At 41.5% G+C, this 143,266-nt stretch overlaps 9 protein-coding genes across 12 annotated transcripts in view; 8 read left to right on the forward strand and 1 right to left on the reverse strand.

Annotated features, from left to right (window-relative positions):
- The first annotated feature begins 11,706 nt into the window (after positions 1–11,706).
- LOC137913741 (xaa-Pro dipeptidase-like) lies at positions 11,707–24,181 on the forward strand. The gene is made up of 15 exons (XM_068757372.1): positions 11,707–11,728; positions 13,465–13,648; positions 15,248–15,375; positions 16,722–16,785; positions 17,892–17,939; positions 18,356–18,417; positions 19,008–19,052; positions 19,710–19,785; positions 20,236–20,282; positions 20,636–20,704; positions 21,376–21,453; positions 21,543–21,691; positions 22,144–22,328; positions 22,749–22,940; positions 23,767–24,181. Exons 1-15 carry the CDS (start codon positions 11,712–11,714, stop codon positions 23,893–23,895), a joined length of 1,473 nt encoding a protein of 490 aa, XP_068613473.1. The 5' UTR covers positions 11,707–11,711; the 3' UTR covers positions 23,896–24,181.
- An 864-nt stretch (positions 24,182–25,045) lies between these two features.
- On the forward strand, positions 25,046–28,673 carry LOC137913746 (leucine-rich repeat-containing protein 28-like). The gene is made up of 9 exons (XM_068757378.1): positions 25,046–25,213; positions 25,883–25,923; positions 26,112–26,149; positions 26,445–26,582; positions 27,143–27,349; positions 27,424–27,526; positions 27,689–27,870; positions 28,294–28,435; positions 28,604–28,673. Exons 1-9 carry the CDS (start codon positions 25,046–25,048, stop codon positions 28,671–28,673), a joined length of 1,089 nt encoding a protein of 362 aa, XP_068613479.1.
- A 14,362-nt stretch (positions 28,674–43,035) lies between these two features.
- LOC137913736 (synaptosomal-associated protein 25-A-like) lies at positions 43,036–59,093 on the forward strand. Its single transcript, XM_068757368.1, has 7 exons — positions 43,036–43,107; positions 44,476–44,517; positions 50,164–50,212; positions 53,855–53,972; positions 57,379–57,498; positions 58,169–58,313; positions 59,025–59,093. The coding sequence occupies exons 1-7, from the start codon at positions 43,036–43,038 to the stop codon at positions 59,091–59,093; spliced, it is 615 nt and encodes a 204-aa protein (XP_068613469.1).
- Positions 59,094–62,510: 3,417 nt separating this feature from the next.
- Positions 62,511–65,227, forward strand: LOC137913742 (cytochrome c oxidase subunit 5A, mitochondrial-like). Its single transcript, XM_068757373.1, has 5 exons — positions 62,511–62,668; positions 64,057–64,173; positions 64,630–64,751; positions 64,853–64,975; positions 65,102–65,227. Exons 1-4 carry the CDS (start codon positions 62,596–62,598, stop codon positions 64,964–64,966), a joined length of 426 nt encoding a protein of 141 aa, XP_068613474.1. The 5' UTR covers positions 62,511–62,595; the 3' UTR covers positions 64,967–64,975; positions 65,102–65,227.
- A 3,530-nt stretch (positions 65,228–68,757) lies between these two features.
- Positions 68,758–73,589, forward strand: LOC137913737 (zinc finger CCCH domain-containing protein 11A-like). Its single transcript, XM_068757369.1, has 15 exons — positions 68,758–68,810; positions 69,034–69,168; positions 69,273–69,392; positions 69,609–69,735; positions 69,824–69,946; positions 70,031–70,189; positions 70,341–70,415; positions 70,517–70,585; positions 70,663–70,722; positions 70,812–71,201; positions 71,294–71,352; positions 71,428–71,920; positions 72,032–72,186; positions 72,266–72,438; positions 72,932–73,589. The coding sequence occupies exons 2-15, from the start codon at positions 69,115–69,117 to the stop codon at positions 73,140–73,142; spliced, it is 2,268 nt and encodes a 755-aa protein (XP_068613470.1). The 5' UTR covers positions 68,758–68,810; positions 69,034–69,114; the 3' UTR covers positions 73,143–73,589.
- Positions 73,590–74,569: 980 nt separating this feature from the next.
- Positions 74,570–77,539, forward strand: LOC137913750 (protein FAM219B-like). Of its 4 annotated transcripts, none has more exons than XM_068757381.1 (6): positions 74,570–74,661; positions 75,120–75,271; positions 76,212–76,305; positions 76,423–76,497; positions 77,031–77,082; positions 77,390–77,539. In XM_068757381.1, the coding sequence occupies exons 1-6, from the start codon at positions 74,570–74,572 to the stop codon at positions 77,537–77,539; spliced, it is 615 nt and encodes a 204-aa protein (XP_068613482.1). The 4 variants fall into 4 exon arrangements, with proteins under 4 accessions (XP_068613482.1, XP_068613483.1, XP_068613485.1 ...); XM_068757382.1 differs by having other exon boundaries at positions 74,570–74,644; positions 75,154–75,271; XM_068757384.1 differs by having other exon boundaries at positions 74,570–74,644; positions 75,163–75,271.
- A 3,200-nt stretch (positions 77,540–80,739) lies between these two features.
- Positions 80,740–119,353, forward strand: LOC137913743 (AT-rich interactive domain-containing protein 3B-like). Its single transcript, XM_068757374.1, has 9 exons — positions 80,740–80,775; positions 81,946–82,578; positions 100,490–100,564; positions 101,088–101,160; positions 115,392–115,575; positions 116,636–116,895; positions 118,386–118,700; positions 118,839–118,931; positions 119,160–119,353. The coding sequence occupies exons 1-9, from the start codon at positions 80,740–80,742 to the stop codon at positions 119,351–119,353; spliced, it is 1,863 nt and encodes a 620-aa protein (XP_068613475.1).
- A 6,220-nt stretch (positions 119,354–125,573) lies between these two features.
- LOC137913738 (semaphorin-7A-like) lies at positions 125,574–134,792 on the reverse strand. Its single transcript, XM_068757370.1, has 14 exons — positions 134,696–134,792; positions 133,682–133,815; positions 133,531–133,590; positions 133,358–133,456; positions 133,068–133,176; positions 132,500–132,607; positions 132,277–132,419; positions 131,978–132,156; positions 130,822–130,918; positions 130,223–130,418; positions 129,266–129,381; positions 128,915–129,060; positions 127,348–127,412; positions 125,574–125,929 (listed from the first exon to the last, which is right to left on the reverse strand). The coding sequence occupies exons 1-14, from the start codon at positions 134,790–134,792 to the stop codon at positions 125,574–125,576; spliced, it is 1,905 nt and encodes a 634-aa protein (XP_068613471.1).
- A 4,655-nt stretch (positions 134,793–139,447) lies between these two features.
- The window catches only part of LOC137913739 (synaptotagmin-4), a 5,862-nt gene continuing 2,043 nt past the window's right edge, over positions 139,448–143,266 (forward strand). Inside the window, exons 1-2 of the mRNA XM_068757371.1 lie at positions 139,448–139,727; positions 140,093–141,099. Of these exons, the coding sequence (XP_068613472.1) occupies positions 139,448–139,727; positions 140,093–141,099 (1,287 nt within the window). The remainder of the gene's footprint in view (positions 139,728–140,092; positions 141,100–143,266) is intronic.

Genomic DNA, 143,266 nt, shown 5'->3' on the forward strand with positions numbered 1-143,266 from the left:
AAAAGGATGCATTGGAAAGAGATTTTTAAGTGAGAGGGTATTTTCACTATGATGCTGCTGGCTTTCAGCAGCCTTCGAAGGATGCGGCCCCTGATCTTACCACTTAGTGAAGTTTTACTTTCACAAGGGAAAACTGAGGTTGTGCTGCCATGATCAAGCTGAATTGCTTGAATTTATTCAGAGTCAAGCGATTCTGGTTGAAGTAACTCTTTGAGATTATTTATTGTAATTTGGAATCGCATTGTCTTCCTTTCTAAAAAAAAAAATAGCAACATCCACATGAGTGACAAAACATATGGCTACCTTATCCACACTGCATGAATCTACCAAGATGAAGCTGCCTGATGTCTTGTGAGCAGCATATTTTCCTCTCTGACTTTTCTTTTAGGGTTTATTGGTTGACAAAGACTTAAAAAACAAAAGTAACTCCATACTACCATCTTCTCAGGTGGGTGTTAATTTATGCACATTTTCATTCATCTTTGTCAGTCATTTTTTAGCAGTGACAATTTAATCAGTTTGCTGTATCTATAATATAATAATGTAAATTAATTTTAATAGCTGTAGTTGTCACTATTAACATTTGAGTATTGGCATCATTGTCAATTATTTACAATTTTTCATGTGCTGCGACATTCTTTTCATTACAAACGCAAAGATGCCTTTGTGACAGGAATTCTTTCTTTTGCAAAAGAGAAAAGACAAGTTGTTATGGTTACAAGTTAAAAATAGAACAGCTGGGAGTGTAGGTGACAAGGAATCAGAGATTTTCAGGATGAAAGACAAAGATGAAATTCACCCACAATCTCTTGCAGCAGATATGCTAATTTAAAGGGAAACATTGATGTAGATAGATTTGGAAGCATCAGCCAAAAAAAAAAAAAAAAGAAACTGCTGCTGCATTAATTAAAGTTGCATACAGACTCACCTGAATATCACATCATCTGAGTTTATCTCTATATCCCACTCCTGTTTTGCTGATGTCTACAGTGAACAGTGTTAATGGCCGCAGTGACAGTTTAAATGTTTAGTATTGGAATAGAGAAGCCGTGAGATATGGACAGTCTCCCCTGTGATTTTTGGCACTTGTGTCATGCACATTGCTCTCTGCCCCTGAGCCCTGCTCCGAAGGCCTCCTAACATAGCGGCGCAGCGGCGCTTGAGACATTGCCTGTGGCTCTGACTTCAAAGTTGAAGATATGGCTCCTTAGCAAAGGCTGAGAAAAATCTGCAATGAGATAACAAGTCATGGCTTTCTTTTGATTTGTGGCATGCCGTGGAACTTACTGTACAGGTTTGCAGCAAGTAAGGGCATGCAAATTGTTGTTCAGTGTTGCAATGCACTGGGCAATAATCATCGGCAAGAGAGCCTCGTAAATTATGTGAGTGGGAGGTAAGATAAGATAGGCTGCATGAATTGTATCCCTCTGCTGATTCCCAGTCAGCAGTTAAATACCAGAATCTCGGCCAATCATTTACTTAAGAGTTATATTTCTTCCAAAAACAAAAAAAACTCTATTGGTGCAGTGTCATCAACTAAAAAAAAAGGCTGGAGAGGGAGGATGTGCTTCAAACTCATTTTCAATTCTCTTTTAATCCAAAGATAATGGACAAAATGGAAAAGCAACATTTTCAAATGATAAATTCATATTCATGATAGTTTTCAGGTTAAATGTTCTATGTTTAGGTGCATGTAGACAAGTATTGGTGAAGAAAAATGCTATAACACAGTGTTGTGTGCTGTTCTGTGAGAATTAATGAAGTATATATGACATACAACTGTATCACTGAAGGGCTTCCACCCCAGCATTTACTTTTCAAATTAAGCATATTCCTCCAAATTCTGAACACTGGGATACCCTCAATTTATACAGAGCTGTTTCATAATTGCCTTTTTAAAACTTACATAAGATATTTTCTTTGTTATAAACTGCACTTTTAAATATATATCTCACCATGTGAAGAAAGAGACCACATTTTATTTTTGTCAAAGTGATTTAAAATGTCTGTCCTAATCTCAAATAAAGAACCAAATAAAAAACAAACTGACAGAGGATTTACTTTATATTTCTTGGTATCCAAAATAGCTTACATTCTCCTTGCACTGTTCCTCAACATCTTCTGTGTCACAGAGGACACGTAGGTGTGTTGGGTGGGTTATATTAGGCAGCAGGTCATCAATCTTGTCAGTCAAGTTACTGTATTGAAAGCAGGAATAATGGAGGTCCCACCTTAACAGGACTGCTTGAGAAAACTTCTTCAATAGAGTTGTTTTGCCCAAATAAAGAGTTTAAAAGTCAAAGTAATTAATTTTCATGATATAAAAACAAAGAAGAGCTCCAAATCTTATTATTTAAGGACCCGGAAGCTTTTTTTTTTTATTTATTGTTATTTATATTTACCTTTTTGATTGACATGGATAGTTTGAATAATCAAATATCAACTATTTTCAAATGAATTTTCCGTTAAATTGGCTGAGCTCTTCCAAAATTGAGACAATGCCCGTCCTTTGTGTTAATAAAAAATAGTTTCTGTGAGATGATTTGGACTGAGCATGCTTAAATTTGTGTCACTTTAGTAAAACATTCCTGCATTCAGCCATTACCTATAACTACTCCTTTACATTTCACATTTTGACAATCTGCCAGTGTCTCTGTTTGCATAAATCAGCTGTCAAAAGATTCCTGTTCATTCTTGCTGTCCAAAAGACAGACAACAGTTCTGAAATTCTGAAAATTCAAATCCAGATGATAAATGATGGTGTGAGTATATATAAATATATTAATATAAATATATTTCCTTGGACAATTTATTTTGATTCCCCCCAAAATATTGGCTACATTACTAATCTAAATGTTATTAATATTTTCATCACATGCCATCTCTGTCACAGGCGGCAATTATTTTTGGTGATCGAATGTCACAGCTAAGCTAATAACCTGCTGTCACTGCACACTGCTGAGGACAGAGGACATCACTGTGCAAATACACAGCCCAATATATCAGCAATTAACTTCTACCCTCCGTTCCCCTCTAAAGCATAAATAACATTTATGTTACGCACTTTCTTATCAGTTGAACTTCTTATGCAGGGTTAGGAGTATTATCAACTCATTACAATGACACACAGAAGCTCTTCTTTTCTCATTAATATGTCAGTCTACCCCGATGCTCACATACTCATATGCGCTTTTAATAGTAAAATATTGAAATATGGTTGCAACTTAGAGGATACTGCCACAAAGAATTGCATGATATTGCGCTCTTTAAAATAATAATAATAATAATAATAATAATAATAATAAACGTGTATCTGTAGTCTCACACATTTGTTCTTGCACGAGGTAAAGAGGAAATTCTTGCAAAGAAAATGATGAAGCCTTCACTAAAGGTAAACTCTGTTCTTACCCACCTGAGTATATAAATGAACTGCGTTTGTTCTGAGAATGGATTTGCACGCCAAGCAATTAGCAAATATAACATCCCAGTAAACTCATATAATCCCAGGAGACAGAAGCAAAAAGGGAAGAAAACACAGAATCATGTGTAATTTAAAATAAATAAATAAATCATTTGTTCTTGTTGGGGGGGCTCAATTTTTGCAGCTGCTTATTCTTAAAGTGATGTATTTTCTATGACAGCGGTGCATTAGCTTTTCAAGCTGAAGGAGATCATCCGCTGTTGCATATTTGCACTTGGGGTGTAACATTACTTTACATGGATCTGTCTAAGGCTAACAAAGACCACCAGAAACCTACTAGCAGGTTTAATAATGTGTTTATCATGACTAGTTTAGGAGCTGTCAGCAAAAATAAGGTTTTCTATGTTTTTGGATCCAGATATATAATTGTTTGTCATATCGCTTCTAATTGTTCATAGATAAAATACATTTTATTGACTCTGAATCAGCTTTGCCACAGCTATTTAGAGTTATTTCTTGTAAATATATCGGCACTATCCACCCCTTGCATAAATTACATAAAAGTCTACTGACTGACAAATGTTTTTCTTCCAGACAAACAAGCAAGCAATCGTGTGGACTCAAAAACTGCTCCAGCTCTCGTCTGCAGAGGTAATTAATACTGCTTGGTGGACTGGGCCTGAAAATATCAAACCCCATGTACGGATGAGTGCATTGGAGCAATAACGGAAGAAATGCCACTGTTGAAGATGCAGCCTGATATTCCTAGGGACAGCTTGATGGAAACATAAGCAAAAACAACAGACTTTAAAGGAAAGCGTTGTTTATTAGATGGCCTCCATTGTCTGATGCATGGAGGTTACTCTGGTTGACTTGTTTTTGACTTCTCTGGCATCTTGTATTCATGAGGTGGGATTGTAGATTTAATGAGGTCAGAGAGGTAAGAAGAAGTGAAGTCATTTACAATTTTGCAAGTCATCAGATGCACATTAAAGTCTGAACTGACATGAGTAGGAAGTCAATGAGGCGAAGCAAGGGTGGTGCAATATGATGACATCTTCTAGTTTTAGTTCAGATTCTAGCTGCAGCTTTCTGAAACACTTGAAGGCTTCTAGCGCTAACAAGTGTTTGACCAGATGAGAAAACATTAGAATGCAGTCTGAGTAAAAGAATAAAGATCTATTCAAATTGGCATTTCTGTATTGACCATGAACAGTAAAGATATAATTCTGACATTATAAAATCTTGGTAGTTTCCTTAATGTGCTGATCAAAATTGCACCAACAATTTTTTTTGACAGCTAAAATATAAGAACTCACACACTGAATCTCTTAAGGCTAGTTTTATTTGATTAAAAAACAATGCCTATATCCAATAGGCACCTAATAGAATAAAAGTTACAGATTTTCACTACATGCCTGTGCATTTGCAACTCAATAGTCAATGTCTGCATTTTGATGTGTATCCAACGCAGCAGCATCAGCGTAGCACTGTGTGGAATTTGGCCACAAGGTGAAATATGCAGAGTGAAGAAGAAAGGTTAGAACCGTGTTCACTTTTAATGTATAATTTTACTGTTTGAATTTTATTGATATTATAACCGTGTTCACTTTTTACTGTCTGTATTTTCTGTATTTCTTAACTTTTTTTATATTATGTACACTGTAAAGTGTATTTGAGTTCCCAGACAAGTGTTATATAAATAAAATGCATTATTATTATTATAGAATACAGAACCCTGAAGTACTCCATAATTCCAATCAGTAAATATTGATCGGAGTGAAGTGCCGATACATAACAACGAATACTACTAGCTTCAAAAAGATCTTCGTTGGCCTTTTGTTGGACCCAAAAGAACAACATACTCGTGTTATCAACTGTAATTGTTTTTTTTTAAAGCATCAGAACAGTATAACACCATTTCCAATATGTAGATTAACATGTGTGTTGCACAGACCTTTCTCTGGTCATCTCTCTCTCTCTCTGACTGATGATCAGATATTGATGTGGTTCTGACAGAAAACTGCGACATGGAGGGTTAAAGGTCTTTTAAACCATCACAAGCCCCCAACAGACAGCGGCTCAAGTTTTCCTACAGCTCCACGATAAGTCTTTACATGTTACTTTTGATTTTCTGCATATCTAAGAGAAACATTTCAGAAGTGTTTTAAATGAAAACAGATTTCTAACTCCTGCACTGTTAACCATGAAGGACATTTGATGATAATAATAATAATGACTGATCTGCCAAATCCCAGAGACACTGGCACAGCTGACCAGCACTAGCGAGAAGTTGCATAATAGTTGAGCTAAAGTGAGAGGTTTCAATGCAATCCAGTGTGAGAATATTATTAGATAAATCCTAATGAAATGTGTGCGCCTGCCCTAATCCTCTTAAATCATAAACATCTGTCCTGGGTTACGGGCGTGACTGTTGTTTAACCTGCACAGCACTTGATCTGGATTAGGTTTTGCATACACTAACCTAATTCTTTCCCACATCATCCGTCTTTTTATATTTTGTTTTCAAAACAACATTTTTGGTTGAAAGCTTAACAGAATCAAAAATATATTTTCAAAAATAATGAATTTATTCTTCAATTGTTTTTTTTAATCTGTAATTTATTCTCATTTACTCCCAATGGGATTGTTAGCACTTCAGTTCTTTAATTCAGTTACAGATGATGTAATAAAAGACAAATCCGCAGGGAAATAGCTTCGTTAATAGTTTGGAGCTTCTTGTATTGGTTTGAAACAGTGTTTACTCTGTTACTAACTTAACACAGAAAATATAAGGGCTAAAAGAATTGTTGCTACTGTATTTCTTTTTTAGCACCAACAACAACTTCATGCATCCTGCTTTCATTTTGCATTGTTTTAAATTCAGCTCAGATAATGCTGCTATTATCCTAAAACCTCCTCGGTGGACCTATGAAATGTCCCAAAGGACCATCCATTGTGCTTCGGTTTGGTCTCTTGAGCCATTTTGACAGTGCTCATGAATATATAACATGTTATATTCAGGGATCGTGTGTTTCCACTGTCTAATAATTAACAACACAGTAACTAGGGAATATGAAGTGTAAAAGATTAGTGACAAGAACAATAATTGGAACATAGGCTAATGATATAATTTCCTCGTCTACTGCCGCTTTATCCGCCTTGCATGTCACTGGTGTTGGTGAAGATTATTCCAGCTGACTATGGGCGATAGACTGGGTACACCCCGGATGAGACACCAGTTCATCACGGGGCCACACTAGACAATTTACAGCAACCAATTCACCTAAATAGCATGTTTTTGGAGGTGGGAGTAAAACTAGACTACGCATGCAGGAATGGGAAGAAGATACAAACTTTGCGCAGATAAAAAAGCCCCAGGTAGAATCCAATCAGGGACCTTCTTGCTGTGCTCAACCCACTGTGTCACCGTCCTACATTGAAAAAAGGGCAACGCCTGTGGATTGTGGCAGAATTTTGGGGGGTATTCTAATGAGGGAGGAAACCACACTGGGGGAACGTGCCTCATCAGACTAACCATCTACAACTACTGAGGCCTGCAAAATGAGGTGACATGTCAAATTTTCTTCTTGAGTAGATGCAAATTAGTCACCAGAATCCACTTAACATTAACTGGACATTTTTGACGAGATATTTGGGCAGTTGCTTTCCATCACTTTGCTTTGCAAGGATAAGTAACACACAAATCACACTTGAATGATGAAACAGCTTCAAGAACAAATGTATCATGTCTAAACATCTCTACAATTTATCACATTCATTTCCTGAAAACATTTTGATCTGTTTGAACGAGGGCATTGATAGAATATTCAAAGACACTTTTGATGTGTTGAGAAAAACAGCGCAGACACACCTTTTGGGTGTTGAAATGTTGTTTGCACAGCAAGTGGGAATATTTCCACTTGAAATGGAATGAATGCTGAGTGAAATTAAATATGGTACAGCTCTGAAAGCAGTAATACATTTCTTTTTTGGTGGGGGGGTGTTATGATCAAAACACAAACAGGAATGTAAACCTGAATTTACTAGTCCAACTAATATCTTACTGTTATTCACAAGTGTTTAAAGACAGAGCCTAATGATAATTCCAGGATGGGATTGAGATTAATTAAATTACTCCCTTGCCCATTAATTTATATTTTATTTATTTCAGTGATGCATTAAATGACAGGTTAATGATAGCACTGTGCAGAGGTAAAAACAAAAAAAAGGTTAGAGATGTATTGAGCAACATTTTTCTTCATATTGAACATAATAACCATCCCTGACAAGAACAAGTCCTGCAAGTACCTCAATGCCTCTTTCACGTATTGTTGTGCCAGAAGCTACACAGATGTGTTAGTATTAGCAAGACATCAAACCAGGGCTGACATGGCAATGACAGTTGGATTGTTGGTCATAAATTGGTGCTTTACGCTCAATTTAATTGCAAAGAAGATAGAATAAGATATAGACCAGAGGTGATTATTACATAAGATGATCGAATTGCTCCAATTAACAAGATATTGGTGTTTTTGTTTTTTTGTCCTTGCATAAAATCCAAACACCACCAGAATAGCTTGTTGGTAGGCCTAAGAAAGAAAGAGAGATACATTTTTTTTAGGATTAGCACATTTCCCTCTGTCAGCCCCTGCTCTTCATGTTCCTGTCTATCTCTCCTTTGTATATGTTGCGTGGCTCACTGGTCTTCTCTCCAGGACACTCCTGATCACCAATCAATCGGTTAATCTGATAAACCCTGGTCTGCTGTCTGTCGGTTAGTCCTTGTGGGAACACATGAACTCCTCCTAAACTGCTTTTTTAAGTTAGATTTTTGTTGGTCCCATTTGCTTGTTTGGTTGCTCACTTCACCCTCTGTGATGAAGAGCCTTCCTCACCCTGGACGTCTATCAGTTTGTGAGTTGTGCTTTGGAAAGAAGATTCACGCCTGTCTTACTCTCAGCCCAGTCTTGTTTAAACTTTCAGTTGCTCTAATACACATAAGAAGTCGAGCAAAGGTAGCTCTTCCCATTCAGGAGAGGAAATGATAGTGGTGAGCATAATACGCCTGCTTGACAGTAGGTGGGACATTAAATTATAGATATTTGACTTTTTAAATACCGTAATTGGAAAGTTGTTCAAACCTGATATCCCCAACTTATCTGGGAGTCATTTGACTCCATGAAGGCTTCAGATGTAATCTGGTGTTAACTAGTTCCCACCGTGCAAAAGAGCAGAGCAGAACAACTTGTCCCCTTTGCTGTGCAAGGTTATTTACACCGCTCTGATGATCTCTGCCACCTCCTGTAGCAATGTTTGTGATGTTCAGCTCTCTGGAGATCAGCCTCTAGTGAGTCTCCGGATTCCAGCAGGCCACTCAGTGGCATATTAACAAGATGGAAACAAGCAGAGCTGCCTTTACTGGACCATTCATCCTGTTCTCTGGCATCTCGGCGGATGGAAAGGAATTGGCATATCACACTTGTTCACCCAACATCGTACCCATGGGGATGCAAGAGTAGCGGCTGGCTGTCAAACTTTGAAGGATAGAAATGTTATTTTAGAAAACACATAACACACTGCCCCCCCCCCATGAAAGGGTTTTCATGTTTTGATATTTGCATTTCTGTAAACTTGAATGTGAATGTTTGTGCTTGTATGCATATATTATGGCTGTCAATCCCAAAGGTCACCTCGCAGTTTATTATGAATAGCTGAACTACTGTGAGCGGATGAGTCTTATTTATGAAACTATATATCAGTTTTGTTTATCTCAATTAATTAATAATTAGTCTTCCGTACCTGTTTATTTTAGTCAAACTGTAGACACTGCCAAAATATCATCTAGTCATAACAAGCTTGTTGTCTTAAAGTTGGGGGGGAGACTTCATGGTCATGGAAGGACGAGACATCCACTGCAAAGAGGAGTACATCATTGACCTCTTTTTCTCCACCAGATCATCCATCCATCCATCCATCCATTTTCTTGATAGAATTGATAGAATCCATTTTCATTTCATTATTTTAAAATACATAACATTGCTAAAATTATGCAAGACAGGAGCCAGCAGATTGCTCTGAAAAATGTATTTCCGTTGTCTGTGAGGGAGACGTTGTGAGACAGTTAAATGTGATTCGGAAAGAATCCTATTTGTGATTAATTTAAAAGGATAAAGGAATTGAAAACAGATGGGATCCATGTTGTCTGTGTCCCTTTGTTGTTATATTCTACAAAATGTAGTTTTGGCAAGAAGCGTGGAAACTTGTTTTCAAAAGGAGTCACAAATATATATTTGAACAATTCAACATTTGTAATTAAATTCTCTATCCTCAAACACTCGTCAGAGATTATTACTCGTCATCAGAGTCCATCTGCCTGCAAGCAGATTTTTGTGTTTTAATTAAAATCTCTTTTGGTCATCTGAAGAAAGTAAATAATCCAAGTAAACTGTACTACTTGCCTTTCTACACTAATATGCTGTCTCAAGAATTCATGTCATAGAGGATTGGATTACCAGTAGTACCTGGAGGAAAAATACAGAAGACATTTTAGAGTTACTCTTTCTTTGGATCATTTTGTATACTTGGTTCAATGTAATAAAATGGGCCCTTTTTTAATTAATCATTTAAATATTAAATGAAAGCAGTATATAAAGTGTGGGAGCTAGCCTTAAATGAAAACATCATGAAGGGACTTGCTCAAGGAGCGTACCAAGAGAAAGTCGCAGAGAGAACTTTCTTCTTCTATTTTTGGTTGTTTTAGCAAGTCTATAACTTCGTGGTCACAAGAGTTTGTTCCTTACCATCCCGCTTTCCTCTATTTCTTGAGGCCATTTGCTATCCTGAAGGCTCAACTGTCTTTGAAGACAATCCTCCATCCATTGAAAAACATCAAGACCCATAAGGAGTTAAGCCAAGGCCTCAAAGCTAAACAGTTCAACTGTATCAGCACAACTTACAGCTGTCACTAGAGATAAAAAAAAAAAAAAGGTTGCAGGGGAAATGGCACTCAGTCTACAGTGACAGTGGTTGCTTGATGCCTGACATCCCGGAGTCTTCCTTTGTCCTTCCAGCAGACTCCTATTCTCTATGTCAGGGGGCCACTCACAGAGAAAAACACAAGAGCGTATAAATGTAGGATATGTCTTTGTTGCGTGTCAGGAAGGACTGTGAATGCAGCCACATTTGTCTGTGAACTAATCTTCCTTTTCTGTAAAATGATTGTATTTTGTTAGACAAAAAAGGGTAACTGATTGGATTTGGTCTTAGCAAAACTGGCCAATGTATTCACATGAATATAAATGAGGAAAGATTGCCTGTAGTTCAGATGAGGCACAACTTTCACTGGCTCGATCACTTACTGGCTCACAAAATGACTTATAATTTGCTTACATATGGACATACATTTATTCTTGCAGTCGAGACACTTCTTAAAAAAGAAATCCCACCCAGATTGGAAGTGCTTTATCAAACTAAAACTTTATTTTTGCAGAAAAGCAACAGTTTTCACCACTATGCATTGATGTGACAGCATGGTGTGAAATTGGAAATGTTTCCATTGCTGTTGTATCAACTTTCTTGACAGTGTGTCAGTGCTGTACTATAACACATTGTTCAGAGTTACCTGCTTTGCTTCGCCTATCTGCAGTCACTCATGATAATTGATTATTTCTTAAAATCCTCCCTGCATTGTGACAGAAGAGAGTTGCATCTCCCCCTACTGTTTTTACTGTAAAATTACCATTGCAGATCACATGAAAGGAGATACTGTATTTTGTTTCCAAAAAAATACAAATAAATATTTCTGTTAGACTTCATTCTTTCTATGCAATTATGTGAAATTATAACCACATTGAGCATTCTTTGTAGATTACAACATGCTCTCAGATCGTCTCGTCTACACAAAGTGGATGGATGGATGGTGATTTCACATCCTCTAAAAATAGAGAACTGAAAGAAACTCTACAAAGTTGAGTTGGTTAATTGTTCACTTCCCTTTTTTCGTTATTGAAATTTATGGTGTACTATCTAACTTGGTATTATGGCTCTGGGAGTTGCAAATACTTTTCTTCTTTTAAGCTTTTATTTCATTTTATATATCTAGCTCACAATGAAAGCAGAATATTGTCAGAATACAGTCCGAAATGGACCTATGACGTCACACTGCACAACGTCCCTGTTCCCTGTTGTATTGCCTGACTATGTAGCCACGTGACGTATTTCGCAGCGAGGCCGTGCCGCGTGTCACGTGACTCGAGTGCAACGTGACAGTCTGGACGGGCTCGTCAACATGGCTGCAGCACCGCAGTGAGTCCCTCGCTTCTCAGCGCTTTACTCGGAGGTGTCTGGTTATTCCGTCCTTTAGATTCACTCCCACGTTAAAGACGCTTAAGAAATGTGTTTGTTCTTGTCTCATAATGACGCCGTGAGACGGACGAGCCCTTTCTGCGCCGTCGATCTATGAATGGATGAAGAATTTATATCACACAGTGACTGTCTCGATTTAAGTCGATCTATGAATGGATGAAGAATTTATATCACACAGTTAGTACACTTTTGTTGCTGTTACGTATCGTGCAAAGGACGTGTGACGCAGTTCTAACAGTTCTCTTTCAAGTATTAACATGTATTTCACGTTCAAAGTCGCAAAACATCTGTCGACATGGTGAAACCTGCTCGTCAGCCTTTTTCAACAACGGCCTCGCTGCTGATCTGAAATATTCTGCTATTGAGAAACGTTTTTGCGTGACAGGATTTCTTTTTATTTTTTAATGTTTTTAATCAAAGCTTCATTTTTATTTCCCTTTTGGGATCAGTTCAAAATTGGGCACCACTGGGTTACATTACTTGTTGCTAATATAATTACAACCTAGTGAATACATTGATGTGAAAGAACCCACCATCCTTATTTATGCATTTTTATATTATAATTTATTTTTTTAGTGCAGTGTGTAATTCTGAAAGTAATCAATAATGCAATATTATAGGTTGACTTGCACAAACATCAGAAAGGCTTATGTTACCGTGTATTAAATAAATCCTCATCTAGCCATGCAAAATATTCATGTCTGATTATAGCTACTGAAAACAATGAATTCTTGTATCAGCTTCAAGTCATGTGTTGTATAATATTGTTATTATGTTACCGGTAAGACAGATTTATGATCATTATATATATATAAGTTATCGTGACCCTGCAGAGGAAATCATGAATGTGTGAACAATCAGCAAATATAAGATGAGCCCTTTTGAGAAATGAACATGCAAATGTAAAACGGCCATATTAGTGAAGCCAGCAGGACACTTAGTTTACTGTGTTACATGATCATGTCTACCTCCTTCTGCAACAACCTGGATACTCAGCTGACAATGAATAATTCCAACATCCTTGAACCATGAAATATGATGATGATGATGAATATATTTATTAGATAGAATGTTAGCGTACAAGTACAGTCACACAGTAGCATGTATTACAGTACAAATAACGTCAAACATCCGGTCTAAGAGGAGCATTTCAAAAAAGCCCTTGCGGGCTTGTTTCCGTTGAAAGCTTCAGGTTATTGATTAACCTTTAGTGCAGTTCAAGCTGAGTCAGTTGTATTTGTTATCAGTGAAGTTACTGCCTGAGGCTGAGATATAACTAAGACCTGTCTAAATTTATGTCTTAAGCACTCCTTGAAGAATGCAGGGCTGTGATTCATCCACATTTCAGATTATGAGGATTAGCTAGAAAAATCTAGAATAACTAAAAATGCAATCAGGTGTGTGTGTGTGTGTGTGTGTGTGTTTGTACTGCCTGAAAAGCTTGATAATGTTCTTGATCCCAAAGTAAATTTAGGATAGGCTTATATTAGAACATCTTAAACATTAGATTAAGTTATTCCATCTGATATATGCTTTTGAGACGAAGAACTAATGAAGCACAATGCAGAGAATATTCTTATTTTGTGATTGTCCTCATTATGTCAGCACAATCCTAATCTAGACCCAGAATTCCTTTGGGTTGAGTCGTTCTACTGTCTGTCTCCCTGTCCTATCAGACCCGTCTACTGGCTGGGTAATGACACCCTCAGGGTATCAGCTGACCTGTTTGCAGAGAACCGTCGACGACTGTGCAAAGGGCTGAAAGCCAAAGATGGAGTGGCACCGCAGTCGGTGGTGGTGCTGCAGGGAGGAGAGCAGAAGCAGAGATTCTGCACTGACACAGACCTCCTTTTCAGACAGGTACGTACTTTGGGTTTACTGGTGGCACAAAACTGTGCCTGAGGTGGGGAACAGGGTCTTGCATTTACTTGTCCATCAATCTACGATCCCCGAGTCAGCAGCGAGTTTAAGTCCCTCAAGCACATCCTGCGTCCGTCTCCTCTCAGCTGGTTGTGGTATCGATCCCTAAAAGCACCCAGAGGCCTTTCAGGCGAGGTGCCTCCGACCAGCCTCTCCTGTCTCCCCTAAATGCCTTCCGTGTTCATACACTCCTTTACGTTTGGTCAAGTGCTTGTTAATACAAATATATAATCAGCCAATCGTACGGCAGCGCAATGCATTTCAGACCGTAGTTACAGTCGAGATGATCTGCTGAAGTTGCACCAAACAGAGTGCAGAAGAAAGACTGAGAATGACGCATGGTTCTTAATGCTGCCAGAGGGCGGTAAACAGACTGGCATTATTATTATTACCCTCGCCGAAGGGGAGGTGAGCGTATTGTAATTGGGTTCGTTTGTCTGTCTGTTTGTTTGTTTGTCTGTCTGTCTGTTTGTCTGTCTGTTTGTTTGTTTGTCTGTCCGCGCGCATAACTCAAAAACTAGTTACCCAATCAACTTGAAATTTTTACACAAGCAAGGTTCTGTCCGTGGCTCGGTCCTCCCCGAGAATGGCTTTGATCTGAATCTGGATCCAGATTCTAGAATTATTGTTACATCTGGAATTGTGCCTGTGCTGTAACATGGGAGTGTCACTTTAAGAGGGACGGACACAAATGGCATGATGGGAAAAAGAGTCCAGAAGGTATGTTGTAGTACGCAGGAGACAAAAATATTACTTGACGTTACTGAACCGAGGACTGTGATTTAAAGTTGATCCGGATCTGGATCCAGATTCTAGAAGTTTTTAAAGGATCCTTTAACATTGCGAGATGGTTCACTTGGAGGCGAGGGTCTGCAATCTCTGATTGTCTTTCTAGTTATTGTTGGTCTAATGATAGCAATTAAGCATTATTTAAGCACCACAGCCTTCCTGACTATTGTTAGCATTATGACAACTGTATGCCATTATTCTACTGGCTGCGTCCAGGAGATTAATGCACCATGTGACATCTCGGACATGACAACGAGTTTATTGTATTGGAATGTGCTCTACAGAGACTTGCTCCATATCTAACAGAGCACCTTTTGCAATGAGGAGAAATGAGTAATAGGCATCGTGGATGTGATGTGCATTGGATGCCAAATCTGCAGCAGCTGGATAATATGTATAAATAAGAATCTCGTGTGTTTCAAGTGTCCTATTGAAATGCTGAAGGATAAACAAAATGAATGCAGTTCTAAGAGCATAGTGTCCTAACGAGAGGTGCATGAACTGTGTTGTGTAGGGGAGGCCAGCCAACCGGCAGTCTAAGGTTTTCTAACACTCATGGGTAATGTTATTCCAAAAATCAAGAGGCACGTAACATAATGGATATTTTATTTGTCCTCTGTATTCACCTTGAACTCGCCTGAGCAGTACAACGTCTTTTTGTGTTCTTATTTAATAACCTGACAAGAATAGCTCTCTTGTCACACCATAATCTCCTTCGCTAATGCTCCGGTAATTCTTTCCTTTCTGCAGGAGTCTTTCTTCCATTGGGCCTTCGGAGTAACAGAGTCTGACTGTTATGGAGCCATTGATGTGGACTCCGGCAAATCCGTCCTTTTTGTTCCAAAACTGCCCGAAAGCTATGCAACTTGGATGGGCGAGTGAGTTGCACTAATCTTCAAAGAGCTTCGCACATGGCCAGCAGTCACCAACAGCTGCTCCACAGCCGGGAGCTCTGACTTGAAAGGGTTGACAAAGTCATGCGTTGCATAGTTGACTTTTACAGCCATCCTGCGTGTTCACTTTATTTATTGTCATGCCACGGATAACTGTTTAAGCAGGTGCGTCATTGCTTCGACCGCTCCAGACATATTTCATTATACTGACGGCAAAGCCTGCTGCAGTATTTCCAGTCCACATTCTGTGTACAAATGGGACAGTCATATTTATTCCTTTTTATGTTTTTTATTATTCAATGGCAGTGCAGTTTTTACATGATACGAAGTTACAGTTACAAAACAGTTTTACACATTTAGCTACAAGGTTAACTGTATGAGGGCAGGTTATGTGGACTACTACTACTACTACTACTACTACTACTATTGTGGTAGTAGTAGTCCACAGTGGTACATAAAGTACTGCAGACTCACTGCTGTTTGTGATCAAGGTACGGTGGAGCTACAGGCCAAGACTTTCTGCATCGCTCCTTGAGTGTGAAGGATTTTTTTTTTTGGTATACCTTCAGTTCCTCTCGTGTCGACACTATTGCAATTATTTTTGGAGCCTGATCTTTTAAAATGAGGAAAGGGAATCTGTGGGAAATATTCAATGATTCTGAGGGCTAAAGTGGCTCGATTAAATGTGTAGCGTCTTCGTTGATTCATTTTACCATTTCCTAATTTTTATTCCACGCGGCATTTGCTTCTTTACCAGCACAACATTCATATTAATGTGATAATGCTTTAAATTTATAGTGTTTTAGTAATTTAACAGATTAGATTCTCTCCTCTCATGCGCCGCTATCAGCAGCAAAACTCACCAAGCAGCCTATTTTAGAATACAAGCATGAAGAACGCATGCATATGTCTGTTTGTTTTTCACTATCCAACTTGTTCAGCCATTAAAAGGCAGACATTAGAGTTCTTGCTGCTGCAAGGCCACATTCAGCCATATTTTTACATAGTTTGCTGCTGCTGCTCATTCTGTGACTTTCCCTTAACCTCCTTCAGAGTGAGTGCGCTGGAGAAATGCTGCCCTTCATGATGATTGTGTTTCATTTGTAATATTTGGTGTGTCAGTATGAGCAGAATATTTTCTGGTCTATTTTTGCTGATCAATCATGCTGTGGTAACTGATTACTATGAAATGTTTTGCATTAAGACATGAACTTTTTCAAGAGCGTCACAAACTAAGAATCGTATTTCAACCCTCAGTCTGTACACAAATTATTGTTTGTTTATTGGTTGCACTGTTCCTCACATGCCTCTTGTTGTGGATATGTTTACAGAATCTTTCCCAAAGAGCACTTCAAAAAGAAGTATGCCGTTGATGAGGTGCAATATACCTGTGATGTAAGTGTGTGTGTGTGTGTGTGTGTGTGTGTGTGTGCCGACCATTTTTCTGTGCGGTTACCTGGATGCCGATGTTCAGTCACTGAGTTATGACGTAAATCTAGATCCTGCAGCATTTTCTTTAACAGCCTGGTCTAAATATACATTACTGCTCAGTCTGTAATTGACTATTTTAGAGTTTGTGACAACAGAATATTAAGGATGGCTGCAGACTCCCAGGGGAGCCATGTTGGAGGGTTGACGATGGCGAGTAAACAGCTTTCACTCGCCATCACATCATCAGAAGCTTGCATTTGAAATGAATCACAATTTTTATTTCTAAATTTACACTTTGGCGTTTCAGTGATTGGTCCTGGTGATATGTCAGATATTATGTGTGCGTCGTATTCTTAATTACGATGCTCACAATACTGCCTTTTATTAGTCACACAGCTCCTCTGTGGGTCTTCAGCGTTCAGGCGATGCTGCCCACAGATTGACCCAAAGAGACGACTTGTCATTTTATCAGTCAGGCCATGGGCATATTAGCAGTTTTTGACTCGTCACTGAGACATGAAATTAGTCTCTCTCTCTCACACCCACACACACACACACACACACACACATACACACTTTTATCTGTGGTCTGTTTCTCTGTAATTAACTATTATATCTCACTCATCCAAAAAGTGGATGTAAAATGATAGCGTCTCCTATCAAATGAGCAAAATGTTCCTGTCGCCTTGTTTTACAGGGTGAAGTTATTGCTCACAATTGAATCATTAAAACATGATAGCTTTCAGACCATTCCTGCTCTGTAGAGTCAATACTAGGAAATCAATTTGAGTGGTGTTAATGATAATACTAATGATAGCAAAGTTCCATTTTCACCACATTGTCTGTGAGCACTGAGTCAGGGAGCTGTTATCTGACATTTGGGCTTTTGGCCGAGGAATAGTGAAGTCGCTGGAGGTTTGTCGTGCAGTGGGTTGCTGAGCACCATAGAGGTGACTGCTGGCATCTGCTGGAATGACCTTTAGGCTGCAGCCTGAGAGCAGCAGGAAACTGTTTCTGCAGCGCTGCTGTCTGTCCCAGCCTTTTAATTGCTCCCTGGCGTTTCTTTACAGATTGTCGATGTCCTGTCCAACCCGAGGCCAGAAACTCTCCTAACTCTGGTATTCCTATGGCTAATCTATTTTTCACAGAATGTTTGTATATCAGATGGGTGTGTGTGGTGTGGGAGCATTCCTTCAACATTACATTTTGAATCAGTGTTTTTTTTATATATATATATAAGATCCTGCAGTTCTAGTTTGCTTAACTCGTAAAAAATAAAACAAATGAAAAATATGAATCGGAATTATCTTTAAAAACAGGACTATTATATTTATAGTGTAAAATCAAAACCCACACACAATCAACATAAATTGAATGATGTCCTTTCTCCTGATTCTACCACTCACTATAATATGCCCATCATTATGGAGCAGATTATTAAAGTGGCTGTAAAGCAACTTTACAGGCGTGACTACTTGTTGGGGTGTCCTTTCTGATTTTCACATCCGTAACAGTTTTCTTTTTTGCCGTTCAGCGAGGACAGAACACGGACAGTGGGAGCCTCTGCCGCGAAGCCTCCTTTGAAGGAATTAGTGGGTATGTTTAATTGGACTCTCTTTACATCAACATAATTATACTTTTTTTTGAGGAAGGCTTTTCCTTTTATTACCGAGAATAGAAAAGACTCATGAATGCTGATTAACCTAATTCTGAATGAATTTTTCTAAAGGAAATATTACTGGTGCTGAGCTAGACTTTGTTATTTTTGTTGTCCCAGTTGGACCGTACAGCGTAGTATTTAACATTTTCCTTGAAGCTATGAAAACTGGGAATAACATAAAGCCTGTTGCTGTGAGAAGGCAGCGATGAAGGTTTTGCACAGTAACAGTCCAATGAAGAGTAGTGAGAAAGGCAGCTCTTTGGACACCATCTGGCAGGAGAGTGAGCGCTCAACGGAATCACTTTATCAATCAGTTTTGTTCAGAAAATGTGTCGGCAGCATCATCTTTGTCTGCTTGCTCCAGATGCATTCGGTTGACAAGGGAGGGAAGGACATTTAGCTCATGCCCATCAGACATGCCCTTAATGTCTGCACACCTGGAAACACATTTTCAACATGGTGGAAGTTTAAGGGTCTAATTTAACTTTCATATTTATAATGTTTTTATGTCTTGTTTTTTTATCAGCTTCCAAGTAAACAACACTCTTTTACACCCAGTCATTGTGGAATGGTAAGTAATGAAATGTGCTTTACTATATTGAGAAAGGTGACTTTAAATCACTACAAAGATAGGACCTCCTTAATTAACTCAAAGTTTCTTCAGACTTGCTGCGACCTTTACTCTCAAAGTGTACAAATTACAGCTGCCCAGTCAAGTAATTGTGCTTCTGCTGCAAGAAACGGGGGCTTGTTTTTTCCCTCTTTGAACCAGAATCCAGCCCGCTCATATGTAATGGACTACGTGCTTGCCTAGTGGTCCGTGGCATTAAAGTTTGCACCCTCCAGATGAATTGACATTTTCTGAAATGAGTAGAAATGCTTTTCAGGCACACCTTCTGGGGAGAGACTTGATTGAAGCCCCCTGCCTCCTCTCTGTAGAACTGGCATTTCTTTTTTATTTTCTTTAAGGGGCTACATTTATTACCCATTTTATTTCAAGTCATGTCAGTTTTAGCATTGGTTACCACTGCTGTGTGTTATTTGTTGTTTGCATCCATGATAATCTTCAATATCTTGCCATCTAAGTTGCAGCGACTGCTTTTCCCATCACATAGCTCCGTTGTTTGAATTCCCATTATCGGTACTGTTTATTGTGCTTTGATTTACTGCCAGTTTAATGATCATAATGGAAGTGCTAGTCTCCCATTCCTTTTCTTTCTGTTTATAGCCGTCTCATTAAGACTGATATGGAGTTGGAGGTCCTGCGCTACACCAACAGGATTTCCAGTGAAGCCCACAAAATGGTAAGATCCTCTCTGGCTAGGTTTGTGCATGTGCTGAAATCGATATTTATAAGAAACTTTCAAATAGAAAAAGGTTTTCTAAATATTGTATCATATCACTCAATTGAGACAAATGTTCACTAAAAAGGTTCAAGATGTCAGCTGTTCAGAAAAAGCATGAGGGATCTCTCCCTGACTTTTAAACCCTTTGGCTCTTTGCTGTATAAATACTGCAGATTATACTGAGGCCGATATTTCACAATGTGTTGTGCTGAAAGTGACGATGCCCAAAAGCCATGTAAAAGGACAAAACAGGAAGCACGCATTAAAAAGAAAGAGACTGAGCATTTTACTACGCACGCCATCAACTTGACAGCGAGCGATGTTGAGGCTTCAGTGCTTCTCACATTTGACTTTTCAAAAGTCTGTTTTATTGAGTAACCCGTATACGAGTTCACTTATTCTCTTTAGGTCATGAAGCATGTGAAGCCTGGACAGAAAGAATATGAAATGGAGAGGTAAGTGGTGCATTTCTTTTCTTTTTCTTGACCTTGTTTATTAACAAGACAGGAATAAATGTCTTTATCTACTAAGATCATGCTCTATTTTTAAGCCGTGTTCAGTCGTGCTAATTTGCTTTAACAAGGACTGGATACGTGTTCATCGTGCACTGTGTTGCAATGCTGTTGAGGTCCATACAAGTGTTTGATGTCCTTGACTGTGTGATGATTAAAGAATGCTTGCCGAATGAGTCGGGAGCAGGAGGCCTATTAAAGTCTGTCACCTAATTAGTATTTCCTGTGATCCCTGCTCTGGTGAAATTCATCAGCTGCTTTTTCTCAGTTGTTTTTTTTTTTTTTTGTCTTGGCAGCCTGTTCCAGCACTACTGCTACAACAGAGGAGGGATGCGTCACACCTCGTATACATGTATCTGTGGAACGTAAGCCTTCATTAATGAATGTTTACCCATTTGATTTCTGAAGCTGCAGTTACGCCTCTCTTACATTTCATTTAAGTAGCATGTTGCAGAGGCTCAGAGAGGAGCTGACGCACTCCGCATCTCAAAGATGTGCTAATTTAGATGAGCTCGCCTCAAGAGGATGGTTCTCCATTTTGAACATGTCTCCTGACAGTGTAATTAACCGAACATAAGCAGGGTGTATACAATTTATAAAGAAAGAGGCATGTGAAAACAAAATAAAACTGATATTAGAAACAATTTAAAATGTGAGGGAGACCTTTGGTGTATTTTTTTATAGTCTAAGATGTAGAGGAAATAATGGCGTTGTGGATGAAGTATTTTTTTAACATGGTATAATCGAACCTTTTCTATTAAAGGCCATGTATAATTAGTATCACCTGAGGATTAGTGTTCCGTGGATGCAGGGTATTTTCCTGTTCACATTAAAAGGTTCTAAAGAATTCAGTCCCAATAATCACATTTATTATGAAAGGTGCATTTTGTCTGGACATTGATTAGATGTGTAAAGTTTAGAATCCCTCTATTGAAATACATTTATTAAAATGTGATTTTGTGTTAGTTCTGCATTATTTTCATTCAGTGCTAATATGTCTTGCCACTCCTCATATTGTGTTACTGTTCAACAACAGGGGAAATAACTCAGCCACTCTGCACTATGGCCATGCTGGCGCTCCGAACGACAAGACAATTATGGATGGAGATATGTGGTAAATAGCCTTCAGTGGTTTTGACACTTTTTCCAAACGCCGGAGCGCTGAACATTTGACTAAATTAAATGATGTTTTGTCCCTTGCAGTCTGTTTGACATGGGAGGCGAGTACTACTGCTACTCCTCTGACATCACCTGCTCCTTCCCAGCCAATGGAAAGTTCACTCCAGACCAGAGGGCCATTTATGAGGCTGTCCTCAAAGCCTCCAGAGCTGTCATGGCTGCCATCAAACCAGGTTATTAACCTTTTACTTGCAGTATTAAATACTACTTTCATTATCACATTCACATTCCAATGTTTCAAAGAGAAATCTGTAATGTAGCTCAATCATAAAGCAGCTCAAGTGTCCCCAACAACAAAAGTTATGACAAAACACTCAATCCAGAGATACTTGGAAGAATTCGTGACCTGTAGATTAAAAACGACAAAGGAGAATGGTAGGACATGGCTTGTTTTTGAGCGACCCCTGGTGGCAGAAACCACGTACTGCCCATTTATTTGGTAATTTTTCACAGAGCGATCTGTTAAGTATTTGCTGAAGGAGTAACTCTCTTTAGTTAATTTGACACACAACAAGGTTTTATGAACAATTAAACAAAGTTGTTTTGTTTCAATCATAGTTGCTGATGTCTTCCAAATAATATTGTGTAAACAACACCTAAGTGAGATGTTATTGTTGTGTTGAAGGTGTGAAGTGGACTGACATGCACCGCCTGGCTGATCGGGTTCAGCTGGAGGGACTGGCGAAGATCGGCCTTGTTAATGGCAGCGTGGAGGACATGTTGGAGGTCCACCTGGGCTCCGTCTTCATGCCTCACGGCCTGGGACACCTGCTGGGCATTGACGTCCACGATGTCGGAGGATACCCTGAGGTGAGACTGAAGACTTGATCTGAAATTGTCCCTATGATAACCAACCAATAACTAAGGTTTTAATAGTCAAACATGCCATTTGTCAGAAAATAGAAAATGCACACTTGTGCCATTTTACCCTCCACCTACGGATGGTGAGGGCTCTGAAAGCGGAGGAAAGAGAGGAACACAAAGAGGCCAAGCTCAGGATGAGGGCAGGCGGGGGGGGGAAAGCTGAAATGTCCTCCAAAATAAGATGGTTTCAGGATAATGAAGACTTTTAGCACTCCAAAGGTGCAGCGGAATATGTCTCTATGGGAAATGCACTGTGATGCAGGGCTTATTAGAACTCAATTTGCCTGTAACTTAAAGAATATACTGTATATCAAAATGTTTGTTGTAACTGTGAGACTAGTTTGAACAAACTGTCCTCATGTCCAGGGCCTGGAGCGTATTAATGAACCTGGTCTGAAAAGTCTCCGGATGGGCCGCCTGGTGCAGAAGGGAATGGTCCTGACTGTGGAGCCTGGCATCTACTTCATCAACCACTTGCTGGACCAAGCCCTCGCCAACCCCGCCCAAAGCTGCTTCATCAATAACCAAGTGCTGGCTCGCTTCCGCGGCTTCGGCGGGGTCAGTCTCCAACGTTTTGTTATGTCATTTGTTGGAGTGACTCGGTAGGGGGGTACAAGAAATGAATTAAGTCATCTCTCGGAATAATGATGACGCAACTAATGGTGAAAAGATCTCAACAGATTGATCTCATTATCGTATTCAACTAAATCTATACATTTTTGTCTATATACTAATAGTAGTGTGACTTTAAGCATGACAATCTCAAGTAATACAAAGTAGAAACAAAGAAATACTTAATAAAAGCCAAGACAATGGCTCAGTTGGTAGATCCAGTGATCAGTAGGTCCGTGGTTTGGATCCCAGCCCTGACTGTCTACATGTTAGTGTCCAAATTGCTCCCAGTGGGCATGGCAGCAGTCGCCCACTGGAGTGTGAGTGGGTGAAAGTGAGGCTTTAATGTAAAGCGCTTTGGGCACTGCGAAGGTGTAGAAAGCTCTATGAGTGCAGTCCATTTACCATTTACATAAATCCTGAAGATAATTTTGATGGACCCATATGGTTCAAGGTATTCATTAAAAACTTTTCTAAACTGACGTGAATCATTAAAACAAACAGCTATAATGTGATTAATTTGTGTATCACCTTTTAAAATGTTATGCCAGAGACCCCACGATGAAGAAAATTCTTAATCTTAAATCAGAAAATAAGTGGCTGAAATTGCCGGAGCTCCAATGAGCCTAATACATTTGTTCTACAAAGTCTGTTAGACAATTATTCATGACTTTGAACGTTTGCCGTATGACTAGAATGTTCAATCGCTAACGTTGTTTGCGTCAAAGGTTTCCTGCTTTGATTCCTCTCTCCATCCATCTACTGTGTACAGGTTCGCATTGAAGACGACATCGCAGTGACGGCTGACGGCATTGAGCTGCTGACCTGCGTCCCTCGGACGGTGGAGGAAATAGAGGCCTTCATGGCTGACTCTGCTAAATCCTTCAGCCCCGTCCTCTGATAAATTCTGATTGAGGTCTCCAAGTGAAATCTCAGCTGCAGGATATAAATAATATAAAAGAATAATATTCTAAAATGATTGAACACATTTTCTACTATAAAGCATCAATATTTTGATTTTGAAAATTGTAATGGATATCATCAGTCACACACTGGCACAAGTTCTACCCTAATACATGAAAGATGGTTACCGGTAGTTCTGTGCCTCCTGGAAAATCAAAAATATTCTTAACTCTTAATAATTCCTGCTTTTATTTGAAACAATGTTTATAAAAAGCTATAAACAAAATAAAATATTTTGATTTACAACTGTGTGCAGCCAATTCTTGTTTGTTCATTAATTTATTTGCAATGTTATTTAGTAGCATTAATGTACTGAGGATACAGTACTCTCAGAGGTAAGTTTGTCCAGCGTAAAAAGAACACTTATTTAAAAGGAAATGATAAAAGGGATACTAGATGGCTGACATTTTTAAGTGGATAAAATAAAAGTTGTAAAACAAGAAGGGAATACTAATATAAGGATTGTTTGAAAGTATCTGCATTTCCTTTGACCTGAAATTGGATAATAACGTTAAAGGTCATTTTTCTGTAGTTACTTCCTCAGAATGGTGACGTATGACCCGCCTTACTTTAATTCTGACCAATCCCGTTCCTTATCCTTGTACCAATGACTCTGTTCTAGCCAATCGGATACTTTAGCAGGTTGTTGTTGCTTCGCCATCCTGAGAAACGAAATACTGCAGAGCGCTGAATTCAATAGCTTTATCTTTCGCAAATGCATTATTACAAATATAAATTTGTCATTCGATGGAACAAGCGTATATGCAAGATATACAATGTAATAAAATAGGCCTTTACTAATAAAGTAAGTAGTCGGCTTTCATGGCTAATAGTAATCGATAGTTGTGTGCCCAACAACTTAGCTAGCATAGCAGTGATGCTAAAAATAACAGCTAGCATAGCAGTGATGCTAAAAATAACAGCTAGCATAGCAGTGATGCTAAAAATAGCAGCTAGCTAAAGAGCTAAGAAACAAGCACCGCTTGATAACTTTCTCTGTTCATGTGTTTTTCAGGAGGTCGTAATGCAATAATCGCAGCAGGCACCGGCAAGCGTTCCTCCGAGGCGGGGGAGAGGAGTCCTTGGAAATGACAACTGAACTCAATGAAATAATTTTCATTGCTAAGCGGGAGCGTCACAAACACTTGTTTCTGAACTACAGAAACCTCCACAAGTTCCCCGCAGAGCTGCTGAGAGACGAGGGCCTTCCGTTTCTGGAGAGGCTGTACATGAAGAGGAATTCACTCACTGCTCTGGTATTCACGCTGGCAGCCCATTTGTGTGTCTTTAAATGCTTAGCATGTATCTAAATGTGTGTCACTGTGATGGTCTGACGTTTGTTAGTGCTTTACTGCTGCACAAAAGCCAGTCTGAGATATGAGACATATACATGTTAAACCGTTCCTTTGTTTAAAAGTACACAAATGTGTTTTCACAGGTTCTGGGGTTCTTGAAGTGGATGTTCTCATATAAAGTCACTGACTTCACTTACTATCATTTAATGTTAGGAATTTGAGTTGCAACATTTTTACAAGATTCCAAGTTATTTTTGTTATTATTTTTAAACTACTACACAGAACTATATAGCAGGAACGTCACAAATAAAAGCATCACCCATAACGTTGTGAAGATGTGTACTTCTCTTACATTTCTGTTAGTTTGTGCAGAGTGCGGTAACTTGTGTAATGTTATTCCATGGCATACACATTTATGAGAGAGATAGATGGATCTGCCTTCCTTAACAATAAGATTCACAGCAAGCGTGTCCAAGGAGCATTCAACACTTTTTATTGTGTTCTTGAAATGCTTGTAATGTTTCTATGTTCGATCTAAATAGATACTTACTTCTACAAGACAGTAGTAATAACATGTTTACTTTTGTATCTGTGATATTTACTGCGTCTCTCTCTCTCTCTCTCTCTCAGCCTGATAATCTTGCTCTGAAGCTTCCAAATCTAATTGAACTGTGAGTATTACATTAAAATGTGTGTTGTTGTTTAGAAATAATAGATTCCACTCTGATCATATGTTAGTCAGTTTTGTGATTATTTATTGTTGACAGATGTCAGAACAAATTTGTATAACTATTAATGAAAATTCAATGAATAAGATATTTGTCCAAATTGCAACATTTATATATTTTTTCTTTTCAAGGTATTTGCACGCGAACAACATAGTTAGTATTCCTGAAGGTAAGTAAGATAATATTTTAAAAAAGCAAGTACATAAGTGATTTCATTATATTATCTATGACAAGAAATTGTTGATTCAAAGGAGACTGGAATGTTAAATCTTAAGAAAAGATGTGATTGACTCTAAACAGGAGCAGCCATGTGACATGGCATAGCAGGATATAAAATGGTATATTATATGTTATTGGAGGTAATATGATATTACTTTTGACTGCAAAGCCTTTATTTGTTCTGTGCCTTCTGTGTTGAGCGAATCTTTTGACCATCATGAGGGCAGCTGTGATTTGATCTGCAGGTATTGGAAACCTGACCAGACTACAGTCTCTGGATGTGAGTAATAATGCCCTCCAGCTCGTCTGTCCAGAGATTGGCCGACTGAGGTCTCTGCGGCATCTGAGGCTGTCCAGTAACCAGTTGAAGTGCCTTCCTCCAGGTGAAACTGCAACTGTTTCTCGTGTTATTTTCTAAACAGGAAGAAGTTGAACAGTTTGAATGAAATGGTGGTTCCGTTTCACCACCTCACATCTGTTATCATTGCACTGAGACAAAAATCTATCCATGAACTGTTTCCATGACAGGATGAACGAGACAAATTCATTTATTGCTATAAAGTCTTTGCCATGTTCGCCGCTCATTGTCAATTTGTACAAAATTAACTGAGATATTTTATTAGTCAGCAGAGAGTTCCTGAGATGACGACCAACGGAGAGAGCAGACATCCTAGAACATCAATAACACTGTTATTCCGTGTGTTATTAGTACAGTGGGAAAACTAGGCGTTAAGAGTTTGGTTAATTTTCATTCTGGAAAATTAAATTAACAAAATAATTTTAAGAATATGTAACATTCCACCTCTAAATCAAAAATGCTGCTTATTATTATTTTATTCCTTGCCTTGTTAAGTTGTGGTGAAATGAGGAATGCATTTAAACCTTTTTAAATCTACTTTACATCTACTAAAGTCTAATTTAGTAATCTGTCTAACACCTTCAGAGATCGGAGAGCTGAAGGACCTGGAGACTCTGGAAGTATCAATGAATCAGCTAACGTCTCTACCCGATCAGCTGTATCGCTGTACGTCTCTTCAGAATCTGACAGCAGACCACAACCTTTTGAGACACATTCCGAGGCAGCTCTGTTGTCTCCGCCGCCTCAGTCAGCTCTCTCTGGCCTCCAACCGGCTGACGTTCTTGCCTCTTGGTCTGTAAGCTCCCCTTATTATCTGTATAGCTGCTGTAAAATAGGCAACGGTAATATATTTGTGTGTGTTCCAGATCTGGGCAAATCGCGGGAGCTGCTGTTTGTGTTTGTGGACAACAATGTGGACCTAAGAGGCCTTCCCTCCTACTTGTATAACAAAGTCATCGGTTGCAGCGGGTAATGCAGCTGCAGGGTTTCAAAACATGCAGCTTTTTAGTAAACACCAAGTAGGCATGCAGACAGCTTCCTCTGAACAAATGCTAGCCTATGAAGATGTTTTCTGTAGATTATTTTAAAAAGGGTTACGGGAATGTGTCTGCGTGTGTCTTTCTCATGCAGGTGTGGTGTGTCAGCCCAGGTGGTCAAAGGTGACCCGGGGGGGTCGTTGGATGAGCCACTGACTGAGACGTTCAGGCTTCCACCTGAAGTGAAGGTGGTGTGTTCAGAGACGGATAACGTGGCCCCCCTGGAGGAGCTCTCCATGAGAACCCTTCATCGTATCTGCCACCAGCGCACAACAGGTGAGGAGTTAAGGACTCCTGTATACGAGGAGTATACAGGAGTATACGTGTACGTACCCCGATGTCGAGTTGCTCAGATTTTCCAATTTGTTCTTGATTTTCGTGCTTCTGCCATAAGTAGGCTATGAATTGGAATTTGTTGTATGTTTTTTCTCTGATAAATGATTTCCGGATGTTTTATTTTGAAATTGATTTTCAGTGCCGTTCCTATCGCTGACCTCTTGCCTGGTTCAGTCTGCTTTGTGCAGCTTGGATTGACTTCTTTCCAAAAACAGAATCACATTTTTTGAGGGACGCGGTGCAAATAGATATTTTTTTTAATGCACTGCAGCAATTCAGGAGGAACCAAAAGCCTTGTCTAGAATGGCTAGTTCCTGAAAATGATTTGTTTACAAATATTTTCTGCACTGTTTTTGATTCTAGACATCAACATCCCCAAGAGTCTCCAGGACCTGCTGTTTCTTCCCCTGGGACACTGCCATCGCTGCAGTCAAGCCATGTTCACCATAGTCTACCCCAAACTCTTTCCCCTCCGTGACACCGTATTGGCAGGAGTGCACCGCAGGTCAGAACAAACGCACCTTCTTGTGCGCAGGACTGCTTACAGAGCTACCTCATAACCTGATGACACCTTTTCTTCTTTTGGCCACGATGCTGAAAGATAATTGCATATCTGTTTTCAACGAATGGATTTGAATGTGTTCTTCTTTCTCTTCACTTTTCTCCTCTGAAGGACAGCTGTGAGTTTTGTAGCCTACTGCTGCTCCAGTCATTGCATCCGGACCTTTGACCTCCAGGGATGACGCTGTTTTCCTCATCGCTGTTGCACACGTTGTCTCAGGAGCGCTGGAGTTGTTTCCATAAGGTGACAGATGACTGCTTTTAAACAGATCCAATATTTCACAAACCCTTTCCTTGGCAGATGAAACCAGAGAATGTGTTGCTCTCTGGTGGATCAGGCGATGGACACGTGGCTCCTTGAGTTGTGTTTGAATACACTTCAAACCTACATGATGCAGCTGAGACCAACCAGGAGGAAGGACAGTATACTTGGGTGTGGTGGGGATGCTGTGCATTAGCATTGCACCAATTCTCTCGTTTAAATAGCACTGCCCAGAAACCGTGCTTGAGCTGATGCAACTACTCTTAAAGAGGCACTGTTTGATTTCTATGAAATTAGAATGTTTCACACAGGTCCCCTTTTGATTTGTTGTGACTCCTATATGAGGCTTTAAAATGTGTCGAAGAGAAAGGTTTATTGATTCCTGAAGAAAGATTGAAGGGTTAAAATAAAACGATACAATGATCAGTTTGTTTCTTCTTCAAAGGAAGCCGTGAGGGTGTGACCCTCCAAACATTACTCTTCACTCGTCCCCGCGTGTCTTTGAACAAAGATACCTGAGTGTAGTGCAGTATTATTGGCTATTTGTTTTTAGTATCGACGTAAAGTTAAATGCATTCTGTAAAATCATTTGGAACATAGAACAGTAGACTAGAGGTTTTAATGTCTGCATCCTCACTTGGGCTGAAGTCAAACACATTGTTATCATCTGCAGGGAATAAGCTTTAATCTTACCAGAGCCGCTGTGTTAATGTTCGTCACTGCGTTGTTGAATTCTAATTCATCATTTGTTCTGGTTTTGTTGCTGATGTATGACTGATGTTTGCAATAAAGTAAAGGTGTTGACTCAAGCATTGTTCTTCCTGCTACATGGACCATCTATAGTTCTACTTTGCACCACTTTTTACAATGTCTAATTTCTGCTCTGTGTGACTTGTTCTCTCATGTTAATGCCTGATTAAATATTCAGTGTGGCATTTTGGAATGGGCTGTTGGGATCTGATGAGCATAATGTTAACACGTGAATTCGGAAGAGTCGTTTTGAACATTTTCAGAGTTCCTCTGCAGCATGTATGTCGTGCATACAGTCACACTCTTGGTCATTTTGCAATCACAGGCATAGAGGTGTGATTTATTGTGCTCTGACCGATCACTACTGGATAGTCAATTTGTGAAACGAGTCAGTAGTTATATGAAGAGAAACGCCATTAATAGATATAGTGGAGGATGAAAAGATGATCTCTCCCGTTCTGCTTGTTTCTGAGTCTTAGCTTACATTAAATTATCTTTATGTTGACTTCTGATATGGACACACATACCAGCCATTAGAGTGCTGGAAAGTATTAAATGTGTGATCGCATATGTGCACTTGCACACGACGAGTATCAGATGATGCCTGCAGAGCTGTATAAAGATGGACTGGAGAATCTGAAAGCATTTCATTTATGCTTGAATAATCTGTTTCAGCCTGTCACACTGAAACTTTAATGCACAACTCCATGTTTAATCACCTCTGTCCAAATAGCAGCCTTCACACGAAATGTTTTCTTTATATTTATTACTTAAATTTCTTTTTAGCATCAACCTTATGTCAACACATTTTTATTTGCTTTCAGAAAGCAAATCTGGTCTGTTTGGTATTTTTAATACAGGGCAAATACACTGGATATCTTCTACAAATATTAAAAACAGTAATAAGTATTGTTTTTTTCGCTCCCTCTGACGTCAGAGGGAGCGGCTATTTTGCAAAAACAATCAGGTTCTTCTGAATGAGGCAGAACGTTAGGTGAGGTAACCTTCAAATTAAAAGCTGCCACAATGCACAAATAAATAAAAAAGTGAATTAAAAAAAACAAAGCACATGTATGTTTAACAGAACCTTTCATATAAATGACTTACTTACATTACACACTTATAACAACAACAACAGCAGCATGAGTACAGTACAAGCGAGCTGACTTTGTAAAGCCTTTATTTTGTAAAGTAATATACAGGAAGCGAGGACTTCTCCGTCTAGCAGCTTTACCCGGGTTGTGGAGGAGGACGCCGTGCTTCCACCGGGCTCAGTCCCAGCGAGTGGAGCCGTGTCACGGACCGTTTGCGTCCTCTGTCCGACCAGATCACAAGAAGAGCAGGATAAACCAGACGAGGTACGTCCAGCTTCTTTCTCAGGGTCTCAGCTGTTTCGAGTTTGCGTTAGTCCTCAAATACGGGAAAGTTCTCCTCATTGGTTTAATGCGTGGCAGCTGGTTAAAGTTATCACCGCACTGACTAGTTTAACGGAGTCCACGCAGTCATACAAGCTGCAGTGATCCCTTTAAACACGTTCAAACTGTTGTTTATTGCAAGGATTAAATGCAGTAAATCAGCCTGTGTAAAGTTCCTCGTGTTTCTCGAGGCTCGTCGTGAAATCCCTGCTGGATGAGCGACTTTCAGCACCACGGAGAGCGCAAAAACACGCTGCGAGTCCAAATCCCTGCTGGATGAGCGACTTTCAGCACCACGGAGAGCGCAAAAGCAAATGCATTAATAAAAGCCATAACGGCTCCCAAGCGCGTTACTGTTTGTGTGTGTCGAAAAATAATCAGGACAAAATATTCGCATCTGTTTGGAAAACACAAAACTTGATATTTGTATAAAAGTAAAAATATGGGAAAAAAAAGCTAAATCTGTGTTTACCATTTGGTGAAGCAAGAATGTATACAATTTGTACAAAAACAGACTGCAGACAGACAGATGCACATCCTGATATTATTTTCCTAACATTCTTATGGGCTCAAATATGAGCACCATGAACTTCCTTAGCAGGAGCTGGTTCTGAGCCAGCTTCAGAGGTGCAGCAGGCGGATGTTGATCCTGATTCTCGATTGTTCCATGTGGTCAAACAGACACTGCAGCATCTACACGCATTTTTATGGGCAGGATAATTGAACAAGGAAGTGGTTCAGAAAGGACATAATTATTTCTGTAAAAAGTGCATTTTCAGACTAAAAAACAAAGAATTACTACAAAATCGGCTGTCATTTTACATGCGAGGTGTATTCTTCATTTCTTTACTGAAAAAGAGTTTGTAAAACTACCACCCTCTAATTATTGATAATTTTCAGAAGTTATGTTTCTCTAAACAGGCAGAATAAATGGGTCCTAAAAATGTTATCTGATCTGCATTGGAAACAAGTGAGAGTTTTTTCTGCATCATCACATTCACCTCCATACAAGTGAACTTTCAGACATGCTGCCTGCCTTTTCCCAGAGGAGCGAGCATAGCTTCAGCCTTCAGGGATGGTGCTGCTTCAGGCTGACACAGGGTGATTTGATTTTCAAAGGTCTGACCTTTGCCTGCTTTTGGCTTAATATTTCCAGCGTGACCAGAGCCTGGGATTGTTGGTTTTGTGAAGCATTAATGGAATATGCAGCACAGCATCATTAATTATTGCTTTCTATTGTTGCAGGGAGTGGTTCGCACTCAGCTTGAAGGTGAATGTGCTCTTGTTATTTGGCAGGACTATGCCGTTAACTTAACATTTAGTTTCTTACTGTAATTTTTGCTGGGCATTCCACATTTTGCACATTTTCCAGAGGTCCAATCTAATTTCAGCAAAAGAGTTGCAAATACACTTTTGAAAAGCATGAGGACATGTGTGTCTCCCCAACAGTCATCATTGTTTGTCTCTTTGCGGGGGTTGGAGATTGGGATAGGAGAATACTTGCAGCTGGTTAGTTCAGGTTCTGGCCTATTTTAGGTTATCACCTCGTTAACCTTTCACCTTTGGAAGCAGACAACAAGGGATGGAGCTTATAGCTGAGTGGATAAGGTGCTTGTGGTGAAACACGAGTTCCTGAGTTCAATACCGGGTTAGCCTCTTGGCTTCTGAAACAGCTTGTCTGAAATTTACAGACATTTTTCCCTTGTTGTTTATTCATCTGATCTCGATGAATTTCAATGTTTTCTGCTGAAAAAATGGCAGATGGCACAAAGGCATTAATATTCACTGTGAACTGTGATCACAATCTTCTTTTTCACTGCATGTTGCTCACTTATTAGCCTTCAAAAATAAAATGAGCAATGGGATTGCTTTTTTAAGTCCATTCTTGGCAACCACTGCCTTTTATTTTGTTGCCCTCTTTTAAAAATCGAATAGAAAGAGATCTGTTTTGAACATGCGATCTTAAACCCTGTTAATGTTGTGACAGTGCATCATTCACTGCATGTAAATGTTGCCGTTTGTCAAGCGTAGTTCATTTGATCTCCTGTGGCATAAGCGTATTTATAGAAGCCCTGCAGGAGGTTTTTAAATAATGACTTTCAACCTGAACTTTAGCTTTTTACTTTTGAATTACTTGACCATCATCCTCAAACCTGTAGATTTAAAATTATGAACTTGGTTGTGAAGCATCACATTGCACAAACAAAGGGATCATTTCAAATGTTTGAAATCATGATTTAAAATCGTGATGTTAAAATCGCAATGGGATTCTTCTATTATACTAAAGGTTAAATTGAAAAGATAAAAAGAATAAAACTGTTATTCTTAAGATCAGGTTTCTTATGTGTCTCACTTCATGTCTGGTTTTAAATGATTCAAATGTTTATGTTTAAAGTCCCCCACAGTCAGGGTTCTAAGTGTACAGTCTAATCCTGAATGTGCAGCATCATGTCAAAATGTAGATCTTAGAGTGTGTGTGTGTGTGTACGTGCGCACCTATACTTGTGTTAACATGTTGTGAACTACGTATATGGGTCTGTCACCTCAGCATAGGTTTTATTATATAAGAAACAACATGTACAGAGCAGCGCGTTGACAGGTGTCCTTTTGAATGTGAGAAGGGAAGAAATGATGGGAATGGGCACAGTGTGTGTGTGTGTGTGTGTGAGTGTGTGTGTGTGTGTGTGTGCGTGTGTGTGTGTGCGTGTGTTTGCGCGCGCTCTAGGTTTTATGTAAAGTGAGAGAGAGGCAGTGAATACCAAAGTGAAAGAAAAGGGAGCGCATGTAAGAGGAAGGGGAAAGTAAAAGAGAGAGAGCGTGAGAGTGGTCCATGTATTATGTAAGTGTTGCAAGTCGTGTGTGTGTGTGTGTGTGTGTGTGTGTGTGTGTGTGTGTGTGTCGATCCTGCAGGCCTACAGATTAATCGAGTGGGTTTTATCCTCAGTGAATGGGACAGTGGGACTTCTAGTGATTATCTCTGCAGGCCACAGATGATTGCTTTGAATCTCCTGCCGGTCCTACAACACCACGTCTCCCAGCCTATCTCTATGTGCCGCCACCTTTACTGCCATTCAGTAAAACTCGACAGATGATTTAAATCGGAGATGTTTGTAGCTGTCTAACTAACACAGGTCAAATCAGTTCCCAAAACAGTTCTCTCTCTCTCTCTCTGACTGATCGCCCCCTCTGCACGCTGCTTTTCTCTGGTTAATCTGTCCGTCTCGCCTGCTGCAGCTCTCGATCTATCTGCCCTCCTTTGGATTATATAACAAGTAAATATCAGAAATGCAATCTGCTCTGTCATCCTTGCTCAGCTGATACAAAATGCCTGAATGCTGAGAGAGAGCCATTTGTCATGCTGGTCCTTTAATCCTGAAAAACATTTGAACATTCGTACTCTCGGTGCCAGGTGCCGGTCAGGTTGGTGCTCCTTCACCTCTTTGCTCGGTGTGTGTCGGCTGTGCAGTTACTCCCTCAAAAATAAAGGGCTGCGAATTTTAAAATTATAGGCAATGGCTTTGAGGATAATAAATGAATAATTCAATAGTTTGATAGAATTTGATAAAATGATGAGGTTTGACTGAGAAAAAAGGCATAAATGACATCAGGAGACAAACCTTGCTTCCACCGTTTGTCCTTCCCGTGTCTCCATGGGGAATGTCTTGATAGACTAACACCATATTGTCACGGCAGGCATTGCCGTGGGTGGACGACAACTACCGTAGGAGCCTTGTTCCATTCGGTTCAGTCACTCTGGCCGAGTTGGAGCCTGGCTTATAAAACTGTTCTCAGAACATCCCTTTCTTTAATTTAGAAACTGTCATACGCAATTGTTGTTGTTGTTGTTGTTGATGTAATCAGTTTTTGATGTATTTGTCGAGCTGAATGTGAAATAACTGAATATATCAATGTCTGAACAGGAATATTTTTTTCTCTCAAAGGTTTCTTAAAAACATTGAAACATTTTGTCAGTACGGTCGATGCATCTTTTAGTCCAGCATGTATATAATGCTTGTGATACAACTAAGTGCAATAACTCTTTATTTGATGTTGGTGATGATGATGATGAATATATTTATTAGAGTACGGGTAAAGTTAGAGTACAGGTACAGTTACACAGTAGCATGTATTACAGTACAAATACAGTCAAACATCCTGTCTAAGAGGAGCATTTCAAAAAAGCCCTTGCGGTCTTGTTGAAATCCTGTCTTCCAAAGTGCACGTTGTAACTGGTATAATATTGTTTTTATCATTTCACTGCCTAGTTCTGGAGTTTAATGTGTTGAAAATGTGATCAAGGATCCAGACAGACCATCACAGAAATGACTGAAGACCTATTTTTGACAGATCAAACAGATCTTCTCATTAATTAACACCAGCTTAAATGTCCAGGTTGCTTTAGTTTATGTGTGGCAGACCAGTAAATCGTGCTAGTCTCTTACATCCCTGTGTGTGTGTGTGTGTGTGTGTGTGTGTGTTATATGAGCAGTCAGGCATAACGTGGTGAGTGTGCTGCCTTAATAGAATCAGCCTTTGGGCTCCCATCATGCTCTGCAGCCTGGTCATGTCTTGACATGTACTCACTCCTTGTAGGTCAGCAGAGAGGTACTGTGTGTGTGTATTATATTTATCTGATTGTGATTAAAACATTTTTGTTGTTACTAATAATAATAATAACTGTTAAAATAATCGAAAATCTACTTGCAGGAACTGAAATGTCTTTTTCAGTCGCACAATAATCAACCAGCGGTAGCCAAAAGGTCAGAGGTCCAATTAATTAATTACGCTCTGGTATCTTTTTCTGACCTTTCATCCAGCATAATTATAATTGCAACACTGAAACGACACCATATTGCATACATTTACACTTACGCTTGTTCTTCCTGTGGCACAAACAGTTTGGGTTTCTTCAGTGAACTTTGCCAGCTGTTAGGAGCGTGGTAAGGAAATGGTTAACACTATTTTCCTTGCAGGAAGTTTGTGCGTTTGGGAATATGTGGAATTTGTATGTTCTCCTCAGTTTCTTCCCTGATGCTGTGAGAGTTGTGAACAGTGCATAACCCCGAGGTCATAATCACTGCTTCCTTGTCGGACTAATCTTGTTATATTGGATGCTGCTACTGGGGATCGGTGCAATCACTAACGTGTACATATTCCAGAGAGTTTTGCGTTGAATGAACGTGTGTCTGTTTTGGTGACTGTTTGTGGTGCGCCTCGAGCTGGGACCCGGGTGTTGTTTTTCGTTCTTTCATGAGAGTGTTTGAATGACAATAAACATAAACATTTCATATCTGTGTGGGTTTCCTGTAAATTAACCAGAGCAGTGAATAGCTGATTGTGATTTTGTGTGGCCCTGCCATGAACTGGTGACTTATATAGTTCATCCTGCCCATATTCAGCTGGGATAGGCTCCAGCCCCCTGTGCCCCTACAGAAGCAGTTACCAAAGACAAATGACTGAAGTTAAGCTATATTAAGACTTATCTTTCACAATAATTAAGGGCAGAGCCGCTGTTATTGCTTCTCTTCCAGTTGTGCTAGACCTAAGCTAATGGGATTCACTGACCCTGACATGTCTGCCATTTGTGGTGATGGGAAGTTTTCAAGCCAATTTGTCTGAAACCCGTGGGTTTCTGTGTGGTTAATTAAATCAAAGTCATCATTTAGCTCCACCTCCTTTGCTCATTTTTGAATGAGATGTGAGTTAGGAGGAGCTAGGCACCATCAGCTTCAGGACAACTGCCTGATGGGTGGTGGTGCGGAGACTACATCCACATTTTATACAGTCTATGCCTCACTCACTGCAGCTAAATGCAGCGTATGCTAAAATATCTATGGACCAGCAAAAGCAGTGGAACAAGTGCTAATGTCATGCCTCAGGTTGTGAGTTGCACCTGGAACAGTCTACCCAGAGGTTGTGCAGTTTGAATGTGTGACAGTTTCTCCATTAATGAGGTGAACTGGACTGTACACAGCAGCGAGGAGGAAAGTCAGGCGACAGTAGTTCCATACTGTGTGCTGAAACAGAGAAGCGCTGCGTGGGAAAAGAAACATACACAAGATTATGAAATTGCACAAACTACTGTGAAATAGGACAGCAGCAAAATGCATTTTAGCTACTTATAAGTTTCTCCTATGATTAAATATAAATTTGCTTCAACAATTTTAAGTTTTACATCAAGCCAAGCACTTAGAAATCCAAATTCTCCAGTTCAGAAACTCATTCTGCTGATTGCAACTTGAGTTTCTAGTTGTTCAGATGTCCCACGAATCCTTTTGAATATGAAGTCCAATAATATTATAGTGGATTCTCAGAATCATTGGAACTGTTATTATCCATAAAATAACACATCAGTGAAGTGGAACGTAGATTTTCACTCAATCAAAATGATTTTATGAGACCTGCTTTACTCGGCTGAATTCATTGTGATTGAGTAATAAATAATCATTTTGCATCCATAAATGCATCAATAGATAGACTGTATAATCGTTCGTTTGTATTTTAATGTTAGCTTCCTACGCAGTCAGTGTGATTTGTGAGGTAATTTGAATGAGCTCTGGAGAAAGCTGCAATCAGCAGAATCTGAGTTCAAGAAATTAGCCCTTTCCAATCAGGCACATTTAGAAGGAGCACTTCATTAGTGTGATCTGATTGGTTCTTGTGTGTCGTGGAACACAGTTGCTGACATCTTTGGCAGACAATGGCTGAGACAAACTGTTCATCTTACAAAGTCAAATCTCTTCAAAAACAAGAGAGGAATCTGCATTTCATTATGTAACGAGGCACATTTGGAACCAATTGACTCCTCTTATAAAGGGACAAGTCAAGAACGGTTTGAATAGCTCAGAGCAGCGGCATTTCTTCTCACCATTAAATGTGTGGTTTCAGGATTATACAACCCTCTGAACAGCATCCCTTCTCAGAGCACAAAACTGCAGCGGAGATACTGCTAAAGCCCTGCTAAAGGGAACTGAGGTAGTGCTGCCTTTCACAAGCAAGGATATAAAATCACAGCAAAGGTAGACATACAAAAACTCCTCGAGGGACAGCAGAGAGATCTTAATAGCAGCAGACACTGAGGCTTCACTTAGCAAAGGCACACGCGACATGCTGACTGAAAAGGACAAGAAAAATCACCTCCAGCGGCTCAAACCCGTCGACACGAACCGCAGAAGATTTGGATGCTGTTCTGTGGAGTTATGACCACATATCTATCTGAACACACTGAAACAGAAGAAGATGTCTCACCATCTGTGAAGCTGCTGAAGCTTAGATACCGTCGGACATTCCAAAAGGTGAAGTGGAACTCGAGGTCCATGAGGAATCATCAAAGGATCGCCTCCTCCATTTTACAGGATAACCTGCACCCCCTGTAGGGTCACTTTGATGAAATGTTCTTTGAGCGCTTTTACCTCTTGTATAAGTTTTATATGTATGTTTACTGGTTAGAATGGAAATATGATGTTTTATCTGATCTCACAGCAAATCAAGTTGGTCATATATTAACCCAATAAATCTCAGGTTTCATCAGCAACATATATGTGCTTTATGTTCTTTATATCACACACACACACACACACACACACACACTGCTTCTGCATTAATAACGCTGACCTGGTTCTATCCTGTGAATAATGAAGCATAGCGCTGCCTTGGTGTGTTGAAATGTCGGACCCTCCCACCCCCCCCCACCCCCACACACACACACACACACACCCTTGCCTGCCCTGCTGGTCTCCTTGCCCTTAATGTTCTTCCTGTGTGTGCTTCAGTCCTTGAGTGTTATTAATAATGTGACACAGCAGGTCTGCACCCTCCATGTTGAGTTATGAGCAGCGCAGAGGAGAGAAATCAGCTTTGCATTGTGGTATTGCAGAGATCGTTCTAAAGCTTGTGGTTGCAGTCTGGTGTACATTCATCAGGATGGACCTGAGAGGGAAGATAAGGATGGAGGGAAGAGATGAGATCAAGTTTATGGTTGAGAGGATAGGTAGAGAGGGAATAAGAGAAGATTACGTGCTGTCGTTCCTATTAATATCCGCTCGCCTCCCTTCAGTGATTTTGTGCAACACTGCAGAGGAACATGAACAAAGAAGAAAGCTCAGTGTCAAAAATAATTTTTTGCATTTCTATGACTCCATTGTGCAACTTCTTCCTGTGGAGTTGAATTGTTGCCCATTTAGAAACCCACTAGTTGCCCACAACTCAATTCTAAATAAATAGAATAGAATAAAAGCAACTTCACTCGCTGTGATTACGACAATGAGCCTAACAGGAACAACAAGCTAATATGTAGTCACACTGTGCCCACCGTCTAATATCCCACCACCCCTATAATCTGCAAAAACATATGCATGACAGGGAGGGAAGCGTGCCACAGCTAATCTAAAAATCCCACAGATTGATGTTAGTACTTCTATAAACAGCTGACAAGCTGGCCTGGTTTCCCTTACTGTGAATTTCAGCCCTGTCCTGATGTTCTAGTTCCTTCACAAACATTGTTCATCTCAACCGAACATGCCGTTTGATTGATCGCAGCATTCAGGCTCAGTTGTTTATCACCACAGCCTGACAGTCTGCCACAGTGATGGACGCTGTGACTTATTATTTTAAACCAAACACAGTCCCCTGCAGACATGTGGATTCCTTTAATTTTCTTTTCTAGATTTTTGTAAAAAAAACAAAAACAAAAACAGAAGTCTGCCAAATATTGGAATGGATTCTCAGCACAGACACATGATGAGACAGACAAGCTTCAATTATAAAGATGTGTTTCTATAACAGGCTCTTTGTTCTACTGTACTTTATTCATGCACAAGCTATGAGACAAACTCGTCTCGTTCGGATCACGTCAGCAGCACAACTTGAGGTGGTTGTCACGTTGAGCTGTTGAAGAGAAGTGATGTTCGGCGTGACAAATCCAGCGTGACAGATGTATGAATCCATATGAAAGGATCAGGAGTTTTCCTTGTACATTAATACGAATGGGCTTCCAATTTTAAAACACAACTATACCATTTTTACCTCGTTTTTTTTATCCTCCTATTTTCAGATTCGTACCTGTTTTACTGTTTGAGGTCATGTCCTGACTCGTATGCATCCACTGCTCCCTTTAAACAGCTTTTAGGCTCAGTGCTATTAATATTCTGATCAATAATTCATTTGTGCCTTTGAAATGTCTCTAAGTCAGTGTTCTCCCATCACGCCTGCATTTGTTCATCAGTTTGTCTTTGATCAGAAAGCATTCACCGCACTGGTTTTTGCTCTCACTCCTGACATTTTTTACAATATCCCGTTGATGTAAAGATCTCTGGGTTATTTAGAAGTTGGAATTTTAGTTTTATTTATTTCATTACTTGGATTACATTATTATTATTTCAGCTAAATAATACACATTGCGACCTAAACCTCATCATTTTTTACTGGCCATTGTATACATTTATGGACAGATAGGAGGATGGACAAGGAAGGAAAGACAGAGGAGACCATTGGAAGAGAGTGCATATGAGAGGAGAGAAGACAGTGGAGAGTAAATCCTCTTTCCCTGCTGACTTTAATCTCTCTGAGCTGAGCAGCTCAGGCCTTAAAGCAGCCGTCAGTCAAGGGTAGCGAGAGCCACCAGGGCCTCAGGTGGGGGGATGGGGGCGGCCGGACCTCGTGTCATGTCCTCTCGACTGTAACACGTGTGTGTGTGTGCGTGTGTGCGTCCATCTCTGCATGAAACGTGTTAAGCATGTTAAAAAGGAAGAGACTGACATTAATAGATGGACAAAAATGGAGAGAGAAAAAAGACTGGAATGGAGAATAGAGCGAGGTGGTGAGAACATTCCAAGACACGTTGAATGACTGAGTGTTTCTGAGTGTTTCTGTAAAATATAATATCAAACATGGAATCTGTGAGAAATAAATGGCTGTATGGTGGGTAAATCAATGGTTTCCCCAGCCCAAGTGTGTACTATAATAGTGACAGAGATGGAGAGATGGTGCAACATCACATGTTCAAAGCGTCTCATTATGGAAGTAAAACAAACAGAAATATGCTAAAAGACAAGTATATACTGTATAATGATCATAGGATGGTGGAGAGGAGATTTATGGAGTAGCGTAAAGGGTGTGTCCAAATCATACATCCAAATCAGCTGAGATGAGCATTGAGCAGCTGATTGACACACAGCAGTACTTTCAACAATTAGACAAGGAATGATGGCAGTGAGCCGGATCACTCTTGGATTTATACCCTTATCAAACTTGACACATTTTTTAAATACAGTTGAGCCATTTCTCAACAAATCAATCTACTGTCCTCACAGGATCTGTACAAATGGACATGAGTGTAAGTTTTCTTATCGTAGTTGCTTCGATCAACTAAAGAAATACCATGTTTGACAGACAAAATCTTAAGAGCAGCTTTTTCCTGTCCCACAATGAGATGATGGATTTTTTTTTTAGTTCATCTGCATTCATCAAATAAATCCTCGTCTCCGTCTGTTGCCGCTCTATGAACTGTTACACAGTTTCCTGTTGAACTTTTTTTTTTCTCCCTTCATCTTCCTTCCCAGCACATGTTCAATTATTAATCACCCTGAGGACTCCACCGGGACGGAGGCAGAGACAGTCAGACTGAGGGTGGGGCAGAAAGAGCAGATACTTTATCAACATCCAGCTGTGGCAAACTGAATTTGTGATTATTAACTTGACCTTCTGACATTGGTGAAATGATGGGTGGACTGAGGTCCAAGAAGGAAAGTCAGGTATCGACATACTCCTGTTGTTTTTGCTGTTTGGCCAGAGAGTTGGAGTTATGCAGTGTCACAGGAATGTTAAATGAACAGTAATGGCTTTAAACACTAACATAACGTAAAATACCATTATATCAACTTTAGATAAGCTGGAAAAATGCTTCACTTGTATGCATAGACACCCGGTGTTGCAGATAAATATCGATTCAGCAGCTCCTCCTGCAGCCACAGCCCAAATGTCAGCGGCCCCTTGCTCCCATTGCAGTAGATTAGATTACATGAAGCTTTAATGATACCAGAGCCGAAAGCTTCTGGGTACTTAAATTTACAAGTCACGCTGGAATAAAGACTCAGCAATATGATTTGTCCATTAGAAACAAAAACGCACCAGAAGCACAATTGATGTCTGATATGATCAGACCGCATTATTTGCCAAAGCTAAGGCTTAATTCTCCCCAGCCCTCATCTAGAGCAACCTACATTTTTCATGGAGCATATTTCCAGCTTCTCTGTGTGCAACGATGAAACACTGTCTGGCAGCACGTCGGACGACCAAAAATAGACCCCTATCTTTGTCCTGATACTTCTTCTTTCAACGCTAGAAAGATGGAGCTCCTCCCGTCACCGTTTACTGTCGATGCCTGAGGAGGAAATTCACCGTCAGCTGGGTGGAGGGTTTTAATTGAGGGTGGGTGCGTAGCAGTAATGTTTCTGTGGGTTTGTGGGTGTACATGGACACGTCTGGTTGCATGTGAGGAATGAAAGCAGAACCTGTTGACAGTGTTTTAAAGGATTAATCATGCATTGTTTGTGCTGACTGGCTACAGCAAGCTCTGCCTCTGGCCCTGATTTTTGAGCATCGTTTCATCCGGCTTCATTGCGGTGATGCGCTGGTTCCACGTTGCAAATGGAACATTTTCAGAAACTCTTGAAGGAACTTGCGTTGAGCTCTAATTACCTGAAAAGTGTTGACCTCTGGTTCAAGTCTGGTGTGAAAAGCGCTTCACTGCATTGTCGGATTCTTTGACTGCTATTTGGAGCAACTGAATGCGTCACCTCAGAGAACCGCTTCTCCAACCTTGAGCTGAGTCTGACAAGAAGGGACAGAAAAGGCCACACATTAAAACATTAATCATGCCCATTCCTTTATTTGACATGCATCTGAAACACGATGCATTATGATGCAGGAATTCCTTTAAGAGCATTGCTGCGCTGTTTTCAGTTTGAACACCAGCTTATTCTCCTAAGGGCGCACGCTGCACAATGTAGCATCCATCACAGAGCTGAAATGCTCATTCTAGTGAATGCACTAACCTCTCTCTCCCTTTCTATCTCTTATCTTTTCCAGTATTTCTGAAGTCAAAGTTCAACAGTTATCATGGCGGACGAATCAGACATGCGCAATGAACTGGCTGACCTGCAGACACGTGCAGACCAGATAGCTGATGAGGTAAGGAGGAAGAGACGGAAACACTGGTGTTATCCACTTTGATACTGGAAAGAAAAACAATACATTACGTAATATCTATAATCTGTATATTACCTTCAAATATAACATTGTATACGCTCTTTGAATTGCTCTTAATAAACTCAGGAACTTCGGACGGTTTACTCTCTTTTTGGGAGATTTGAAGAAGTATTTTACCCCTGAAAAGATGAGTTAGGGTTAGGATTAAGACAGTTAACCCTGTTGGCAGGTGAAGCAAACTCAGCTGGCAGCACTGGGTTTGACTACATCATTTAAATACACTGTATTCTTATATATGCAACAAATCTAATCTGCCAATCTAATTATGAATGCATGAAGAAGGTTGTAACACCATTAACACATCTAAAATCACACACAAAAAAACAGGCACATTGATTTTCTATTTAATGCCTTTTTTCTCCTAAATCAATGAATTAATTATACACGTGTAGGTGCAATAGGAATCACAACAGAATGCAGACAAAAACAAAAAGAGAAGAACCCAATTTATTTATTTTTTGTTAATTTAGACTACAGTGGGAAAAAAAAGACATTTTCTCAGAAGGTTACGAATGAATGTCCATGGCCTCTGGGCTGACAGGTGCATATGACCCTCCTCTGTATTAACGGTCTCTTCTCTAAGTCTCTTTCATCAAGCCTGGGCCTTTTTGGGGGGAGGAGAGAACTTGGCTCTTTTTAATGAGTTGAGGGGAGCTCAGGAAGTGGAGATAATTCTGTGCAGCAGAATAACAGAGCAGCTCAAACAGCCTTATTAAATATTCACGAGGAGATAATGTGAGGCCATGAGGTGGAAAGTAGCGAGAGATGGATGGATGGATGGATGGAAGGAGCTAATGAGGGGCAAGCAGGAGGAGATAACAAAATGAGGATTAGGACTATAGACGTGTTGGGTTTAATTGAACTTAATTTAAAGATCTAAATTAGCAAACTAAAGGAAAATATAATTAACCTTTGGGTCAGAGGAGAAGAGAAGAAGAATAAAGCAGTATATGACAAGCAGTAATTTGACTCTCTGCATTCAAATTAGAACTACATTAAATTGGGTCGTGCGATGGCACAGTGGGTAGCACTGTTTCCCCACAACAACAAGGTTCAATAACACCTCGGCCTTTCTGTTCGGAGTTTGCATGTCCTCTCCGGCTTGTTCCCACCACCAAAAACATACAACTTAGGTGAATTGGACTCTAAATTATCCTTAGGTAGGACTGTGAGAATGAATGTTTTGCCTGTATGTGTGGCCCTGCGATAACCTGGCGACTTGTCCAGGGCAACTGACTTGGCTTTCTGGTTTTCTATGAGCTGATCCACTCTCTCTGTTTCTCCCTGCAGTCTCTGGAGAGCACTCGGCGGATGCTGGCTCTGGTCGAGGGGGTGAGTCCAGTGGTCGAATGGGACACATCAGCAGACCAGTAGTAAACATTTGTCTTGCTGACACTCCAACAGCTATCTGGTTCTAAATGATTAAGATGGAGCCTGGGTTGGCTGAATCAAATATATAGAGGCTTATTTTCTTAGACAACCCCAACACTACTAAAGAGGAGGGGCATGAGCCATTTACCCATTAACTGAATGTCTCAGGTGTAACAATGGTGGGAAAATATGTCTATTGGAAAGGTTTATTATTCTTCATCCAAACCAATGATGATGGGAGTAAGATCAGCCCTTAAGGGAAAACATTTATTTTCATTCGTAGAAATGCTTCAGAAATTATGCCGATTGAAAGAAATTTGCAAATAGTCAATATACAAATAAAAAAACAAACAAATAACTGCTAATAACTGCTAAATAACAAATGTGGCGCAAATACAGAAATAATGTAAGGTCAAACCCCCAAAATCAGTTCAGGTGGTTATCAAAAGGAGTTCGGGAGCAATGCTTGGCGGATCAAATTGTTTTTTTTTGTCTTTTGTGTGGCCCCATGATGCGCTGGTGTCTTATCCAGGGTGTACCCCGCCTTTTACCCGTAGTCAGCTGGGATAGGCTCCAGCAGACCCGTGACCCGCAAGGCGGATAAGCGGCTATAGACGAGATGATTACGATCGTATCGTCTACAAGAAAATGCATGAATGGATGGATGGAAAGAAAACTAGGCCAAATGTCACCTCTGAACTTTTCTTCCCATCTCCCTCATCACTCCCCCTGCGGGCCTGTGGAGCCTCCATTGCGCTAAATACAGCATTTCTCAGATACTGTATGTTGTTGTTTTTTTGGCTCTGCTCCTCTATATTTGGCTTTCGTATTAATATACAGTATGATTCCATGTTTGGATTTTTATGCACCAATCTTCTTATTGTCTATTGAGCCAAAAAGTTATGCTGTCAACTCATCATCTCCTATTTCCCATGAGACACTTCACGGGTAGGGGAGCAGACAAATTAAAACACACACATAGGAGGAAGGTACATCATTAAACAATTAAAAAATATAAATTAGGGTTGGAGTATACTGTAGACAACTTCCAACGTAATGATTTTTAATAATGTTCCATATTAATATACATTGTTGTTGTTGGTTTGGGAAACACTTTAAAGATGATTTTAACTGAACAAATGTGGTAATTGTTATGAGCTCAGAAATCACAGCACTGTAACCCAGACGATCTGTGAAACTTCATTCTGAGTGTAACAACCAGGTGGAACTTCTTTGCAAAAAAAAAAATTCAAAATCCAGTACTATTAAACCTCAATTAAAATACTAATGTGTATCAATAATGTGCTCTGCAAAGACATGGCAAAGATTTTATATGCTTTGTTTTATTGCGGACTTCACTGCACGTGAGGCTTTCCTTCTTTTTTTATCGACCTTTTTTCCTGTGTTTGTGTTTGCTTCAGTGAATCCAGAGACAACGGTTTTGACTGTCATGGCATCTGGAGGCAACTTCCACCTTCCTACCCTTGTTTCTTAACCGTAGTTGACATTTAAGGTATTTTAGGCAGGAAACCATATCAACATGTCAGGGAAAGTGAGTTATATTTTTTTATTGCTTTAGATTGTGTTGGGCCTCGAGTTCCTGCCTCTGGCTTCACTTACATGTCTTAATGGGGACAAAGCAGTAATGGACAAAGTAAAGCCTGAATCTTGCCCAAAGGCTGATTTGCTGGACAGGCAAAGCATTTCATTGGCAGTCGGAGTATTTGCCCTTTGGAGCTAAGGCCAAGGGAATGCAGTCTGTTTGTTCCAAATGGCAGTCTCTCATTTAACAATGTTTTGTGCTTTGTTAAAGTGGAATATATTTCCTTGTGATTCTCCCAGGCAGTCTTTAGTTTAATGCAGCAAGCACCTGAAACAGAAAGAGCAAATACAGATAAATACATCCTTTTGTGTTCTTCAACTTACCTTAAACCCATATTGTGCACCATTTAACCAATAGAAAGGAAATGGACACACCCTTAATGCCTTTGTGCCATGGAGTTGAGACAACGCTTATTCTAGTATCTGCATTCTTTGCTTGCTGAGATTTTCCACTCATGTCATCTTTACTGCAGGACACATGAAGTGTATTTTACCCAGCTGATATGGTCCAAGATATTTAGCCGTGAGTTCATATTGCCTTTAAACAAAGTGGTAAAATAATCTGATTATAAACATGCACTTTTATAAATTCTATAGGTTTTGAGAAGCTTTTCCATCTTGAATGCCACACAAGAATTCTACATCAGTGTTATTTAATATCAAAAGAAAATCACCTCTTAATTCCTCCCCAATCCTCTAGAACCTGTCTCTTATATTATCCTTTAAGCATCACACCCACGCTGTTGGTGCACAGCAATGTCGATCCAGGAATAGAAACTTATTCTACTCTTGTACTCATCAGTCTAGCGCCTGAAATGTAAATTGAAAATTCATGCACAACTTTATCATAATGTTGTACATTCATAGATTATCATCTGACATGCATAAAGGAACACAATGCCGTAAAATCTAATTATATGAAATGCAATTTTACAACATAAAGCTAAACATGAAATACACCTTGAAATCTAGAGTTTATATATATATTGAATTAAGTATTGCAATAATAAAAGGGTTGACTGGTTTAACTCATATGCACTTTATGTGACATACATGCCTGATGTAAAAATCCATTCACTATACAGTGTAGTATTTTGGAAACATAATTGTGCCTTTTCCCCCCACTGTGATGTCCACAATCAAATAAAGTGTGTAATAGTGGCTGAGTGCAGAAACGCTCACAGTGAGTCATGTAACGTGACCTTGTCTCATGCAAATGTGACCCATAATTGAATCTCTGCACTGCCGTGCAACATGACCTTTATTTTGTAAGCTCGCAGGATATGTAGGAACACATATCTTATCTCCAGCATATCCTACAGTAATATTTTCTTTGTCACAAGGAAACTGAACGGGAACAAATGTATTTAAATAACTCACACATTGTAGTTTTATTTTTGATTTAACTGTGCCATCTCAGCGACGCAACTCAAACATGGTTATCATCTCTAATAATACATCTACATTTTCATTTCATTGTCATTTAATTATTAACTATTTACTTTAAAAAAAGGTTCCGTCATGTAGCCAAAGTCTGTGGACTGGCAGTATAAAACAAATATATAATTCAGCCGTTCTCGAACGGTGAAGGGATATTATATCTCTTATCATTTTGTCGAGCATGAATTAATTTTGTTGTGCAACACATTTGATAAATCTCTCTGAAAAGGCTTCTTGATTGTAAAGATATTGAACGTCTTATGAAAACTGCTATCTTCCCAGGAGATATAAAATACTGCAGAGAAGGAAATGTGAAGAAAGCAGGAGTGAAAACTCATCCTTCATCAGGCAGGTCTTTCCACAGCTAAGGAGCTAAAATGAAATGGTCTGTCCATCTTATTTTCTACACAAGTGATGGGAACAGTTAACATGCCAGCATGGGGCCATTAGTTGCTCTCAATGCTTAATAACAGGTTTCTACTGTTAATTGTTACTTCCTAAAAAATAAAAAAATGAATTAATATTCCCTTATATTGCCATCCTCTGTCTTTTAAACAGTTTGACATAATGTATATGGAGCTATATTATAATAATATCTCCTCAGGTCGTGAATGGCCAGTAACAGAGCAGCAGCTGTGCATGTGGGAGGGAATTAAAGAATTAAAGGAGTTAGATTCCAGTAGACAGAAGGCTGGACTTGACAGCTTGTTCTGTTCACATAAACCTTGATGCGGTGCTGTTACCTCCTCCAATGGCAGTTCAGAGTCAGAAAAACAAAAACTCCTCTCTAATTCGGTGGAATGTGCTTGAAAGTCACATTCTGAAAAACGATTTCTGCATTATGTGACCATAGAAACAAAGAGCAAAAAAATAAAATCAATCTTAAATTCTTAATCTCCATCCTTTAGTTCCTAGATTGAGAATAATTTTGCACGAGTCTTCTGGAAATGAAGTCCTTTCCTGTGACTCAAAGGTCCCGTCTTTATACGGAAAGATGTGATGTCTTCGTGTCAGACTATACCAGCAGGCAGGGTATATATATCCCGTCTGCATTTTCCCATGATTCTAGTGGGTAAATAAACAGACTGGCAATGTCTCTTTGCTGTTTTCCTCCTTTAACGCTTTCTGATGCCTCACTGATCAACAATTTGACTTCACACTGCTACAGATCCATTGCCGCTAGCACATGACTTTTGCTCTGGGTTTGATTGATGCTATTATCAGTGGCATGTCTAAATGGCCTGCAGCACTGCACTCTATCCGCTCCAGAATTTCAGTGCACTTTGAAATAAAGTGCCTTTGGTCCTAAACATAAGTTCAAGGAAGCCTCAGACTTGTGGAGTGTACAAGCCTGCTGTTTTTGTTATGTGACGAGTGCTTAATCTTTTAATTGTGTATTTCCTGAAGGATGCTATAATGTGATGAAGCTCAGAAATCACAGCGCAGTAAATTTGCATGAACGTTTTGAGTTTTGAGTCTTTGTTTTTGAGCCCGTGCCAGCTCTGTAATACAAATCAGAATATTACATTACTGGAGCATTGTCAACTAATCTGTGCTAGCAGCTCAGCGAACACAACAAAGATAGCGCAAGCCATTTGCTGGACAAGTTTATCCCACGGATCCATGAAGGATTGCATTTTGAGACGTTTTAAGTTTATGTCGTCATATTCGTCACAGGCATTACATGATTTCCAATTTTTGTTTGACCTTAATAAACAAATGTCTGTTGGATTAAGTCAATATGAGATGTGCTTCTTAAAACAATGGACCATATTTGAACCGGCAGTCCCGAAGTGTCTCCTGACACTATATGAAGAGCATGATGTATTTTTCTGGGTGTTACATTTTATCCTTTATTTATTTATTTTTTACAAATTTACTCATTGTGAGATGTGTTTTGTTCAAACTTTCCCAAAATGAGAGCAGATTATTTCCTCTGCAGTGCTGGATTTCCCTGATTTTGTTCCAGAATTAACAAGCTAATTCCCTGGCTTGCTGCGAGTTTGACGGGAAGATTGATATCACACTTAAATTTGTTAATTACATGATGTATGAAGTTAGAGCCAGCTGGTCTTTGACTTAGGTGTGTGCAAAAGATGGAAACAGGAAAATAATCCTGACGAAATGTAAAATAAATACACAAACCGGCACCTTGAAAACGGACTAATCAGCATCTATTTTTCATTTTGCTTTATGTCTGGAGGAGTTGGATGGTGCACATTGGTACCTATGGATGGAGCCGCGGTAGCTATCGCCCTCGCCTCCAGTCTTTGTGCTGTGCTAAATCACAGATCCCCTGGCTCCAGCTTTTTATCATGCACAGACACTGTCTGTAAACAGCGCGACTATTCTGTTCAGTCTTTCACTAAAAATAATCAAATAAGTGTATTGCCAATCATCCTGTGAAATCACGCTGTCTCAGTTGTGCCAGGTGAGATGAGTGGCTTGAAACTGTAATTTGACCCACCTGCTGTCTGCTGATTATTCTGCTCTGTTCATTTTCACTGATCTGTATTCCTCTTTTTGCTACCTTCTTTCCTTTCCTTTTTCCGATCTGTCTATCAGAGTAAAGATGCTGGCATCAGGACTCTGGTCATGTTGGATGAGCAGGGAGGTAAGTTGATAGGGAGCGACAACTAAACACTATCTCTCTGACATCTGTCTTTACTTTAAATCTGCTCTAGCAATTCTCTCTTGCAGCCACTCTGTGCTGCACAAAGCACAGCCAGTATAACACAGCGACTCTGTCAAATCTGTCAACGGCCCAGAGGAAAATTACCTTTATGGCTTTATAATAATGAAATGAGAACACTTAATCACTGTGTGAGCTCCTGCCAAATGTTACAAATAAACTCCAGTTGCAGTTCAAGCAAATGTAGAGAAAATGATGCTGGATGTGGCAGTTCAGCAATCTAACAACTCAATAGAAATGATTGGATTAGATTAAACGTTACTGGCATTGTGCAGATATCAGGTAGAGAGGCAAAGAAATGGACTTTAAATTCTGATCAGAAGTGCAAAGAGCAGTAATATGCAAATGTTTAGAGCTATATGACAGTGGATAAAATAAGATATACAATTTCATTAATAGTGAGGGGTGTGGATATACTGGGATTACGTTTAGCTGTATATTAAGTACATATTTAAATACTTGTGAGTCATGAGGTCAGACTGTGTGTGTGTGTGTGTGTGTGTGTGTGTGTGTGTGTGTGTGTGTGCGTGCATTAAGGTGACAGATATTTGGTCCCTTGGTGGGTTTGAGGTGTATTTCTAGTGTGTAGCTGACTCCTATTTTTTTGTGTGTGTTTGTGTACTACCAAAGGCTTGTGCTCAGCTACATGCAAGAAGGAGCATTCCAATTGGCCTGTCAGAGGAACATATAGCCCATTTCCCAACTCTGTCTCTCCATCTCTCTCTCCCTTATCGTATACCACAGCTCACTGCTGCTACAACAGGACAGAAATCAATCCACAGATTTAAATGACCCTTACCTGTCAGCAGATGTCCTCTTAACCTGATGTCCCATCTGTCTTTCATCCTGCCTTCCTTTTCTTCTCTATTTCATAATCCTTCTCTTCTTTCTCACTAGCCTATGTGCTCATGCCATTCCCTTCTCTCTTTCTTTACCTCTAAATATTTATTTTCCTGGATAATATGCTGGTTTCAATAATGACCAGGCTCTTTTAGATGACACTTGAAGTTCACAATCTTTTTACATCAAGATTTGCATTGCTTAATCTGCAAAAATTAAAAAAATTGGCCAAGCCTGTGAAAATGAATCCATTCCGTTGAGCTGTAAACTAGAGTTAAGCTAATCCCTCTGGCCGTTACTCCACACACACACGCACACACACACACACACACACTCGCACACATAACACAGGTTGTGCATAATAGGAGATTTGTCATTTCTTTCATTGATGCATTGCTTGTGGTGGAGGTCTCACTGCAGCTAATGACCCCCCCCCCCCCCGCCCGGCTGTTAGATGCATGTTGAACTAAATTAGAGCTCGGTCAGGGCTGATGGATTGCAGCTACGCCTCAGCAGGCCCACAGCAGTAGCTGCTCAATGGTTTACCTATGAGCACGAAACAGCTGATTAAAGCTCCTGCAGGATGAAAACCGTTAAAGGATCATCATTGATTTTCTTTCAAAATGATGTGGTAATTGGGAATTACCTTAAACTCGTAGATCTTTTTTTTCACAGCTTCATTATTGTTGGACAGCTAAAGTCTGTCTCTGTGACTTCCCTCATTTTCTCTCAGTCCCAGATTGAACCGAACATGCCAGTGTTTTATTGATTTTCATTTCATGGCACCATGAGTAATGTGATTTTAAGGTGTGGAAAGTAGAATTATAGGGTTCCTCTCCATGGTACGCATTAACTCTTGTCCACTTTTGTAATACAGTAAATCAAAAGGCTGGTATTTTATGTTCACATTGGATTTCTTGGGAATATGACAGGCTTTTGCACGATTCCCTGACAAATGCTTTCGTGGAGAGTGAGTGAGTCAAAGGCACGCACAGTCACGGCTCCATAGTTAATGAATTAAAGTATCTTTCATCGGGTTTCTAGTTTTCTCAGCAGTGTAATGTTCATTGTACAATCACCTTTAAAGTCAAAATGTTCTTTCATTTCTGTCATACTGTATCAAAATAAAACATATTTTAGACAAAGCTAGACCCATCGCTGGGGGGAAAGTTATATGATGAAACCACCAGTGGCTGAATTCCATTTACAGAAGCTGCTTCCATTTCAGGCTCCTGATCTTGCCTTTCTCAGGCTTCCTGGGAAACAAATAGATAGATGTCATCATTACAACAAGCAACACCTGTGTGTATCCTCACACACAGGATGGGAGGCCACCACACTGTAATCCTCAAACAAAGTGGGGGGAGGAAGGACTGGGCTGACCTGAATGTCCAAGTCTGAGGAGATAAACAATGTCATTCCCCATCATCCCAATCAATCAATTACTGCTCTGCACCATTTAGTTAGTGTGGAGTACTGTGTTTGCAAACTCTACTTCCACATAGTAGATTTCTACCTTACAGTAGCAATGAGACTGTCTCTTGAGCCTTTAAAATCTGTTTGAAACGGTTTGTTCCGTGTAGTTCACACTCATTATGTCTGGCTTTACAGATAAGAAATGTGAGGTAGAAACACGGGGAGAAAATAGTTTTCCAGTCAGTGACCAATTATATCATTTCAGTATTTTTACTATGGGGACAATATATATATATATATAATGAATATATGCTTCACTTCAGGACTATTTACTGCTTTCTTTGCCTTCAGTTGAGATAAAACTATTCAGATTATCTTTACAACAGAGCTTGGCTGTGGAACACTTTGTAGATATCTATAATAATCTGTACATTAATATATATATATAATCTGTGTTCTCTGCTCTATAAGATGACTGATCAAACCTTACGAGTCCTGGAAGACAAAATCCATTTCTGCTGATGGAGAATACTGCAATCATCTCCTATAATTAACAAACAAGGATCTAACCTTGGGTGGGAGCTTTTAATAGATCCGTGGCCATCTGGAAACATTGGCAACTTAGTGTGCAGGAATGATGCTATCCAGCAGATCAGTGAGTTACTGAAATCACCAATGTGCCACTTCTGATTGGGTTAGGACATAAAAAGCTGTTGGAACCATGTAAAATCCTACAAAAGGCACTGCAATGCAAAGCAACAGAGAACGAATAATAAACGTTTGTTCTTTTTTTGCCAACAGAAATAGCCACCCATCCACTACTAAAGCTTGTTGCCTGCTTTCCCTTTGCTAAACATGCGGCTCTTGCACTGTAGTGTAGAGCACGACTCCTCAAAACCAAACCAGTCACATTTATTTCACGACTCTCATGCCTTTGTCCTCACCAGAGCAACTTGATCGTGTGGAGGAGGGCATGAACAAGGTGAACGCCGACCTGAAGGAGGCCGAGAAAGATTTAAAAGATATAGGACAATGCTGTGGTCTGATATGCCCATGTATTAAAAAGTAGGTACCAGCCAGGAGCCCCGGGCTCTTGTCTGTCCAGTGCTGCTGGTGGTGGTGGTGGTGGTGGTGGTGATGTCTGATGTCTCTCTTGTCACAGTCAATGTCTTTTTTTTTTGTCTCTTCTCCTTTGTTTCCCCTCTCTGCTCCCCTCCCTTCCTTCTACCCACAACTTCTTCCTCCTCTTTTCTCTTCTCATGTGCTTTCGTTCTTTTGCTGGGAAAATGACAATGTGTTGGTAATCAGAACAACTGGAGCGCATCGAAGAAGGAATGGACCAAATCAATAAGGACATGAAGGATGCAGAAAAGAATTTGAACAATCTAGGACAGTTCTGTGGTCTATGTACATGTCCCTGTAACAAGTAGGTGCTGCCTGGGTCGCCGGACTGCATGTCTTTCAGTGCTTCAACCGCCTCTCTATGTTCCTGCCTGCTTCTGGTGTACACAGCATGACAACCATTGTGTGAACAGTCAGGCCTGTAATCACAACAATGCACACTCAGAACAGGCGGCAGCACTGCACGCATGTACGTGGGCATGTGTGCTACATTAAGACTTAGAGGAAGTGAAAGATTATCTGCAGTCTCAACACACACACATCTGCACAACAAGTCAAATGGGAATTTACAGTTGAAGCAAAATTATTCCAACCTCACTGTCGTTTTTTGTTTCTGTCAAATCACCAAATCACAGAACAGTTTACTCATTAAAAGAGATATGAATGTCTTTATGCATTCATTTAAAAAAAACCAAATGCTACGTTTAGTGAGTACTGAATATCAGCCCTCTTGGAGCACACATTTATCAACCAGATTTTGAGGAAACCTACTGCCAGCCTTCATAATCTTACTAGTACTTACTTACTTAGTAGTTCTCAAGTTTTTCCTGTTAAGGCCAAAACGTAAATACAGGCTCCAAGCTCTAACTCCAAGATATAAACTAGTGCTGACACCAAAATCCCAAGAAAGGTCTCCTCCAATATGCACCAAGAAAAACCATGATGACCATGGAGCAATGAAGAAAAACTGGAGCCTGTGGAACAGTAATATGTCTGTAGGGTGGGATGGATTTCACCACATTTTGGGAAATCCTTGAACAGAACTTCTCATCATCTCTGAGGATGCTATAGCTTCAGTATCATTGAACTCTCCAATAGGACAATTATTCCAAGCAAACCTTAAGGTCTTCCCATTGGATTCAGAAGAAATCCTGGAACATTATGTACCGTAGTGGTTGCAACAGTTGCCTGACTACAATTTCTTTTTTTTTTTAATCCCTGTGGGATTTGGATAAAATAGTTGTATCACATAAAGCCAGGAATACAGAACTAGGGCTAAGATTCCTCAAGGAATGCTGCCAGAATCTGGTGTCTGCTTGTGCATCATGACAGCAGTGGGCCAAAGCAGCTTAAAGGTCTCTGCATAGTACCACAGACAGTTATTAAGAGGGAGTGAACTATGAGAGATTACATTTTGTGTAATGTTTCAGTAGAAAACACTTGTAATATCTGTCTTACTGAGTTCTTGTGTGATATGGCTCTTCCAAATAGCTACTAAATAGTACATTTTGCGACTGAACATATTGCACACTAAGGGTTAAATGGTTTTGCTTCCAGCTGTATTTTCTCCCTCCATCGCTGTTGTCCTGAAAAGCCCTTCATTCCATTTCATTGGATGAGTCTGTTCCAGCAGGGAGCAGCACCAGCTGGGATCCTGCACCATGACACCATCAGCGCCACCTGAGCCCTGACTCTAACACCCTGTGATGCTTCATGCTGTGTGTGAATCCACTAGTTGTCTTTCACAACAAAAGATGGACTTGAATTTTGTCACTATTTGGAAAATAGATTTTGTTACATATGATTACACGAGAGTGTTTTAATAATACAGACATTCCAGTGCAATATAGTAGTAATGACAATTAAGTATAGGTGATTCAAATCAGTTGAAAATACACACATTATTAACTCTCATTCAATCGAAGCTAAAAATAAAAAATAAAAATAGTAAAGCTAGAACTACAGTTTTAAAGTTATAATTGACTCTATAACCTTTAAGCCAGCGAGACATAAATTGTTACTTTATAACGTGCTGGGTGGAACTTGTTCTCTTCTCTGGCCCTCAACAGCCAAACTGCACATTATAAATTCTAGGAGCACCGCATGTACCGTACAGTTGGCTATCTCAGAGCTATAGAAAACACAAGTGGCTGACAAAAGAAATGGCTATTGATATATTTATCTAGATTTTACAGAGGGATGTTTGCCAGACACCCTTCTTGAATCAAATTACATGATGCCTTCTTTTCAAAATGCAGAAAAAGTAATTTACTCCCTCACATGTACTAGGTTTAAATACACTGGTAGACATTTTGAAGACAGATTACTATTTTGTCTGAAACAGGCCTGGACAGGATCCTGATACATACAACTAATCTGCTTTATTTGCATTGCAGTCGTCATGTTGGAGTTTCCTTTTTAAATAGCCACTACCAAATTCTGAATTAATTTTTTGGTTTTCTGTAAAAGTACAGAAGGGGTTTGCTGGCTCTATTTTTATCCATCTATCTATAGCTCTTTGGTCCTCCCTTACATTAACACTTGTTAGAGAATTATGTGGTTATGTCATGCGTTTCACCAGATCTAGGTACTTTGGATGGCAGTCTTGGGTCAAATAACAAGAAACTGTCTGCAGCACCTAATGGGTGTGGTTTACCACTTCTAGATCAGACTGGTGAACATAGCTCCTGTTTTTTTCTATTGAAAAGGGAATAAGTACTTAACTTAAACCTTGTTCATTTTGCTGTCCTCCATGGAGACTTCCAGTCATTGGCTGCTCCAAGCAGGAGGATTCAAACACGAAGTGTTAAACTCGCTCGAGTATAATCCTAAAAACTGATCCATCCAGATGAAATGAAGGGCTGATCACAGCTACTCTATTCCATACTCTTGAATGCAAAATGATCACTGTTCAGTTTGTTTATTTTATGGTGGGGGGGTCTTCAGTTTTCTAACTGTTTTCCTTTCATATAATACAGCTGGAAGCAAAATTACTCAACCTCCTTGGTATATTTTAACAGGCTTAGACAAAATGTTCTATTTAACAGCTATTTGTGATACGCAAATTAACCCAAGTTATTGCAAAACAGCTTTATATGTAGTATATTTTTATTTTACCAATAATCAAATATATTAATGGAGGTTGAATAATTTTCCCTCAACTACAGCATGTTTCTAATCCTGGTCCTTTATTATGTGTTTTCCTTTCCTGTGTCTAACATTGTGTGCAACAGACTGTGTCTACCTTGCATGTCCTCTCACTCTGCATGTTGTATGGCCTTGCGTGTTTGTGTCTTCTCTGTCTTGAGTCTGGTTATTTTCTGTGATTGTGCTCTTCTTTGTGAAGCTTGTGGCAGACAATTTCCTGAGCCATTAATGGACCTTAAGTACTTTCTGCCACAAGCTACATTCTGTAAGAGCTCTGATACAATTGATCTGTATGCTAGATCAATTACTGACTAACAGAAGAAAATGCATGCTTTATTATATGTGGGAGCAATGTTGCTTTTAGTAAACTAATTGTTTTGACACCATATTATTATTCAATGCATTTGAAACATATGGTGGAGACATTATATGTTTTAATAGTGCCTCACTATAAATCACCAGCTTTATAATTATTATAATTATACATTTACACATCAACACACACATACACACACACACACACAACAGAAATACTGAACTAAAAAGTGTGTGTGGTACTGTAGGATTAAGAGCGGGGGCCAGGCCTGGGGAGGGAACCAGGATGGAGTGGTGAACAGCCAGCCAGGCGCTCGAGTGGTGGATGAACGTGAACAGATGGCCATCAGCGGGGGCTTCATCCGCAGGTAAATGTGTGTGTGTGTGAAAATGTCGCACTTCTGTATGTCTGTATCAACGATCATGTATAGTTGTACTTATGTGTATTTGAGGGTGTGGTTATGTACACATCTATAATTCCATATACCACTGGTCTATAACTTTTATATGGGCCAGTTTTGGCAGCTGTGTTATGCTTAAAATAAGAATAATACATACTTAGATGTTGTTATTGATGTCCAACCATCTCTTTTTTGCTTGCGACCCCTTACAATAAAACACTGTCTACTGGTGACACACCATCATTGATGTCAGAAGTCTGTGGGTAACACTAATGCTATGACATGCTGGGTGATTAAAACTTCATACATTTTAGTGAATTATCAATTATCATATATCTTCTTCCACTTTCTTGAAAAACAACACCCAAACTGCATTTCTCAGGGCAGAAACGTCACAGTCCATGATGTATGATAAAAAAAAGCAGAACATATCTTAGAGAGACCATTTATTTATCCATTTGGCTTTTATTCATCCTTTCAAATTTCCAGTTATATCATTCAAAGATATAATCTACTTAAAGTGGACTGTTCTGTACTGTGCTGTTGCTTTAGATTGAGTAATAGATTACAGAACAGAAGCTACCACATCATCTTAAATCAATGTCCAAACCCTCTCTCCCCATTCTGTGTGTTCCAGGGTAACAGATGATGCCAGGGAGAACGAGATGGATGAGAACCTGGAGCAAGTTGGTGGGATCATTGGCAATTTGCGCCACATGGCCCTGGACATGGGTCAGGAGATCGACACCCAGAACCGCCAGGTTGATAGGATCATGGAGAAGGTACTGTACCAGGGGCAATATTGGTGGAGTCGGTGCTCTTTATCTAGGGTAGGGCCTGATCTAGAATTTTTATCCCCACCACTCTGAAATGATACAACTAGTTGCTTTTATTTGTTGCCAGGCACAGCCTCATTGGTTTTTGTAATATGATGCACCAAAACCTTAAAAACATAAAAACACAATGCAGTTACTGAACTATCCATGCAACTACACTGTACATTGTAATATAGTCTATCAATTATTTTAAATCAAGAGACTTGTATGACAAGAGATTTTTTTATTGCTGCTTTTTTGTAGTTATGCCCTAAGATAAAGTGGTAACTATTCTTTAGAGTATTTAGCTGATATTTAGCATGTAGTCTGACCGTAGGTTCAGCTCTTCTCTCTTTGAGTATATTTAAACTGAGTTTGATACAGTAATGCAGGAAAAATATGGATGATCAAACTGAGCATATTCATCATTGATGCGTCGTTTTAATTAACAATTAAATTTTTACTTTCACAACTGATGGACAACTCTGCAGGGACCTACACTAACTGTTCAGCCGAAATTCTCACCCTGCAATTTCATGAGATAATATGCCAGCATGAAATCAGCCATAAGTTTTATTTAAAGTAACATATCTTCGTCCTTTATTGTTGGGTTTGATCACATTTTCTGCCCAACTGCTGGCGGAGTCCTGTAAGTTGTGCTGTTTCCTTTCTTTGCAGGCGGATTCCAACAAGACCAGGATTGACGAGGCCAACCAGCGTGCTACAAAGATGTTGGGCAGTGGCTAGACTGCAGTGAAAAGTGCTTTTATCCTCGTCTAACCCCAAACACCTGAGAAATAAAAACACCGACCAAACCCAGCCCTCGACATAAACACGCAGCGCCCACTTCCTGTGTTTGACTGCCGGTGATTCAACGTCATGCTTTTATTGTGAAACGTAGAGGTTTGCACACATGCACATATCATACATCCTTCTGCCCCCTCCCGTTTCCCTCTGTCCCTTCCCTCCCCTTGTTGTCAGTATTGCTGTATTGCCGCTCTTTTCATTTATTAAGACTAGATTTTGAGTCAAACTCTCTCCACACTGTACATAGTGCTTCTTAAATGGCTTCACTGGTCTAGCTCAGTCGTCCTGTTTTCTTCACTACTATTTTTTTAAACTGTATGTACACATTTGACCAACACGTCCTCCCCCATGTGAGTATTCTGGCGTCGTCCATTTAAGGCCCAATGTGTATCCATTATTTCAGATGTTGTGATGCTACATGATAAGGCCATAGTGATTTTACCGTGATAATCGTGAACATGCAAACCTCACGGCCTGTAACCAAGGCCACTTTTTAAATATATTGACTATAAAGTAATTTATGTAGACATGGAGCCTTGCTGATCTTAATAACGTAGTGAATCATGGATACTCAGTTATGTCTCTGTTGGTATAGCAACAAAATTGTGGCTATTTGATCCTGAATATCAGTGTATTTTACCAATTCTATTGATGAAGCAGTATTAACACAATTTGATACTATTGATTGTAGAAATATACCTGTTCAAAAGTAACGATTGCGTATTTAATAGATTTAATGTAATTTGTCAAAACTTGGCTGATGACTTGTTTATCAGAAATACACTGGGCAGTTATCATTGTGATAAAGAAAGGAGGTCAGAGTTCAGCATCCGATTAAAGTGTTAAATCAGGGGGGGCGGTCAACACACAACCTTCACATGCCAGACCAGATTGCTTTAACCCATTATACTACCCTTTCAATTTGAAGCAGTGCATAGAGTGAGTTATGCATGCATCTGCTGCTACAGTGAATAATTAATTTATCCAGGCAAAAATAACCTAGCATAGCGATGTCATGCTACATATTTAGGCCACACAGAGGAGAGGCCCACATGCATATTCAATAGTGCCACTCTTTTTGTTTAATGTCTATTTACCTTTCCAGACTGTGATCATCACTGTAAATTAATACCTTGGAAAATATGAATAAAACCATCATAAAAAAAACTCACCTTACGGCTTTCAATACTGGTTTCAGTCTCAATCCTATGTAACTGTGTAAGCCATCAGGTTGAGTGGAACCAAGATGAGAATGGAAAATGAGAACATTAGAAACACATCATCAGCCTGAGTGAGTGAGATTGAGTGCCTTCGGCTGCAGAAGACCGATAGTGCTTCTGTATATCCACTGGATATAGTATTATCAGCAGATAGATGAATTTGCTCACCTCAAGAAGTCATATATATGGCTACAAAAAACCAGTCTGAAAGACCGGACACAGTCTACCGTTATAGCTGCACCAGATCCCTAGAGGCCAGGACCTAGGTGCGCAAGCTGAGGCAAGCATAAAGTGAAGTTATAACTGGCTTGGGTGACGTATAGGAATATCTGTGTGGGGTTCTGATGGTTCGCACCACCAAAGGTGGCTTGAAGGAAAAAAAAAGATATGTGTGTCTTTAAGTTCCCAAATAACAAAAAGCCTCTGGCTAACTTACATAACCAAACAGACAGCGGTGGTTGACAAGGAGCAAATGAGCGTTGTGATACATGTGCAAATCCCAGCTGACAGTAACGCCAGCGAGAAGAAACACAAGAAGATCAAGAAGAAAAATGAAACATGTTTACATCAAAGTGGTGAGTCTGAGTCCTCAAACTGGAACACTGGTCTGTGTGCAGAAGAGTTCCAGCAGTCCGAGCAGCTATGATGGTGCACAGGGCGCTAAAAATCCAGACATCTATATGTACATTAAAACAAAATAAAGTTTACTGTCCAATAAATCATAATTACATAAGTATCACATTCTCTCGACTCATTGTGGATATTCTCTTTAAAGTCATCAGTTTCACTGAAAAACAGAAAGGTGACAGGTGAGGGGATGCAATGTCCAATGACATGTCTTTATGTAAGACTAAGCCTACAAACAGTATATTTTATACTATACAGTACTCATCCAAAGGCGCTACCACTTATTCTACTCCACAGAGACATTAGAGACTTTGTTCTGATGACTGGATTTAAATGATTAAAATATACTGTGTCAACACAAATATTCAAAGTACAAATAAGAAACAGTGAACAACAGAGGGGCGGGGGGGAAATGTTTGTCACATATTATGCTAATGAACATCTTCTGTGGAGCCCTGACCTTAGGGGGATTAGAGTTTACCACGTGATGAAGGACACTACCGTATGTACACACACACACACAGGGAGAGAGAGAGAGAGAGAGAGAGAGAGTTCCCATGCAGCCAGGGTTGAGTAAAACACAAACCCAAATTACAAAAACAGAAAACAGAACATGCCAGGGGGTGTGTATGTATCATTAACATTATACAAATAACTCATTGAGTATCTTCATGTAAGAGAGTGTGTCACTATAAAAATGGGTAAATGTTGGTCTCTTCCATTTGTTGAGATACAATTTTGATAGAATAATTAATAAATTAATGATAAAGAATGCCTCTTCTTTATGTTTATGGTAAAAGCAGAAAACAACATTTTCCCACTTAAGCATAAAGTCCTTGTGTACATTTCTGTTTATGAAGTTGCAAAAGTCCTTCCAGAGGTTTTTTGAGCAAGAGCAAGAGAGATGCTGAACTGTTTCAGGAGGATTTCCACAAAAAGAGTTACTAACATCAATGTCTCTTTTCTTATTGCCTTCATATGCTGCTCAGCCGCTAAATGACGTCTTCACAGGAGCCCAACGTGCGTTTTTAAATCAAGGGCTCCCTCTGTTGACATTGTGTTCCCATGCGCTGCATTTTCTCGTTTAACCTTTGTGATGTTAATTGAACGAGACATCAATTTAAAATAATTTGACTTTTCTCACCATGAGGAGTAGCCTCCTACTGTGAGAACAGTTACACCATATAGTGCTTCATTGGGAGCTAAGAATGATCCGATCTGATCAACCCTGTGTCTTCAGTCTACAAAGAGAGTCTGAACATAAACTGGGATTATTGTGGGCGGGGTCTATATTTAAAGGTGGGTTTGGATGCAAAAGTTTTTAAAAAAATTACGTTTTGTAGTGGCAACTGTTTGCATCCGGTCTTTGGGAGTGCAATCAACAAGTGCATATTATTATTATTATTATTTTCGTTTTCTTCTTTTTCATCGTCGTCTTTGCTTTCTTCTTCGTCTTCTCCTTTTTCGTCGCCTTCTTCTTCGTTGTCATAATTTTCGGCTATTTCCGTGAGTCATGTGACCTCCGTCGTTTTTATGGCTCGTCCTGAGCCACCCTCGGTATCATTGAATGATTGGTTAGTACCGACGGCGGCACCATGCTCCGAGCCGTGTTCCGACTGGCGGCGACGGGGACCCGGGGTCTGGCTCGGTCACGGCGCGGCTACTCAGGTAGGATGGCCGCTCCATTTCCCAGGGAAAGCAGCAGAGGATGTTAGCTTCAGGCTAGCCGGCTAGCTGCCTGTAACTAACGCCCTGTGTGAATGGAAGGTAGCCCGTGGTGGTGACATTGATTTATTTTTTTATCATAAATTATCTATATGGCATTGAACTAAATATTTTCGTTTATTAAAAACATTCGTGGAGTATTTTGAATGGAGAGGCGCGAAATTAATTTTAATAAAAATGTCACGACCTTGTGACGACTCTCCTTCAGTTGTTTCAAGAGTGTCAGTGGCCGCAGTTTATGCGCAGTTTATGCGCAGCTTATATCAACACGTCGCTAAATCTAATAATGTAGTTTGTGACCTGAAACAAGTGAAGAATTTGACGTCGTCCGTCGTATTGGTATGATTTTTTTTCTTTCTTTTTTTTAATTTCAACATAAATTCATGATATAAAATATATCGTCAGTAAAATGTACTGTATTAGGAAAATCAACAGAGATGAAATCTAAATGTCTTTACAGTTGCAATAGAATGAGCGTTTTAAAGCCAGTTCCAATCTCTTATCTCGATGCCCTACCCTGAGAGTAAACGGATTTCACTTCACTTCACTCTTATTGGCTTGTCCCTCAGAGGGCAATTTGTTTTACAGCAAACATACACACATTCTACAACATTTAAGGGATGTATAGAACACAATGAGTTGAGCAGCATCATTGTAAAGTTATACAGACTACATATTAAAAACAGTGCAAACCGGTAACTTGTATACATAAACACAAGCAGGCTCACCTCCTTTCTGTCGCGTTCAAGGCCCTGATGGAGAGCGGGACAAAGGAGAATTTAAATCTATTTTTAGTAACCGAGGGGAGTGCCAGTCGAACAACAGATGGAAGCAGCTTGTATTCTGGATTTAGAGGATGATTTTTGTCGTGTGTCGGTGAACGGGATGCTTTATTCATCTGGTGAAATTTCAGTTATTGTCTATCACACAGATCTAGTTGGAATTAGAATTCTGTCAGATAATGTGATGAATGATGCGTTCAGGGAGAGCTTCATGTTCACGTGGAAGTCTGAAGCTGTTGAGCCATTCATCTGCTGGTTCGCATCGGCGTCCATGTAAGACATGACATGATAACACTGATGCACCAATTGCTTCCTTCACCCACAATCAGCAGGCCTGATAAAAGCAATGCTGCTGAATATATAATATTTTCTAAACGTGCATAATTAATAGCTTTCTACTGAGATTATGGCATTGATTCCACTTCATAATTAAAGTGTGGAACAGGAACTGTACATATAGTATCCATGTGTAATATGTGCAATCTAATTGTAAGTATGATTTACTGGTTACTGAATATTTGACCAATCCTCTCTCCTTATGTCTTCCAGCACCGTTGGCCTCCAGAAGTTACTCCCATGACAAAATCGAGACCGACGAGGAGTTTGATGCTCGTTGGGTAACATACTTCAGCAAGCCTGACATCGATGCCTGGGAGCTTAAGAGAGGTGAACGTTAAAAAAAGTTTTTATTCACTATCTTCCCTCATTTAGAAGACATATTACACCATGGGAAATTACTTTTCTGCCTCATTTAGTCATTTCAGTTGTTTCTGCCGAATCTCTGTATCTGCTTCTCTGCTGCTGCATGGAGGCACTGTTGCCTTTTGTTTTTCAAAAAGTTTAATCATAAACATGTGTTCAAATTGCTTCAAATCTGACATTCTCAGACGCCAGGTGACTGTTGGAAGTGGTATTTGGATTTAAGTTTGGTTCATCTCAATGACAAAAACAAATTATATGGAAATATCAGACTTTCAGTGAATATATTGGGACTAATTGTTTAGTTCCAGTAGTGATAGCACTGGGGATCGATACCCACTGGAACTTCTGAAACGTATGCATGTGCTTCTGTAGTTTCCGTTTGCTATTACGGTATTACTATTAATGAATTTTAACCTGAAGGCATGAACACCCTGATTGGATACGACCTTGTACCTGAGGCTAAGATCCTGGACTCTGCACTACGGGCTTGCAGAAGACTGAATGACCTGGCCAGCGCCGTTCGCATCCTTGAAGCTGTTAAGGTGAGAAGACGTGCCTTCATAGAGTCAGAGGGTCTTCTTTTGCATTTCGCAGCTCCTATATAGATATGCTCATCATCTGTACTTTTCTTTGTGCTTTGCAGGACAAAGCAGGCCCCTACAAAGACATTTATCCCTACCTGATCCAAGAGTTGAAGCCCACACTATCAGAACTCGGCATCTCAACACCAGAAGAGTTGGGCATTGACAAGTTGTAGGCTGATGAGGTGAGATTGCTCTAAACTGTATTACTGAATATTTATTCAGTTCAATTATATCCATATGTCGGTCTACTGCATGAATGTACTGCACATTTCTGACTTTAATCATATTGCTTACTACTATTTCCTCAGGTGAATGGAAGAGTTGGATCTCCAGATTCTCTGCTGTCAAATATGTCTATATTGTGAAGAAAATCCATGTTGTCCTTTGTGTACAAAATGGTGGACCTAATAAAGAAATCTAGTAATAAAAAAGTACACTGTTTCTTGTTTAATTCTTACACTATCTGTATTTAACTAATTATATTACCTATGACAATATATTTACTTAATTTCAGACTGGAAAATTTGAATGTTACAGCAGCAAATGTGAAGCAAAGCATAATAAAACAAAATGTAGCCATACGTAGTCTCCCTCCGTGCCACTGTGGGGCGCTATGTCTATGTGTATGCTCGCCCCTTAATGGGCGGCATATCCCCCCCACCCTCCCCCCTTGTAGCCGGGCGCGCGTCCACACCTCTTCCGGGTTACTCATGTGACTGACGCGAATGGCCATCTGCGCGCGCGATTTATTATCCGAACAGGTAATTTTCTAAAACATTCAGGCTCCACTCTTGCATATAATTAGCGCGACGCACACCCCGGTGACGTCAGCATGTGATTGGCTCTACAGCTGATCGTTGATCCTGCTGGGCTGCTCGTCTGATCCCAGGTCAGATTGAGCTGCGGATGTGTTGGCTCTGCTGTCCTGTTGCCAGTGAGTTTGGGTTGTTTCTGGAAGGTAGGACTTTTATTTTACAGCTTAGTTTCACGTCGAGCTTGTGACTGCAATATAATTTAGATATATTATTTTATTTTCTTATTTTTCCAAAGGTTGAAGAGGCGTGTTGGCCATTCACAGCCACTGCTCTCCCCTAATTGTGGCTGCTGCTTTATGTGGAAACTCCTCGGTTTCTAAGTGTTTTTGCTGCCTGTTATATTTAATTACTCTGTTTCTAATTGTTGTTAAACAGATACCCATTTTATATGCACAAATGTATGACAATCATTGTTCACGAGAATAAACTGTTTGAACCGGACTTGCTCTCTGCCATTGTGGAATTAATCGAACCCGTGTCTCTGGAGTAGGGATACGCACACCATTTGAATTCAGGAGTGAGAATTCCTCCTAAATAATTCCCAGGAGTAAAATTCCCTGGGTGGCGTTGTCGCAACCAAAACACTCCACCGCCCTGTCGCATTCGTCACCCAGAAACAACGCTTGCGTTAGCGGTTGTGTGCGGCATTAGCTAATTATTCTTATTGTGATAATCATTACTGATACTAGAATGTTCCGGTTCTCGTGGCGTAGTGGGATTTCTCTGGGTTCTCCGGATTCCTTCCACATCCAAAAACATGCACCTTAGGTGAATTGATTACTCCAAATTGTCTGTATTGACTCGTATGTGTGAAGAGAGATGCTGATTGGTTGATATTATGGTACGCCAATCAGAAACAGAGCGGGGCGTGGCGAGGCGGTCTAATGCGTCAGCATAGTATGCCCCTAACAGCCGCCACCCGCTTCACCCATAATAATGGGTGAGTAATATTTCGAATGCTACTACGGTGAAGGCGGATTATAACCTCGCTCTGCCTCTGATTGATTGGATTGGTTGAGTCGATTAGGTGTAGCCAATAAGAGTGATGAGAATCAGCCAATCAAATGTAGAGGAGGGCGGGTCTTAGTATCGACGTAGTAAATTCCCGTCAGTGTTTTTGTCCTACGTCCGTCGGTAACAAGCTCGGATCAACTCCTCCGCTGCTTAACTTTCCTTTTTTTTTTAAAATCTAAAACTGGTAATCAACTGCTGTATACTTTATTTAGCCTCTTAACGTAGTGTTAGAATACGAAACGTAAAATAATAGGATATATATATATATAAAAGAAAGGAACAGCAGTCTTCAAGTTTCAACAGTTTCTGTTGGTTAAGGTAGGTCTCTAAAATGTAGCTAAGTGAAATAGCTAAACTGTGTGTGTGTTTTCTCCGGTAGCGCATGCGCCGTTGCGCGTTGATGTTCTGAGAACAGCCACTAGTTTTCTGGTCCGAGTAGAAATGTGGAAAAAACGCAAAGGTGTTTTCGCTGAAGGTAGTTGGCATGCTAATGCTAATGCTAATGCTGGCCGCTGTTTACCGCTCAGTTATAACAGTATAAGCACAACGTTAGACATCTCGTTATATTTGCACCTTTTCAGTGGGTGGGACGCATCAGGTCTCAATTACACGTTTTGTTGGCATAAGTTAATGTGTTGGAAGCAGTGGCGCTTTGGGCCGTGTTCTGTTGGGGAACTGGGTCCTGCCATCCATGTGGACGTTGCCCTGGCCCTGTTACCTTGACCCTGTTACCCTGTTGCCCTGGCCCTGTTACCCTGGCCCTGTTACCCTGATGCCTCCCGCCATCCTAAATATGGTCTCTGACCAAGTGCATCCTTTAATGGGAGCGGTATTCCCTGACGGCAGTGGACTCCTGCAGCAGGAAAGGTCCAGAAATGGTTCAAATAGAACCAACTTGAGGTGTTGACCCCCCCCCCCCCCCCCCCCCCCAGTTCCACGGACCTGAGTCCAACGGAGCATATGTGGGCTGTACTGGACCAACGAGTCCGATCCGTGGCCGTCCCACCTGCAGCTTGCAGGACTTAAAGGATCTGCTGCTGGCCTCGGACGAGAGCTCGATGTGGTGGCGACGTCGGTTAACGGCCTCGGACGAGAGCTCGATGTGGTGGCGACGTCGGTTAACGGCCTCGGATGAGAGCTCGATGTGGTGGCGACGTCGGTTAACGGCGTCGGACGAGAGCTCGATGTGGTGGCGACGTCGGTTAACGGCCTCGGACGAGAGCTCGATGTGGTGGCGACGTCGGCTAACGGCGTCGGATGAGAGCTCGATGTGGTGGCGACGTCGGTTAACGGCCTCGGACGAGAGCTCGATGTGGTGGCGACGTCGGCTAACGGCGTCGGATGAGAGCTCGATGTGGTGGCGACGTCGGTTAACGGCCTCGGACGAGAGCTCGATGTGGTGGCGACGTCGGTTAACGGCGTCGGACGAGAGCTCGATGTGGTGGCGACGTCGGCTAACGGCGTCGGATGGAAGTCTGAGTTCTGAATGCTGATCAGCAGCGTTTGTTGGTGCCTTCATGTCCAGAGTCGTGATCCTGAGGGAAAGGGAACGAGCTGTTCTTCCGTGCTTCAGTTCTCAAATCCATGACTTGTTGGTGATGCAGTGAATCATGTCGCTGTTCTGACCCGGTTCTGATCTCCTCTTGCCTCATCAGTCGATGGGCCTCATTCTTCTGTCCAGTTGTCTCTTTGTAACCCTTTCAGTGCCACCTGGAGTGTTTTCTTTGTTCGTTTCTTAGGTGTAAAACCGTTCGCTTGGCCCCTTCTGGGATTCTCTGGGATGTGGAGAACGTGAAAACACGACGGGAGAAGATTTTTTCCTTTCTCTTCTTCAAAATCGACAGCTGAGAATCTGTAGAAGCTCCAGCGTCTGCTTCTCTCCGATGCAACGTGTGCCGTTCGCCTCCGAGCCCGAGAAGAAGCCGAAGATATTTTTTGACCTACTTTCGCCCTTTTCTGCTATTTTTGCCATATTTCTTTTTGGGATCGTTTTTTTCTAGTCTGGCTGATAATATTCTATTTATTTCATTGATTACACCCAGTAATAAAAAATAATAAAAACCAAAGTCTTCAAAGGACGCTCCCAGCAGCGCTTTACCTCTTATCTCACGGATCAAGTGTTCCTTCAGATACGGAGACCACCCACCCGGCAGTCCGCTTGAGGAAGACATCTTCTCGACCGCCTCAGGTGAGCTCGGTTCCTAAACGAATCCTTCTGCAGCGGCTGATTTAAATCCTTCGCCGGCGCTGACCCTCGCCTGCCTCGCGTGTCCCGTTGAGCGTTTTGAGAAATCCTCTGCCACGCAAGCAGCGTCAAACCTGCCACAAATCCGTGTTTATGTTTTAAAAGACAACCGAGTGACGTCGTATCGGGGGTTCTGTCTAACACGTGGCTGCGTCTCCGATCTCAGGGTGAGTCCTGTTAGCCCCCGAAGAGATCCATCTGCCGGTCAAAGGTCACAGCTCCATCGTCACCTTCCTCAACCGTCACCATGAGCAACCGAGGAGACGACTGCTACTTCTTTTACTATTCTACCTGCACCAAAGTAAGTGCGGTTTGAACTCGCAGCCACATTTGCGTGCAGCTCGACCAGCCGGAGCGTCGAGCGTGTCGCGGGAAGCGTCCCTCAGTGTCCCGTTTGCCGCGCAGGGAGACGGCTGCCCGTTCCGACACTGCGAAGCTGCCGTGGGCTGCGAGGCCGTCTGCAGCCTGTGGGAGGAGGGACGCTGCTTCCGCACCACCTGCAAGTTCCGTCACATGGCGATCACGGTGAGCAGAAACGAAACGCCTGTTCTAGAGGAACGCTGAAACCGCTTTGCCCTTTCGAGGCTGCGCGTGCCTCGAGTGGCCATTACCGAAGGGTAGAAAAAGTCTCTCTGGCAACCCCCCCCCCCCCCCCCGAGCCGGGAGCTCCACTCCCGCCTCTGGACGTGCCGCCAAAGCAGCCGTCAAAGTAGTGAGCGCGGCTGCCTTTCACCCAAACAGAAGAGGCGAAAGGAGATCCTGTGTTACTGGGAGACGCAGGCGGACGGCTGCCAGAAGCCACGCTGTGCCTTCTTCCACCAAAAGCCCCGCTGCATCGAGGGCTTGTACGTCCCGGCCGATAAAACCAGTAAGGCGTTTAGTTGTTGCTAATTAACCCTTTAAATTCAAACGCCGAAGGTTTGAGGCTGTGACAAACAACGTCTACGTAACTTCAGGTCAAAGCCAAAATACGGAACAGCCGACGACCACCCCCCCTCTCCCCACCGCACCCAACCCCCAGCTCCGAAACCAGTTCGACGGCAAGTTCGGCATCTCTCCCAGGAAGCTGCATGAATCAGGTGATCCGGTGGTCGGAGATGAAACTGTGGTCGCCGTGCTCCTCCGGAGTCCTCTGCTCATTGGCTGCCGATGTTTCTGGACAGGTGGCTCGCTGAACTCTGGGTTAAGCACCCTGAAGGAGATCCGACTCCGGAAGGCGCCGAAGGCCAGCACGAAGAGACAGGGTTACCCGCTCCAGAATGCCGACGCCACATCCAGCCGAGAGAGAGAGAACGCCAACTCGTCGTTTCGACCAAGAGACGGTAAAGACCGGAAACGTGATGAAATACGACCGCTTAAAACTTCTTAATAGTAAACGTCAAACTGCGAATTCAAATAAATGCATAGCAAAGTGACGGCGTCCCTTGTTCTCGCGTCATCCGGTTAAACTCGGGGGGTCCAATTGTCTTCCAGACACTGCGAGACCGCGAGGCGGCGTGGCTGAAAGACTCGGAAGAAAGATGTCCGGCGCCGGTACGTTTGCCCCCGGTTCGGATTTCTTTGCGTCGCTAACGAAGATAATCTTGAGATGATATCTCGGAATAGAAGCTCATGATTTGTCGTTACTGCAGGTGAGCAACGTGTGGAAGGCGTCCGTCTGAAAAGGAGTCTGTCGGAGCGTCTCGGCCGAGTCGTGGATCGAGGACCGCCTCAGAAAGGTGATCATCACCCTGATCGATGAGTTGACTCTATACTACAGGTTGTTGTTTTCATGGGTTTTGGGTTTCTTCTGCAGTTATGAAGACCATCAAGGAAAGACTTGGGTTTCCTCCGGGCTCTGTAGCCGCGCACTCGGGTAAGAAGTACCGGCACGACGACATTTGCTTTTTTTCTCCTGGAAGACGTTATTCGTGCAAACCGGTGGTCTGCGTGTTTTTTCTCCAGCAGTTGGGGTCCGTTCTCTGTCGAAAGGGGGCGGGCCTTCAGACACGTCTGAAGCGGTCGGCAAAGCCAAACCCACAAAGGGTGTGAAGCGGATCGTCAGAGATCAAACCTCGACTTTCCGTCAGAGAAAGAAAGAAAGGCGAGAGGAAGTGAAGCGGGAGAGGGCGCTAAGCAAGAGTCAAGGGGAGTCTGACCCGGCTGGGACTGGGCCTGGTCCTGGTCCTGAGGCTGCAAACCCGGGAGAGGTCCGGGTCAAGATCCTGGAGGAGATCCGCAGGGCCGAAAGGTTGCCGGTTCAGCAGCCCTCAGAGGACCGTAGCAAGAAGAGCTCTGACGGCGAGGAGAACAAGCCTCGCCTGCCGCCGCTCCTCCTTAAACCGGCTCCCCGAGGTGAGGTCGCCGGGAAGCTTCAGCACAACGACCCGATCCTCCCGTTAAATCTCGTGTTCGTAACGTGATTCCGTTTGTGTTGAATCTCACAGCAGAGAAGGACGACGGGTCGACAGAGAAGCCGGTGAAACCTCAAACCGCGGCTCCTAAGGTAGGACCGAGCTGCGGCGCCGGTCGCTGTCGCGTTGACCCCCGGCCGACGCTTAACTGTCCCTTCTCTCTTTAGTCCAGCGTTGCTAACGGTAATGCTATTAATGTCAAGACCTTCGAGGAGATCATGCAAGCGAAACGACTTCGCAGGCAGGAAATGGAGAAGGCCAGAGTCCCGGCTGAAGCAGAACCTTGCCGGAAACCGCCAGCTGAGGGAACCTTGAAGAGGAAGTTTCCTGCTGCAGTCAGTCTGACGCTGCAAGGCTCCGCCCCCCCTGCTCAGGAAGTCCCCGTTCATAAAACGCTGTCCCCCAGATCCACGGCTGCTTCACCTCCGAACAGCGATACGACCCCCGGTGCAGTCGGCGATACCGTCGCGTCGGCAAAGCCAAGCTCTACTCCAACCGAGTCCGACTCGCCGAGCGCCGCCAGGTCAAAGAAGGTCGCTCCGAAAACCGCCAGGAAGTCCAAGAAGACCAGAACCGCAGCGCAGAGTCCTGCAGCGGAGGCTAACGGGACGCCAAACAAGATTCCCAAGAAATCCCCAGAGCACACGCCGGACACCAAAGGTACCGCCCCCTTTACCTTCCCGCTTACGCTAACGAGCCGCGAGCCACTCAAGCGGAAGGCAGAACGCAACCGACGGGTTTCACACGCCGATCAAATCCCTTCTCTTTCAGCGAGGCCCAATCTGAACGTGAAGCCGTCTGTCATGAAGCCACGCCGGAAGCGAAGGCGGGCGAGGCGATCCGCTGTCGCTGCTGTGAAGCCCCTAAACAGTGCCTCAGCAGGACTGGAGGAGCAACTGCAGGAGGCGACATGCGGAGGCGTAGAAGTAGGTCAAAACGCGCTTCTCCTCGTCGTTGGTGACGGCTGTCGTGCTGTCGGTGACCTCCGGCCTCTTCTCTCGGCAGGTGTTCCGATCCATCGGTGCAGAGGCTCAGCTGAGCCCGGCCTTCCCCCACAGTCCCGTCGCCGCGTTGGACCTGAGCTCCAGCCCGCCGAGCGCCGAGCTCCAGACCATCTCCGTGTTCGAGCAGAGCGTCATCGTTGCTGCCGTCAGGGGGACTGTCCCGGCCGTCCAAAGGTAAAGGTTCAAACACGCCGGCGGCTCGGTGAGGCTTCGTGCCACGTTTTAGCCTCTGGCTGCTCGCCCTCGGTGAAGTTTGCTTCGCCGCCACGGTTCGCATCTTAATTAGATGTTTTCAGAGGCGGCTCTCTTACTTCCTGCATGATTTCCTGATTTCAGAATAGGATCAATGGTTTCAAACGACTATTTACCCAAAACGTTTTGTTGCCTGCTTTAATAAAGACGAGTTGATAATTTTATTCTACCGTTTCAGAGCCGTTTTAGATTTGAGGAGAAATGAGGCGATCCCAGCCAAGTTTAGGGTTTCTTTTTCTTCCCCTGTGTCATGAATGCACTTAGTAGAAAAAAGCTGCTGCTGGAGCAACTCCTGGGCATTGCCCATGTGTCCTTGAGCAAGGCACAGAACCTCCAGACTGGTCCCAGTGATGTACAGAGATCAACAAGGTATAATTGTTCTTCTTCTTCTTCTTCTTCTTCTTCTTCATTTCAGCCCGGTGCTGAAAACTCCGCCTCCCTCCAAGTCATGGGGAACGAGCTTGGCCGCATCCAGAACCGCCTCCAGCGCCGCCGCCGCCACTGTGGATTTCTTTGATGAGCTCATCAACGAATTCACAGATGAACATCTGCAGGACTGCGAAGTGGACCTTGATATCGGAGAGGACGACCTGCTCCGGCAGCTGTCGGAGATGATCGACAGCTGAGAGCTCAACTTTGTCTTTAAATTAACGTGCCGTTCACATTTTAGATGCGCTTCATTTCTGATCATCTGAGAGCCCAGGAGCTGCTCTGCAGGGCGGACTTGTGATTAAAATCTTTGTGATTATTGCCGAGAGAACTCGCGCTGCCCTGTGGTCGTGTTCCTGGGGAAACCTGTCTGTTTTTTAAGCAAAAATTTTTGAAATGTGTCCCATGTCATTTTAATATTTCTTTTATTCCGTAAACTATCCTGTGGTCTTTTCTATATTGTATATTTGTGTCTTAAGGTGTGTTTCTGTTTTTTAATGTGGGGGGGGGGGGGATATTTGGTCTGTGTTCTCACCCCATCCGGAAGCCTTCCCACAAATGCATTGTTCAGAGTGACGTACAGATTACCGTGTAAATAAAAATAGTTTTAATGACCAAAATCGGCTGTTGACTGCTTTGGAACGGCATCGGCCGTGTCCGACAAGCGTAGCGGCGGACTGACTTAAGCTACGCAGTGTTGCTGCTGATTTTACAGCAAGCCAGCCCATTTGGAGCTAAAATATTTATTCTTGTGTTAAAGTTACCTAAAGTCATTATGGAAATTGTATTTAAAGCCCTATTTAAGGATTTAGCATACTATAAATGGAACAAAATAATACTTTTCTCAAACCGTTTTTAGAAACAAACTCTTGTTTTTGTATTAAATATCAGAGTTGTTCCAAATACAGTAGCTTTGAGGAGATTTTTTTTTTTTAAGGAATGAATTACTACTGTCTTCTTAACATAATGTATTCGGTTTTTTCCATAAAAACTCATCAATTTTCTTTGCATTTTTATTGTCTAGAGTTTTGCCGAAATGGAAACTTCCTGTTATCGTATCACGTGCGCCGCTGAGCCGGGCAGCAGCTGCTTCTTCTTCCGGGTTAGCGGTTGTAAACAGAAGGTCCCACTGCTCTCCCCTAATTGTGGCTGCTGCTTTAGGTGGAAACTCCTCGGTTTATAAGTGTTTTTGCTGCCTGTTATATTTACTTACTCTGTTTCTAATTGTTGTTAAACATATACCCACTTTCATGGCTCTCTTAGTCAAAAAGGTTCCCGACCCCTGCACTATACTAGCGAGTAGTGTATATGAAATCGAAAATATAGAGGGTTGACCGAAGACCACATAATCAAAACATATGATTGTTTATAAAAATGCATTTATCTTAATCATGGCCCTGTTTTTCATTACGGGGGGGGGGGGGGGGGGGGGGGGTATACATTCAAAACTTGCGACGCCGAAGTTTTATTTTGGTAATTCATTTAACCGGAAGTGGCATGAAACCTGTCACAGCTAGCATAATAGCATAGCTGGTTAGCAGAGGTGTCCATGCAACCTCCCCGCCGGTGGGAAACCGCTAACCATGGCTGCAATGCGGGGTAAACTGTGACAACAAACGCTAAGATGATGAACGATATCTTAGAGGAGCCGGAGAAGGACGCCATGTTGGAGGCGCAGCCGGAGCGACGAGTTTTGTCGGTAATACCAGCTAAAGCTGTTCTCGCTGATGCTAGCTTGCTAAGTGACAGTGGGAGGCTACTTCTAGGCAAGCCTGTGATTATTGACACTCGATTCCTGATACTTTTTTTTTTTTTGAAGAATAGTGCGAATATTTAACAATTGTTATGGTGATGCCAGCTTTCAAAACTATTACCAAGTTGCAAAGTTTTTGTGCTCGACATTAAGTTCGACTGTAAATGAAATCGTTACCGAGCTTTACAAGCATGTAAAAGTGACAATCATAATGTCTTCCTGTAACATTTGGAGGTTTTATTTTCATAAATGCCATCTGGTTGGTGAAATGACAGCCGTAAACTAAATTAGGAATGTCTCTGCCTAACGGGACGCAGGAAACAAACTAATATATTTCATGACGATATTGATTTAGTCACATTGCAACCCCTATAACATTTGGCCTGTAGCTACTACTGTATACAATATGCATTATTGTATTGTCTCATACATACACATACCACTCTTCATTTCAGAAACCTCAGGGGCCCAGTAGTGGCACTATACCTAAGAACATTGATGGGGGAATCAGGCCGATGGAAAAGAGAGGACCTTACATCATGTCCAGAGCTCCGGCAATCCACCTCAAATTACGTAAGTATTTTCTTATCGCCGTATTACACCTATTCGTTGGCCAGAACTATTTTCATACTTAATTTCATTTGTGCAGAGACCGCTAGCGAGATGAGCTAAGTGGTACGCAGCGTTCCAGTTTGTGCATATAAAAAGCCCGAGTTCATGTTATGTACATCATAAAATAAAATAACTTCTGCACTCTGTCTGTGCAGTTTTTCTGGGTTTTCCGGTTTCCTCCCACCCGCAAGACAGATGAAGCCGCTGTAGACAAAACAATTGTGGTCATCTACAAGAAAATTGATGGCTATATATTTTGACACTCTGTGCTTTATCCAGAAGAAGGAAATGAAACTGTTTTTGTTAGAGTTGTGCAATGGACTATATCTGGTGGGTTCCAAAAACTTGTTGAATGTTCATTAATTAATCGGTTTAATTCATTTATAATCAGAAATGAGTCATAGAATGTGGACTAGAGTATAGTAATGATCTATTTCCTGCACATCATGATACTTGTGGGTGTGTATTAACGATTTCAAATGTAAAATCGTACCTAAATAGCAGACACATTATCTTTCAGATGCTGCAGAATTGTATTTACCTGCAAAGAGAGACACTGTTTATCAGCTTTATGAAGCTACGGTCGTGATCCTTAGCCCCTTAGGGTTTACGGGAGGGTCCTCATAGGGCCAGCAACACATATATGCCAGTGGGACCAGTGGTTGTTTTAAAATAGCGACAAATTTATACAAGCACTTCTTGGACTTGAAGTTCGAGTAAAGAATTTAGGTGGTTTAGGCTTTTTTAAAAAAAGTGTATTGCTAATTTATTATACTGGCACTAGAAAATATTCCAAGATATGGATTACTGTCACGATAAATGTATGCGGCCTTTGCTGTAATCATTATGCATTCAGTCCTTGTCAGCTAAAATATGACTCATATTATCATATTATTCCCAGAGAAACACAGGGAGATGGTGCGGAAGGCACTGAAGAAGAAAGCGCTCTCCCCTGGGCCTCTGCTGATGCAGCAGTCCAGACAAGTAGCAAAGAGGTGAGGGAAGAGGAGGATGCTTCTTGTGCTCCTCTAATGCTCAAAACGTCATGTTGTTGATGGCTGATGTGCAATTATTGCATTTTATGTTTTTGTTTTTGATTTATTTTGGTTTAGGACTGTGAAGTTTAACAAGGGCTACGCTTCTTTGAGTCAACATGCTGAGAGTTTGGTGGCACTGGGTTCAGATAGGTAAGCTGACACTCGGTGGACGGGTGACAACGTTGTTGAATTCCTACTATATGCACGACACTGACCACTGACAATCAACTTTTGGGAACCAGTGTATATTTTTTATTCTTTTATTTTATTGTTTTTTCACTTAGGCATGCTTATCTGAAACATTTGCCTGTAATTCCTCAAATTATTTTATTCTATTAAGAATTATTCTTGTGATATTGATTTAGCCTCTTCTTGGATATCCAGTGCAGCGATGCTGATAATTAGAGGATATGCATAAATGAATCAGAGGCTGTCAGCAAAAAAAGAAAAGCCCCAATGGAATAAGCATTGTGTTTGTTCATGAAAGCCAATAACTCATTAAGTCAAATACATTTTAATGAGTCGTGTAACTTTCTATGTTTAGGTCACTGTTGCAGTGTAGCTTAAACATCCTGTCAGGTGGACATTTACCAGTTAGAGTTCGTACTTTGACAACTATAGCTCAAGAAATGTATGTCGACACATTGAAATAGTGACAGAACCTGACCTACCTCTATTTGCAGCGATGAAGAAATCGATTTTGAGCAGTATTCCTCCGGATACTCCTCAGCTGAGGTGAGTCAGCCCTGTTGGGTTTTCTTATGGTTTTATAAAACCACTTGCCACACTGGTGGCTACACCTTTGTTTTATTTAAATGTGTTTTAAAAATACGAGGGGGGGATTATGGAATCATTGAACGTCTACCAAATGTCATGAAATATGACGTTTAAAAAAACGTATTTTATTTTTTTAATGATAAACATCGAACGGGGTCAAATTGGCCCCAAAGATAACAGGAGGGTTACCCGTTCAGGGAATCGATTGTGGAGGGAAAGCTGGACGCTGAGTTAGTTGGTGATTTTTTTTTTCTTTGCTCTCCAGGTCCATCCTGATTTAAGCAGGCAGTTGCTTCAGGATGGCTACCGTTTGGATGAGATCCCAGATGACGAGGACCTGGACCTGATTCCGCCCAAAGCCATGGGCTCCTCAATGTGTTGCTGCTTTGAGGGCCCATCCTGCTGCATGCAGTGATGCTGGAGCAGCGAGTGGAGCCTTGTAAAGCCAAGGGTTCAGGCACTCATGCCCAAGGCCTTGCTTCTAATCCTGGATCACTGCTGTGCTGCCCGTGGACGTCCAGCTCTGAAGCCATCATGCAGGACTGAGTGGACTGAGAACACTCGCTACACACGAACATATGGAAAGACATGAGAAAAAGCCTTATCCACTGTGACCCCAAAGTTGAGTTTTTTTTCTTGTTTTTCTAGAACTACAGGAAATATTAACCATGTCAGTGCTCTAAACAGAGCAGAAGAGCAGTTCATCGTTTGGGATATGTCCATGACCCGAGCAAGAGCTGGTTACTGTCCTTCCTGTTCTGATAACCCTGTCTGCAGCCTCTGTGCATAACATGCAAGCATGTGGTGTATTGTGTTTTGATGCTTTTCTGCTTTTTGCAAATTAGCCTTTTACACTTATCACTTCAGCATTCCCTCATTACTGTAGCTTTAAGAAGCAATCTATCTTTTGACGGAATTCCAAAATGAGGTGATCACTGCTGGTGGAAATGTTTTATTTTCTTTGAAATAGGATCTAGACTGATTTCTTTGTGTAGTAATTCACATGTTTTTGTAATCTGGCAAGTTGAAGCTGCAGTAGAGTTGATACGCTCTGACTAGAATTTTCTTTGTAGTGTTTCATATTTTGTATCTGAGATGAAAGTTGTCAAACAGCTAGGTAACAAAAACATGATGAAATGTTGTCCAACTAAGTTACTCAATGTTTGTCAGGATGATCCCCACACTTGCATATTGCTCCACTCCTGCGTATGACACGAAATGTATGCAAATGAGTTACTGAAGTGCTTTTATAGATAAACCATTGATAGTTGAGAGGAAGAGATTTTACAGCTCTGTTGTTGGACTGAGTTTCCCTTCTGATGTCTCCTTCAAAAAGGTTGTGACATAATAGACGGTTTACTGTCATCTGAATACAACTCGTGTGTATTGTTACTGATTTTAATGCTTTATCTTTCTATTATGCTTTTTGCATTCAAACTGGATTGTTAAAGGTTTTTGTTTTAAACCAAGTTAGAGCCGTATCATGGCGGATTAGAACACTTACCGGTATTTGATATCCTGGTTGCTCTTCTTAAACACGTCAGTGTTGAGGATAGAACATTTGCATCATTTTATTTATTTATGTTTGATACTTGTGGGGGACACTAGAACAAGTTCTTAAAAAGAGCTTTGCATGATTGAATTATTTATATCTTTTGTTATTTTTAAAACATTTTCATGACTGCACTCAAGTAGCGCTTTAAGAAGCCTCACGCGCACCGATACATTCAAACACAAGTGGGTGAATGCTCACATGCGAGGTGTGGCCAGGCCCACTGGGAGCAATTTGGGGATCAGTGTCTTACCTAAGGACACTTTGTCATGTGGACAGTCGGAGCCGGGATTCAAACCGCTGACCTACCGGTCACTGGATGACCCGCTGGGCCAACTGAGTCACACCCGCCCAGAAAACAAGCATATTATAAATCATTTTAGCTGAATTCTGGAACTCGTTTCTGTTTATGTTTACTGAAAATGACTGCTTAATCTCAAAAATATATTTTCTCTTTTCCCTTTAAAGATGTATGTGCTCACTCATGTCAGTATCAAAAGGAATAACAGTGATCACCTCCTAAAGAGGCGGTGAGGGTGCAACTAGTAAGGCATTCACATTTAGGTGGGGTACATTTGTAGAAAAAAAGGTCAGGTCCCAACAGTTTGGGTTCGCAGACATTTTAAGTTTGGGTATATTTGTACATGACTGTATGACTGCTTTTTTACTTGCGTGTACCAAATTGTTATTTATGATTCCGTCTTTTTGGTTGTTACAAGTTGTAGCCCTCAGTCATAACATCACCGATAAAAGTCAATTCTGGAAATGTTCAAGAAAAAGAAGGAAGCTCGGTAGAGTTAGTTCTTCAGTTGGGATCAATTCACAAATTCAACTTGAGGAAGCTTACTTTGTTGAAACCTTTGCAATGGGAATGCTAACAGTGATACTGACTAGCTCCTTGCAGCACTCCATCGTTGTAATGTGGGGAGTTCAGGAATAAAAGCTGGTTCTACTATTACACTAAATGTGAGTCACTTGTTAAAAGTGTGATGTGAATGCCTTTAATATAACAGCTGGATTTAAGGTGTATTGGTTCTGCACAATTTCATTTATATATATATATATATATACTAATATTGCATTGAACACCAGTGAACAGTAGCAAGTACACTTGAATCATCTGTACTATGCAACTATTAGGACAATCTGCTTGTTGTACAGCATTGTGAAAATATAGTGTGAGTTATAAATGCAATAAGCTCTTATTTTACAATGGTTAGCACCAGTATTTTATTTTATTGTACAATTTAATAATTTATATTACTAAATAAACTATTATCTACGCATGTGTATGACTGCAGTAATTATGAAGACTTTTCCATTTAATAAAGGGAACTAGTAGGGCTGGTAGTAATGCTGGTAGGATTACACAAATGCGTACCAATTTTAGTACAAGGAAGACACATTCCACAAGGGGTCACCATGGAGCTATGACCGACTACTTCATCATTACATACCATGTTGCAATGTTGTATATACTGTACATATATTTTCAAGTATCATTAAAAAATGCATACGTGTGTGTGCGCGTGCGTGCGCGTGCGTGCCAGTAATTAATTTAAAAGCTTTGAAACTTACATTTGTTTTTAACTCTTCATTCAGCCTCCTAAATGGTTTGTCAAACAGGTGAAAAAAGTAAATAAACCAAGAAAAGGAGAGAAAATGATAAATGAAAAGCAGATGAGAGTTGTGCCCGTGTGGACAGAAATACACGAGACCTGTTGCTGTCGCTGGGCGGGCCCAATGCTACGCAATGTGGGGGGGGTTTGAATTAAAGGGGAGGAATAAACCAAAGGGAGTTCCCTCAGCTCAACGTGATATGAGATCTGGCCATTCTCCAGCCGCCCCCGCTTCCATTGAAGAAGAGCAGGGTTTCGGAGCAGCACAGATCAGATACCCACACCCCCCCCCCCGCCGCCCCCCTCCCCCTGCTGGCGGATCAGTCTACTACGGTACATGCACATTATTTCTCTCGTGTGCGCGCGCGTGTGTGTTTACAAGTGTTGGGACGAGCGAGCGCCGCGGACGAGGGAAGAAGGAAGGATAAAGCCCAGGAAGGAGGGATGGTGGACAATTCAGGCAGCAGCAAGGCGCAAATGGTGAGTCCGCGGCGGCCCTGTTGGTTCGTCTGACCCGGAACGAGCCGAAGTCCTGCCGAGGCTGGCCGGAGCGCAGCGAGCGGCGTTAGCGAGCTGAGCGTCAGCAAAAGGGAGACGGACACTTTGCGAGCTAATTGTCATTTTATCTGTGTTTTTAAAGTTACGTTAGAAATATGTTTTTTTTTATTTTTTTAAATATATTTACTGTTATAAAAATCCGTGTCATTATAGGGGCGTTTGGACGTGTGTGTACGGAAGCCGTGACATTCAACCCAATCGCGTTATCCGTGATGATGTGGCAGCGAGCCAGATGCAGTTCACGTTTTCTTTTTTTTACATTCTCGGCAGGTTATTATTATAATATATTTTTTTCCCAGTGAGATGACTTCGGGCAGTTAATTTGTAACGCTGGACTTACAGATGATGAATGAAGTATTCTGATTCCAGCTGGAGGCTATTTGATCACTTTACGTCCTGCCTAACTCATTTGAACACCATTTTACTATCCTGCTCCTTGTTTTGATTTAAATGTTTAGACATGTTTCTGGATTTCGCTCTGATAAATAAACGTTTGTTACAAGTCCATCAGAAACTCAGCAATGCTGAAAGAGTCCGAGTATCCCCCCCATCTGGAATTACCGATCATTTTTGTATTTGTCTGTTGTAGTTCTTGTTTTTTTTGCACGTGTCAGATGTGATATCTGCATTATCTGACTAAACCATAATATTCGATACATGTTTCTACGCGTGTTTTACAGTATTTGTGGTTGCTTCTGTCATTTCTGTCCAAGGTTACTTTTTAATGGACCTAGATTTATGTGTGTATTTTTACTTCTATAAATGTTTAGAGGTTCCATGTTTAGCCCCCCCCCCCCCCCCTTCAAACATTGACCAAAGGGAGTGGTTACAAATTAACACGCTTTACTACTTCGTGAATCTGATGAAAAGTGTGGGGCTGGATTATCCGTGTCGTATTTGTGAGACTATGTCAAAATCCCTCTAGTTTCCACATAAAATGTTTTATTGTATTATTTTTGGCGGTGTGGGGTGTGGGGTGGGGGGGGGGGGTGCCTCGCACGCGTCTCTTTTCCTCCTGTATAATAGGATTAAGGCGTATTTAGATTTCACTATATGGTAGGTCAACCATGACTCCCTCCTTTCCTCCCACAGCCCAGCATGTCTCAGGAGCCTGGCGTGGCCTTTCCACAGAGTTCTTCCACAGGGGGGATGAAGCTGGAGGCAGTGATGGAGCAGCTCCAACGCCAGCAGCAGGCCCGACTGGAAATGGAGCGCAAAGAGAGGAAGCTGCGAGAAGCCCATATAATGTATGCTCAGCAGGTTGCAGCCCAGCAAGCCATCCTGGCAGCCGCCAGGGCTTCTGGGGCCCCTTTCTTGGGCAAAGGCCTGGCTGGAGGGGTCCCTGGTAGCGGTTTGCCTCCCCGGGTGTCCAACCAGAGCAGCGTGGACTCAGAAAGAGAGGATGATGAGGACCGAGGTCGGGACTCTGGGGACGACGATGACGACAATGGGATGATGGAAGGGGATGAGGGAAGTGATGAGGATGAGGGGAGCGCCACTGGTCTGGAGTTCCTCCGCAAACAGACCCTCGCTTTGCAGCAGAGCGCCTCCCGCGTCCCAGCGCGTCCGTTTGGCAGTTACTCTGCGTCGGCCCCCCAGAGGACAGCATCCCCACCTATCAAAGTGAAACAGGAGCCCGACGAGGGTCTGTCCCCTGCGGGACCTCATTCGGCGACCTCTCCGAATGGACAAGCCGACTGGGGCTTTGATGATCACTTCAGACAGGTTAGTGTCCCATCGAGGTGTCTTCCAACATGGTCTTTCCCTCATACATCACCTCTGTTTTGATCTTTTTCCAGTATCATCTACCAAATGCACCCCTCGTACCGTGTGCACGTCCTGTCGCGCGCGTACTTCGGGCGTTACTCTCTTCAGAATGACATCGTATCTGAATACTTTCATCTCCCAATCCTAATCTGTTTCAAATTCAAAACATTTCTTGCATTTGGAGGGGTTGCGTTGTCGAAACGCGACGGCACACAGAGGGAAGCCCCGTCTAACCCTTTTCTCATTGGTTGATTTCCCGGCGCAACCCCCTGCTGTGGCACAAACTGCTTCAGCAGTGTCTTTTGCGAGACACTTTAAATCACCAAGGATGCTTGAATGCCGATAGACTTTTGCGGCTGAAAATCCTCGTAAGTGTCTCCTGGCCGAGGGCCAGCCTGGGGCGTGACGTGTTCACGCTCACTCGGTCTCTCTCACATTCTGCGTGTGTGTCTCTCATTCGCCGTCCCTCTTGGCACTTTTCTCTGCCTCGTGTTTGGCTCTGATCCAGGTAGCGCAGTCAGAACTGCTACTTTGAGCTGTGGGTGGGCGGCAGGGTCAGCACAAGGTTTTCGGGTCGGCGAGAGGGTTGGATGTTGTACACAGTAGCAACCCATTACGCTCCCGTCTAGAAGCTTCGGCTGCGTGCCAAGGGTCCTTTCCCTTGAACGTAAATATTGTCACAGCACAGTGTTACAGAACGCGGGAATGCCAGCTACGAGCCAAGCCGAAACTACATGTGGTTTAGCGTCATAGCATGGGACATGGTAAAGAACGTAGCAGCCTGTGCGTGATATATAAAGCGTTGGTTACACAAGAGTGGGGCAGTGTCAAAGGACCAATCTGATCTTGATCAGGGGGCCGAGCGTCCTCGACGAGCATGTGTCTGGATTTTATTACCGTCTATTTAAAGGCAAATGTCTTTGAATGGTGCTTCTCTTAACCACATGTCCAAATTTAGGGAGCGCAGGAGTATAGAGGAGGGAGGAGGAGCAGCTATATTTTGTTATTAGAACCATATATCTGCTGCCCATGCAGGGATTTGTTGGAAATTATTTGAAAATAAATCGCGATTGAATTTAATATTGTGAGTCGCTGCATTTTATGTGCTGCTTATTGGCTTAGCGTTAACAGATATTGCAGTTGTGTTATTCTACGGGGTTTCTCAGTGCTGTGTGAATACTGTCAGAACATAAGACCACTGCAGCTAACCAGCGCTATCCCTGTGGCCCAGTGTCTTTTATTAGGACCGGAGGATGGGCCTGGGGGTTGGGCTGGGCATTATGGAACGAGAATTGGTCTGGCCTTTTTTTGTTTCCTCTCTTTTATCTTTCCTGTCATTATGTCAGCTCTGCAGTATTTAATGATGGCTCATCTCTTCAGGCAGTTTCAGGTTGCACTGCTGTAGGGGGGAGGGGGACAGTGGAGGCTTTTTTTTTATGTCATTGTCTTTGGTGTGGGGGGGGGGGGGGGGCAGTGACAAGCCTGTCAGATGCCACAAATACCGACCTCTACAATAATGTTAGGAGGACATTTATTAGGTCCAAAAAGCATGGATGATTGTATGTAGGTAGCAAACAGAGGGAAAACCATTCACATGAATATTCATGTCATATTGGGTGGAGGATTTTATCCACCGTCATGCTTTAGAGCTATCTCAGATCATATTTAATGAGAATCCATCTTATACAGCTGGCAGAGTCACGAACATAATCGAATTATAATTTGTCAACATTTGAAGCAACTAATAACAATAGGAACAAATGTAAAGCATGAGTAACATGCTTGAGAATCGGAACATTCACAGCGCATCATCCTTTAGTAATGACGGTACGGCATGTTTACTTGTAGGCCAGCAGTTTGATAAGGCCATCTTTATGACTTTAAATGTGTCGGATCTGTGACGGTCTAAACGGATCAAATGTGGCTGGATGGACTTGGGTGCCGCTGGTGATCGTGTGCGGTGACCTCAGCCCCGTCCTAAACGGCAGAGCAAATAATTGTCAAACAAGGAGATGGACAAAGCCTGTCCTGGAGAGAGGGCTGGGCCAGTCGGGCATTACACTCTGCCCCCGTCTGTGGAGGAACAGACACTACATGACCCCTGAACCCCCCCCCCACACACACACACACCTCTATCCTCATACCCATAGATCCCTTCACTCATTACTATATTCTACATATGATTAGAATATTCTAATCGTGCTGCTGAACACAGTTCCCGTTTGTCAGACTGCATTGTGGTGGCTTTGCTGCCGTTGGATTGGCTGGATGTGACTAACATGCTGCGAGGTATTCGACAGGTGGTGGGAGAGCGGTGGCCGTCATTCCACAGATTCACAGGTCATACGTCCAGTTCACCGGCTGTTTGTTCCAGGCAGCTCCACCTTTTGACAAACGAGACAAAGTGGAAGCTGTGAACAGAGCATTTGCATTGCTGTAATCACAGAGGGAAAGGGATGACGAGCCCACTTTGCATAGAGATCCTGCCTTACGACCATTAGAAAATCTTTTCGTTATGCTGGCTTTGCTTTTTCTTTTTTTTTTTTTTACACTTAACCAAACAAGAATCAAGCAAGGTGCCCTGAAGGAAAAAGCTGTTTAATGTGTCTCGCCTCACCGTCTCTTTTAATCCGGTGCATGATCAGCTCTATCGTTGCTTTACCTGCTGGCTCAGTGGCAGAGCAACAGTGTTTTTGTATTGTTTACTTAGAACGTTGAGAAAGAATAACACTGCTAAAGGCGCTATGGTTACAAGACATGGGGATAGACGAGTACCTACTGAATCACTTCAGAGCTGAATAGGATGTTGTAGGAGTGCTCCAGCCATGGCAATAGTCACGACGTTCACAGATTGATGGTCACATTTTAATCATATCACGGTGTAAGACGTGCTCTTGTGCAATGAGACAGGATTCATTAAAACACATAATAAGGATACTTAACTGATAATTACCAAGGAGGTTATGCTTTTGATGGCCTTAGTTTGTTTCCTGCTTGGCAGCATTATGGATCTCGATGAAAAAATATCTGAAGGTGGGTCTTGGTCTAACTTAGATCCCATTAAATTTTGACAGCGATCCAGATACCCGTCTGGATACAAACAAATGACACATATTCCGATTTTGCCATTTACTTTTTAGTTGAGGCTTTTTCAAGAAAATTATGTCTTGTAAGATATGCATTCAATTCACTCACCAAAAATCACAGTCACAAAGGGGTCCGATATGCACCGTCATGCAAACTGTCTTCTGGATCTGATCCAGAATGAAGTCGGGGAAAAAATATTACATTTTAACATTGAAAATCCCATTTTTGGATTAAAAAAATCAGTCAAAAATACACAAACTCTGATTCCCTTTTACGTTTCATGGTTGCTGTATAAAAGGAACCAAGAACAATTTAGAACCTTTTGATGATGACCCAGATCACCATGTGGACGGTGTAAATCCAATTATAAGGGGAACGAGCTGCTTGGCGGAGGTTTGCGCTCTCCGAGTGCCTTCCTTGTTAGTCTTAGTCATGTGGGTCGGATAAGTCGCTATGTTTTATATCTGCAAACTTTCAGATGATTACGAGTAAATCATCGCTGAAGGGCTGCTCTTATATGCCTTTGCAGAACAGAAGAAAACAGAAGTACTTCACAACTTGCATGAGGGATACATTTGACATATAAAAGATGGTCCACAAGGGTAACAAGAACAGAGTAACTGGACATGTGTTGCTACGGAAACCCAGCCGCTCATTCCTTTTCTTACTGCTCAAGTAGTGAGGCTTGACTGTTGAGCCAGCGCTGTTGCATAATTTAGCTGTCGCCCCAGAAACATATCAGCCAGGAAGTGGGAAGCTGTGCGACTACAGTGCGGAGATCAATAAGGACTGTGTGCGAGCTTTTAGAGGCTTTAGAGAATGTTTGGCCTCATTTATGGTTCATTCATGATAAATGAGGAGGACGTTGTATTTAGCAGATGGGCTCATGTTTTCGTTTTGAGAATGGAATAACTTCTACCATGGGACATTAGCCCGCTGCTGCAGCAGTGATTGAAAGAATTATACTTTCTGTTTTTCAGTATTGTTTAGTTGCGATGATGATGATGATGATCGCCTATGCAACCGCTTTCTGCCTTGTGAATCTTAATGTTGATATCGCGCATGTCATAATGGTCAGTGGGTTTCAGATGGTGTACTTAGTTCATTGCGTTCACTGAACTTCCTGTTGCACTGATGTAATAAGGTCGGACTTACCGTCTGACCCCTGCTTGTACAAACCGCCAGCAAATGGAGGTCATTCAGATGAGATCCATTAAAGCATCTCAAAATAATCAGCATGACTTCGATGTGTGGGACTTGTGTCGTCTCTGTCATGGTCAAACTACCGGTAATGAGAACGCAGGGAATTGAAACCTGTAAGCCTCATTCTTCATCAGTGCAGCTTGTATAGTTTACTGCAGTGAACATGTGTGTCAAGGACTCTGTAACTGTAATCTAAAGGTGTTGGAACTCGACTCAACACAGTGGCTGAGCTGCCATGACTTTGTCTATTCGTTCCTTCAGTCATGGATTTGTTCAGCCAGAAAGTGGAGTCTTCTTTCACTGTTTACCGAGAACAAACACAATCAGAATTTGCATTTCATTGTTTATGTTTAAGTGAATTTATGTTCGAGCCTCAAGCACTCAAATATAATATTAAAAATGTTTTAAGAGATATACAGGTACATTTAGAATTTAATGACAAATGATAGCAAAGTGATTTTCTATGGCATGTATTTCTGTTAAGTGTTGCATCTGCATATCGTCTGACTGCTTGTGTTGAAAGACTGAGGTTTGGCCTTTAGCTTTAGATTGCCTTTTTTAATGGCATTTTTCTGATGGATGCTACTCTGAGCATAAAGTAGCCTGGCCTTTATGGCCGTGGCTGAAATTGTGTCAGCATGGAAACTAAGGGTCTGCACAATTAGTGTTATGTAGCCGGTTCTTACATTTTGTTTTTAGTTTCCAGTGGAAGCATGTAATTACTTGGAACATATAATTTAATTAAAAGATTCCATTATTTATAAAAAGGGCCACATATTGAGAGTCCTAGAGAGGCTGTACACTTTTGTTCTTGAAACCTTGAAATTCAGTTTCGCAGTATTGATCCAAATGGTCAAATATATCCTCCTGAGACCCAGCCAGCTAGCATGTCCTCTGTAGTGGACATTTGTCCATTACAGAGGACGCATGCCAGCGGGCTGGGTCTCAGGAGGATATGAGCTTTAGGACAACCGCATGACGATGTATTCACTTCGGGCCAAAAAAAACCAAAACGTGTTTTTTGCCTCTTATTGCAAATAAACTGGTGACATGTTGGCAGCCAGACAAACATTAATGTGAGTACATTTTCAGCTTCCTGTATGACAGTGATTAGCAGTATTTTCCAGATGTTGTATGGCGTGGGCTTAAATGCTGACCGAAACGTCTTTAACTGAGGTTTTACCCATTTTCTGTGATTTTTGATACATTTGTATGGATGGCAAACATCCGTTAAACGGCTTCTAATAGTCAGAAGAAGAATTATTCACATTTCAATGTGAGATTCAGATTTAACTGAAAAGTTGTGCTGTGGATAAGGTGTAATCACGCAGGCGTAGACCAAGGTTCCTTTTGTGCTGACCTGCTCTTAACAGCCAAGTGTGGATGTTTCCCCTCCTAGAAATAGAGGTATTGAATTTAGTAAGCAGATGAAGGGGGGGGGGGGCAGGAGGGCTGCTGGGGAAGGGGTTAGAAGGCTGACTCAACACACCATACTGCCCCACCCAGAGGAAACATTCCAGACAGAATTAAAGAGTTAACTCTTCAAACAGTGAACATTCCCACCAGGGGCTCCCAACAAGAGGGCTTTGATGGCGGGCGGGTGGGTGGGTGGGTGCATGTCCACGTTGCAGTCAGGTCTCTGATTGGTGATCTTTCAATTCATTTCACTCAGTGTCATGAGGGCTGTAAAAGAAATGCTAAAGGGACTGGACAGGGGGGTCAGGATGGGGAGGACCTCTGGAGCAGGAAGAAACATCCCAAAGGGCACGACAAATGGCCAACAGGAGGACACTCCTCTTGGCCGGTCCATTCCCGTCACTAGAACTGCGGCATGGCCACGTCCAACGCTACACTAACTGGAAGAGTCCATTCTGCCATAACAATTAGCTTTTGTGATCCATATGTTTGAGTGTTTTTCAGTCTCCAGTAGTTCAGACACTGCTTCAAATGTTGTAAGGGGGGAGTGGGGGGGGACACACACACACACACACACACGAAGCATAAGGGAGGACAATATGTTGTGCTTCTCTGAGTGGTTGCTTCCTTTTGATTTGCCTCTTACACCATTAAGGCCTTTTGCCTTTAGTATTCGTGGCGTCGACCTTTCAACTGAACTGATCGCTGCATCAACATCGTGACTTCTTGGGTGACCCTCTCATAGACGATATCACTGAGGGGGGAAGCACTGTTTGTCTGTGTACGATTGAAGTCAGAAGCTAAAATTCTCACATTTAAATGCAAATGGTGCGTGTCCATTAGAGTTGTCGCACCTTTCTTCCCCCCCAAATTGACCCTGGAGGATTGACTTCCTTGCTTCTAATGGAAACTGAGCTACTGATGCCTGCTGTAATTCGATCAGTGAAGCCACAAGCCCCCTCCTTACACCCTTCCTGGTTCTATTCGTCCTTTACAACCACTCCGTCTCAGCATATCTCAACACCTGCTTTTTAATGAAGGCAGAAAGAGGAATAGCCAAATGAAACAAAGACATGAAACAAAGACGCATCTGACAGCTACAGAAATGGATAAAAGGACATAGGACACTATTTAGCAAAGTCTCCTTGAGTTTTATATAGGCGGACTTCATTGAGTATAGTGATATATGCAGTACACTCGTACATAGACTGCTGTTTACACTTTACATTGCAGTGACCCTTAGCACAGTATGAGAGGTCCTCTTTGTCCTTGTAGTATTTTTAGGTATTTACTTTTTTGATGGCTAAAAAAGTATTAATTTTTGATATACTCATTCCATATAAAGTGTCGACAATAGCAACTATTGATTTGGTTTGTGTTGTTGTAACTTCCTTTTTATAGGACTGCTGATGATTGATCATATTTCTTTTGTGAGCTCGATTGTATTTTCCTGTCATTTATGAAGTTTAAGTAAACTTAAATCAGGGGAATCAAAAATCATCTGTCCATCCTTTCTCAGTTGATAGTGTAATGAGAGACAGACAAAGAGCAGATTTATCAATGTTATATTCTGTTATTACGTGGGTATTGTTGTTGACACAGGTTGACACTAGTCCCTCCAAACTTAGGTCCATGCAAAATGGCAAGCCCAAACTAAACTAACAATATGTGCAGGGCCACATTCTCTTCCCGATGACCTTTGCATTTAGTCTGACTGTGATATATATATAATATATATATATATATATATATATATAAACTACAAGCGTTTGTAGGCTCCCGACATTCAGGGCTGAAACAGTGGTTATCCAGAGGGCCTCGAGGACGGACCCAAAGCTTTAGCACTGTTCTCACTGCTGAGGTGAACTGAAATGAGATGCAGGCGGTTTTCTGTCATCACACGCGTCTATTGTGTTCCAGCTTAACTAATGTTGTATTACAGAGAAAAACACTCAGCATTTTGAAAATAAAGTGATTCATTTGTTATGAAATACAACAAAATGAAATAATTTATTCCTCCCCTGCCTCAAAATCAACAACATAAATCATCTGCCAGTGGGTACAAAGTTATCATGGTGAATGCAACAATGGGATTTTCACCTCAGGCCTTTGCACCTTGTAGAGAAGGCCAGGCATTTCGGGGGTATGGAGTGAAAGTTGAATGTTGTTAGCGGTTTTCTTGGCTGTCTCCTGTGATTGCTTTGGCTGAGCTCCAAGTTAGTGTCAACCTGCCGGCGGGAGCTAACTGGGCCACTGTGTCAAGGTCCTAGAGTAAACTCGTAAGCTAAGCTGACGGGGACCTTCCACGAAGCTCAGCAGAGGAGAATGGGACAGAAAAAAAATTGTTCCTGGAGGCTTTCCCTGCTAGTCAGCCTGTCTTTCAGTTTGCAGAGTCATTGTGCAGCCTGCCAAAATTTCATGTAGTTTCTAGTACCATGTGGCCAAGTTGTGCGTCTGCCAAGTTTTCAGATACAAGCTGTGTGTAATCATGTGTGTAAGAGGGTGTTGCCAACAGAGGAGGAAGGAAAGGGTAAAAAAAAAAAAAAAAAAAAACTTTTGGCTGCAGCCCAGGAACCATCACGTAACGGTAAGAGCACTGTGTTCACAGCTCAGCTCCCAACAGTTAAATTCTGCAGGACTGGATGTCCTCCAAAGTTGCTCACCGTCATCATAAGAAACAAACTGTAAGCTTATGTCAGAAGCATGACAGAGGAATCCTGAACCTTGTGCTGTTGTGTATGCTGTTAGAATTTCCCCACTAGGCAAAGTTAAAGTAACTTCAATCTGAACCTTGAAGTCCTATTTCTATTACGGCATACTGGACATTCAAGTCCTCTAGAAGCAAAAGCGTTGTTTTTTTCTTTAATACATAAATGTTCTTCGTATTAGAAGATGAATGTAAAGTAGTCATTTTTAAAGACTTGTCATAATGTGATAATTTGAGGGATGGAAATATAAACAATCTGGCTAGATACAGCAAGTCAATGTACATTTATAAATGTAAAATCTAAAACTTTGGACTGCACTCCATTTGATTATATCTATTTTTTTGTCTTCACCTTTTGTCGAGAAAGGCTTGTGTTAAAACATGAAATGTTGGGAAAAAGCGCACTTTAGGTGGTAACCTGTAGCTGATCTGGTTAATAGACAATCACACTGAATAGCACTATGGACCATGTCAACTGCAGTCAATAATTTCAGAAGCCATGTTAGTAAATGATTAAAGATCGGCACAGAAAATGGAATTATTAACAGACACTACCAAGAATGTAGGTTATTATAAGAACGATATGTTGGAGGTTGAAGAGTTTATATTGCATCACGCTCCTCAGTGTGGTGCAGGCTGGAGAGCATGTGTTTCTGATTGTATTCTATTTGACAGAACATGATCTTGCCATCTAAATGTTATAAGGGTAATAAATATACTCTCTGTCGTAAATGTACATTTTGTGTATCAAATCACCAGGCTCTTCTCTGACGATCTCCATATTAATGTGGAACACGGTTCAATAATGTTTGTTGCAGATTTGGGATGCCCCCACCCCCCAGCGGAGCCGGCCTTGATTAGCTCACCATCTGGTCAAACAGAGACATCTCAGGTTTTCCTGCCCTAAATAAATGTGATTAGAAAATCCGAGGAAGCGCCAATGCAGGGACTTTGTCTGGTCAGATCAATTGTTTAAAAAAGCACAGAAGCAGTATTTATTTCAGGATTGATAGCACAACATTGGAACAAAATCCAATGTGTTTGGAGACAATTAACATTAAGTAATGCATATCCACTTTCCACGAGTGGGTATACATGAAAATGTCGGGGCAAATTTAATCAATCAAATAGAGCTGTTTGTGTTTGTGGTCTAACTTTTGACAGCGATCCAGATACCCGTATGGATTTATACAAAAAAAAATATTAAGATACACATCAACTCCGATTCCCTTTTACTTTTCGTGTTTGATGTACAAAGATACCAAGAACAATTTAGAACCTTTTGATGATGATCCAGATAACCATGTGGATGGTGTTAATCTAATTACGATGTGAATGAGCTGCTTGGTGGAGGTTTCTGCTCCGAGTTCTTTTCTAGTTGGTTACTATATGCTTTTGTGGCTATTGTAATACCTTCAGTCCAATCTGTTTGCTCTGGTATCTATATCATATCCCGTGATGCTGCAGTAAACCCATTTTCCATGAGAGAATTCACAGTTTTATTTGATCTGATCACATCTGCCAGACCTGTGGTTTTCCATTGGGAAGTGATTGCATAGTAAAAGGTGAAGGCGCGGCTCTAGATTCTTTGAAATCAAAATTACGGTCTGACATGAGATCAGCCCATTAAATTTTTCCTTCTGACAAAAACATCATTTTTTTATTTTTTTCATCAAATCAACTTAATTGTTGACAGTTGTAAATATTTTATGTCACGTGGACTATCGATAGTTTGTCCAAATTTAAAGTACCTTGATTTTGTGTTTGTATTATCCACCACATCCTTGTATATAACGGTTTGTTGTTGCATTGTTCGGTTACAACATATCATTTTCAAAATAGTCAAGAATTGAGTTCTCGAACAAGCATAAAATTATTTAAATTAGTTATCTGCTGGCTAATTGTGATGGGAGTGAATGAGTAAGGATTGCAGAACTTTGTTCGGATCTTGGGGTCACCCAGGAGAGATGTAGTGGCTCGTCAGCCCCTGGAGATGAGCTCCAGATGCGTGACGGGCTGCACCGTCCCACCGCGGCTCCCTGGAGGGTACTGCTCTGTCAGAGGTGGAATGCCCCGGCACACTTAACACTAGCTGAGAGGAACCAGATACCTCTGTCTCTGAACAGAGAAATCATTCCCCATTGATTAGGCTATACAGAAATGATACGACAGATTTAGAGCGATAGTCATAACACAAACTTCTCTGATGGAGGAAAACATAACGGGACGCGCTTCTAGCCCCCCCCCCCCCCTAACCTCTGTAGAATGAAACCACACAAAGAAGGCATTTACCCATCTGACTGCAAGCACTGTGAGCTACGTGATTTCATATGTAATTAGATGTGATGTGTCCTAATAGTAGTGAAGGCTTTTTGTTGATCATGAATGTATCAGGTTCCCGGTGCTGCCAGTATAATGAGAATGTATATAAAAGCCTATCAGGTCAGTGTGATGTCTACGGCTGCCATTAGCACGGGAGTGAAGTGGATACTTGCTCCCTGAACGATGTGAGATATGCAAGATATTTTGGAGCAAAGCTTTTAACCCAGCAGAAAAGGTGAATAGAACCTTTGACATCGATGCAGCAGTGAAATGGTTTGCTCAAAGCAGCACCGATTACACGGGGCCACAGAATTACAATAAAAATGGTTTTACAGTCTTTGAGCCTCAATTCACTGGAAGGATGTAACGTTACGTGTTTGTGAAATAAATGCTTTGCTTGTTAGAGACTTCTTAATGTCTGTCGCTTAATCTATTCAAATCAAATTGCAAGTGAGGGGGGGGGGGGGGGGGGGGGGGGGGCTCTGAGGGATAGTGTGCAACTCTGCTTAGTTTAGTTTAGCTTTCCGGTGTAGTTTATTGGAGCACTACGGGAAAGAATTGACTTGTGAAGTACTCTATGTGGCGGCGCAGATGTGATCCACTAAAATGTTTGCTTTGCCTATGAACGGGTCTTTGAACCAATGAGTGTGAACTTCTGGCCACACCAGCCCATAAACGTTGCATTTGTGTGAGGCATGGAAAGGGGCCAGCTAGTGTGATGGGGGATGGGGCCTCTGCCTGTGGAATGTGGCGTCTTGGTGAAAGCTCAGAGCTGAACAAATGCAGTTTATTTGACAAACCAGACTTGCTGGTCACCAACCTACACGTTTACTCAGGGACTAAATGCGAGCCGCTCCTTCCTTCCTTTCCTGATGGTTTCGCAGTAGATGAGTTGAAGACGTTCACTGATCAAGTTTTTTTTCTTCTGTGTCACTCTGCCTGCCTATTTTCATCCTTTCTTTCTATATGTGACAGCCCCTATCTTTTTTCCTCGGTTTCTTTTTCATCTTTGTAATTGGAGTGATTAATGGAGGGAGGGGTGGTCTAGCCTGAAGCCCTGTTTTTCAGTGGCCTTCTTAGCTCTGCTGACGCCTGGGCAGGTAGCTACACGTTCTGGCCCCTGGACATTTAGCCCCTTGTGTCCCTGCCACTCTGTCTGTTCACCTCCAAAAGCCAAAAAAAAATCTTCAAGACAGAAACATGACTGGACACTCTGAGGCAGGCAGGACCGTGGGTCCGTTTTTTTTTGTGTGTTTTTTTTTTTGCTGCTGGCCTCCTTAATGAGAACAAATCTAACTTACGGCCTCCTTATCTGTTACTCAGTAGGAATTCTACCATATGTTCCAAGTGGCAGTGAGATTTACTTCCTTGTCGTCCTACAAGGAATAACAATTAGTTGGACGCAGCAAAGGGACGCTCGCCATTAGATCTCGTGCAGCATTGTAGGTTGAAGGTAAAGAAAACTATCTGCTCAGGCCTGCCCCCAACACCCCTCACTCATCAACCCCTCCCCACACCAGAAGACTATAAATGATTCCTGGCATCCTGCTGTGGGATCATGGCCTCAATTATTTGATTAGGATTACCGATTGCTGCCCCCCCCACGGTGCTTGTTTTTACATGCATGCTGAGAGGCAGCAGATTCGCTTTCTGTGAAATCACGTGGGAAATGATGCAGATAGACTTCAACTAAAGGAATCATGGCGCGCGATTTCCAGTAGCATTTATCTGCTTTGATCACAGCTTCGGTTATCTTTATTACCGGGTGCACAAAGTGCAGTAAATGCCTACAAACTGCATCTGTCTGGGGTAGCCGCACTATATGTTCAATTACTCTATAAAAATAGAAAGCGCCACCACGAGTGGTTTTAATAGGTTTTTACTCAAATGTAAAAAAGAAGAAATTAAATGACTATGCATTTGTGTTGCCTGTTTTCTGACTGCTTTTCGTTTATCACTATTGTTGGCTGCGATCCAGATTTCTGTTGGGAGGCCTAGATTGTGATTAAATTACTGCTTCTGTGTCTGTTTAAGAGATTTCCTTTGCTGAACTGTTTTGACAGGCAGCAATTTGGCTAAAAAAGATTAGTTCTGGAATGAGATGTTAAGAGTACCTGTGGGATGAGCGGGGCCCTCCTGTTAGTGAGGCCCTGTTACTGGTGTACAGGAATGTTGGTGAATTTCACAAAAGTCACCCTCCCTTTTGTGTCTATTCTGGCGGAGCTTGCAATGAAAGCACGGGCATTTTGTTACTCTTGATTTACTGCCCGGGGTTGCCATAGAGATCTTCCTTGTTTGCATGTATTTTGTTTTAATTGGTGATAATCATGGCTCCTTAATCTTTTTAGTGGAAAGCTGCAATTTGATGACGCTTTCCCATGGAAACCTGCTCTGGTCTAGTCACAATTAAAACGTGTCGCAGGACGTACAGGATGTGGACACCGTGGGAGAGCAGATCCTGCCCTCATCTCAGTTTCCCTGGTGTTGTGGTAGATGACAGAGGATGATGAGAATTGACGTGGGCTTTAAGATTGCGCCTGGAGGAGGCTGGGGGGGGGGGGCTTCCCTGTGTTTGCACATCCAGGGCTATTGATTTGAACCTCCTGTTCAATGACTGTGGCCCAGGGGATTTGGATTGCAGTGTGGTGCTGTTGGAGGGTGTGACAGAGAGAGATGTGGCAGTAGCTCAGAGTGGAGAGATGAGTTGGGGGCACGGCTCAGGGGTCACAGGGCTCTAATATGGCAGATACAAGTACTTGTCTTCATTACGCTTTGTTTCGTCTGTAGGACCAAACTGGACGACTCGCCACTGTTTTCAGAGCTATTCCACGTTTCAGATCAGATTTATTTTTTCCGATGTTCTTTCCTGCCATCATACCAGTGCAAATCAACAAGCCTGTTGTAGAATGAAAACCACCTCGTTGAAATTGAAATAAAAAGACATCGTGCAATTGTTGCTGAGATTTTTGAAAATAAAATGTTCTCGCTCCCGTTCTTCTCCGGATGATTGAATCTAACGCAATGAGGAGGACCTTAAATCAGCGCTTGCTTCCTATTCGCAGTGACGGTAAATCACATGATGCTTTTATTATAAATAAGCCTCTTCATCTAATAACAGCTCCAATACCAAATTGGAGAAGTGCTGTCAACATCCTGAGCAATCAATGCCATTCATCCATCCCCCACTCTGCAGCCATTAACCCTTCTTGTTCCGGCATGCCTGGCCTCACTAAAATGGTGGCTGTAGTCCGGATGTCTTTCTATAATGGCTGCGTAGAATATACCTCAAGCCACGTATCAATGAGAGTGTAGATTCTCCAGCGGTGAAGGAGTTATATGCAGAGAATGTCAACTTTCAGTAGGCGGAATGAAGTCTACTGTAATGTGGGACAATAACATCGCAGTTACACAATTTAATCTTCTTTGAATTATCGACTATCGACTTTTTTGTTTTGCACCTATTTCTTGCTGTTCAGAATCCGCTAATTACCCTCTGCTAGCAACAGCTGACCTGTGGTCATCAGCCTTTTTCTTATCCCGGATTTGCATTGCGCCAATTTGTCACATATAAGCGTAATGTGATTAGGCCACCCATTGCCGGGCCAGTAAACCAGCTAGCAGCATGAGAGAGACTTCCGCTTACAGACGAAAATGGGTTCCTCGTGTGGTGATGCTTCCAGGGTGTACCCCGCCTCTCAGCCGCAGTCAGCTGGGATTAGCTAAATAAAAAATAAAGCAGCCAAGAAGATGAATGACTTTAAATAATCATTTTAAATATGCTACCTGAGGCCTGGCTCTAAGACTGGAGGGAAACTTCAGACATCTATACTGTGGTAACAAAGATGATTAACATACACACAATCCCAGAAGCACATGATTTAAACGATGCATAATCGTATCAGACCTTCTGTCCTGAATTCTTTTTTTTTTTTTTTTTAAAGACGTCCTTTCTAGGTGGAGTGCTGGTCGTGACGTTAACATTCCTCAGCTGACCAAGGGCCCGATTCAAGAGCCGACATGTCTTCATGTTCCAATTACTGTTTTTTTTAGCCAGCTCTATGAATAGACGTGTTTTCTCAGTGACTTGAACTAATTTGTGTTATGACTAGCAGAATGTACATAACATAGTCGGTGTGACTTTACAATCATGGGGTCGGTAATAAGGCCAAAATGTGTGATTTTGTGTCCTTGAATCGCTATGTATCAAGATGAACTATTCCGTTTTTAGGGTAACCACGTGATCCACCCCCACATTCATCAATGCATTCAATTAGTGTAACATCAGTGATCGTTTCATTCATCTGAATTTTTGACAGCAACAAGGATTTAGTCATTTTTGGACATATCAATGTAGAAATATTAGAAGTTCTATCATTAAACCAAGGGGGGGCGTTAACAAGGTGCCAGCGACCGACATTGACGGGCCAGTGGTCGACCTTTGCTCTTGATCTCAGGGACACCTTGTGCTCACAAAATGCAGGATGTCCCTCGGGGAATGGTGTGTCGGTGTGCAGATTATTTGTTTGTCAACACGTTTCACGAAAAATCAGTCAGTCAGTCACCTGAATCTGGTGAGCTAAGCTTTGATTCCCGTGAGAACAGGCTGTGGAGAAACTATTAATGTTATTAATTGATATTTGGACATTTTAAGTTGTCAGTTTTCAGTTACTTACCCAGTTCTAAACAAAAATCAGCATTTTTCAAGTAAAAATATCCAACAGTTAAATCCAGCTCATTAAATGAAATGATGTCCTGCTTTGCTGCTTTAAATGAAGAGTCTGTGGGATTTGACTGATAGAAACAAGCTCATACATTTCAGTGGGACCAGCCTCTTCTATACTGGTATGTCTCGGGCTTTTATTGGGGAAATAAAAATAGATTTAGTCCCCTGGTGACATGTGAGGAGAATAAAAGGTCTTTTTTCAGACCGAGGAGCCTTGTGTCAGGAATATAATAGAGTGGTATAGGGGACAGGATGTAATTTATAACCCTCAACTATATTTTTTTCATATATCTATATCAAAATCTAGAGAAATCTTTCTTTTCTGCAACCCAACCAGAAAACAAAGTATATTTGGTTAACCAGTGTCCTTCACCTTCCTTTCTCCTTCTTCTTGGTGCTGTGCTTAAATGTAGGTGTTCGAACAAGCAGACTAAGGGCGCAGCTTTATGGCTCTTTGTTTGGTCTCTGTCAGTGATTGCAGTGTCGCCCTCTGGGAACATCACGCACGTATAAAACGGTGCCAAATGCAAAGATTTGTATGCAAGACGACTATGTGATGTCACGTGTGGCTGCAGTCTGGATTATCTTCTGTTATAATCATTTATAATGGTTAAAGGTTAACAGAGCAGGTTACAAAGGTCTGTAAGTCCTGCAAATGTTCTATGCTATATATTTACTGTCGTGATCCTGCTGTAATCTCTATAACATATTGTAGATAACATAAATTGAGAGCATAATGTGTTTACGATAAGGAAGGGCCGATGCAGCGGCGTGTGCACATCGCACGGCCAGTTTGGTTAGTTTAACTGTTACTTTGCACTCTGGTTCAGTAGCAAACTCCTTTTTGTTGTGCTGTGCATCGACAGAACAGTTGAATATAATCGAATCAACAGTCAACGTTATTACTTTAATGGAAATAATAATCCACAATTACAAATCGCTTCAAAGTGGATTAATCCCTTCTAGATTTATACAGACTGCTACTACACTTTTGTAAAAATAATTATTCGTAAAAAATAATAATCAGCAGATTAACTGTTAATGCAGATAATACTTAGTTCCACTCCTGCTGACAAATATTTGTTTAGGGAGCAGGAATGTTGACAACTGTTACACGTATAGAGGCTCAGGGTGAAAATGACTTGCTCTCAGGGGCCTTGACAACCTTTGCCCTGCCAGCTCTCATTTCGGCCCTTGTAATTGCCACTGACCAATGGGCTCCTGTTTGAAACTAGACCCCGGGCTGCAGCTATTAACGTCCCCCTCTACACGGATCTTGTTTTGATTCCTGATGCTTTTATAGGTTGTGTCTTTAGAAGAAATTCCTTGTCGGCACATACCGTGCGCCCCTTTTTGCCCCTATTTTCCTTTCTCACAATCTTGTGAGGCCATTGCCCCATTTCCACACACTCACAAACATACACACAGCCATGATCAAGTCTTTGCACGTTTGTGTGCGTGAGTGTGCACGTTAGCGCTAGTGACCAGTCCTCCCTCCCCTGGCCCCTCCTGACAACCAGCTACACTCCATGAACTTGGCCACCCGTCACAGCTGCGTTAAGATTGAGGGATGGGGGGCCCTCGCATCCAGCTGGGTCGGAAGACATGGGTGGGGGCAGGGCAGACCCAGATGCAGATGGTTTAGGTCAAATGGAGATGTTTGAGGATGAAGGGGGAGGGGGCACAGGAGCTCAAAGGCACAGTAACTCCAGAGGTTACTCCTCAAACCCCTGGAAAAATGCACTCTCTAAGTATATGTTAGTTTGAATCTGTTTGTATGACACAATATTGGCAGTCGTTTTACCGAGCTTGAGTTAAGCTTGCCTTTTAGTCTGTTTGAAGTTTTTCCATCTATAACCAGTGGGATCTTTGCAGGATAAGAGTACATAAAGACCAAAAAGTAAAGCAAATGTTGGATGTAAGATATTTGCTCCAACATCGGTGATGAAAACGGACATCAGTTATGGCAAAATAACTTGTTGCACGACTTTGTATTTCTTCTGTCATGATTCATGAAGGGGGGTAGGATTTCATAAGTTCACACTTCATCCTAATCCTTTTGGGCATCCTAAACATGTATACTGTGTATGTTTCTGAAAATGTGTTTTTTTATTTTATTTTAGTTCATTTTGAGTTTATGCCTGATGTTTGGCGCTCAAATAAATAAATTACATTAAATTCAGGATAAAATTGTTATTTTGATCCTTTATTGTTATATTATGGTTACCCGGTATATTATGTATTTTATATACTATATAAATATTAGAATTTATAAATTCGTTATTTATTATTATATTAAGGCTAAAATGCAAGAACATAATCTTATTCTGGACAATTGTCTTTTTGGAATGGCTTGTATGGAATGAAATGGAACCCATAGAAGCATGTGTTTTCTCTCTTCTCTCTTGTAGAATGGAAGCACAGGCTGGGCAGATGAAGCTGACAGTAGCAGAGGAAGAGGAGAGGCCTCCAGAGACTTTGCTAAGGTCAGCATGTGGAGACTGTGATTATGGGATGCCTTCATTCTGTTCAGTCATTCAACTAAAAGGGGAATTGTTAATTGTACTATTTACACCAAAACATTAATTCTTGTCAAAGTCAATTGGAAATAGTAAGAATTGTAAAACGACTCAGAGTCGTCGTTCAGAGTACGTTGTTAAGTGAGCGAAATAAATCTCCACAGGCAAAAGAGATTTGTCAACTGTTTCAGTTCTTATCTGATTTATACGTAATAAATACAAAGTATAGATCGTGATAATATTTTAGGCATTATCAGTCAGGTAAGAAAGGAAACAAGCAACTGAGGTTTAAAAAAGGAACTGCACAAAACTGTGCACATAATTTGTCCAGCCAGGGTGTACATTATAAATGATAATTTAACATGCTGAATTGTTCACATGGTAAGAATCATGAGTGCCAGACACAGCAAGAATTATAATTTTGCCTCCATGTCATGGTGAACTGATAAGTGGCTTCAATGTGTCCATAATAAGCTGTTTTCTCTTTCAGTTGTATGAACTGGACAATGACCCCAAAAGGAAGGAGTTTTTGGATGATCTTTTCACCTTCATGCAGAAAAGAGGTAAGATAATTCTCTGGAAGCCCATATTTTCTTTATCCGGAAGGCCACAAGTCAGATCCACTAATAGTGCATCCACTTAACATTTAAAATTCCAGATTGGGTTTTAGACAACATTTTCAGGCTTCATTTCTCGTTGAATAATGCCTCTGCTCTCAATTTTGAACGCACGCACATTGTTTCAAATGTTACAGTTAAGAGTAAAACAATTTGATATATTGGTGAATTTTCCATCCTCTGCTATTTGGGGGAAAGGAAAATACCCCACAACTCCTGATTCACGTCCTGTGAGGAGGGGTTTCTATTTGTGAAGGAGCATCTGGAATTCCACTATGGATTGCCTGGTGCATGCTTGCAGAACAAATGGCTTAAACACACTCTAAGTGCTGCGAGAGCCTACATAACGGTAGCAAATAAATGAGTTGTTTCCTGTGCAGATTTGGTCTTCTAGAATGATTGTCAAGTGTCACTGATGAACTGAAAACGTATGCTGTAACTCTCACTAGCTAAGAAATCCTTCACTAATTCCTATCCCTGGAGTAACGTCCTTAAGAGGGCAGCAGCTGAGGTCTGTGTCCGAGCCAAGAGGATCTAGCAGTGACCCATGTTGGACTGCAGCCAGGCAGGCTCATCTGGCCATGTGCTCCTTTTCCTACAGGACTGCCCTGACAAGGCAGTTAATGCAATTAAACTTTTATGAGACAAAACTTGTGGCAAGCAGGTGATGTGGCTCGAGCAAAACCACCCAGAGCGAATCACAACGTAATTACAGTGCTGCTTACTTCTCACTATGTTTTGGCATGCTGTGTTGAGTGATGATGGGGTGTGTGTGTGTGTGTGTGTGTGCGTGTGTGTGTTTGTGTCTGTGTCCAGTTCAAAATTATTATGTTTTGTCACAGGCAATGATGGGTGATGTGATATGTGTGTGTGACTGTGTATATGATGCTTAGTTTGTTTTGTCAGACTGGGATGGATGGTGGTGCGTGCGTACGTGTAGATGGGGGGGGGGGGGGGGGGGATCGCCATGCGTGTGTGTGTATGTTCATGTTCACATGTTGATGAAGTCGCATTCACCAGCGCAGCACCTTCTGAGTGTCTGGTCTGGTTGGAGCATCCGTAGGTCTTGTTTGGAGGGTGATGAATTAAGTCGGGTCGGAGAGAGGGAGGGTTTGGGGTCTGTCAGGGGTCCTGTTAGCATTTCTGTCCGGTGGCAGACAATGGGAGTGTTTGGCTGACCCTTTACTCTCACTGGTCAGACAGAGAAATCCATCAAGCTGACTAAAATGCCACCTAAAAGAAGATAACTGGCTGATTAGCATGAACCACATTATGTTCTCGAAATTTGCATCTACTAAATTTAAAAAGAACAAAGACCTTAAACCTATTTTTTCAATCATTCCATACTTGTGTTTTCGTGACACGATTAAAGGATCAATATTATTGATTTTTTTGCATATTTATCTTGTAACATAAAATCTCTTAAATAAAAGTAAATTAAAAACGATCCAGTTGAATTACAGCACACATTGCACGAGCCACATTGTTTAAATGTGGCTCGTGCAATGTGGCACGGGTTGTTTTGTTGTTTTGTTGTTTTGTTTTGTGTGCTTTTTGTCATTGCCTGAAATAAATAAATACCTAACCTAACCTAACCTAACCTCAAGTGAGTACAACTTGAATCAGCTTGAATTGATCAAGTTCCTGTATCATCGTCATCATCATCAGTACAACTGGCCTGTAGCGGAGGACAAGGGTCAGAGCGTGACGACACATCTGTCTACAGGCTGCTTGGGTGTAATACATTGTATGAAATGGAAATGTTGTGTTTTCCTTTGGGGGAAAAGGATGAGAAGTGAAACATCTTCAACCAACCTGCAGGGAGTCCAGTTGATTCTTTGTCTTTGCTCTTTGTGATTTGGGGAAAAGCAAAGAGTCCCCACGGCAAATTGACTTTCACAGCGAGGAAAGGTGAAAATGAAACCGCTATGGCTGTATGGTGCTTCAGATTCCGATGCAGGCTTTTATAGGGATGTTTCTATTGACGATACAAAACTAATGCAACCAATTCTACATGAGGATATATTATAATATCAGCTAACTAGTAAAGGGAGCTTTGCAGCCCTCCTGTAAGGCAAGAGGCACATGGCTGACCTCTGCTGTCCCTCGGACCAGAGTATTAACCACATGGAACAAATCGCTTTGCTGGTTTCCCTTTTGGCTGTTTTTGCCAGGACTATAAAAGATGAAGAGGGAAGAGTGGTATGCACATACTGGTCTTTCCCTCTAATTACTGTGTCTTTAGTCCTCGCTCCTTTTCTCTTATTATAGATGATATGAGGTCAAGATTATTGCTCTCTTCTTAATGAAAGACTACTTGGAAAGCCTGTTTAATTTAATGTTTCTCTGTGGATAGAGAAGGCTAACAGCGGATGATAATAATGGGAAATGGCGCCTCTTTCTTTGACCTTACAAACAGAACGTTCGAACGTAGTACCTTATTTTGTGAAACGTTAAGATGGGTTTGTGAATTCCAGTTGAATTTCTGGATGAAGAGAGACAAATGGTGAAGTGCTTTTCCCACTTCAGCACAGGGGCCTCAAAGCCTTGAGAGGAAAGCAACAGCGGAAGGAAACCTTACGAGGGATTCCCATTTCCTGCCTCTGTGCTTGAAAACAGGCGTGTGTTTGTGTGTGTGTGTGCTTTAATGGTTAAGGAATTTTAGCAGCTGTCCTAAATCCTGTCTGTGTTTAAAGGGGCCCATTGATCGGCTCTACATTGCAGAAATGGCAGAAGACACGCATGCATACAAGCTCTCTCGCCACCTTTATTTCCTTGGATCCTATTTCTTAGCATCCTTTGCTGGCCCCTTTCCCTCCAACCTACCAAGTGGAGTTATTTGTCCATATAGTTTAGAGCTGCAGAACCCTGTGCCATTCATCGACGTTAGAATTGTAAACGTACTGGAACTGCTCACGGTCTATGGGTGGAAGATGTTTTTCTGCATTAGTTACATCAACATCATTGTTTATCATCGCCATTATGGTTTTTGCAGTTTCACCCCCACTGGGAAGCAATAGAAAAGCTCTGACGCTAGCTCCGTGCCATTAACCACCTCAAAGGTTGCAATTAAACACATGGTGGGGGGGGGGATGTTTGTTTTGGCTTAACACCCAGCCACTTTCTCATTGGGAATGGAGTTTGTGGCATTACTTGAGGCTGTGAAAAGGCAATCAAGGGTGGGGAAGTGGTCGGAGCCCTACAAAAAAAAAAAAACAGAAGTAAAATATAAAAGAGCGATGCAGCCAACTGCCTGTCAGCGATGTCCACTTGAGATGATTAATGGCTGCAGGCTGTGATGGACAGAGCCAGAGAGTGAGGCTCCTGTTCAGTAAAATCGCCAGCTGAAAAGGGAGGAGGCAACTGGGTAAAGACAAGCAATTCATCTCATTCTACTCCGGCTAGAAACCCCCACACATTATGGTTAGCAAAGGCTAGAACCATCCCACTGTGACATAATGGGAAGTGTAGATTCAGTTTAAGAGGGACCACATGGACTGCTATCGCTGCTTCAGGGTTACTTTAGTGAACAATCCCTCCATAGTAGATTTAGAAGAATTCATAGGATCCAGGGAAGGAAAGAGGAATATTAATGATCATAACAATGTCTCGATTAGCAGCAGCTTGACGGTTAATGCTCACTGCAGTGGATTTGCTCTGCTCCTGTCTTCACTGTGGCTGGCAGCGGTTCTCTCAGGTTTGGCGTAGCAGCTTGACCTACAAAGATTGTTAACCGCTAATCAAAATTGTTAAATTCAATATTGTTCACACTTGTTCTTCAAATGGACAGATAGACATTTTTGATTTACCCAACAAACATTTAAAATATGCTATGAAATAAATGAAAAAAAAAAAAAGAATTGCATGAAATGAAAGCATAAATAGCTCATGTCTCCTCCATTTTATCCAGATTTGGAGAAAACCAATATGACATCCTCTCTGCAGGACTTTAGAGGAAGTTCCCTAACTGTAACCCTGAGACGGAGAGCTCTGTCCACACCAATTACGCAATGAATGGACTCTGGGGGGGGATCCATGTATGCATTATATTACTCCCCCGGTCAGCCTCACACCAGCCCTCGTAACAGGCGGGCCCTCTGTACAAACACAACGGTGCAATAGGAAAATTCTCCAGCTCTTTGATATGGCCACAGTTACCATTAGTTAACACAGCACACTTCTGGAAAGTGGCACCACCTGGTTGGTTAAACAACAAAAACACTGCGTATTGTGAGTGCATTTGTCCATCTTGGATGGTGTTGCGTTGTAAACCGCTCGTGTTTGATCAACCGGACTCTTTGCTGCACAACTGTTGCACAATTCATTTTACGCTTATCTGGAACTTTACAAACAACGTGTTTCCATCCTTTTCCTGACCCATTAAAGACGCAATTCTCTTAATGGACGTAGCTTTTGAAACCCAAGAGGCATCATTTAGATAGAAGGCAACAATAAAGTGTACTTAGGAAATGACATTTTGTCCTCTCTTGTCTTTCTTTCTGTCGCTATCCCTTTCTTCCTACAATGGCCCCCACTCCATCCTCCCTCCCCCTCTGTTTATTGTGCTACAGTTACAACCACCGAAACTTGATAACACCATGGGGGATAGGGGTGGAGGGCAATGCTGTGGCCTGCTTGGTGAGGCCAGAGGGGAGGAGGGACTGGATTAAGGGGCCTCCTGTTTTACAGGGGATGATTAATGATCTCCAAATAAGTGGAGGCCAACCTTTTTCTGATAGGGCAGTGCTGATGGACAGCAGACAAGGGAGTGACCATCATGTGTCTGTATGTGTGAAAGGAGAGGATGAAGGATGACGAAGGCAGACATGGAAACCTCCGTAGAAGACGGGGTGCCGGGGTGACAGACGGGAGGTTAAGGGAGGCAGCGGTCAGCTTGTGTCGGAGCAAGGCCATGCTCTTTCATGTCCATTTAAAAGCTCTTTGTCAGTCAGCTGAGGCTAAACAAGCTCACCAACCAGACAGAAAGATAAGCAGGAAAACATAGTCAAAGACCAGCACTGGCTGTAATGGGCCTCTCAGGAAAGGGCGGAGATCCAAATGGTATACAGATCCCAACCACTGCTCTCTAATCATTACCCCAAGACAGATTCCAAAATAAGTTGCAAAACTATTCTTATTGGAGGCCTCCTACCATGTATATGTGATCAAAGATTTAGTGGTTGATGATATATTTTAGGGCTGACATTAGTTTTGCCTGTGGTACGCTCCTCCCGTTGGCTGGCAAATTACAGAGTACATCCTTCCTTAGGTTGCGCTCTTCTTTACCGTCAAAGCAGGAAATAGTAACACTCCTGATGCTTTTTTTTTTCTTGTTTGTGCCGGGAGCTGTTAAGATTAAAATCTTTAGACTTTTTTTTTTCTTTCTTACAAACCAAGACTTCTCTTTGTGTCTCTTCCTCTCTCTGTCTTTTCTCCCCAACCCCCAATCTGCACCAAGCCACTGTTATTTCCTCTTTTAGCCAGTTTGTTCCACTGCCCTGAATCGCCTCCGTGCTGTCGATCTTCTGTCGATCAGGGATTTGAGTCTCTAAGCTGCAGAGCTCGGGGAAAGTCACCAAGCTCACAAGTAAATGAGCAGGGAAGATGATGACTTCAGAGTAAAAATAACACTGGCTGCTTAATTCACCAGCGCTTCTTGTTTTGTCATTGGACAATTCAACTTTGAATAAAAAATACATTTAGCTTTCAAATACTGTTGCATTTATACAAGACAGGCATGATGGTGCTGTATTTTAAAGATGATTTTGGTAGTAATAATAATAATAAATAATTGTTTTTGTTAGGGTTAGTACCATTCATGTGAAATATTTCACTTATTTATTTATGTATTTATTTATTTATATGTTACAGCATGAAACTGTCCGTCCCAAACTCTGCTATCTCTGGATATCTATGTGTCTTGCTTCTCCATCTGTGTCCTGTCTGTGCTCTTAAAGTAATGTTTCCTGGCCTCCACACCCCTGTGATGGATGGCATGAAATGCATTACAGCCCTCACAGGAGCCCTACAGCGTGAGCTCACTTCCAGTGCAGCCCTGCAGCAGTGTTGCATGAGCCACAAAGTAATGGAGAACTTAGTGCAAAGGGGTGTAATGGGAAAAAAAGATGCTTGGTTTGTGGGAAGAAATGCAATGCCTATCTCCCATTGGCATGTTAGGTGATGCGGTTTGCCTTTGGGATCCAGTATTAAAATAAAATGATCAATAACTATGTTATAACATTTGTTTTCAAAAGTGATTTTTCTTCTGCAACCATACATTAATACAGACTTGGCGTGTTGTAATTAGTATGTTATAATCCCTTTTCCACTGTTGTTGTAATTGTAAGGAAAATGTTTGCGACACAGGAATGAAATCACATTTGGATCTTTTGTAAATCGGACCACCCATCACCAGAATCTGTCAAATGCAAATGTGCAACTCACTGTCATGGATTTCCAAAAGCCAAAAGTAATTAGCATTGATGGGGGTGAAGATTTCCGAGATGAGTGCACAACCCCCCACAATCGCTGCCTGTTTCAACATATCCTCTCTCTGTTGAGAGCAGCTGATGTCTCCTGTATTGATCAGTGATGCTGGGTCCCAAATGGGGTTCGTCATCTGATGGCTTTATCTGGCAGTCTCGGGGTCCGTTGATTGAGGCAGTTAGCTGTGTTATCAAGCCTGCTGGAAGAGGGAGGAGGACTCTCAGGAGTGCACCTGCTGGTGAAGACGTCACTGCCAAAGACTCGTCCTTTAAGTCAACGCCCAATTTGACCAGTGACCTGTTACAAGTGTTAACCACACACATATTGTATCTCAAAGCTTTGTGGAATTAAAATGTCTTAGGACGGTTGTGCTGGAGTTGAAGCTTCCATCGGGTCGCGGGTCGTGCTGGAGCCTATCCCAGCAGTCAACGGGCGAAAGGCGGGGTACGCGCTGGACAAGCCGCCATTTACAATTACTGTATGAAGTGTCTACAAACCGTCTAACTCCCCCCTCCTCCTCATCACATCACTGTTAGCGCTATCGTCTGTCTTTAATCTTGAAGGTAAAACTCATAATGAAACCACTTTTTATATAATAATAATACTGTATATGATTTATTATATCATTGCGTGTGTGTCTATATAGCAATTTAAAACCTTTTTTTCCATTGTTATTAGCGTTGATTTGGATGTTTTTAGACGGCTGGAACAGATTCAATTGTTTTCAGTTATTTTATATGGGAAAAATGTATTTGACAAACGAGTGATTTGAGTTGTGAGCTCGGTCCAGGAACTAATTATACATGTCAGGGCGAAAATGTTACTTGATTGTGCAATTTCAATATCAACTTAAAAAAAAAATAATAATAATAATACTGTAGAAATCCTTTTGTTCCTCTTCAGTTAGTTTTTCCTGAGTTTCAAGATAATTCAGAGGAAAATGGCTCAACAGCTTTATCACATTATCACAGGAATCTACATTTGGCGCTGAAGCCCATCCCTCTATTGTTCAAGCAACATGCCTTTGTCGTGTTGCCAGTATAATATATACATTCATGACATTTCTACAAGACCGGAGATGGCTCACGTGATCGTCCAGTCGGATGTGAATCCAGAGCAGAAGTCAGCCACTGAGATTGTACCGTACTCTGTAGATTGTATATCTATTTCAGTGTTGCAATTTACATGACTGCATGAATGCATTTTGTCATTCTTGTTCCTGTTGTTCTAGAAGGAAAACAACTTCTACTGACCTTTTCCTAACTGAGTGTAACTCACAATACAGGCCTCTGTCATAAGTGTTTATGACCACTGCAAATGTCAACAGAGATTTTGCCTCCCTCTCTTCAAACAATTACACACTGTAATTCTCAAGTTGTCCTCTGCTATTCGTCCTTGTATCTTGTACCCGTGAGTTTAACGTTTGTTAAAACGTGTTTTAATTCCAGTCACAACTCTGTAAAGCCCTTTCAATTGTTAGGGGTGGAGGTGAGATAATGATGGATGCATTTTAACTGTCGCAGCAAAAATGCATGACCAGTTATTCATGTGTTTGAGCTGATATTTCCACATATTTTGTTAATGTTCTATTTAGGCAAATGCTTCTCGACTTACCAGTACTAAGAAAGCATATGTTAATTTTCACATCAACAACCTGTGAAATTGTGCAAGTCAGGTGGAGAAAATGTTCTTCACACTAAATGCAAGTGTCATGGATGAGTGATGAAATGGGTTTTAGTGGTTACTGTAGTTTCAGTTATTAGAAAAAACATACTCCAAACATACTTTAATGAAATGAATCCTTTTAGGTAATGTGCAGGTGATAAAAGTCATTTTAAAGTCAGTTAACTCATCTGGGTGGAGGGTCATACTAATTTATTATATTCTTATCATAGCATGGGAGCTACTGATAAAATGTAATATAAATGTGGATTACATGATCATGTACTCAGTATTATCATATTACTTATTACCAGTGAGGGTGCCTGTTCTAAAAAGAGCTAGTGTTCTAAACAGGACCGAAACGTCCTATACCACATTCAGCAGCAAAGATAGTGGCTTATTTAATTTAGCTTTTTGTAAGAAGAAAAACGCATCATTATCAAAAGCTGTGACACTGAAAGGTCAAACGATTCATATGGTGACAGTAGAGGATGCTGTGATAAGATGAGTAATATAAATACAAAGCTACAAATGCAAAGATATGTAATCGATATAGTCCTCGGTGCATGAGGACGGAGAGCTTTCACTTTTTATTTATCTTCTTTTTTTTTTGTCTTGTACTTTATGTGATTTGTAGGTCATCTGTTTCAGCAGAGCCATGAAGCTGCCCCTCTGCTGCACAGATCATTGTTCACCTGTCTATTCTAAATGTATTAATACCGAGTGTGTGACAATAACCGAATTGCACCAAAGTCTAGGGCTTGCTTCAAGATGTGCAAATTACAGACAGAGATTCCGTGCATTAAACTATTATATGATGAATACTAGGGATGTCCCGATCAGGTGTTTTTGCCTCCGAGTCGCTAGCTGACACATCCATACCTAATTACACGATTAGGTAAATTATATCACAGCTTATTAATTTGACCAGCAACTCTGAAGAATCATGTAGCTTAAAAGATGTCATCCATCCATCCATCTATATTCCTCCATATCGCAGTCAGCTCCATGTCAGTCGGTGTTGATCGGGGTCTAGTCAGTTGATCTGCCAGGTCTCTGGGGATTGAGGAGACTTGGGTTACAGTTGGACAGGCCATCTCACTTTTCTCGCCATCCAACCTTTTCAATCACCCTCCCCCTCTTTTTCACCAGGTGACCCATCTTCATGACCCATAATGAAGGAGTCATGTTTCTGTCTCTTTCTTTCCCACTCTTTTCGTTCATCTCACTAATTCAGTTCAAAGATGCTTTGCTGGTGAGAGGATTTGTGAAGGGCCATGAGATGTAAAATTACATGAGGCTTGTCAACACAAAAATGTATCTCTAAATTACATTTGCCAAACTTCTAACCATGTAATTCTCGTTCTAATAATGTCTAATAGAGTCTGCCGGTCAGCTCGCGTGTTAAAATGGCACCCAGCTTCTGGCTGTTGTTTGGAGCCTCACCCAGTCGTGATGTTTTTCACCAGTGACTGACACAGTTGAGAGTACACAGAAGACCACCTCCCAATATACTGACTGCATGTCCACTGTAATATTGCTTTGTTACAAGGAAGCAACTCGCACTGTTTCCTCAGTAAATATAGCTCAAGTAACTTATTCATCATTTGATATTTGCCTTCTATCCCGATGGTATCGCTGCCCTTTTATCGGGATGGAAGGATAATGTGGAGGAAGAAACAAAAGAGAGAGATCTTGTTCTGAATGATCTTCTTCGGATTTATTTTTTCCATTTTCCATATGTCATTTGTCGCACTGCTCAAAGATTGAGCTCATCTGATGACGTCTTTTCACTTCCTTGCCTTGCTTATCTCTTTCTCTGACTGTCTCTGTCTGTCTTCCTCAGTCAGTCCAAATCAAATGCACTTTACTGACATGACGGGAATCAAACCTATGCAGCAAATGCTACATACTGTTGACCTGCATGCTATACTACAGGATTTATTAGATGACTGCCCCCCACCCCCCTCCGCTTTACTATCTCTCGGTGTCTCTACCAGCTGTGTCTTTAGCTTCATGCTTAGAATAGCTATGTATCTATAGTGTAACGTTACATTTAACTTTCCTTATGTGGAGGGTGCATATCTTAGCACTTGATATAAATTGGTCTGTTGTGCAAGTGGTGTCTCTGCCTGTACTAAAGATAGCAAATTCCATGCAGCCAAGGCTTTTTTACCATTTATGTCCTTGGCCATGCATCAAAAATAAAACAAACATGCCCCAGTGTAGAGAAGGGTCCTGACAATATGCTGTCTGGACATACGGATATATAAACTAAGCAGACAGGGGCTGTCCAATATAAAGTAAACACCCAGTATGTGGAGTCCAGACACAAGTTTGTCTCTCTTGTCAGTGTTTTGTTTTCCATGCTGATGAAGATTTGACCCTACTGCCTAGAATACAACGGAGATTTTAAGTTGCATCTTCCAATTTATTGATGCAAATTATGAATTCAAACATGAATACGGTAGCCGCAGGTTGGATATAAACAAATCATTCAGGTATATTATTACTGGAAAAATCAATATCCTAAAATGTTTAATATTACACAGGCACAGGAAATGGTTGAGCGTGCTAATTTGCACACAGCTCCCACACTAGATCAAGTTAAATGTGAATTGTTGTACCATTAAGTTCAATGGGTAGACGTAAAGGGTGCAGCGAGTCAGAAGCTGCTCTGCGTCAGTCTAATAGTGCGTAGACGTGATCAGTGGTAGGACGGTGTGGGTGGTGCTCTGAAGGGATTCAGACAGAGTCCAGGGGCTGTTTGTGTTGGCTGACACCTTCCTTACAACAGTAATCCAGTCTTTCTCCAGCTGGCTAGCTACTGCACCTCCCCCTCCTTTTTTCTTTACTTCTATCCATCCTTCCGTCCCTCCCTTCTAAAGGCAGCAAAAAAAAAAAACTAAGGCGCTTCTTTTTTCCTTCTCTCACATTGTCAGGATTTGTCTTTTCTCATTTTTTGTGTTTTGTATTTTTTATTTTTTGCACCCACATTTGTGTCTCTAATCTGTTTAGAAAAGTAGAATAATCCATTAAAAAAATAATCTTTACCTTTTCTTTAATAGAGGAATCAAAACAACCAAAAACCATGAGCTGAGAATCTTTTTCTCCTTTCTTGTGTCCCCATCTTAGTGTATAAACCTCACAACAGCAAATGCTATGTCAGTAATACATACATTTTCTGTAGGTTATCCACTGGAAGTCTGTCGCGCTGTCAATTATTAAAGGAATTCCCATCATGTGAAGTCAGGAATATGCAATTTACTACTTCTGGCATCAGAGGCGCCTGATTGTTTTATTATAGGGGGCCTTTAATGTGGACAGCTGTTTCCTACTAAAAATAGGTCAGAGGTCAGATAAAATGACCTTGTTCCCTCTTTTGTGTTCACATTTGGATCGAATGCTGGATGTGAGGTGGGAAATGCTCATGATCAAGAGTTTGAGTCAGTCTTTTTGGTTCTGCTCTGGGCTGGGACAGTATTAGTGATTATTGGAATTGTATATGATGTGATGTCTACCTTCTGAAGAGACGACGACTTCATTGTAAATTTGACTGTATAATTGAGTTTGCATTAACTTGTTAAAACCATTAATAAAAAGGAGGTGTTGCTTATATAATTTAATATCTAGCCCTCCCCAAATGCGTTATCCCTGAAAGGCCTATATGTGTCAAAAAAAAATGTTCCCTCTGTCAACTGTCTGTTTGTATCCCTTATCATTTGTAGCTTAGCTGCACGGCTCTTGCGTTCACTCTGGAAGATGGAGGAAGGATTTAGGGAGTGGTTCAGGGGCCCTCGGCCATGGCACTTCCCACCAGAGCGACCTCTGACCTCTAGTGCCATTAATCACTAGGCTCCTGATGGCTCTGTCCCTTGAGGAAAATCAGTCCGGGGGCAAAGGATGATGGGAGGTGAAGCCTGCAGCCAATTACCGATTGGAAGAGAACAGTAGAATGGACAAATCAGATGTTTACAGGGAGACGGAATATCCAATAGCTGCTTGCGCATGGGGCGGAAGCCATGGTGTGTAGGGTGTCGTTGCAGATCATCATGTCTGTAATGAGTTTAAAAAAGAAAAGAAAAATTGTAGCAACAGACTAGCATGACACATTAAGGGGATTGAGTGGGCTGTGATCAAACTAGCGGTACGTGTTTTGGGAGGGTCTAATTAATCCTGTAAGGACTAAATGTCTCCCGGGTTGGAAACAACCAATGTCGGACACCAAAGGCTGGCGGGACCATGGTTCTCTCAAATTGGGGAACTTTGGCTAGTGTTGGAAATGCATTTCTGGATAATTATGCTATTTTGAATGCTTGTTTTTTTTATTCTGGGATGGGTCATGTTGACATGCGGAACCCGGCTGATATCAAGTGTTGACCAATAAATAATGTTTTAGGTTTCCTCTGGGAGAGATGTGCTGATAGACAGTTTACTGTCATGAACAGCTGACATGCACTGCTGTCCAGTCCAAATACTGTCCCGTCTGTTTTTGGGTGGCTTGCTGTGAAGAACCTTCCTTGTCCAAATTCAAATATTCAGTCAGATCTGACAGAAGACACTCAGGGTAAACACGCGTGCATCAAATTAAAGCCTAACTTAATGCTGGCCTGTTGCCATGGAGCCAATGCTGTGGTGTCTCATTTGTTGTGCTCCCATTGTTCACGTCCGGGGCCAGTATGAAAACATGGCTTCCTGCTGACCTGCAGTTTAATTCACGCATCGATAACCCCTGGCTGACCTCTGACCCCTCTAGTTGTACTATTTGTTTGATGCCGGATTGATGTCCAACCAATAAGCATTGCCCGGGCTTTCATCTAGTGTGTGTTCTAGAAGCGTTGCTACTGACCCAAGCAAACCCAAGCTCTGTCAAAACACAACAGTATGGAAACCTTTATTTCTGCACCGTCAACATTATGAATCACTATGAATTACTTTCACTCAGCAGGCCACAGCTGTAGTTCCCTGGTGGGACCACTACACTGCTCACTACATCGTCTTCTAGGCCCTTTGCACATGGCGCTAAGACATGTTGCTAACTTAAGAACACGAATTAGGGCTAATCTTCATGGCCTGATCACGCTGCTATTATACAAAGTCATTAATGAGTCTGATTCCAGGATAAGAGCCGAATGCCGAGGGGTTGAAGGATTGCCTGGCATTAGCTGTGGGGGTAAATCTGCATGACTCCCCTGCACTGGGTCCGACGGCACTAACAGCAGAGTTGTGTGGATTTACTTAGGATGATCCTCTAAATAAGCTTCATTATACTGCCTATCGAGGATTCCACCCACCCACTCATTTTTGCCTGTGGATTAGGAGGTCGTCACAATCTCTAGTCCCCTCCTCCCGCTCATGCTTAGTCTGTTGTACGTTGCGCTTTTTGATCCCATTGCAAACTGAAAGCTTTCCCCTCCTCCTTCCTCACGGTCACCCCGCGTCGTCTGCCCCACACGCTGCCTGCAAGCTGCACTGCGGACAAATTGTCGACAAGATTAAAGCATCTGTATTAAAAGTCTAGAGCCGCTTTGCTTTGTGTTGTTTGTGAATCCACTTTTGCAGGTTAAGCCAGATTGCCTCAACTGGGCTAATATGTTTTGCTGCCAAGTTTAACAGTCGTGCCGGCAACAAACTCGTCACTCTTGTCTAAGCATCTTGAAATACATAGATCAGTATCTGGATGTCGCAAAGCGGTCCTGGCCCTCTAATTGATGATTTAATTAATGCATAGAACTAAATTTAGATAAATTAGCTTGACATGTATTTCCTTTGTTAGGAGTCATTGTGTGTTCGTGGGGGCTACTCCCAAAAGAAATAGGCAGCGTTATAGATTTCCTGTGCTAAGAATATTTGCACATATGATACACAATAGCTTAGTGACATACAGCAGCGCATTCATTGTGTGAAAAAAGGTGCATTATTGGAATGTATTTCATTGTGTGTCGCAAAGTTAATCTGATTTAGGTGTTTGACTTAGACTGTATTGATTTATTTTATGCCTTTCTTCTTCTTCTTCTTCTTCATCATAGGAACCCCAGTCAATCGTATCCCCATCATGGCAAAGCAAGTCCTGGATCTGTACATGTTGTACAAGCTGGTTACAGAGAAGGGCGGCCTGGTGGAGGTAATCAACAAGAAGATCTGGAGAGAAATCACAAAAGGACTCAACCTGCCTACCTCTATCACCAGCGCAGCGTTCACCCTGCGCACACAGTGAGTATTTGTATATGTGACACAATTCATTTTGTTGGGTTTATTAGCTATAAATGTACACACAGTGAGTATTTGTATATGTGACACAATTCATTTTGTTGGGTTTATTAGCTATAAATGTACACACAGTGAGTATTTGTATATGTGACACAATTCATTTTGTTGGGTTTATTAGCTATAAATGTACTTTTTACAGCCACAAACTCCAGTCTTTTAATTGTGAGGCTTATGTAGACTCTTATTTAGTTTACTGAAACTGAATGAAATGTACTAAATCTCTGTTTGAAACAAGTACTACGCGTGTGTGTGTCGATGTCAATATTATCCCTTGCCTACGTGTTTATACACATGGAAGTTTGTTTCCACTACAAGGCCAGCCTCGCTCTTCACATTCAGTCTCTCCATCCATTACATCACACAGAGAACTCATTGACTCTTATGGATTTATTGAGGTGATACGGGTCAGAGTTCACAATGAGTAAGGTGGGGTTTGACGGAGAGCTAATACTAAATCTCTGCTGCTTCTTGATGGAAATCTTTCAGTAGATTTGACACCTTCCCATTCTGTCCAGTAGCAGGGTGCCATAATGAACCTTTATGTATTTTTAATGCTGCGTAGCATTGCTCTGCTCGCTCTATCTAATGGACGCTGCTCCCAGCTTCTTATTGATCCTTGGCTGCCCTGTTCATCAATATCCCGTCAGCATGCACAATAGTGTATGTTCTAAGATGGAAAACACACTGGAGCTGTGACTATGCATACTTGTTGACTCCCTGTGATGTCATCCATGTATACTTGAAAGGAATGATTGTCTGTTTGGTGTTTTCTGTGTGATCGTGTGGCAGAAATGGGCTTTTACACGCATGAATGTGCAGGAAGAAGTTCACCGCAGTGAACAGATCAATGAAAAGTAGACAGATATAGATAGATAGATAGATAGATGTTAATGTGTTTTGATTGAAACTGACATCCAGTGGTAGAAACTAGTTGTGCTTTGCAGTGATTAGAACTGCTAATACTTGTCTGACGCATTGTTTTGTGTATGTGTGTCTCTCCAAGGTACATGAAATACCTGTACCCGTTTGAGTGCGAGAGGAAAGGCCTCAGCTCCCCAGGTGAACTTCAGGCTGCCATCGACAGTAACAGGCGCGAGGGTCGTCGTCCAAGCTACAGCAGCAGCCTCTTCCGCTTCTCTCCATCTCCCAGCACAGCTCCCCACATCCTCTCACCTCCCAAGATGCACCTTTCTGCACTTGGGGCGGGGACCTCAGCAGCCCTCAACGGCCTGCATGCCTCACCTGGACCATCTCTGAAGAAACGTAAGAACCACACAGATGAAGTCAGCCGTCGACAATGACGTAGAAAAAAAAAATGATTAAATGTGTGTCTCATGAAACTGTAAATATGTTTTTACCTGAAGCAACAGTAGCCTCATTACTTCGACAGTTCTTATGCCCATTTGTGTTGGATGTTTTCTAAAAAATAATCACAGAGGCAGCTTAACGATTAATCTCAATTCCACAAATAGAAATGTTAAAAAAGTAAGTTAACAGCATATGTGGGTTACCTTTTAATTCAGCCTGCCTTCAGTATACCATAGCAGAGTGTAACTATAGGGGGCGGTCCTGGAACAGATGACCACACATGTTCATAAATTGTTTTCTGACTTTATGGTTGTTACAATAAACTTCGTAAATATTTACTACAGCAAATGTAGCCTCTATACTGATTGTGCTTGTGTATTCCTATTACAGATGTGCAGAGGCTTGAAGTAGTGATAATATTTGTGGGGAACTATTGCCCCCTGTAGGCGTGTAGATAAACTACATCATATAATAATGGCAGAGGTGGCCGTATAGCTGTACTTGAGAGAGTGTGCTTGCTTGTGTGCATGCAGGAATGTTGGCGGGAGACGTTGCTTTTGCGTTTGTGTGTTTTGTCACGTTCCTTGCCTTCACCGTCTCCAGTCGTCAGTGTGTCAGTGGGTGTTTAGTGTTTTTTTTATGGCTCTGTGAGTTTGTGCATGCTTGTGTGTTCATCCAGATGTTTAAGAGTCACGTGTAAACCAAGTTTGCCATAAGCTGCTCTGAATCCTCAGCTTTACTGCCGATGAATAACACGGTTTCCGTGGCGGGGTGACACTTAATAATCTTTGAAGCCTTCATTCGACCTCAGTCGGATCATGTTGATAACGTGACTCCGCCTCAGAGGTGGATGGTATCTGTAGTTTGACGAGTGCAATGCACTGTGTTGTACCTGACACTCACTTTGTGTAGTCGTCTAAGCCGACCGGCGTTTGGCGAGTTACTATTGAAGTGTGACTGCTTTGCATGCCCGTAAGCTGCGTTGATTTGTTTTTATTTAAATCAGTGTTAGCTGAAGTGGTTTCAGCAAACCAGCCAGGGGTTTTGAAGTGTGGGGGGAGAGAGTCAGCTTGATAAAGAGTGCTTTTATTTGTATATAATTAATTTAAAGGTGAGAAGGCTTGAAGGATAATACATGTCTGTGTTCGATTCCCCGAACCCAGAAGTGTTGATTTTGTTTTTGTTTTTGTTTCGTTGGAAGTACTGTAGGTGAGAGAAAATTACCTGTTGGTGTCAAAATTGAAAACAAATGCATTTCTGTTTGTTTGAATTTAAGAAGTTCATTTGGGATTGATTGTTTACGTGGTTCATTACAACTAATTAATCCACATATGTCGTTCAGGGAATTAAAGCTGCTTGTTTTGCTTTTGAGTCTCACGGCCCAAAACCTGATACAAAGGCAATTCAATATTCACCTTTTGCTGAGTCCTACATTTTATTTTCAGTCCATGTAGATGGACTAATGGGTCACCCCCTCGCTATTCTAGATGACCTGACCCCCTCAATCATGGCTGCAAGACCCTCCATGGCACTGGCCCTAGGGCAGCAGCAGGTGGCTGGTTTGGCCAGAGCTGCCACCCTGGAGCAGCTGAGAGAGAAGCTGGAGACTGCTGGAGGAGATGGGCCAGAGAGGAAGATGGCTCGCTTGGCAGAAGAGCATCAGCGTCTGATGCAGCAGGCTTTCCAGCACAACCTGCTGACCATGGCTTCTCAAATGCCCATGAACCTGCGTCTGGGAGCCCCCAGCATCACCGCCAGAGGTCAGTGCAGATGCAAATGCAGCATGTCTCCTTTCAGTCAAAGGCACTATATATTAGGCAGGTTGTACTTGATTGGATTTATTGAATTATTGGAATGTATTTCACCTCCTGAATGAAGTGTTATTTCTGTTCCTTCAGATGAGAAGCAGCAGGACATGTCTCTCAGCATCTCAACCAATGGAAATGCCAGCATCACTGTCTCTGTGGAGGTCAATGGCACAATTTACTCAGGTCTGTAAGAAGTTCTTTTCTTTATTTCTTTTCTGTTACCTTGCTAATTATGATAATTTAATAAATTCCTCAATTTCTAATCCCAATTTTAAAAGTCCAGAAGTAGAATTTTTGGCCTTTAGTCTTACTGCCTTGATTCTATTGGTCAGGTTCTTTAGGTCATTTTCAGATTCTAAAAATATTGGCTTTACTTCTGCAATGATAAAGACGTCGCTTCCTGTCTGACAGGAACCCTGTTTGCTCAGAAGTCTGGAGGGGCCCCGGGGCCTGCTATGTCAGCTGCTGCTGCCTCAGGCTCCCCTGCCGGAACCAGCACTAGCTTTGGCTTCTCTGCACCCATGGCTCAGACGCTCAGCCCTTTATCCTCCTCCTCCTCTAAGGGCCCCGGCTCGGCTGAGCCGACCCCCAGCGGGTCACCGTAATTCAGGCTGCCCTTCGTACCTCTTCATCACACCTCTCTTCCCCTCGGGTTGCCCAGCAGGAATATACAGTACAATGAGAAACCGATAACAATAACAAACTGTTGCACAACAATTACCTCGTCAACCCTGTCAACCTCTTGGCTGTCCAATCATGAATGCAGAGCCCAAGATTATTCTGTGACAACACGTGCCCAAATGCGCAGCTATGCATTTTACACAATTACTCGCAATCATCACACACACACACACGCACACACACACTCACACACACACACATATTCTCTTATTAATCATAATGTACATGCTAAACACAATCAGCTCAGCCAAAATCCACTGACAGGTGTAGTCACAACTGAACTTGAAAAGTTTTATCTTAGATCATTTTGTTTGTTTGTTTGTTTGTTGCCATTTTGATGTCTTTGATTTTGTGTTTTAGAATGATTTTATTTTAGTTTTTCTCTTTTTTACATACCTCAAATCAAGTAACCTGCAGTGGTGTCTTTACCTCAGGAGCTGTAGTATATTTAACCTGAATCAACTTTATTTTTGTATTATTTTTGACCTAGTTGCAATGAGGGGATGTCGGGTAACTCTCACTGGTGGAGCCTCACATATAGAGCACCATCCTCAGTAACAGGCCTCCAACCCGGGCCCGCTCAGGCTTTGTTACCACACTGTAGACTTTTATTGGATTCAAACTGACAAATGATCCGATGCTGTAGATCAGCACATTAAATACCCAATTACACTATCAGTAAAAATGGTAGATTGATTGGTGATGTATTTAAACCTCTTAATTTCAGACCTGATTTCACCCAACATCACTAGCGAAGCAAAACAAAGCTATCGAAACCTTGACTTATTGCAGGTCTGTACAAACCGTCTGTAAATACATAGCACACAAAGATCGGGGGGGGGGACAGCGCCTCTAATCCACCCCGAGCAGGCCTAGCAGTGTCTGAGCTCATTTCTCCACCCTGGCTCCTGTCTATAATTCATACAGAATTAGGTTTAAGTTTAATGCCTCCCATTGTTTTCTCTTCATCCTTAAATCCAGCTGCAGCCACATAACCGACCATCAACCAGATGGTGTCATTGTCAGTAACAGCCCTCAGACCTCATACTGGCCTCTCCTTTACTGAGCGTGTCTCAGGAAACATCATGACAACTGTGAGGAATCACTGTTATTTAACGATTCTTTTAAGGGTTCATAGCTGCAGCATGCACAAGTCTCCATGACTGTTCAAGAATACCTCATCAGACTCTCTGTAAAGGAGAGCCACACTACGTACCTCATACGGCTTCGCAGCCACAGAGTCTGGACATGCAAACCCCAAGACCGAAACCCTCCCCGACCTGACGCTGACATGGACGCGCCGACACTGCTGGTGGTTTCTAGGGACAAACGGAACTGGGATGGGCTCACTCACTATCTCTCTCTCTCTCTCCTCTATTTAGTTGTAGGACTTGTTTTATGCTTGCTTCTGTTTTTTTTTTCTTCTTTTCTTGGGTTTCTTAATGTTGTTGTCTGAGCAGAGTGATATATCAGATATAATAAGAGTAGTTTGTTCCTCACTGATATGTGTAGATTTCTAAAATTCATTTTCAAAGCTGCAGGGGCCAAAATATTTCAAAACAAACGATCGTGTAGACTTTAAATTGGCTGCAAACACCTGCATTGTAGTGAAAGTGTCTTTTTCTGTCATGGCAGCAGCGAAATGATGATGCATGTGTACAATCACACGACCAGTGTTTTAATACCACAATCTTCTGGTTCGTGTTAGCCTCTGGTTATTGCACAGCTTGAAACCAAAGACTAGCCAGGTCGCCTCTTTCGATTCATCCCTCGTACAATCCTGCCCACGCCTGCTGTTGTGCACAGTGTTGCATCTAAGCTCACTGAATCGGATGTTCAGGCAATTTTTTAATTGGAGTTTCATCTAATTAAATGACATGTACAGATGGACATTTATGTTACCAGATATTTCCGTGTTATTCTGAACAGTAGCTCAGGTACTGCGGCTTTCCTGAGTTTCTTTCCTTAATTTAAACCTTAACGCTTAGGAGCTCTTGGGGGTGGAAGTTAACACAAATTCCAGAGTGGATGCAGGCCCTCGTAGGCTGATCTATTTATCAAAGCACCCACGTCTTGATAATCTAGAAACGGATGGATTATTCTTCCAATTTTAAGGTATTTTCCTCCCTTTAAAATACTTTTATAGCATTTTGAAATACCGCAAAGGATGAAAGTGAATTTTCTAGCTTTAACAGTGCTGAATGTGAGGCATTGTAACTGTTTAAAAACCTCTTTAAGCCCAGCGTGATCGGTGGTGGGCAGCCTTGTGTTTGTCAGACTGTATTGTGTCACGTTTTGCAGTGCATATCACAGTTACAGTTTTGCATGTCCTGTTGGTGTACCCTTCAGAACCCCGTATGACACACAACTGTATTTTATAAAGGTGAGAACTGTAGATGATGCCTTAAATGAGTTGCTGGTGAGATCCAGCCTGTGGAGATTTCCACAACTCTACTGGCTGGGAAAATATTTTTCTCTTCAAGCTTAATCCTTTGGAGAGTAATCATTTTTAATTTGGGCAGGTGATTAGACACATTTTTTAAGTCATGCAATTGCGTTAACAACTTAGTTTTGCTATTTATTTGTTTTTGTTTTTTCCCTGGTGGACCTCGTTTTTAGTACCAATTAAGCTTGATCATTTAGGCTGTGTAAAACATTTTCTTGTTGTTAAAATCAAGCTTTCTGTTTTCCTCTGCTTATTCTAAGTACTGGTAAGTAATGGTTCGTTGATAGTGTAGCTTCACTGCCTTTGGATGTTTGTGTGTGTGTGTTTGTGTGTGCATGCAAGCAGGTTCATTATACCATATGTGGTAGAGCTGCAATTTACAATGCTCTTCATTATCAATTTCCCTTTCATTTATTTAATGGATCATTCATTGACTTGTCGTGGTCCTTAAATTGTCATTAAGTGGTTAAAGGTAATGTCCAAGACACAAAGATTTTCATTTTAGTGTCATGAAGGACTTATTAACATATTAACACTTGTGAAGCTGAAATCTGTATATTTCACTTAATCTTTCTTGTAAATTTTTTTTTGTCAATCTTTGGTGATTAATTTAACATTTAGACGCTGATATTAAACTGCTGTATGCAGTTGCTGTTCTTCCATGCATTGCATAACATCTACACACACTGAGGATCCTGCAGGTGGCGCCACTGGCGCACCATAATGTGACAGAAGGGAGGCGCTTTGTCACGCAAGGGTTAAGACAACCTCCTTTTTGGCTTGGTGGATGTTCACTTAAATCTTAACCTCCCAGTGTGTGTACTGGGGCCTGCCCATTACAACGCCAGTTGTCTCAGACTATTGCAAGAAACTTTGATGTTTTCTGTTTGGCAAACCTGTAACCTTATGTTTCACCTCAGAAACCTCCAGACCCGCAACGCTTGACTTTCTGTTTAAGTATATGTGTGCCTGCAAACCTGCTTGTCTGTGTGTGTCGTATGTCTGTCTGTCTGTCTACTAGACACTGCCCCTACCTCGTCATACCATAATACCTCAGGGCAGTGGGCTGCAGTCACCCCAGATGTCAAAGATGCATTGAGGGGCGAGTACTGTCAGAAGCTGTGGTCACTTCCTTCGCTGAATGCTACTTGTTTTTGTTTTGTTGTTTTTTTTGGGGGGGGGGGGGGGGTCTGTAACTGCAGGCAAGGTCTCGTCACTCAGGAAGCTGTGAAGTTGGAAGTCTGCAGAACCTTTTGTCTCTTAGATAATTAATTAATTCAGTTTTAAATTGTTTGAAAATTAACCTGATCTGTGTAAAAGCAGGCGCATATGCAAGTGGTTATCGAATACCTCATTTATCAATTTAATGTTTTTGGCTTGTACAATGCTCCGTATATTAATTCAACTGTGGGGTTTGTGCATATTTTTGTACTGTTATTATCATTATTATGGATTAGATAATGGTAATACTGATATTATAGTTTTCTCTTTGATTAAAGCAAACAAAAGAAAATAGGACAAAACACATGAATGCTTGTAAAACTGTTTTGTGCTGATTGTATTTAAGAGGAGCACTTTTCCAAAGTGGTTTTCACACATTCAGTTTTGTTCATATTAGTAATATAAAGATATGGTTCTCAGGGCTTTAAACTTGTACGTCATGATAAAGTTTTACTTTATATCTTATCTCCTTGTGTGTTTGATTTATTTCTTGTTTGAGCCTGTGGCGCCAGAAATTTCTATTTATTACTACATACTTCTGCAACACAAAGGTTAAAAGCGTTCGAGAGCGCACGGGTGCATTTTCACATTCTTTAAACTCGACTTTCAGGAAAGTAATGCAAACACTTTCATGTTTACTCTTTGCAAACAGTGTTACAGGTTTGCGAGTTTCGCAAACCTGAAATACAACCTCACGGCGTCATGTTTGGATGCCGTCCGTTTAATTTAACAAACATCCCGTGCCTTTTTAAGAGGCCGATTTGTAAGTGCCGATATGAATAACCGTAAGAGTGATTTAGTCTTTCGAGTCAAACTCCACAAAATTTATTGCACAATGTTATCTCTTTCTACATTTCGCCTCTACTATTCTATGATGGTTTTTCCCCTTGTTCCATTGATGTCAAATCATCCTTAATATTACTTGATGTTATTAAATCAGAGTTTTTAACGATGTACTACAATCTGCCGCACAATGACAGATATATGAAATAATACACAGAGATGGAAGCATGAGTTTAAGAAAATAGTTTAATAATTTAAATAATTCTGCACTTTGCAAAGCTCAGTGTCAAAATGTGCGTCTACAGATAAAGGTAAAACATTCAAGATTATTCAAGAACCATCACAAACAGACATGAAAAAGTTCACAACTTCATTCCATTAATTGACAGTCATGATTTTCTTTTTTAATCCAAGATTAGTTACCGGTAGTTGACTGACCTAAAAAACTCAACTGAAATTATATTCTGTTTACAGCCGCTCCACTAAAATAGGAATGACCACTGTAAATGTACCTGCAATATATAAAAGCCGTTTGCCACCAAGGCAGAAATCAACAGCTGGATCCCATAAAACCAAGCCGGTGTGCATGACGCTGCAATTTATGAATCGCTGACAGACTGAGACAAAGAGTTTCATTTTTCTTTTTTTCTTTTAAATACCACTGATCAGGTTTAAGCAGGTCATCTATCTTTTCTCACAGGAGACATTTATGAATGTATTAACAAACGCCTTGCCTCTAAGGTATGATGCTAAAAATGTGTGATGCCGGTGAACACACCCTGAAGGCATCAAATATCACAGCTATCAAGCGCACACAGTTCATGTTCATACACATATAAAGTGCTAGTTAGAAAACACAGGCTGCATTTCATTTTCTGCAGTATGATAAACTACTTACAAGTGTTCACTGTTTGAAAAAATGTGAAGGAGCCAAATTGTGTTGTTTCTAATATTCCAACTTCACTCACTTATGTATCCAAATACAGTACATTTCTCCTGAGTATTTTTTGTGGGGGGTTTTGCATCCCATTTATCAAAGCCCATCAAGCAAGTACTGTAGTCTGAGGTAGTTTGCAAGACAAGAAAGAACAGTCCAACTATTTCACTTCCAATTTCACATCAAAGGAAACCGATGAAAAACAGGTAGCATATTTCAACAGAACTGAATTTAAAGATAAGCTCGGCAGTCTTGCTGGTGCTGCATGACGACAGATAATGTGGTGATTCATTTAAAATAAAATAAAAATCATTAGCATTTAATCGGCTATATGAGCATGAGAGAGTTTCTTGTCACACTGCAACAACAGATGACAGAGGCTCAGTATCAAAAAGCTCATTGAGCTTGGGGTGGACTGCAACAATTCAGATATGGACGTTGATGAGAAGCTATAAACTCTTGAATGTATATACACTTCACACAGACACATACATCTTCATCCTTGTTGTAGCGATCGTTGCTATTAGCATAGTTTTAAGATAGATTAGTCTCACCAGTTCAGTATCTGAGATGTGTTGTTAAACATGGAAGAACGTAATGATGTTGCAGTGACGATGACCTCTGACACTCGGGTATAATTTATGAGTAACATTATCAGAATTATTTATCGTATTGGAATTGATGGAGAATAACCTGAAAATATAAAACCATTGAAACAACATTTCACTTTTGGAATTGGGGTTGTATTGAACTATGACTAATGGGACAAACTCTTGATCAAAATCACTGTTAGGGAAAGCCAGACTTGTGGGCTGGATGAAAGTCCTGCTGCTCTGCTCTTCAGTTGCAGTTGGTAGATTGCCAGCACTCTGCTGTAGCCCATCTCCTTTGACACGCATGTGTAATTTCCCTCCTGCTCAGGACCCATGCCATTGATCAGAAGAAGGCACTGGTGGTCCCTTGAGCTGCACTGTGTGGGACTTTCATTGTGATACCATGTATACTTGGCATGATGGGATGAGACCGGGCACTGGAGGAAATACTTGGAGTGAGTGGGAAGCTTGATAGTGACAACATCCTTGTTGGGCTGTCCATCAGTGGAAGGTGCAAACACTGAGAGAAGAACACAAGAGTAAAAGATAAATGTTTTGTTTGACAGAGATGGTGATAAATACAAGAGGACAAGGAATGAACCCTTGTGGTACACATATACAAACATTAAGGTAACTTGACAATAATCTAGACTACATTCTGGGCCCTGCCTGGGAGAGTCATAAAGCCATTTATTCCATTAGATAAACTCCTATAAGGCCAAGTCAAATCTGGGTAGATAAAAACTAGTTTAAGCACTTTTATTGTTATTTTTTCTGACATATCAGCAATAGACTCTTATTGTAATAAGAGCAAAGCAAGCCTCCATTGCATAATAAATACAGTTTTTTGAAAGTATGAGCTTTACTTGATTAGGCAGACATGAGACTCAGACTCGATTTCCTTACGACAGAGGAGGTACCTGGTTGCCAAAAACATGCTGCAACTTTTCAGACAAAAATAAATCCCCTGAACATTTCAATCAGTTTGAGAACATGGAGATTCAGAGACAAGCTGCAGACAGAAGTTAGAGAATGGAAAGGTGCTGGTGGAGCCCAACTGACAGTTTCAGCAGAAACACGTACCTGAATTATTAATTATGTTCAAAGATATACGCTACCATACTTACGTCAGGGTAACAATGGGCTTGATGTGGTGTTCCTACAGTGCCTTAAAATTAAAATACTGTATTTGGAAGGCAACTTTGCCAAACCTGATTAGAACACATACAAATGCCGCTCCCAACCTCCACACGGTTACTGCACAACAAATTATGTAAAACACTATGAGAAAAGTGTTTCCCTATCAAGGGCTGACAGGGTTAGTACATTGATGACATTTTGGGAAGTTTAGTGCCTTGTTCAAGGGGACCTCCTCGCACTGAGATGAAGGTTATGAAAATGAGCTGATCTTAAAGTAGTCTTAGAGGAATTGTATCACATTTGTCTGGGTGTTTCCCCAAATACTCGGTCTTTGTGACATACTATTCTGCAAAATAAAAAAACCTTTACAAATTACAAAGAACAATTTCACAATTTGCAGAAGGAAATGAGAAGGAATTTAGTCATTGCCCACGATGACTAAATTCACTCATGTGGCAATGCTGTTTTGAGTCATCTGGGTTAGGCAGACAGGAAATGTAATCACCCTGGCTACATTTTACTTAAACATTCTCTCTTTTTTTGTCCCTTGTAATCAGCATGTAGCAAACGTGCGGTAACCATGACAAACATTTGAATATCTGATCATATTAAACTAACATGATAACAAGCAGCTCTTATTATCCGAGTACATTAATTTACAAGAGCTATAAAAGAGTGTAGCTTCTTGTTTTATGACACACCTTATAAAGCATGGCAAACATTTGAGCTGTAGACAGACACATCATTTATTGGTCAATAACACTATTTTATCTAACCTAATGTCACGCATTTTCATACCTTTTCCGAGAACGTGATCGTTGCAGATCGCGTGGTCCCCTTGGACAACGTCCTGCTTTGCACCACTGTGAATGGATATACATTTTTATTAAGCAGATGTTTGTTAGCTTGTTTTATATCACAATACACTCTTAAAATGGTTTCAAGCTACTAATGCATCATTCTAACCCACAGTAAAGCATCGCTTTCAGTTCTGGAAATATACTATCGATTTGCCTTCCAATTCTAATTTTCCTCTATGCTCTCGGGAACTGGAAACTTCTCATGGTCTCACCTCCAAGTTTGTTTCTGAAATAATCGCCAAAGCTTTTTGCTCAGGTAACAACCCAACTGTAGCTTGAACATTACAACAAGCGTTATCTTATTTTCTCATTGCTTTCCTATTTTGCCTGATTATTTCCCAAAGAAAAAGCTTACAATTCAAATGAAACTGGAATCATTCAGGAATTGTTGAATACATTGGGGTTTTTTTGGGGTTTTTTTGGGTTTTTTTTGGTGCTTCTCATTCGATCCTACACGAATCTAAACCTGTATATAATCTAATCAGGCTCAGCGGGACAGTCAGAGCATTGCACTGATGTGCTGCCTGCCAGGTTATTACTCAGAACACGCACATCTGCATGTGTCCTTCTGACTGATATATCCTTCCTGCACAAACAGAACATTGTGATTCAGCCTTTAGGGTTCTGTGTTGCCTTATGCAATCAAAGTGAACGTACATCAGAGAAGGTGTGTATGCGGGTGCATTACTCTTTATGTAGATCATGTGGTTTTTGGGTAGACAAGCGTGAGTTCTTTTTATTGAAGCCTTACTTGCTTGCAGAGAAAGCAGTTAGTCAGGTTCAGAAGGGAAGTTAATGTCAAGTCTAATGAAAGCTGGAGGCTCTCCGCCGGTTAGCTGGACTGCAATTGTACATTTAAAGTGATCATTTACCAATAATACCAGCATGTTATTCATGCAGTCAATCCAAGTGCTTTATTTGGGGACACAGGGCTGTCATGAGATGAGGTTAATATTAATAGCAAAGCCTATATGTTTACAGTAAAAATAATTGTAAAAGTTCTCATTAGGATAAAATATTGTACGGTTATGATGACACCCTCTTGAAGGATCTGCAATAATCCTCTTTCCTCAAGAGAGAACAATTTTTACTTAAAACTCACATTTCCTGCTAAAATATTCTGAAAAGAAAATGTCTACATTTTATTTCTCATAATCTATAAAGGAAATCTCTTTATATATTATGAGAACGTCAGGGTTCAACAGTTCAGGGTTGCTGTACTTTACAACCATAAAGTACATCATGCTCAGCAAAATCATGTGATCATTGTTTAGCTGCCAACCTCATGACAACCACGTGTGCTCTGCTCAAATGCAGAAGATTATCCAATGTTGATACAAGATAATAGTATTTCCATCCACGCCGACACTGCAGTGTTTATTTTCAGAAATGTTTTTAAATGGCTTCTGGGCTTTTTTTAGGATTTACAGGACTGTGTGAAAGGCACTAGAAATCATTTTGTAATGGACAATTTAAAAGTAAAGGTGCAATAATGCTGGTCATACCGTGTCTCAGGGGAGCAGTGGCTGCCGGTCCAGCCACAGTAGGGGTCTCTAGCTAAGACACACTCCTCGCAGGTCTCTCCGTGCTGGGCACAGTGCGCCACATCTATCTGGATCATTTCACTTCTGGAGTTAACATACAGCTTCCTCTATAAGGACACACAGTACACAGAGTATCTCATTGTACTACTTCTTTGATGAAGTTTTTCTTAGCCCACAATCACCCATGGACAATGCTAGATTTAGTAAAAAAAAAAAAATCAAACTTGATGAATTTTCTTTTAAGGTGTACGTCATTTAACTAACTGTCAAGATACTTCTCCCCTCAGTGAAGTGGGTATGTGTGTTACTCACTGAAGAAGGATGCAGGAGAATGCTCAGGATGTGGGTTTTACTGTCAAAAGGTTGATATTCCGAAATGACGAAGGTCTGATTTTTATTGTTAATAACCTTGTGTATCCCACCATGATCTGTTTTAAGACATGGAAAGTACAAATGAGGATGACTCAATACTCAAACCTGTGTGAATAAATCATCTCAGCTCACACCCCGCTCTCATATCTCATGTTTAATCACTTTAAATGACTGCTCCAGTAAAACCCATCCCTTAAAAAAGGAAAGATGGCGTTTTTGCTTTCATGAAAATGTAACACAAACAACAAAAGCATGTAAAATAGTAAATGACACTAAATGGGACAAACCAATAATGAGTATTTCCACTGTAGTTCATGAGCTATTCAGAGTTGACCATTTGTTGTGTGATCTTCAGTGTTTAAAGTTACTAGGCTGGTTACTCGTCTAATTCTGATAATGCTGTGTGTGTGGTACGGTGTGTATTTGTGTAACTCATTTCCCATAAGATATTACCACAGAGTGCATTTCTGCCTTTGCAAAATGACTGAAACCCCCAAAATAAAACCAGAAACCATATTCCAGTTACTAGAATGTTAGTCTTTGCTCTGTGAGATGACATACATGGCTCATAACAGCAACCTTTACAGGAAGTGGTTCAATAGTGTGTGTGTGTGTGTGTGTGTGTGTGTGTGTGTGGGTTTGGTGGCAAATTGAGGTCAACATATGAGTCATGAGTTCGCTGAATAAGTCACACCCACAACCATAGTGGGCGAGTTCTGCTCTGTCCAGCAAATTTCAACGGCCATTTTTAAACCCCATTCTAGAGAGTTTAATCAGCTACTTTCTTGAATCCAAATATTTTCTTTAAAAATGTCAAAAAAATAGCATTAAAGTTTTTCATTTTCTATTGCAACACAATGTTTTACTAGCTGTGATCGTAATCACTGTTCTACTCACTTAAAGACAGAAACAGGACAGGGTACTCGTCGTTCCTCCTGTGCTGGAACGTGTCCACGGCTATATGAGTGTAGACGTGGCGCTTAAACAGTAGTGGACCGAAGTCCTTCTCGGGCTGGACCCATTGCTTCATCTCCGAAGCCTCCTTGATCATCCGTAGGGCGTCTAAAGGGATCTTTGTGCTGTCTGAAACACACTGAACGAAACAGGATGTATGTTTTAGTACTGCAACTGACCACTCGGTTACCATGGCGACACCTGTAGAGAGTTCCATTTGTGCATTGCACGCATGCCCTGCGTAACCATAATGGCATAATTTGATTAACTTGATTTCAGACAGGGTTCTTACTTCTACACAGCCACAATTGGTAAATGAGTGTTAGCTAGCGAAGCTAATGAGCTCATTCTATCTATTTCGATGTTTCTAGCTCTCTCGTTTAAAAACTAGAAGGGCGTCTTTGATGCATTTGACAGCTATATAGATCAAAGTTAATGCTAACATTACAACAGTTTACAGGTTGCTGGCAGAAGGGCTATATTTTCTAAGAAAGGCCTTTGTTTATATTTTGTGAGGTCAAATCAATATAAATGACACATACCGCTCTAGGACCATCCCTTTGGCCACCTTTAAATGGGGAAGTTGTAAAAACATGGTCAATATCTTGTATAGTGAAGACACAGACAGCGGTCATAGACCTGCAAAGAGACACAGAGGTCATGTAGTCCGCACACAGAGACGTCTGTAACAACACGAGACTGTCATGGGGACAGCAAAGAGTCCACCATGCTGAGCAGACAGCAAAGAAACAGAGAGGAAGTGAGTCTAACAAAAAAGGAAGTGACATTTAGAGGAAGTGAAAACTGAGTGCTCAAACGGATAAGAGAGAATTAATTTTAGTCTGACCAAGAGTTGAAGTGAACGGAAAGATAATCAAAAAGGTTTGCATGTTTTCTAAAATAAAGTTTCTCTTCGTACATTTTTTGTGTTTGTTCCCATCACATCATCGCATCATCAGCAACAAAGCAACCTTTATTTTAAAAGGGACAGGGCATTGAGAGCAATCTCTCATTTTAAAGTTTGACCGTAAAAATATATATGCAATCTACATATCCAATAAATTCATAAACAATCACAAAAACAGACTTTTACATTGAAAGGTGCCCACAATTTAATAGAAAATGAGTCATTTAGGTTTTCATCGCTGTGGCTCAGTTCATTCATTCATTCATTCATTCATTCATCTTCTTGAAGAAGAGACCACCATAATCATTTTGCCTTCACCCGTTTATCCCTATCCCAGTTGACAACCGACGAGAGGCGGGATACACCCAGGATGAGTCGCCACCGCATCACAGGGCCACACAAAAGACAAGATAAACACACACCTATGGACAATTTAGACCAATTCACCTATATTGCATGTTTTTGGTGGTGGGAGGAAGCCAGAGAACCCGGAGACAAGGCGAGAGGATACAAACTCAGCACAGAAAAGCTCCAGGGGGGAATCAAACCCGGAACCTTCTTGCTGAGCGGCAACAGCAATACCCGCTGCGCCACCCTGCTGCCCTTCCTCCAGCTTTTGGACGCTGAAAGGTTTTGTACATTTGATTAAGCTAATGCTTAGATATGATTACACATGCCACTTTAAAATGCCCTTCATTTTTGAGATAACCTAATTTAACCCAACTTTGTTCAAACTCACGGTACTGTCCACATCCTTTCTTTTTGCTGCATGAACTCTGATGAAGTCCTACCATTCATTTCTGAAGAGTGCATACACTCTGGTGTCCTGCCACCGGTCTGCATGGACAGTAGCGATATCTACGAGCTCAGAGAAGCGCTGTCTGCTGTGTGGGTCGCCACAGAAGAGCCTGGCGTTCATCTGGGATGTCCAGGTAAACTGCAGGTTGCTCTTGGGGCCACCAATATCTGCCTGAATCCATAATGCATATGTTATGATTAGTAAACACAGTGTATTTGGTTACATTCAATGTTTACACTAGAAATTTACTGCACATATTTGATGGTGTAAAATGTGTTTTACAGGCCTCACCATGCAAACCTGTGACACAAAAGGAAGCCACATGGAACTGTACAGGTCTGTGTCTCTATTCTTCTCATTATAGAACGCATACACTTTATCCTGCAGGGGATCGTCTTTACGTGTGCTGACCACCAAGCCCACATAATGCTGCTCTGAGGACAGAGAAACAAAATAATACAAATATGTCTCCTTAGCAATAAAAAAAAAAGAAGCTCTATCTCCATTCACACACCTTTATTCTGGCTTGCTGGTCCTACTCGTTTCCCACCAAACTTGTGGATGCCAACATATTCTCCAGATCCAGAGTAAGTAAGGTACAGATCTGCACTTCCTGTGGATTCTGCAAAGACAGAATAAATGACAGCACCACATCACGGAAGGATCATTAGTGTGCAATTTAAATCCAGTTTTATATTATTCATTTTGTAAGTGACAAGATGAAAAGGTTTCACGATAATCACATTTCCACTTGATCTGAGACTGATGGGCAAATTTTCTTAAAACATTGCTTCCTTTAGGAGTGGAACTAAACTTCAACTAAAACAAACTGTTATCTGTGAAAATGATCCGTTTGCACACGGATCTGAAAAAAGTCACTGAGAACTGGCTTATGTAAAGCATCTGGATGGATGACGATCAAAGTAATGCTGCATCAATCCTGGTTTTTGCTCAAAGAGTGAAGCGTGCAGTCATCTTCAGGGCGATATTTTCAAAAGATAACCCTTCAAAAAGGTTTTCAGAAGTTTGCATGACTGCATAAAGCATAACAATAATAGCAACAGAAATCAAAACAAACTCACCAACAAGTGCAGAAGGTTCGCGGCCCTTTATGATAAATTCCTCTATGCTTTCTGCTATGCTCCTTAGTTTTACGGAGGGTGTGCTCATAGGCGACTGTTCCGACAAATTCTAAAAGAAAACACAACATGCCTTCAGAAGTTTATCGCTGCTCCGTCACTGATGGCACAAATGTGATATCATTTATCTTTTGATAAAGCCGTGCAGTAATCCAGTTCAGTATCTTCCGTCGCAGCATCCTACCATGTCACAGCATCCTACCATGTCACAGCACACCGTCGCAGCATCCTACCATGTCACAGCACACCGTCTTCAGGTCGTTGGTCCCACACATAAACACCCGCTGGTCATTCTTCCTCTCATGGATCACCGTGATGTTATAGTTGGACATCTAAATGACGCAGGTAGACATTATGCTTCAGTCAGGTTGAACCAACATAAGTGCTGTTGTGTTTTACTGCTCACGCTTTGTGGAAGGCTAGTGCTTGTACAGTCTTCCCATATTGGACGCCTTTCCACCGGAGCCTGTGAAGAGAAATACATCAAATCACTTTCTCCACATCGTTCAGATTTTTACAGGGAGACCGAGTCATGTGATGTTAGAAATATTTGCTACCTTCTGGGGATTTTCAAAGGTGAATGAAATCAGGTGTTTTTGTCCAGCAGCTGTGACGGTGTCTGAGTCTCCTCCCAGAACTATCCACACGGGTGCATGGTGCTCAGGAAGAGGCAAATGTTTCATTGCAACCTCTGTGATGAAACAATGTTGATGAGCAAACAGATTTAATCAAATATTCACTGCAAACATGACTTCATATTTTATTTTCATGACAGGTTTGGTCACATTTAAAACTTTTTTGCAATCTTTGGTTTTCAGAGAAATGATCACAAAGCCTTTATCTATTCTAACTGATCTAAAACGTCCATTTCCATGGAGACAAGCTCATCAGCAGCAAGAACGCCACACCTGGGAAGCATCATGTTATCATGAACAGTCCGCATGGCGAGTTGGCAGGGAGGTGAATGCTCACCGGTTTACATTTTGGGATGCATTTACAGGACAAATGTGGTAAAAATCTACCCGTGTCCTGGTCCACCACAGACCCAGAACCTCCTAGATCAACATGCATGTGGACCCTTAGAACCCGTAATTGGGGCTGCAGAGGCCCAAACAGCGAGAGATTATCCGAGGCACCAGGATTCTAACTTTGTAAACATCCTCCTCGGAAGTCCAGCAGCGCTAGAGTGGTCATCCGGAGGTAGTCCCAGTCCATGAGGAGGGATGGGTGACGCACTAATGAACCAAAAGGTGCCACCTCAGATATGGTTGCCATGGAACCAAAACGACCGAATCTAACCCGCACACGAACAGGCATGAGACCAGTCGGCCATCAGACCAAGGTTCTCCTTTGATCAGATCATTGAACCTGTCAGGGCGCCGTTGATGAGAATCACGTGACTAAAGTTGCGCTTTAAGAGCTGCTCTGCACCGTTTCCCGACCGGGACTCGTCTTTTTTTTAATTAAAAAAACAAATTCAGATTATCCAGTAAACGTTCCCTCCCCCGTAATTAACCACGTCACATTTCTGCGCGCTTTAAAGTTGACCCAGAATCCGAACTCGTTCATACCTTTATCCGTGAATATCATCCTGGGTTGCTGCGTTGCGTCTGCCTCTGTCGGACTGTTGAGGCATGTCAATAATAAACACGCCGTATAGAAAAGCATTCCGTCCGTGCGTCGCGCGCTCCGTGTGCGTGTGCGTCTGGCTCTGAGCGCCGCGCCGGGGCGGATCTCATTTGAGCTATTTGTGTATTCCTGTTTTCCTAATTTAGCTGCCCCGCCTCTCCTGTCATTTCCGTGTTAAAAGTAAACAACAAAAAAAGGTGTTTATTTTGAGAGTAGTTTGAGAAGCAACTTCAACACCATTTGACACATCGGAGCAGTAATCCTCCTCCTCATGGACTGGCGCGGCCTCATTATGAATACGTACCGTTACCGCCATACCTTCCTCACGGTTATAAATTTAAACTGCAATTAAAATTACAATTAGTTTTGAGACTTTCAAACTTTTGACACTGTCCAATAAATTTGTGTTAAAAGCCAGAGAAGTCCATTTTCATGTATCTTTTTTGTTTTTTAGTTGGACCCGTTTTTTATCAGGGCTATAAGTCATATGTGTCCTTAAACAAATCCTCATTAATCCTGCAAATAAAATAAATAGAATAGACACATGATGATCAGACGATGATCAGTGCTCCGGTGTTTAGTAGAGCCTACATGATTTATTTATTTGTTTTTTCTGTTTTTTAAATGGGATTTTGAGGATCAAGTAACCCCTTTCCACTGTCTGCGTTCCACAATCTAGAAGCTAGAAGCTTGACATCGTATATATTGTAATTTCATTGCCTACAAATGCTGATCGGTGGTTTAAACATCCAGCAGATGGCAGCGTTGACTGAATCTGAATCACTGAAGACCAATCACTTAACGCTCAAACTTAAACACACTACTTGGGAGGAAAATATCTTCTGTTAAAAATAAGTCATGATGATTTTATTTATTTATTCCAAAATCAGAGATAAGCTCGACTCAATCGAAAATATGTGCAGTGTTTCACACCCTGTTAGCTTTGGAAAACAAGTTAAAGACTTGACAGAAAAGAAAAATGGACAGAACCTCTGGAAGAGCACAGAAAAAGAATCCATCTCTCTACATGCCCACAAGACAAAGTGTTCTACAGATCAGACCGTCAAAATCACAGAATGCACAGATAACTATGCAACACGTTTTTCATTTTAATTAGCCATTTATTATATTTCAAGATATTATAAAACATTTCACAAAGACTAACGAAGAAGTGGAGGAAGAATCTGCATCCCCAAGATTGGATTCACTTTTCCTCAGTGCAAAATCCTTCCCCAAAATTAGGGTGATCACCAGACCTTTTAGATCGATTTTAGACATGCAATAATTATCAGCTTTAATATGAGAATATTGTTCCAGATACTTACTGGATTCTTGGTTGTCTAATAATCATTAGTTGCAACCTTGGTAACAGCTGTGTTTTCTGGGGTCTATATATAAAACACTCAGCAAATTTCTTTTCTGGAAAATAGAAAGGCAATTTCACTTCCAGCCGTGACTGCAGTCAGGAAATTGGCCGGCTGTACTGCAAACAGTGCTGCGGTGCATGTGCAGAAAGCCCACTGCAGTAAATAATGAGAGCAGGGGGCTGCGCTGACTCAAGTCATTCTAAAGACATCCATTAAATGATGGCACAGTGGAAAGAATAAAAGGATTGCACTGAATGAATGAAGTTTTACTCTTCCTGCGAGGATTTCATCAGCCAGCAGATGGTTTCTCTGACGAGATGTGAGGACGCTCTCCATGTGTAAGTCAGTGTTTTATTTGTCAGTATTAAATGTGTTGAGTTGTCTGATGCCCCCCCCACACTTCTTTTTCTATATATATTGCACAAGTCCATCAGTGCAGCAAACGTATTTCAATCTTGCTCAAATTTCAAGGAGATCTGTCGATGCTAGCATTTCTTTCAGCTCTGAAGACCACGCCTCAAACACATGAAGGAGTTTGTTTTAGCAGGCGGGAAAGATTGAAGGTAACACACTGCTGCTCCTCGTCTGTTTGGCTGTTGGTTTGTTCATTCAATATTTTGAGTGTAATGAAAGTATATACATTCTAGTGTGGATGTTTCTCCGTTTATGTTGGGATGATCAGATGAATGGAAATCCCAAGGTGAGATAGAATTATATTGTTGTGCACTCTATCTATCTTTTCAGCCATTCCTTTGGAGCATACGAATGTATTCTTGTGATGTTATCTCATCTTTGATCATACAAATCATTTCATGACGCATCAGTTCATCCTTTTAGTGCTTTAGTGGGCGTCAATTCCTTGCCGTTGGCATGAGATCATAGCGAAAGGTTATTGATAAGAGTACTTCAGCACCAGCTCAAATGGATTAAGGAAATAAGATACAGAAATTATGTAGGGCTCCCTTGAGTCAATTGATAATAGTGATCAACATCATCTACATTTTAATTGGATAATTAACTACTGTTGAACTGAGAATGAAACTTGATTGAATCTTTCCCTATTTCAACAAGCATCCTCTTATTAAGTTCTTCTTCTTCTTCTTCTTCTTCCGGCTTGTCTTATCTTGTTAGGGGTCACCACAGCAAATCAACTTTCTAGTTGATTGCATGCTTAATTCTGGCAAAGTCTTATTATGTCAATATTATGCTTATTTGGGGATAATATCCCTCGTGTGCCCTTGGACATTATTGTCAATTTCAGAAATTCAAAACTCCCTGGTGACACAGGTAATCACATTCTCACGGGGGTTGATTTTTGGTGATGTGGTGTCATTCTGAATCAGTTTCCTCAAACTGTTTGAATTGGACTTACTATTCACCTGGTTTTGGTTTTACAGTGTGCTGGAAAAGCCCCAGCTAGAAGGCTGCTGGTTTAAATCCACCTGGCGTGTCTCAGTTTGGGGGGGGGGTCCACTCCACAGCCAAGAAACATGTAATATGGGCGATTCTAAACTTCTAAACTGCATATTGGACGTTTATCTTTGTATTTTTAAGATCAGTTGGAATAAGTACTACAGATTTTCTTTTAACCAAGTGATTCTAAAAATAAGTAAATACTCGAGTTACTTCTCCAAACTAAGATCTTCAATTGCTTCAGCTATTTGAGCTAATAAACTGAAACGATGTCACAGTCTGCTCTGGCTCTTTGAATTGGACTAACTGCTCAGGTTTTACAGTGTAGTCCTGTCAGCCACTGAGAGCCCTGTCACCCGCTCGCTGCAGGAGCGCTCAGAGCGACTCAGCGCACAATCCAAACTGCATGGGATCATGCCGCAGTACATTCTGGCAGGTAGGAAGCCTGAAGTCTTCTTCAGTGTTACTTCATTTTGCATCAGTGTAGTCTCTGTGTGGGCTTTTGACATTTTCTATCCTCAGCTTCACTATTGTTTCAGACTGGAATGATAAAAAAGAAGGTGTAGTTTTAATTCAAATAAAAATGCAGATAATTAATGGTGTTAAGAGGTGTTGCAGGGAGGAGACTCAGACAACTGAGTCAGCGGAGAGAGGCGTGCCAACAGCTTGAAGACAATTACAATAGATTGTTTCATCGTAGAAGAAGCTTCAAACACTTTGTGTCATGGAAAGTATTTAAATGATCTCATCGCCGTCGTGACTTCATGCCTGAGTGTTTACACTTCTGACACTTGAGTGAGTGGTAGTGTTTCTGCAGTAAAACAGAACTGCCCGGACTCTGGTTTCACTGTTACCTCATTTGCTCTATAATAATGCCATAGCTGGCCAGTCTGAGTCATCCTGTATTTTCTAAAATCACTGCTGCTTCCTGCCATGGCGTCCTGCCTGAGTAGATGCCTGCTGCTGCTCAGACTCTTTGACAGGGCTGCAATGGATCAGTTAGCTCTTACTGACACTCTGGGACTCTTTATCTCTGTGAGGATGGACCTCGTTCACCATGCTTTTACTCTGACATGTGATGTGTTTATGCATGCTGCTTGTTTAAACAACCCCCCCAGGTGATCAGATTACTTTTGTTTGCTGCTGTTTAGCTGCTGATTTAACAAATATCTCCCCATCATAGACCACTCTGCTTTACATTTGTGGCTTATCAATTAGAGGATAAGAGCAGGTATTTGTTCTCCCATTATATACATCACACATCAGGATTTTCGAATAAAATTATTTTACAGATGAGTGCAGATTGATTGTCCTGCAGTGGTCACACAGCTGCTTTTTCACTACTCTGCACCAGTGTGTCTAAGCCATGAGTCATCCCAATACTGCCTCATTATCTGACAATAAACTGACATCAGTTCAGCTTTAAAAGCATACTTTTTAGCAACCCTGGCAGTCATGTTTTTTTTTTTTACGCAGCGTGGTTCTAACCCAACTTCTATTTGAAATCTTGTTTGAGGAGCCAAAAAATAATGCAAATGTAATGTAGAATTTTTATTTTGATGTAAAGGAGCGGCCGTAATGGTATAAAGGAAGGGATCCATGCAGAGGGATGACTTCTGCCAAGATCCAACAATTCCTTTCAATAAATTAAAATCCTTATCCAAAATCAAACAAGGCAAGTGCACCGTCACGACTCAGCTCAAGTCTGCAGGATGGAGGGGAGAACATGAGAAAAAATAAAACATGTTTATTTGATATAAACATAAAGGACGTTTTGGTAAAGATAACCCGAACAGCGTGGAAGTCAGAGAGACAGACATATATAATTGTGACACAAGATCAGGTGAGCTGATGATCCAAATGCACCAATCAGGAGGGAGCTGCCCCTTACTCGGTGCATTAACATTTGTTAAAATGTTGATTATTGGACATTGTCCCAGTGGACATGCAGTGGACAGGCCGTGGACAGGCCGTGGACAGGCAGTGGACAGGCCGTGGACAGGCCGTGGACAGGCCGTGGACAGGCCGTGGACAGGCAGTGGACAGGCCGTGGACATGCAGTGGACAGGCCGTGGACAGGCAGTGGACATGCAGTGGACAGGCCGTGGACAGGCAGTGGACAGGCCGTGGACATGCAGTGGACAGGCAGTGGACAGGCAGTGGACAGGCCGTGCTCCTGCCTTGGATCAAAACAGTGACAATACCATTTATACAATTATCATTACAACCCTGAGACATTTCCTCTTAATCTCATCAAGGAAGCAGAACGCAGACACAACAAGATCATGTTCAGAGTCAGATGTGCTCAGATATTTTCTAATGCATTTGGATACATTGATCCCCTTTTATAATTTCCCTTGCAGATCCCTTAATAACACACATAATATTTTTTTCTATAGTTTGTGTACATGTTTGCCCCCCCCCCCCCCCACATTTCCCCGCTGTTTCTTCCAAGCCCTTGGTTTGTTTTTCCAGATCACTATCGGATTCTCGCTCTGCTCCTCATTATTCCCACTAACTCAATATTAAACCGTGGCCATTTTTTTTTTGTCTGTCTAGTTCACCTCCAGGTCCTTCTGGCTGTGGGCCTGGCAGTGTTCTGCTACTGTCTGGTTCTAGGTTGCGTCTTTTGCTGTCGCAGAAGGAAGAGTGCTTCACCAGAAGACAAGGAGGCAGTTTTCTCCTCATCCCCTCATCCCGCTGAGAGGGTGACTGTCATGTTGACTCCATCTCTGTGCACCCAGCCTGTCAAGCAGCAGTATGAAGAGCTAGATGGAGATGTGTTGGAATTCCCTTCCTCTAAAAGCAGCTCCTCTCCCTCTGAGGATGACTTCTCTACTCTGCCCTTTGACCCCAGCCCTATTAGATCAGCTGAGCTGGTGCAGTCGCTTGTGACGTCCTTTCCAATGCCACGTCTCAGCACCCCGCCTGTTCCTTGCTCACCTAATAAGCATGCAAGTCATGGCCGAGCCTCTCTGCCCTCCCTCACTAAGCTGAGCCTGGTGTCCAAGTCCCGTCGGGCGATGGGGCGGCGAAGCACCGTGAGTGGAGAAAGCTTTCTTTACGGCGAGAGCAGTCAACTTACTGCCGGTGCTGCCGGCTCCTCCCGCCCACCAGGGGAATCCTGCATCTCACAGTATGGCTCTAGCTCTCTCTCCATCCCCTCCAAGCCAACGCCTCTCCTGCACTTCTCTTTGCTCTTCTCCTCTGTATTTGGTACCCTGGTCATCAACATCCTGGGGCTGTCAGGGTCCAGTCGCAGGCGCAGTGGGGTGTTTGTCCGGGCTAGCCTTCCTCCCCTCTGCCCCTCCCCTCAGCAGGTAGCCTCTCGCCGCCGTAGCCTCAGCCCAGACCTCAACAGCCAAAGCTTTGTGCTGCCGGTGGGCTCCGTGGAAGAGCTGCGCACCTGCACGTTGAGACTTGCTGTGTGCAGCAGGGACTTCGCAGGCCTGAGAGAGGCCGCGCTGGGGGTGGTGGAGCTGCCGTGTGACCAGCTGGATTGGGAGACTGACACCACCACCACCTATATCAGGCAGCTTACCCCAGCTAAAACCAAGCTTAAAAAGGTATATTCAGATTGCATGATTTAATTCATTAAAAATGTACACTTTTAATGTGCAGTTTATACAGTACTCAGTCAGTACTCAGTATACAGTCTACAGTCTGCTGTAAGTTAAAAGAACTAGAAACAATGGTAATCATGAACTTCTTTGTTTAGCATCTTTTACACTAGACATGTAGCTCAAAGTGCCTTGCTTTTATGGGGAGTCACATGCTGGAACTTATTTTTGGCAAGTCTCAGAAAAAGATAAAGACCAAGGCAGGCTCTTGTTTTCCAGCTTTAATGATATAGGTAATCAACATATTGATTGAAATCTCAACAAGAAAGCTGGCAGGATTATGTCAACCTGCTACTTTAAATGAAAAGGTTAGGGCCGCCTACAGATGCAACACATGCCGTTGACGTCATGAGGCTAAATTTTGTACAGGTCTCTGGCTTGATGTCACTTTACCTCAGAATCAAACAGAGACAATAAGGATGTGAACATATGAACTAAAGACCAGGAGTGCCGTTTTAAGAAGTCTTTAAGAAGAGTTTGCCAACTCAGATTAACGCTGGTTTATTTTGGCTTATCATTGCTTATTGTCTGTGTCTCCGTCTGCCTGTGTATGTGTATTTGTGTGTATTCTTCAACTGCTCTCTCTGATCCTAGAATAATAATGTACTTTGATTTCTTCAAGAAAATCCTTTAAATATCTCCATCTTCAGTTGATTAAACAGACAGGAAAACAGCGCACACGGGCCGATAGAATAAATGCTGCATATCGTGTTGTAGCCGTGAAGGAATGTAGCATTTAATCAGTTCTCCTATTAGCCCGTTTTCCACTGTTGTTAGTCACGGTGATATTGTTGTTAGCGACTGCAGAGCAAGTGCACAGTGCAGCAAACTGGCTGTGTGCCCGCGCCGTGCCCTCTGCGGCTCTGCTGAAACACTGCCAGAGGGCATTAGCAACCGTAGGAAGGGAGTCCTGATGTTTCAGTGGACATTACTTTGTCAGATTTTTACCAAAGAGATGCGCTGTGGGCTGGGTGGATACGCTGGTGTTATTTCTAAGGTTCAAATTAATACAAATCAGTGTCAGGTATAATTTCTTTTGTCCCTCTTTTATCCCCCCCCCCCCCCAAAAAAAACCCCCACTCACACTGCACAACTGCCCTTCCTCAATGTCATCAACTCTCGGGTGTGAATGTGTGTGACTGCTTGGCGGTTGCGGCTCAACAATCCCGATAATTCTATATTAGTGGGTGTGAATGTGGAGGCTGTGTCTCGGTAAGTTCACACAGTCACCTGCTGGCTTTGACATTTCCTGGGAATGCGAATTTATTTATATTTTATATATTTTACTTGTGCATTTATTTTATCACAGTCACATATTATTCCCAGCAAATTACCAATGGTCTCAAATTTCTAGTTCCAGTTACTGAAAATAGCAATCAGATGTTTTTGGAAATAACTTGATCCATAATAAATGGTGACACTGAGACTAACAGATATTTTGTCCTTAGTAAATACTCAATGGGTTTATTTCCTGCATTAAAGCATCAAATTGCAGTAACTTTGAGTTTGGTTTTGTGTTACAATTAAAATACTTTGCTTGGTCAGCTCATTCTGACCTTTGCTTGGTCAGATTGACTTGAAAGAGAGATATTGTGCATCGTTTGGATTTGTCCTACTGGAGAGTGAAAAGAGCTAAAAGTCACGGGTTGCCAGTTTAGAGAAACAAATTATTTTTACCTTCAAAACAATTTGACAGTGCAACAAGATATTTAAAGTTCAAACTGACAAAAAACAAAAAAACAAACAAGTACCGGTATGAATTTATATTTTGATATTTTTGCCCACAACAAGCTGGGGGTCATATTTCTCATTACAGTATATCACTTTTTTAACGACATTTTCAGTGAAAGACACACACAGTTGTTGATGTTTTGAAAGTGGAATTCTGTCCTGTTTTTGCTCGTTGTATTTGGTGATTCATAAGCAAAACTATGAGACTGTTGAGTTTGGATTAATTTGCTTCACTGAGGTGTCCAATACCACCACCTGCTGGACTGCCTCGCTCTTGCTCGGACATTGGTATGTCCAGTGTGAAAACGTCCCTGCTTTCAGCATCTTATCCAATTTCATTGGACTTTTCTTTTTTACACCAGAGTTTGTCATTTTGTTTTTA

Source organism: Brachionichthys hirsutus, unplaced genomic scaffold (genome assembly GCF_040956055.1).
Source record: "Brachionichthys hirsutus isolate HB-005 unplaced genomic scaffold, CSIRO-AGI_Bhir_v1 contig_197, whole genome shotgun sequence".
Lineage (NCBI taxonomy): Eukaryota > Metazoa > Chordata > Actinopteri > Lophiiformes > Brachionichthyidae > Brachionichthys > Brachionichthys hirsutus.

Bases quoted from the DNA above. Each gene is read 5' to 3' on its own strand.
- LOC137913737 (XM_068757369.1), top strand. From the start codon at position 69,115: ATGAGCAACCGAGGAGACGACTGCTACTTCTTTTACTATTCTACCTGC. The intron at 69,169-69,272 runs GTAAGTGCGGTT...TTTGCCGCGCAG, and splicing joins ACTATTCTACCTGCACCAAA to GGAGACGGCTGCCCGTTCCG. The intron at 71,353-71,427 runs GTAGGACCGAGC...TTCTCTCTTTAG, and splicing joins CTCAAACCGCGGCTCCTAAG to TCCAGCGTTGCTAACGGTAA.
- LOC137913743 (XM_068757374.1), top strand. From the start codon at position 80,740: ATGGTGGACAATTCAGGCAGCAGCAAGGCGCAAATG. The intron at 82,579-100,489 runs GTTAGTGTCCCA...TCTCTCTTGTAG, and splicing joins TTGATGATCACTTCAGACAG to AATGGAAGCACAGGCTGGGC. The intron at 101,161-115,391 runs GTAAGATAATTC...TCTTCATCATAG, and splicing joins CACCTTCATGCAGAAAAGAG to GAACCCCAGTCAATCGTATC.
- LOC137913750 (XM_068757381.1), top strand. From the start codon at position 74,570: ATGATGAACGATATCTTAGAGGAGCCGGAGAAGGACGCCATGTTGGAG. The intron at 74,662-75,119 runs TGTTCTCGCTGA...CATTATTGTATT, and splicing joins TCGGTAATACCAGCTAAAGC to GTCTCATACATACACATACC. The intron at 77,083-77,389 runs GTGAGTCAGCCC...TTTGCTCTCCAG, and splicing joins CCGGATACTCCTCAGCTGAG to GTCCATCCTGATTTAAGCAG.
- LOC137913738 (XM_068757370.1), bottom strand. From the start codon at position 134,792: ATGCTTTTCTATACGGCGTGTTTATTATTGACATGCCTCAACAGTCCG. The intron at 130,419-130,821 runs GTATGTGTCATT...TGTTTCGTTCAG, and splicing joins AAAGGGATGGTCCTAGAGCG to TGTGTTTCAGACAGCACAAA. The intron at 129,382-130,222 runs GTGAGTAGAACA...GTCTTAAAACAG, and splicing joins TGTCCTGTTTCTGTCTTTAA to ATCATGGTGGGATACACAAG.
- LOC137913746 (XM_068757378.1), top strand. From the start codon at position 25,046: ATGACAACTGAACTCAATGAAATAATTTTCATTGCTAAGCGGGAGCGT. The intron at 27,350-27,423 runs GTCTGTAAGCTC...TGTGTGTTCCAG, and splicing joins GCTGACGTTCTTGCCTCTTG to ATCTGGGCAAATCGCGGGAG. The intron at 28,436-28,603 runs GTCAGAACAAAC...TCTCCTCTGAAG, and splicing joins TTGGCAGGAGTGCACCGCAG to GACAGCTGTGAGTTTTGTAG.
- LOC137913736 (XM_068757368.1), top strand. From the start codon at position 43,036: ATGGCGGACGAATCAGACATGCGCAATGAACTGGCTGACCTGCAGACA. The intron at 43,108-44,475 runs GTAAGGAGGAAG...TTCTCCCTGCAG, and splicing joins CAGACCAGATAGCTGATGAG to TCTCTGGAGAGCACTCGGCG. The intron at 58,314-59,024 runs GTACTGTACCAG...CTTTCTTTGCAG, and splicing joins TTGATAGGATCATGGAGAAG to GCGGATTCCAACAAGACCAG.
- LOC137913742 (XM_068757373.1), top strand. From the start codon at position 62,596: ATGCTCCGAGCCGTGTTCCGACTGGCGGCGACGGGGACCCGGGGTCTG. The intron at 62,669-64,056 runs GTAGGATGGCCG...TATGTCTTCCAG, and splicing joins GTCACGGCGCGGCTACTCAG to CACCGTTGGCCTCCAGAAGT. The intron at 64,752-64,852 runs GTGAGAAGACGT...TGTGCTTTGCAG, and splicing joins GCATCCTTGAAGCTGTTAAG to GACAAAGCAGGCCCCTACAA.
- LOC137913741 (XM_068757372.1), top strand. The intron at 15,376-16,721 runs GTGAGTTGCACT...ATATGTTTACAG, and splicing joins TATGCAACTTGGATGGGCGA to AATCTTTCCCAAAGAGCACT. The intron at 16,786-17,891 runs GTAAGTGTGTGT...GTTTCTTTACAG, and splicing joins AGGTGCAATATACCTGTGAT to ATTGTCGATGTCCTGTCCAA.